Genomic DNA, 141,066 nt, shown 5'->3' on the forward strand with positions numbered 1-141,066 from the left:
TTTGTTTGCATCTTTGGAAACAGCTCTATTTCCATCTTTAATGTCTCTATTTTTCCCTTTCAGAGTTCTTTTGAAGACCTTGACCTGGAGTTACATGCTGACTATGGTTCTTTGTGAGAATGGGACCTGCTCTCTGGGTTTCACAACTGGCCATTATTCGGCACACCAAGGGCTCAGCATAAGAGCTTCGCTCACCTTCGGAGGACTGAGATTTTGTGGCTCTGTAAATGGGGAGATCAGAGGCCAGTGTCTGGGCAGGAGATCAGTGTGTCGTGGGTGATGGAAGATCTAAGGCTGTGTGTCCAGAGACCAGGGGTCTTTGGGAACAGAGCTCGGAAAAAGCGATGCCCCAGACTTTTAACATGATAAACCAGCAAGTTGTTTCTTATGTCTCCCCTCTCACTGTGAAACGGAGACACCTCTTTTTCCCTTGCTATGGAGAGAGAGAGCCTGGGGTATGTTAAACACCGGGTGAATAAGTAGTCTTTGGGGTAACTGCAAGTCTGTGTCTTTGCTGTTACTTTGCTGCACACTTGAGTGCTCAGTGGTGGGTGCCGATGCTTTTGTTTTGCCGGTGGGGGGAGGGTGGATTGCTGCTCACTGCCATTTACACACAGGAGGGAGGGGAACTGGGGGGGGGGGACTTTGGGGTTCTTACATTTAACTGTCATTCATTCTTTGGGGCACTCCTCTGTTTTTGTGGATGGCTGCAAAGGAAAAGCATTTCAGGATGTATATTGTATACATTTCTCTGACTTTAAATGTACCTTTGAAACCTTTGAGCAGGCCCCTTCGAAGCACACTACCCCACAACACCACAACCCCAATTAACCTCAACCTAATCACAAGGCAACTTACAATGACAAATTAACCTACCTACATAACCATCTAACAATTACAGCACAGAAACAGCCCATCTTCGCCCTTCTAGTTCCATGCCGAATGCTACTCTCACATATTACATCTTTGTACAGTGGGAGGAAATCAGAGCACCCAGAGAAAACACACACATTCCACAGGGAGGATGTACAGAAACTCCTTACAGAACAGTTCCAGAATTCAACTCAGACCTCTAGAATTCTCCAAGCTGTAATAGTGCTGTGCTAATATCAGAGTTTGAGGGTCAGGGCATGGAGGTGGTCTGTGACATCGGTACAGAGCAAATGATCAGGCAGGTGCTGCCACTGGTTCAGAATGCAGCTGGCAGGATGCCTGCTTTTTTTTACAAGCAGTTTAGAAATAGAAAACTGATATAGCTGTATATAGGACTGGGGGTGGGGGGGGGGCACCTGGAATACTGCAAAAAAAGTTTTGATCTCCGTGCTCAAGAAAGGATATAGCAGCATTGTCATGAATCCTTTGAACCAGTGAGGGGCTCCAGGTAGCAGCAGGTTTCGACACACCTGAATTTCATTTATTTGAGTTTATTAGAGGTGTTTAATGACAACTTTTATCATTAAGCTGTCACTATGTTTTTCATGACACTCATTATGTGAATGTGGTTCCTTTTGCTTATCATTCTTCAGTGATCAGTTTTTGATTTTGCTCCCCATAGGTTTCCTGTGTTTTATGTGCTATTTAAGTTTAGTCTGGACCAGTGCTCATCAGTTCTATGTACTCAAGTCCTGAGTGAGTGAGCTCTCAGTTTGATTATTTCCTAAATTATTCTCCAAATCAATCTTCATCATTAATTCCTATGATGGAGTCCTGAGTTTGCTCCACACCTGGGTCCACTCGTCTGAAGATCATTATAGACAAGGTAGAAGTTTGGATCAGTGTTTGTGTTTGCATCAACGGGAGAACTTCATACAAGGGGACACAAGTTAAGGGAGAAGTCATTTCAAACTGAGCTCTGCAGGAAGTTCTCACAGAGTGTGATGAATCTCTGGAATTCTCCACCCTACAGAATTGTGGAGGTTGAATCACCAGTGATATTTACAGAGGATATAAGTAGATTTTTGAAAGATCAGGGCATTAAGGGCTTTGGTGTCCTGGCACGGTGGAGGAGGTGAGGCCTGGTCAGACTGAAAGGAGGGGCAGGCTTGAGGGGCCAAGTAGCTGACTCTGCTCCTTTTTTCTTCTTTTATGTCCATCACTTTGGTTTCCACATAATTAAGGAATGGGTTAAAAATGTTCTGGAAATTAGTTTCAATATCCGAAGGCAGTGATAAACTGGGAGTAGACTCTTGTAGGTAGGTCTACCTCAATGAGTCATTTCAAAGTGAAATTGTGAGATTTAAGGGCCAAGGTGTTCCCATAATGAAATCCAAGGATCTTGTAAACATAGAGCATGTCCATGATGTTGTGCTGACTTTTTAACCCATTCCAAGATGAATCTAACTATCCCCTCTCACATAACCCTCTCTTTTTCTTTCATCCATCTGTTGATCTAAAAGTCCCAAATACCTCTGTCTCTACCACCACACCCTGTATAAAAAAAATCCCTACTTTCGATACCCTCATTTTAATTTTCTCCAATCACCTGAAAAGCATGCCCTCTTGTATTAGCAGTTGCCACTTCAGGGAAAAGGCACTGGCTACTCACCCTTTCCACGCCTCTTAACGTAGGTATTTTTATTTAGCAATACAGCATGGAGCAGGCTCTGCCGGTGCTTCAAGCTGCACCACCCCAGCAACCCTGACACCCCAATTTAACCCTAACCTAATCACAATTTACAGCGACCATTTAAACTACCCAGTACGTCTTGGACTATGGAAAGAAACTGGAGCATCTGGGGAAGACACATGCATTCCACAGGGAGGACGTCGAGACTCCTTTTGGAGGATGCCGGGATTAAACTCTGAACTCTGACAACTCAAAGTGTAATATTGTCATGCTAACCATTATGTTACCATGAGATCCACCTCTATCAAGCTACCTCTTATCCTCTGCACTAAAGAGAAAATCCCTAGCTTGTTCAACCTTCCCTCAAGACAGATCAAGCAGCAATGTGGTAAATTCCTCTGCAGCCTCACTAAAATTTCCATATACTGTACTTCCTATAATGTGGTGAGCAGAAATGAACACAATACTCCAAGTGTGCTATAGCCAGGGTTTTATAGAGCTGCAACATCAGTTTGCATCTCTTAAATCCAATCCCTGACTAATGAATGCCAACACACCACACACCTTATTAACCACATTAACAAACTGCACACCATTGATGGATTTGTGGGCAGGGACCCCAAGATCCTTCTCTTCCTCCACACTGTTAACAATCCTACCATTCATCTTATACTCTGCCTTTAAATTCAACCTTCCAAAGTGTACCACTTAACACTTTTCTAGATTGAACTCTGTCACTTCACAGCATTTTGTCAATATCTGTTGTAAGCTAGAACAACCTTACACACTATCCACAACTCCACCAACCTTCAAGTCATATACAAGCTTACTAACCCACTCTTCCATTTCCTCTTCCAAGTCATTAATAAAAACTCACAAACCACAAGGGTCCCAAAACAGATCCCTATGGAGCATCACTAATCACTGAACTCGAGGCAGAATAAGCTCCATCTACTTCCGCCCTCTTCCTTCTGTGGGCAAACCAATTCCAAAACTACACAACTGTGTTTCCCCGGATTCCGTGCCTCCTGACCTTCTGGAGGTGCCTATTAATGGGAACCTTTTCAAATACCTTACTAAAATCCATATACATGACATGCACCACTCCAACTTCATTAACTTGTTTTGTTGCTTCCTTGAAAATGTCAATCAAGCTCATGAGGCACGACCTGTCCTTCACTAATCAGATTATGGTTCTCCAAATGCTCATAAGTTCGTTCTCTCTCTCTCTCCCTCTCCCTCTCCCTCTCCCTCTCCCTCTCCCTCTCCCTCTCTAATTCCTCTCCAGTAGTTTGTCCACCATCAATATAAGACTCACTTCTCTATAATTCCTCGGGTTATCCCCATTATGTTTCTTGAACAGTCTCCAAACTTCCATTACTATTCCTGTGACCAGTGAGGATGCACGTTCCATTGCCAAAGGCACAGTAAACTCTTGCTTCACTTTCTGCATTAATCTGGGTTATATCCTGTCTGGTCCCAGGGACTTGTCTATCCTAAGAAAGAGATCCCACAGGGAACTGTTCTGGGACCTCTATTCTTCCTGAATTTCATAAATAACTTGGATGAGGAAGTCTCAGTAAGGACCTGGACCCTTTGCAATTTGTCTATCACTACAATAGGTCTACGGCAGACACAATCTCAACGGCTCTCCATGTGGCCTTGGATCATCTGGACAATACAAATACCTATGTCAGGATGATGTTTATTAACTATAGCTCAGTGTTTAACACCATCATTTCTACAGTCCTGATCGAAAAGCTGCAGCCTAGGCCTCTGTACCTCCCTCTGCAACTGGATCCTCAACTTGCTAGCAGAAAATCACAATCTGTGCAGATCAGAAATAATATCTTGCTGACGATCAACGCCGGCGCCCACAGGGATATGTGCTTAGCCCACTGTTCTACTCTCTCTACATCCTTGACTATGTGAGTAGGCTTAGCTCAAATGACATCATTAAATTTGCTGATGATACAACCATTGTTGGCAGAATCTCAGATGACCATGAGAGATCGTACAGCAAAGAGTCGAATGGTGTTGTAGCAACAATCTGGCACTCAACATTAGTAAGCCCGAAAGAACTGATTGTGGACTTCAGAAGGGTAGAACAAAGAAACACAAACCAATCCTCATAGAGGGATTAGACGTGGAAAGAATCAGCAATTTCAAGTTCCTGAGTGTTAATATCTCTGAGGACCTAACCTGGTCCCAACATATCGAGGCAGCAATAAAGAAGGCAAGACAGCAGCTAGATTTCATTAGGAGTTTGAGGAGATTTGGTTTGTCACCTGAAACACTGGAAAATTTCTACAGATGTACCGTGGAGAGCATTCTGACAGGTTCCATCTCCGTCTGGTATGGAGTGGTGGGGGGAGGAAGCTCTGCACAAGAGTGAAATAAGTTGTACCGTAGAGAGCATTCTGACTGGTTCCATCTCCGTCTGGTATGGAGTGGTGGGGGGTGGGGGGAGGAAGCTCTGCACAAGAGTGAAATAAGTTGGAGAAACTTATAAAGTTAGTCAGCTTTGTCATGGGTACTAGCCTCTGTAGTATCCAAGACATCTTCAAGAAGCAGTGCCTCAGAAAGGCTGCATCCATCAATAAGGATCCCCACCACCCAGGACATGCCCTCTTCTCATTGATACTGTCAGGAAGGAGGTATAAAGGCTTGAAGGCTCAAACTCAGTGATTCAGAAACAGCTTCTTCCCTTCTGCCATCCAATTTCTAAATGGACATTGAACCCATGAATATTACCTCACTACTTTTTTATTTATTTCTGTTTTTGCACTACTTATTTTACTTTAACTATTTGATATACATATATCTACGTCTGTAATTCAATTCTTTTCTATATTTATCATGTATTGCATTGTACTGCTGCTGCAAAGTTAATAAATTTCAAGACATAAATCTGATATTAAACCTGATTCTGGAAGGGTGGGTTAGTAAGCTTGTAGATTGATGAAGGTTGGTGAAGTTGTGGATAGTGTAGAAGGTTGTCACAGGTTACAATGAGACATTTACAGGATGCAGAGAAGTGGCAGATGCAGTTCAACTGAGAGAATTGTGAAATGGTTCATTTTGAAACAATGAATTTGAAGGCAGAATACAACATTAATGGCAGGATTCTTAGCAGTGTGGAGGAATGGAGGGATTTTCAGGTCCATGCCCCCTAAAGTTGCAACACAAGTTGATAGGGTGGTTAAGAAGATGTGTAGATAGATACTTGATTGATCCCGAAGGAAATTACATTGTCAGAGTAGCATTACAAGTGCACAGATATAGAAATATTGTAAGAGAAGTAAGAAAGGATAAAAAGTTACCTCGAACAGTCTAACAGTACGAGGTCATCACTGGCTATAGGTTGACTCATTATAGAGCCTAATGGCCGAGGGTAAGAATGACCTCATATAGCACTCTTTGGAGCAGCACAGTTGTCTTAGTCCATTACTAAAAGTGCTCCTTTGTTCAGTTAAGGTGTCATGCAGAGGGTGAGAAATATTGCCCAGAATTGCCAGGATTTTCCGTAGGGTCCTTTGTTCTACCACAGCCTCCAGTGTGTCCAATTTGACTTCCATAACAGAGCCAGCCTTTCTAATCAGGTTATTGAACCTGTTGGCATCACCTGTGTTGATGCCATTGCCCCAGCACACCACCACATTGTACTGGTGACAACGGACTGGTAGAACATGTGAAGGAAAGGCCCACATACTCCAGAGGACCTCAGTTTCCTCAGGAAGTAGACATGACTGGCCCTTCTTATACACAGCCTCTGTTTTGGTGCTCCACTCAAGTCTGTCATCTGGATGCACCCCATGTACTTGTAAGTCCTCACTACATCAATGTCCTCACCATTGACAGTAACAGGGAGCAGAGCAGGCCTAGTCTTCGTAAAATAGATCACCATCTCCCTTGTCTTACTGATGTTGAGCTGCAGATGATTCAACTTGCACCATTTGACAAAGCCCTCCACCAGGGTCCTGTATTCATCCTCCCGTCCTCCCTTTATACACCCAACTATTGCTGAGTCATCAGAGAATTTCTGAAGATAATATGACTCAGCGTTGTATCTAAAGTCTGAGGTATGACAGTATCTTGTCCTTCCTTAGTAGGGGGATTGAGTTCCAGAGCCGTGAGGTAACATTGCAGCTCCATAAAACTCTGGTTAGACCACACTTGGAATATTTGGTTTAGTTCTGGTTGCCTCATGATAAGAAGAGCGTAGAAGCTGTGGAGACAGCATAGAGGAGATTTACCAGGATGCTACCTGGATTAAAGAGTATATCTCATGAAGATAGGTTGAACAAGCTAGGGTTTTTTTTAATTTAGAGCAAAGAAAGATGAGAGGTGATTCTGAGCCCACTTCTTTGGTAAGAATTCCCCACCTCTCACCAATGGCCCCTTCTGGCTCCAACTCTCTTCCTTCTCTTGTACACCATACTCTTGTTGTCTGCCTGCTCTGGATCTCTTCATCTCAAATTGCCAACGAGACATTAACCAGCTCATCTTCAGCAATCCTCTCCCTCCTCTGATGCACACTAAGATTGTCAATTCCATCAACTTTGTTTCCAACTTCCACCCTGACCTTAAATTCACTTGGTCCGCTTATGACACCGCTCTTCCTTTTTCAATATTTCTGCTCCATCTCTGGAGACAAACTGTCTATCGACATCTTTTATAAACCTATCAATTCCCAGGACTATCTTGACTATACTTCTTCCCATCCTGTCCCCTGTAAAAATGCTATCTCCTTTTATCAGTTGCTTTGTCTCTGCCGAATCTGTTCCCCAGATCAGGCTTTCAGGATGTTCAGGATCTTTCTTCAAAACATGGAGTTTCCCTTCCTGCAGCATTGCTACTGCCCTCACCTGCATCTCCTCTATTTCCTGGACATCCACACTCTCCCCACCTTCCGATTCCTCTTGCCCTCACCTACCACTCCATGAGCCTCTGCAACCTCTGCCATCTTCAACGGGATCCTAACACCAAACACATCTTCACCCTACCCCCACACACAAACAAACTGTCTACTTCCTCCAGGGATTGCTCCCTCCATGACTTCCTTGTCCATTCATCTTCACTAATCTCCCACTTGGCGAACATCCCTTCAAGCGAAAGAAATGCTACACCTCCCATTCACCTCCTCCCTCACCTCCATTTAGGGCACCAAACAGTCCTTCCGGGTGAGGCAACACTTCACCTATGAATCTGGGGTCATCTATTGTATCCGGTATTCCTGATGCATCATCATCTAAATTGGTGAGACCCAATGTAAACTGAGGGACCATTCTGTTCAATACTTCTGCTCCATCCACCAGAAGTATAATTTCTTGGTGGCCATCCAGTTTAATTCTTATTCCCGTTCAAACAATTTGGTCCATGGCCTTCTCTTCTGCCACAATGAGGCCACTTTATATTCTGTCTAGATAGCCTCCAAACTAAAGGCATGAACATCGATTTCTCTTTTGGCTATTTTTTTTCTTTTCCCTCCCCTCTTCTACTCCCACTCTGACCTCTTATCTCTTCTCCTCACCTGCCTATCACCTCCCCCAATGCTCCTTCTTCCTTTTCTCTATGGTCCACTTTCCTCTCCTATCAGATTTCTTCTTCTCCAGCCCTTTACCTATCCACCTGGCTTCACCTGTCACCTAACTAATCCTCCTTCCCCTTCCTCCACACTTTTATCCTGGCATCTTTCATTCCTTTCCAGTCTTGATAAAAGATCTCAGCTTGAAACATTGACTGTTTATTCACTTCCACAGATGCTGAGTTCCTCCAGCTTTTTGTGTATCTGCATTCTGCAGAGTTTCTTGTTTATGAGAGATGACTTGATACAAATCTATCCATACTATTCCTTGGCCTTAACAGTCACATACTTACAGATACTGACTGCAAAGTTTCAATAGTAAACTTAACCATCTTCCTCAGGCACAAGTTATTCAAATGACATCCCCCTAGAGACATGTCTTTATATACCCTCTCGATTGGACAGGGCATGGGCAAAATATTAAGCCCCACCCATGCCAGAGCCTTTTTCCCAGGGCAGAAATGGCCAGGTGGGTATAGGGGAGATGTTAGAGATCATACTTTTTCACAGAGTGCTGAGTGTGTGCAATGCCCTGCTAGGGGTGGCGGTGAGACATACATTAGGGGCATTTAAGAAACTCTTATATGGCCTCAACATGACATAAAAATAGAGGGCTATCTAGGAGAGAAGGGTTAGATTGAACTTAAAGTCGTTTAAAAGATCAGCACAATGGTATGGGCCAAAGGGCCAGTACAGTACTGTGCCGTAATGTTCTATGTTCCAATCTTTTTCAAAAGTTATAGCACATCCTGTTTCTTAACGTTGACATGTTACAGTCCATTAACCTGTTCTCGGCTGACGTCACATTTATCAACGTACCTCTCGCTGGTGAATTCTGAAGCAAAGTATTTATAAGGACCTCCCCTACTTCATTCAATTACAGGCATATGTTTCTTCTTTTATCCCTGATCAGTCCTACCCTCACTGTAGATAAAGGGGGAAGAAAAAACATAAAACAGGTGTAGAAAACTCAATACCTTCAGAAGTATGGAAAGGGAGAGAAATATAAAAATGGGCAAAACGGACACAAGATCTAATTGAAAGACAATATTAGGGAAACTCCCAAAGCATATTACATATATATTAAAGGCAAGGACTTAACCAGGACCCATTAAGCACCAAAGGAAGAACCAGTGTGGGTTGCAAGGTCTGAAATAAATACTTCACTTTGGAGAAGGACATTGCAGTTGAAGAATTTAGGGAGGGGATGGGGAGATTCCACAACATATTATTATTATAAAGGAGACATTAGGCTATTAAATGCCTCAGTGTACCTAAAGGTGGATAAGGGTTTAATGAACTGTATCCTGGAAAGCAAGGAGAGAATGCTGAGGCCCTGTAGAGATGTTCACGCCACAGCTAAGCTGCCAGTGACTGGAAGACAGCAATCAGAGTGGCCTTATTCAAGAGGCAATGATTGACATGGATATGGTAGGCTGCAGAGCCTCTTTATGTTCTCTGTGTCTCAATCACAGGTTGTCAAGTTTACTCTGACTATAGAGCAGGCAGAAAGGGAAAAATAACATCAGGATTAATTGTGATAAGCTCATTACTCACTGTTTAACATTCTCCCACACAGTTCTCTTCATACCCAACATATTCACTATCAGGGCTGCCCGTCGAGACACAGCCTGAACAGAGAGCAAAGGGTTAAGTTAGACATAATCATTGTCATCAGAATCATTATAGGAAATGCTTTGGATAAACTTCTGAAACAACTTAAACTAATGATATAAATTAACAAAAATTGTCCAATAGAATTGCTGAAAAATCACAAATAACCATATAACAATCACAGCACGGAAACAGGCCATCTCAGCCCTCCTAGTCCGTGCCGAACTCTTAATCTCACCTAGTCCCACCTACCCGCACTCAGCTCATAACCCTCCACTCCTTTCCTGTCCATATACCTATCCAATTTTACCTTAAATGACACAACTAAACTGGCTTCTACTACTTCTACAGGAAGCTCATTCCACACAGCTATCACTCTCTGAGTAAAGAAATACCCCCTCGTGTTTCCCTTAAACTTCTGCCCCCTAACTCTCAAATCATCTCCTCTCGTTTGAATAATAAATATTATTATTATAAAATAAAGATGCAGAGATCATTTCTGACACAGCCATAATGTTAAAAGCAAACACTTTAAACAATTTGCATACAGGTTGACTAGTACTGTAGGAGAAGATTCAAACTAATACTTGCTAATGGATAATGAAGAGGTTCTAATTCATCACCAAACTTAGAAACCTTACATCCCATTCCTTCCAATAGGTCATTAATGTAACAATGAATAATCAAGGGCCAAGGACCAATCCATATGGTACATCGCTAGTCACATCCCTTCAATCTAGATGGACCTACTTATTGTAATTCTCTCTTTTCTAGTGACAGACAGCTTTCAATCCACACTAACACACTCTAATACCTCAGACTCTTAATTTATGTACCTGATTCTTATGTAGCACATTATCAAATGAATATTGGAAATCTATAGATTTCCCTCTACCAATACACAAAAAAGTGAGCAAAGGTGTGAAATATGATTTGCCTTTTATAAATTAAAACTAGGTTTGATTACGTTCTACTTTTCTAAATGACTTATTGTTTCCTCTTTGATTATTAACCTTTGTAAGTTGCCAACATTATCTTTTAAAATAACTAGCCTAAGTTTCCCCCACTTCTGTCTTCCTTCCTTTTTGAACAAGGGAACCAAGTTGGTTGTCTTCCAGTTTCCTGAGACCCTCCCAGAATGGAATGAGTTTTGGAAAATTTCATACAATAGACCCAGTTCCTTTAAGTTCCCAGAAAATAGTTTGTCTCTACTGTTGAATTCAATGGGCTGAAGAATTTTGCCTATATGTTATTTTATAGGGAAAAAATGAGGAATTGTTTAACTTCTACAGGAGATTTTTTTGATCACAAAACGAATAAGTGATATATCTGGGGAATGAGTGGCAAACACTGTTCAAAATTTTATTATCCTTAAAGCAAGTGTGAAAAAGGACAAGGCACAGAGTCATAAAGTCAGATGGCATGGAAACCGGTGCATCAATTGATTGGTGATTAATGATCAGATTTCATTTCAATTAGATTTTCATCAGCTCCCTCAAAGAATGACACAAAATGCAATTTAAAGTGGAGAATTAAATGACACATTCTTGGGATATGGCAGCAAACGGCCGCGTCCAAAGGAAACCCATGCAATCACAAAGAGTGCACACACAAAATGCTGGATGAGAAAAATGAACTGTCAATGTTTTGGGCTGAGACTTTTCATCAGAACCTCATCAATATTTCCAGCAACTGCAGAGTCTGTGGTCTTACAATCACAAAGAGAATGACAAACTCAACAAAGACAGCACCAGAGATCATAACAGCTTGAACATGATTAAACAAAGACAGCATCAGAGATCATAGCCGAACAGGAAGAATGCCATAATTGTTGATCTGAAACGAGGTCTGGCTCTGGTGGACTACAATTAAATTTTTTTAGACAATAAACTAATGGAACAATAGGAAGATTTCAAGGAGAAACTGTGTATGTCACTGAGGGGGAAAACTCAGATATCCAAAGACAGAGTTTCCTGATGCAGAACTTTGTGAAATGGGGAAAGGATGTTGGATGCTGCCTTCTTATTGCAGAGGTCCTAGTAGGTGTGTTCTTTAGAGGGGAGGGATTTTCCTATGATAGATGGGCTGTATCCACTTTTTGTGCAACCAGTCAGGACAAAGTGCTTCCAGTGCTGCAGTAAGAAGCATAGTGGTATTGGAAAAGATGAAAATAACTACAGAGTTGGGATTTGGAGAGCAGACAGTACCTGAGACAAGTTGCAGGACTGAGAACTGAGGGCTACTTTTGTCACTTAAGCTCCCCTATCACACATTCAGTTCTGCTCTTCCCCATCAGCCCCCTTTCCAGACTCCAAATTTTCTTAAAATTCAGACATTCATTGCTTCTCACCCCGTGGGCACTGTTTGATCAGCTGACTGCTTGCTGATTTGCTTCTTTCTGTTTCATATTTGACTGGACTGAATTATGATGCTACAATGGAGAAGAGTGATAATACAAAATTGCTCACAAAATGAGAGCCCAGGTATTGGAAAGTCTCTGTGATGGAGACCAGAGATTTGTGGTAAAAGAGTAACACAGACAAATGCTGGAGGAACTCTGCAGGTCGGGCAGCGTGGGAGGAGGTCAGGTAGAAAGCTGAGAAACAGAACTTCCAGCATCGTGCTCTCTGGATTGCTGCTTATGCCACACACCAGTGAGGGTAAGAATAGGATAATTTGGCAGATGAAAATATAGCTGAGGCATTGGTGCAGGGGGCAGGCTTTCAGATTTCTTGATCATTGGGATCTCTTCTGGTGAGGGTAAGACCTGTACAAAAAGGTTAGGTTATATCTGAACCAAAGGGGAACCAGCATCCTTGTGAGCAGGTTTACTGGAGCTGCGGGGAGGGTGTAAACTAATTTTGCATGGTGATAGGAACTGGAATAATAGGGCTGAGGATAAGGCAGTTGGTATCAGACAGACAGACAGACGTCCTTTATTGATCCCAAGGGAAATTGGGTTTCGTTACTGTCACACCAACCAAGAATAGAGTAGAAATATAGAAAATAAAACAAAAAATAATTAAATGATAATAAGTAAACTATGCTAAGTGGAAATAAGTCCAGGACCAGCCTATTGGCTCAGGGTGTCTGACACTCTGAGGGAGGAGTTGTAAAGTTTGATGGCCACAGGCAGGAATGACTTCCTATGACGCTCAGTGTTACATCTCGGTGGAATGAGTCTCTGGCTGAATGTACTCCTGTGCCTAACCAATACATTATGGAGTGGATGGGAAACATTGTCCAAGATGGCATGCAACTTGGACAGCATCCTCTTTTCAGACACCACCGTCAGAGAGTCCAGTTCCACTCCCACAACATCACTGGCCTCACAAATGAGTTTGTTGATTCTGTTGGTGTCTGCTACCCTCAGCCTGCTGCCCCAGCACACAACAGTAAACATGATAGCAATGGCCACCACAGACTCGTAGAACATCCTCAGCATCGTCCGGCAGATGTTAAAGGACCTCAGTCTCCTCGGGAAGTAGAGACGGCTCTGACCCTTCTTGTAGACAGCCTCAGTGTTCTTTGACCAGTCCAGTTTATTGTCAATTCGTATCCCCAGGTCTTTGTAATCCTCCACCATGTCCACACTGACCCCTTGGATGGAAACAGGGGTCACTGGTGCCTTAGCCCTCCTCAGGTCCATGACCAGCTCCTTAGTCTTTTTCACATTAAGCTGCAGATGATTCTGCTCACACCATGTGACAAAGTTTCCCACTGTATCCCTGTACTCAGCCTCATCTCCCTTGTTGATGCATCCAACTATGGCAGAATCATCAGAAAACTTCTGAAGATGGCAAGACTCTGTGCAGTAGTTGAAGTCCGAGGTGTAGATGGTGAAGAGAAAGGGAGACAGGACAGTCCCCTGTGGAGCCCCAGTGCTGCTGACCGCTCTGTCTGACACACAATGTTGCAAGCGCACGTACTGTGGTCTGCCAGTCAGGTAATCAATAATCCACGACACCAGGGAAGCATCCACCTGCATCACTGTCAGCTTCTCACCCAGCAGAGCAGGGTGGATAGTGTTGAACGGATGGTATCCAAGTCAATACAGTGCATAGTGAGACTGTGAAGAAGGACAGGCAGATGATAGAGCAAAATTGCAGTCAGTGGGATGAGTTGAAGCATAACATGGGGCAAAACGTGAGAAGGGTGTTAAATACAGGACTGAAGTTGTCATATTTGAATGCTTACAGAATACAGAACAACTTGTAGCGAAGTTAGAAATTGACAAGTATGACATCACAGTCATGGGAAAAAGAAGAACAGGCAGGTAGACTAAAAGATCAGAAAGAAATGAAATCAAATCCTTAGAGGAGACATAGGATCAGAAGATGTGGAATCCTTGTGGGTAGAGTTAAGCAACTGCAAGGGTAAAAAGACCCTGACGGGGGTTATATACAGACCTCCAAATAATAGACGATTCAGAAAATCAGGATGGTGCTGAACCCCAAGAGAGGGAACTTATAGAATGCGCATGAGCTGGCTTTTTAGAGGTTGTAGTTGAGCCCACTAGGTGAAATTTGATTCTGAATTGAGTGTTAAGTAACAAACCAGATTTGATTAGGGAGTTTATGGTAAAGGAACTGACAGAAGACAGTGATCATAATGTGATCAAATTGACTGTGAGAGGGAGAAAGTGAAGTCAGATGTATCAGTACTAAGTGGAGTACAGGGCATTAGAGAGGCATGAGAGAGGAGCTGGGCAAAGTTGATTGGAAGGGGACACTAGATATCATGATCAGTTGTTCTAACAACTAGAAGGATGATGGCAGAACAACAATGGTGTGAGTTTCTGAGGGCAATTTGGAAGGTGAAAGATGAAGTAGAATACTAAAGGAAGGATGAGGCAACCATAGTTGACAAGGGAAGTCAAAAGCAAAAGAAAGGACATATAATATTGCAAAACTTAGTGGAAAGCTGCAGGATTGAGATACTTTTAAAAACCAACAGAAGGCAGCTAAATAAATCATAAGAAGAGAAAAGATCAAAATATGAAGGTAAGCCAGCCAACAATATTAAAGAGGACACCTAAACTTTGAATAAATATATAAAGTAAAAAGGAGCAAGAGTGGATATTGGACCACTGGAAAATAATGCTGGAGAGGTAGTAAAGGGGGACAAGGAAATGGTGGATGAATTTATTAAGTATTTTGTGTCAGTCTTCACAGTGGGAGACACTCTGATCTTGGGAAAGCATGTTGCCGTTACATGAAGTGCTTACTGTAGATAAGTGGCTCCAAGGAGGGAGGGACAATACTCCTGAAAGAGAGCCCATTGGTTTCAAATGGATTTCCCTTTCCACCTACGACTACGTTCCTGTACATTGTTCTAACTCCATAATCAAGTTCGCAGATGACACCACAGTGGTTGGCCTGATGAGAGGGGATGACGAGACAGCCTACAGGGATGATGTCCAGCACCTGGCTGCGATGGTGTGCTGACAACAACCTGGCCCTTCACCTAGAAGACCAAGGAGATCATTGGCATGCTAGGAGCCACACTCACGTCCCCATCTACATCAACGGAGCCGTAGTGGAGCATGCATCAAGCTTCTAATAGCTTGGTGTCCACATTTCTGAGGATTTCACCTGCTCCCTGAACTCCACCATCCTGATCAAAAAGGTGCAACAGGACACTGACAGACTTTTACCGCTGTACCATTGAGAGCATACTCACCAACTGCATCTCAGTGTGGTGTGGCAATTGTCCCGTATCAGACCGCAAAGCACTCCAGCATATGGTGAAAACTGCCCAGCGGATTATCGACACCCAATTGCCCACCATTGAGAACATCTACCATAAACGTTGCCTGGGCAGGGTGGAAAGCATCGTCGGGGATGCATCTCCCCCTAACCATGGACTTTTTACTCTCCTCACACCCGGTAGGCACTACAGGAGCATCCGCTCCCTCACCAGCAGGCACAGGAAGAGCTTCTTCCCTGAGGCTGTGACCCTGCTGAACCTCATATCACAGCACTAAGCAGTATCGCACCCATATTGTACTGTCTCAGTACTTTTATATTTGTGTGCTGTAGCACTTACTTTTTATTTGCAGTTATTTTGACTCGGATAGGCTGGGTGAGCGGGCAGATACTTGGCAGATGATGTTTAATGTGAATAAGTGTGAGGTTATCCACTTTGGGAGTAAGAACAGGAAGGCATATTATTATCTGAACGGTGTAGAGTTAGGGAAGGGAGAAATACGAAGAGATCTAGGAGTCCTTGTTCATCAGTCACTGAAGGTGAATGAGCAAGTGCAGCAGGCAGTGAAGAAGGCTAATGGAACGTTGGCCTTTATTACAAAGGGAATTGAGTACAAGAGCAAGGAAATCCTCTTGCATTTGTACAGGGCCCTGGTGAGACCACACCTGGAGTATTGTGTACAGTTTTGATCTCCAGGGTTAAGGAAGGACATCCTGGCTGTAGAGGAAGTGCAGCGTAGATTCACAAGGTTAATTCCTGGGATGTCCGGACTGTCTTACGCAGAGAGGTTAGAGAGACTGGGCTTGTACATGCTGGAATTAAGGAGATTGAGAGGGGATCTGATTGCAACATATAAGATTATTAAGGGATTGGACAAGATAGAGGCAGGAAATATGTTCCAGATGCTGGGAGAGTCCAGTACCAGAGGGCATGGTTTGACAATAAAGAGTAGGTCATTTAGGACAGAGTTAAGGAAAAGCTTCTTCTCCCAGAGAGTTGTGGGGGTCTGGAATGCACTGCCTGAGAAGGCAGTGGAGGCCAATTCTCTGGATGCTTTCAAGAAGGAGCTAGATAGGTATCTTATGAATAGGGGAATCAAGGGATATGGGGACAAGGCAGGAACCGGGTATTGATAGTAGATGATCAGCCATGATCTCAGAATGGCAGTGCAGGCTTGAAGGGCTGAATAGTCTACTTCTGCACCTATTGTCTATTGTCTATAAATAGCACAATAGTATTTTTGGTTAGATTGCATTTCATTGGCTTTGTATCTGTACTTGGTAATTTAGTAGCAACTGACAACTGTGTATGGACAGTATTTATGCAGTATTCACTCAATTCGAGGTTTTTTTAAAATCAGAAGATTACAACATTCCTGTTTGGGTGAACCCCAAATCATACTGACCCTAGATGTATACTGTTTATGAAAGGTGGCCTCCTTCTTGCTGAGTTACGTGATTGGCTGTTAGCTGAGCCGGCAGATGGGCCATGTTTGTATATGGTGAGGGAGTTGCACAAACTATGTATTTAAATTAAGTACTGAACAAATTAGAACACTACCAATTCTATCATAATACTATAAAATTGTATTAGTTCCTAACACTTATCGACAAAAGAATTCATCTGTATCATGTTCTTTTGACTGTAAATGAACAAGATCAGTGCAAACACCTAGTGGAGATAATGGATGCCTTCATACAACACTGTCAACAAATGCATCCTCCAAACCTTCATTTTCATTGTAACATTCAAGATGATTGTAGATACTTCCATATTTTCTGTACAGTAGTTTCTAATTTGTTGAAGTAGTGAAATAATTTCACTTTCTGCCATTTCCAAGCCTGAGTACTTAGAACCACAGTGAACAAAACAGTTCTGAATAGCCTTACTGCTTACTTCTCCCCAATTATTAGTGACAAAAAGTGCTGCTTTTTGAAAGCAAACACACAGAATTATTTATAAACTGTTTGCTGGAAGCACGCTGTTGTGTCTAATGGCCACACAGTTAGAAACTGTTCTGTAGCAGTCTTCTGCCCCAATTAAGTGTCACAGTGTCTGAAATAAACAAAAGAAACCCCAGCTATTTTCTCAGTTTTTTTTTTGCTCTTTACCCAATTAACCGGAATTCACTGTATTTATTTTGTCACTTGTAGCAATTTTATGTCTTTGCATTGTACTTCTGCCATAAAACAAAAACTTCACAACATGTGTCAGTGATAATAAACTTGATTTTGATTCTATTTCAACTCCTCTTGCAATGAAGGCCAATGTGCATCACCTTTCTAACTGCTCCCTGCCCTTGAATGCTTGCTTTCAGGGCAGGTGTGGAGGAAAATTCCGAATATAGAGTTAAAAAAGTTGTCTGTTGCTGAAGCGTTGTGACCTTGTGGACATCCTGTGTTTTCCAATTAAGCTACAAATTTACATAACCAAGATCATTGTGCTAGGCATTAATACTACTCCTTACAGTGATAACACAGCTGCATAAACCAGGTAAGTGTGGACAAGGGCGTCACAAATCATGAGAAGAGACTCTATGGACAGTCATCTCTGACATCTAAGGGGGTACTGGTTTTCTCACGTCTTCTGCTGGATACCTACACAAGCTGATTCCCCTGTAACTCAGAGTTCCGCACATGTGGACTCTCCATGCTAAAATAAAAGGTTCACCACTTGAAGTCTGGTATCAAGCTTTATTTTAAATTCTCTGACAGCAGGTGTACAAGAATATTCAAGTCTTATTGTATCTCTCTTTTTCCCAGCTTCACACATTCAGCAGGTATTAATCTGTTTACATAGCCAGAGTGGATACATTCACATTAACCTGCCGTATGTTTACTCACTCACCCAGTTTATTTATGTCACCTCCCTGCAGTTTCCTCACAGCTTCACACCGATTCCTCCCTGCAGACTTGGAGATGCTTGCTTCAGCTCCCTCACCCACCTCAGGGATCAATGCTGTGAATATCTGGACCCACTCATCACTGCCTGGCACCCAGAAAAGCAATCTATTTCTACCCTGCTTCCTTAAATGTTTCACCATTAAAAAAAGCAGAAGGTTTCAGCATGTTATATAATAAAGAAAATCCTATTTTAAAATAGAAACCTTACTGTTTTGTGGTAAATCTGCTGATTTATCAATTTTAAAGCATGCATACTTTTGAAAATCTCAAATGATTTTTTAAAATCTGTTTGATTCATTCATCAAGAATGCGAGTTTGAATGCATAATTTAGAAAAGCTAGTTCTTTACATCAAAAGAGAAACCGGTATGAGGAGAAGAAATATGACCGAGGATTAAGAATCAGTCAGTTATTTACATACTCAATACAAAAGTCACTGTACAAGTTCCAAAACAAGTGAAATAGCTAGTTTTCCTGGATGGTTGGATTAAGGGTTAAATTCAGAATCAGGTTTAATATCACCGGCATATGTTGTGAAATGTGTTGCTGCGACAGCAGTACAGAGTAATACATAATAATTTTTAAAAACTACAAATTGCAAAATATATATATAGTGCCTAAAAAAAGTATTCACCTCCTCCCCCCCGAAAGTTTTCATGTTTTATTGTTTTACAACATGAAATCACAGTGGATTTAATTTGGCTTTTTTTGATCAATAGAAAAAGACTTGTGTCAAAGTGAAAACAGTTCTCTACAAGGTGATCTAAATGAATTACAAATATAAAACACAAAATAATTGATTGCATAAGTATTCAACCCCTTTAATGTGATGCATCAAATTATCACTGGTGCAGTCAATTGATTTTAGCAGTTATGTAATTAGTTAAATGCAGATCTGTTTCTGGAGACCTGTAAAATACATCTGTATCTGGGAAGTCCAACTGCTGGTGAGTCAGTATCCTGGCAAAAACTACACCATGAAGACGAAAGAACTCTCCAAGCTACTCTCCAAAAAGGTTATTAAAAAGCATAGGTTAGGAGATGGATACAGGAAAATTTCCAAGTCACCAAATGTCCCTTGGAGTACAGTTAAGTCAATCATCAATAAATGGAAAGAACAGGCTTAGAACAGGCCATCCTCAAAAACTGATTGACCATGTAAGAAGGGAACTAGTGAGGGAGGCCACCAAGAGACCTCTGACAACTCTGGAGGAGTTACAAGCTTTTTGGATGAGATGGGAGAGACTGTGCATATAACTGTTGCCCGGGTGTTTCACCAGTTGCAGGATAGTGGCAAAGAGAAAGCTGCTATTGAACAAAACCTCACATGAAATCTCAGCTAGAGTTTGCCAGAAGGCATGTGGGAGACTCTGAAGTCAGCTGGAAGAAGGTTCTATGGTCTGGTGAAACCAAAATTTAGCTTTGGTTTCATCAGCTGACTTCATGTCAGACTAAATGCTATGTTTGGTGTAAGCCAACCATTGCACGTCATCAAAAACACACCATCCCTACAGTGAAGCTTAGTGGTGGCTGCATCATGCTGTAGGGTTGTGAAGGTAGAAGGTAAAATGAATGCAACAAGATACAAGTAAATCCTGGAGGAAAACCTGATGCAGTCTGCAAGAGAATTGTGACTTGGATGAAGCTTTGTTTTCCTGCAAGACAATGACCCTATACATAAAGCCAAAGCTACACACGAATGGCTTAAAAACAACAAAATTAATGTCCTGGAATGGCCAAGTCAGAGTCCAGACCTCAATCCAATTGGGAATTCGAGGCTGGAATTGCAAAGGGCTGTTCACTCATGATCCCCATGCACTCTGATATAACTTGAGCAGTTTTGTAAAGAATGAGGAAAAATTGCAGTGTTCAGATGTGCAAAGCTGTTAAGAGACCCATCCACACAGACTCAAGCTGCAATTGCTGCCAAAGGTGTATCTACTAAATATTGATTTGAAGGGGGCGAGTATTTATGTAATCAATTATTTCATGTGTTTAATAATTGTAATAAATTTAGACCAATTTGTAGAAATTTGTTTTCACTTTGACACGAAAGGGTCTTCTGTTGATCAGTATTAAAATACCCAAATGTAATGCACTGTGATTCAATGTTGTAAAACAATAAACATGAAAACTTATGGGGGAGTGGGATGAATACCTTTCATAGGCACTTTATATACAAGTGAGTGGCGCAAAAAGAGACCAAACGAAAAGAAGAGAAATAGTAAGTTGTCCATTCGGAAATCAGATGGTGAAGGGAAGAGTGTGCCTTTGGGCTTTGTATCTCCTCTCTGATGGTAACAATAAGAAGAAGGTGATGGAGGTCTTTAACGATGGATGCAGCCTTTCTGAGGCATCACCTTTTCTTTTCTTTTTAAATCCTTTTATTATTTTTCAAATACATAGGCATAATAACAATAGTAATACAGAGATTGGGAATGCATAGTTAATAAACAGTGTTCACCAGTATAAGCTATAGATAACACAAATGTACTAAGCTTCCCAAACTCTTGTTTGTATTTAACATGATAGAAAATAAACATATCAAGAAAAACCCAAATTAGAAATCAAAAAAATTAAACTAAACTAAACAAAGCTGGGCTATTACATTACAATGGATACAATCAATAATGTCAATAACTCCGCTCCTCTATCCAGATATTTAAGGATAACAAAAAGGATTCAGAAAAGGTGAAGCATCACCTTTTAAAGATGTCTTCAATGCTGAGGAGACTAATGCCCTGATGGAGTTAGCTAAGTTTGAAACTTTCTATATCTTTTTGAGTTCCTTTGCAGTGACCCCTCCATACCTGACGGTGATACCACCAGTTAGATTGCTCTCTGTTACATCTGTAGAGATTTGTGAGCTTCCTCAAACTCTTAAGTGTAGCCATTGTTGTGCTTTCTTTGTAATTGCATCAATATGTTGGGCTCAGGATAGATTTTCAGAGACATTGACGCCCAGGAACTTGAAAATGCTCATATTTTCCACTGCTGACCCCTCAATGAGCAGCAGTGCATGTTTCCTTGAGTTTTCCTGAAGTCTATAGTCAATTCTTTGTCTTACTGAAGTTGAGTGCAAGGTTGTTATTGCCATATCACTCAACTAGCTGATCTATCTCACTCCTGTATGCCTCGTCATTCTTTACTTGGAAGTGAAAACAGAATTCCCAGAGCTTATGCTAGGAATATGTTGCACAGATATTCTGATACATACCATCTTCTGCTTTTGCTCATGTATAACCCCTGGCAGTGAAGGTCAAAGTTCAAAGTAAAATTTATTATCAGAGTACATGTCACCACATACAGCCCTGAGATTCTTTCTCTGCGGGCTTACTTAGCAAATCTATAGAACAGTCTCTGTAAACAGGATCAATGGACAACAAACTGAGTAATTCCAAATATAAATAAATAACAAACATGGAATAACAAGATAAAGAGTCCTTAAAGTGAAACCATCGGTTGTGGGAACACTAAAAATAGAATGAGTGTGGTCATCCTCTTTTGTTCCAGAGCCCGGTGGTTGAGGGGTAGTAACTGTTCTTGAACCTGGTGGCATGTGTCCTGAGACAGTTGTACTTTCTACGTGATGGCCGCAGCGAGAAAGAGATTGGCCTGGGTGGTGAGGATCTTTGATGATAGATGCTTCTTTTCCATGACAGCATCTCATGTAGATGTGCTCAATGGCGGGGAGCGCTTACTGAGCAATCCATTAACTATTGTCCGACTTTCCGCATTGGTGCTCCCATGCCAGGCTGTAATGCAGCTAGTCAATACGCTACACGTCTATAGAAATTTGCAAGGTTTTCAAGGTTTTTGAATCGGGAGCAAGTTACAGCTTGTGATTCAGCTGGGAGCTCAGCGAATTCGACCGTGTAGGTCGGATTTAAGCCAACCTGGTCAATACCTGTGGAGGAGGGGGAACTGCGCAGGCGCGAGTGACGTCAGCGTCGAGCGCGCACTTTAAAAGGCAGGACTTCTTTTCAGAGCGGGAAGCGGAGTCCTGGGCTTTGGCTAAGTGAGTCCGTGGGAGCAGAGTCCTGGGCTTTGGCTAAGTGAGTCCGTGGGAGCAGAGTCCTGGGCTTTGGCTAAGTGAGTCCGTGGGAGCAGAGTCCTAGGCTTTGGCTAAGTGAGTCCGTGGACGCAGAGTCCTGGGCTTTGGCTAAGTGAGTCCGTGGGAGCAGAGTCCTGGGCTTTGGCTAAGTGAGTCCGTGGGAGCAGAGTCCTGGGCTTTGGCTAAGTGAGTCCGTGGCAGCAGAGTCCTGGGCTTTGGCTAAGTGAGTCCGTGGGAGCAGAGTCCTGGGCTTTGGCTAAGTGAGTCCGTGGGAGCAGAGTCCTGGGCTTTGGCTAAGTGGGAGTCCGTGGGAGCAGAGTCCTGGGCTTTGGCTAAGTGGGAGTCCGTGGGAGCAGAGTCCTGGGCTTTGGCTAAGTGGGAGTCCGTGGGAGCAGAGTCCTGGGCTTTGGCTAAGTGAGTCCGTAGGAGCAGAGTCCTGGGCTTTGGCTAAGTGAGTCCGTGGACGCAGAGTCCTGGGCTTTGGCTAAGTGAGTCCGTGGGAGCAGAGTCCTGGGCTTTGGCTAAGTGAGTCCGTGGGAGCAGAGTCCTGGGCTTTGGCTAAGTGAGTCCGTGGGAGCAGAGTCCTGGGCTTTGGCTAAGTGAGTCCGTGGGAGCAGAGTCCTGGGCTTTGGCTAAGTGAGTCCGTGGGAGCAGAGTCCTGGGCTTTGGCTAAGTGAGTCCGTGGAAGCAGAGTCCTGGGCTTTGGCTAAGTGAGTCCGTGGAAGCAGAGTCCTGGGCTTTGGCTAAGGGGGAGTCCGTGGGAGCAGAGTCCTGGGCTTTGGCTAAGTGGGAGTCCGTGGGAGCAGAGTCCTGGGCTTTGGCTAAGTGAGTCCGTAGGAGCAGAGTCCTGGGCTTTGGCTAAGTGAGTCCGTGGAAGCAGAGTCCTGGGCTTTGGCTAAGTGAGTCCGTGGAAGCAGAGTCCTGGGCTTTGGCTAAGGGGGAGTCCGTGGGAGCAGAGTCCTGGGCTTTGGCTAAGTGGGAGTCCGTGGGAGCAGAGTCCTGGGCTTTGGCTAAGTGAGTCCGTAGGAGCAGAGACCTGGGCTTTGGCTAAGTGAGTCCGTGGAAGCAGAGTCCTGGGCTTTGGCTAAGTGAGTCCGTGGAAGCAGAGTCCTGGGCTTTGGCTAAGTGAGTCCGTGGAAGCAGAGTCCTGGGCTTTGGCTAAGGGGGAGTCCGTGGGAGCAGAGTCCTGGGCTTTGGCTAAGTGGGAGTCCGTGGGAGCAGAGTCCTGGGCTTTGGCTAAGGGGGAGTCCGTGGGAGCAGAGTCCTGGGCTTTGGCTAAGTGGGAGTCCGTGGGAGCAGAGTCCTGGGCTTTGGCTAAGTGAGTCCGTGGGAGCAGAGTCCTGGGCTTTGGCTAAGTGAGTCCGTGGGAGCAGAGTCCTGGGCTTTGGCTAAGTGAGTCCGTGGAAGCAGAGTCCTGGGCTTTGGCTAAGTGAGTCCGTGGGAGCAGAGTCCTGGGCTTTGGCTAAGTGAGTCCGTGGGAGCAGAGTCCTGGGCTTTGGCTAAGTGGGAGTCCGTGGGAGCAGAGACCTGGGCTTTGGCTAAGTTGGAGTCCGTGGACGCAGAGTCCTGGGCTTTGGCTAAGTGAGTCCGTGGGAGCAGAGTCCTGGGCTTTGGCTAAGTGAGTCCGTGGAAGCAGAGTCCTGGGCTTTGGCTAAGTGAGTCCGTGGAAGCAGAGTCCTGGGCTTTGGCTAAGTGAGTTCGTGGAAGCAGAGTCCTGGGCTTTGGCTAAGTGAGTCCGTGGACGCAGAGTCCTGGGCTTTGGCTAAGTGAGTCCGTGGGAGCAGAGTCCTGGGCTTTGGCTAAGTGAGTCCGTGGGAGCAGAGTCCTGGGCTTTGGCTAAGTGAGTCCGTGGAAGCAGAGTCCTGGGCTTTGGCTAAGTGAGTCCGTGGAAGCAGAGTCCTGGGCTTTGGCTAAGGGGGAGTCCGTGGGAGCAGAGTCCTGGGCTTTGGCTAAGTGGGAGTCCGTGGGAGCAGAGTCCTGGGCTTTGGCTAAGTGAGTCCGTAGGAGCAGAGTCCTGGGCTTTGGCTAAGTGAGTCCGTGGACGCAGAGTCCTGGGCTTTGGCTAAGTGAGTCCGTGGGAGCAGAGTCCTGGGCTTTGGCTAAGTGAGTCCGTGGGAGCAGAGTCCTGGGCTTTGGCTAAGTGAGTCCGTGGGAGCAGAGTCCTGGGCTTTGGCTAAGTGAGTCCGTGGGAGCAGAGTCCTGGGCTTTGGCTAAGTGAGTCCGTGGGAGCAGAGTCCTGGGCTTTGGCTAAGTGAGTCCGTGGAAGCAGAGTCCTGGGCTTTGGCTAAGTGAGTCCGTGGAAGCAGAGTCCTGGGCTTTGGCTAAGGGGGAGTCCGTGGGAGCAGAGTCCTGGGCTTTGGCTAAGTGGGAGTCCGTGGGAGCAGAGTCCTGGGCTTTGGCTAAGTGAGTCCGTAGGAGCAGAGTCCTGGGCTTTGGCTAAGTGAGTCCGTGGAAGCAGAGTCCTGGGCTTTGGCTAAGTGAGTCCGTGGAAGCAGAGTCCTGGGCTTTGGCTAAGGGGGAGTCCGTGGGAGCAGAGTCCTGGGCTTTGGCTAAGTGGGAGTCCGTGGGAGCAGAGTCCTGGGCTTTGGCTAAGTGAGTCCGTAGGAGCAGAGACCTGGGCTTTGGCTAAGTGAGTCCGTGGAAGCAGAGTCCTGGGCTTTGGCTAAGTGAGTCCGTGGAAGCAGAGTCCTGGGCTTTGGCTAAGTGAGTCCGTGGAAGCAGAGTCCTGGGCTTTGGCTAAGGGGGAGTCCGTGGGAGCAGAGTCCTGGGCTTTGGCTAAGTGGGAGTCCGTGGGAGCAGAGTCCTGGGCTTTGGCTAAGGGGGAGTCCGTGGGAGCAGAGTCCTGGGCTTTGGCTAAGTGGGAGTCCGTGGGAGCAGAGTCCTGGGCTTTGGCTAAGTGAGTCCGTGGGAGCAGAGTCCTGGGCTTTGGCTAAGTGAGTCCGTGGAAGCAGAGTCCTGGGCTTTGGCTAAGGGGGAGTCCGTGGGAGCAGAGTCCTGGGCTTTGGCTAAGTGGGAGTCCGTGGGAGCAGAGTCCTGGGCTTTGGCTAAGTGAGTCCGTAGGAGCAGAGTCCTGGGCTTTGGCTAAGTGAGTCCGTGGAAGCAGAGTCCTGGGCTTTGGCTAAGTGAGTCCGTGGAAGCAGAGTCCTGGGCTTTGGCTAAGGGGGAGTCCGTGGGAGCAGAGTCCTGGGCTTTGGCTAAGTGGGAGTCCGTGGGAGCAGAGTCCTGGGCTTTGGCTAAGTGAGTCCGTAGGAGCAGAGACCTGGGCTTTGGCTAAGTGAGTCCGTGGAAGCAGAGTCCTGGGCTTTGGCTAAGTGAGTCCGTGGAAGCAGAGTCCTGGGCTTTGGCTAAGTGAGTCCGTGGAAGCAGAGTCCTGGGCTTTGGCTAAGGGGGAGTCCGTGGGAGCAGAGTCCTGGGCTTTGGCTAAGTGGGAGTCCGTGGGAGCAGAGTCCTGGGCTTTGGCTAAGGGGGAGTCCGTGGGAGCAGAGTCCTGGGCTTTGGCTAAGTGGGAGTCCGTGGGAGCAGAGTCCTGGGCTTTGGCTAAGTGAGTCCGTGGGAGCAGAGTCCTGGGCTTTGGCTAAGTGAGTCCGTGGGAGCAGAGTCCTGGGCTTTGGCTAAGTGAGTCCGTGGAAGCAGAGTCCTGGGCTTTGGCTAAGTGAGTCCGTGGGAGCAGAGTCCTGGGCTTTGGCTAAGTGAGTCCGTGGGAGCAGAGTCCTGGGCTTTGGCTAAGTGGGAGTCCGTGGGAGCAGAGACCTGGGCTTTGGCTAAGTTGGAGTCCGTGGACGCAGAGTCCTGGGCTTTGGCTAAGTGAGTCCGTGGGAGCAGAGTCCTGGGCTTTGGCTAAGTGAGTCCGTGGAAGCAGAGTCCTGGGCTTTGGCTAAGTGAGTCCGTGGGAGCAGAGTCCTGGGCTTTGGCTAAGTGAGTCCGTGGGAGCAGAGTCCTGGGCTTTGGCTAAGTAAGTCCGTGGAAGCAGAGTCCTGGGCTTTGGCTAAGTGAGTCCGTGGGAGCAGAGTCCTGGGCTTTGGCTAAGTGAGTCCGTGGGAGAAGAGTCCTGGGCTTTGGCTAAGTGAGTCCGTGGACGCAGAGTCCTGGGCTTTGGCTAAGTGAGTCCGTGGGAGCAGAGTCCTGGGCTTTGGCTAAGTGAGTCCGTGGGAGCAGAGTCCTGGGCTTTGGCTAAGTGAGTCCGTGGAAGCAGAGTCCTGGGCTTTGGCTAAGTGAGTCCGTGGGAGCAGAGTCCTGGGCTTTGGCTAAGTGGGAGTCCGTGGACGCAGAGTCCCGGGCTTTGGCTAAGTGAGTCCGTGGGAGCAGAGTCCTGGGCTTTGGCTAAGTGAGTCCGTGGGAACAGAGTCCTGGGCTTTGGCTATGTGAGTCCGTGGGAGCAGAGACCTGGGCTTTGGCTAAGTGGGAGTCCGTGGGAGCAGAGTCCTGGGCTTTGGCTAAGTGAGTCCGTGGGAGCAGAGACCTGGGCTTTGGCTAAGTTGGAGTCCGTGGACGCAGAGTCCTGGGCTTTGGCTAAGTGAGTCCGTGGGAGCAGAGACCTGGGCTTTGGCTAAGTGAGTCCGTGGGAGCAGAGTCCTGGGCTTTGGCTAAGTGAGTCCGTGGGAGCAGAGTCCTGGGCTTTGGCTAAGTGAGTCCGTGGGAGCAGAGTCCTGGGCTTTGGCTAAGTGAGTCCGTGGGAGCAGAGTCCTGGGCTTTGGCTAAGTGAGTCCGTGGGAGCAGAGTCCTGGGCTTTGGCTAAGTGAGTCCGTGGGAGCAGAGACCTGGGCTTTGGCTAAGTGAGTCCGTGGGAGCAGAGTCCTAAGCTTTGGCTAAGTGAGTCCGTGGGAGCAGAGTCCTGGGCTTTGGCTAAGTGAGTCCGTGGAAGCAGAGTCCTGGGCTTTGGCTAAGTGGGAGTCCGTGGGAGCAGAGTCCTGGGCTTTGGCTAAGTGAGTCGGTGGAAGCAGAGTCCTGGGCTTTGGCTAAGTGGGAGTCCGTGGGAGCAGAGTCCTGGGCTTTGGCTAAGTGAGTCCGTGGGAGCAGAGTCCTGGGCTTTGGCTAAGTGAGTCCGTGGGAGCAGAGTCCTGGGCTTTGGCTAAGTGAGTCCGTGGGAGCAGAGTCCTGGGCTTTGGCTAAGTGAGTCCGTGGAAGCAGAGTCCTGGGCTTTGGCTAAGTGGGATTCCGTGGGAGCAGAGTCCTGGGCTTTGGCTAAGTGAGTCCGTGGGAGCAGAGTCCTGGGCTTTGGCTAAGTGAGTCCGTGGGAGCAGAGTCCTGGGCTTTGGCTAAGTGGGAGTCCGTGGAAGCAGAGTCCTGGGCTTTGGCTAACTGAGTCCGTGGGAGCAGAGTCCTGGGCTTTGGCTAAGTGGGAGTCCGTGGACGCAGAGTCCTGGGCTTTGGCTAAGTGGAGTCCGTGGAAGCAGAGTCCTGGGCTTTGGCTAAGTGAGTCCGTGGAAGCAGAGTCCTGGGTTTTGGCTAAGTGAGTCCGTGGGAGCAGAGTCCTGGGCTTTGGCTAAGTGGGAGTCCGTGGGAGCAGAGACCTGGGCTTTGGCTAAGTTGGAGTCCGTGGACGCAGAGTCCTGGGCTTTGGCTAAGTGAGTCCGTGGGAGCAGAGTCCTGGGCTTTGGCTAAGTGAGTCCGTGGAAGCAGAGTCCTGGGCTTTGGCTAAGTGAGTCCGTGGGAGCAGAGTCCTGGGCTTTGGCTAAGTGAGTCCGTGGGAGCAGAGTCCTGGGCTTTGGCTAAGTGAGTCCGTGGAAGCAGAGTCCTGGGCTTTGGCTAAGTGAGTCCGTGGGAGCAGAGTCCTGGGCTTTGGCTAAGTGAGTCCGTGGGAGCAGAGTCCTGGGCTTTGGCTAAGTGAGTCCATGGACGCAGAGTCCTGGGCTTTGGCTAAGTGAGTCCGTGGGAGCAGAGTCCTGGGCTTTGGCTAAGTGAGTCCGTGGGAGCAGAGTCCTGGGCTTTGGCTAAGTGAGTCCGTGGAAGCAGAGTCCTGGGCTTTGGCTAAGTGGGAGTCCGTGGACGCAGAGTCCTGGGCTTTGGCTAAGTGGAGTCCGTGGAAGCAGAGTCCTGGGCTTTGGCTAAGTGAGTCCGTGGAAGCAGAGTCCTGGGTTTTGGCTAAGTGAGTCCGTGGGAGCAGAGTCCTGGGCTTTGGCTAAGTGGGAGTCCGTGGGAGCAGAGACCTGGGCTTTGGCTAAGTTGGAGTCCGTGGACGCAGAGTCCTGGGCTTTGGCTAAGTGAGTCCGTGGGAGCAGAGTCCTGGGCTTTGGCTAAGTGAGTCCGTGGAAGCAGAGTCCTGGGCTTTGGCTAAGTGAGTCCGTGGGAGCAGAGTCCTGGGCTTTGGCTAAGTGAGTCCGTGGGAGCAGAGACCTGGGCTTTGGCTAAGTGGGAGTCCGTGGGAGCAGAGTCCTGGGCTTTGGCTAAGTGAGTCCGTGGGAGCAGAGACCTGGGCTTTGGCTAAGTTGGAGTCCGTGGACGCAGAGTCCTGGGCTTTGGCTAAGTGAGTCCGTGGGAGCAGAGACCTGGGCTTTGGCTAAGTGAGTCCGTGGGAGCAGAGTCCTGGGCTTTGGCTAAGTGAGTCCGTGGGAGCAGAGTCCTGGGCTTTGGCTAAGTGAGTCCGTGGGAGCAGAGTCCTGGGCTTTGGCTAAGTGAGTCCGTGGGAGCAGAGTCCTGGGCTTTGGCTAAGTGAGTCCGTGGGAGCAGAGTCCTGGGCTTTGGCTAAGTGAGTCCGTGGGAGCAGAGACCTGGGCTTTGGCTAAGTGAGTCCGTGGGAGCAGAGTCCTAAGCTTTGGCTAAGTGAGTCCGTGGGAGCAGAGTCCTGGGCTTTGGCTAAGTGAGTCCGTGGAAGCAGAGTCCTGGGCTTTGGCTAAGTGGGAGTCCGTGGGAGCAGAGTCCTGGGCTTTGGCTAAGTGAGTCGGTGGAAGCAGAGTCCTGGGCTTTGGCTAAGTGGGAGTCCGTGGGAGCAGAGTCCTGGGCTTTGGCTAAGTGAGTCCGTGGGAGCAGAGTCCTGGGCTTTGGCTAAGTGAGTCCGTGGGAGCAGAGTCCTGGGCTTTGGCTAAGTGAGTCCGTGGGAGCAGAGTCCTGGGCTTTGGCTAAGTGAGTCCGTGGAAGCAGAGTCCTGGGCTTTGGCTAAGTGGGATTCCGTGGGAGCGGAGTCCTGGGCTTTGGCTAAGTGAGTCCGTGGGAGCAGAGTCCTGGGCTTTGGCTAAGTGAGTCCGTGGGAGCAGAGTCCTGGGCTTTGGCTAAGTGGGAGTCCGTGGAAGCAGAGTCCTGGGCTTTGGCTAACTGAGTCCGTGGGAGCAGAGTCCTGGGCTTTGGCTAAGTGGGAGTCCGTGGACGCAGAGTCCTGGGCTTTGGCTAAGTGGAGTCCGTGGAAGCAGAGTCCTGGGCTTTGGCTAAGTGAGTCCGTGGAAGCAGAGTCCTGGGTTTTGGCTAAGTGAGTCCGTGGGAGCAGAGTCCTGGGCTTTGGCTAAGTGGGAGTCCGTGGGAGCAGAGACCTGGGCTTTGGCTAAGTTGGAGTCCGTGGACGCAGAGTCCTGGGCTTTGGCTAAGTGAGTCCGTGGGAGCAGAGTCCTGGGCTTTGGCTAAGTGAGTCCGTGGAAGCAGAGTCCTGGGCTTTGGCTAAGTGAGTCCGTGGGAGCAGAGTCCTGGGCTTTGGCTAAGTGAGTCCGTGGGAGCAGAGTCCTGGGCTTTGGCTAAGTGAGTCCGTGGAAGCAGAGTCCTGGGCTTTGGCTAAGTGAGTCCGTGGGAGCAGAGTCCTGGGCTTTGGCTAAGTGAGTCCGTGGGAGCAGAGTCCTGGGCTTTGGCTAAGTGAGTCCGTGGACGCAGAGTCCTGGGCTTTGGCTAAGTGAGTCCGTGGGAGCAGAGTCCTGGGCTTTGGCTAAGTGAGTCCGTGGGAGCAGAGTCCTGGGCTTTGGCTAAGTGAGTCCGTGGAAGCAGAGTCCTGGGCTTTGGCTAAGTGAGTCCGTGGGAGCAGAGTCCTGGGCTTTGGCTAAGTGGGAGACCGTGGACGCAGAGTCCCGGGCTTTGGCTAAGTGAGTCCGTGGGAGCAGAGTCCAGGGCTTTGGCTAAGTGAGTCCGTGGGAGCAGAGTCCTGGGCTTTGGCTATGTGAGTCCGTGGGAGCAGAGACCTGGGCTTTGGCTAAGTGGGAGTCCGTGGGAGCAGAGTCCTGGGCTTTGGCTAAGTGAGTCCGTGGGAGCAGAGACCTGGGCTTTGGCTAAGTTGGAGTCCGTGGACGCAGAGTCCTGGGCTTTGGCTAAGTGAGTCCATGGGAGCAAAGACCTGGGCTTTGGCTAAGTGAGTCCGTGGGAGCAGAGTCCTGGGCTTTGGCTAAGTGAGTCCGTGGGAGCAGAGTCCTGGGCTTTGGCTAAGTGAGTCCGTGGGAGCAGAGTCCTGGGCTTTGGCTAAGTGAGTCCGTGGGAGCAGAGTCCTGGGCTTTGGCTAAGTGAGTCCGTGGGAGCAGAGTCCTGGGCTTTGGCTAAGTGAGTCCGTGGGAGCAGAGACCTGGGCTTTGGCTAAGTGAGTCCGTGGGAGCAGAGTCCTGGGCTTTGGCTAAGTGAGTCCGTGGGAGTAGAGTCCTGGGCTTTGGCTAAGTGAGTCCGTGGAAGCAGAGTCCTGGGCTTTGGCTAAGTGGGAGTCCGTGGGAGCAGAGTCCTGGGCTTTGGCTAAGTGAGTCCGTGGAAGCAGAGTCCTGGGCTTTGGCTAAGTGGGAGTCCGTGGGAGCAGAGTCCTGGGCTTTGGCTAAGTGAGTCCGTGGGAGCAGAGTCCTGGGCTTTGGCTAAGTGAGTCCGTGGGAGCAGAGTCCTGGGCTTTGGCTAAGTGAGTCCGTGGGAGCAGAGTCCTGGGCTTTGGCTAAGTGAGTCCGTGGAAGCAGAGTCCTGGGCTTTGGCTAAGTGGGATTCCGTGGGAGCAGAGTCCTGGGCTTTGGCTAAGTGAGTCCGTGGGAGCAGAGTCCTGGGCTTTGGCTAAGTGAGTCCGTGGGAGCAGAGTCCTGGGCTTTGGCTAAGTGGGAGTCCGTGGAAGCAGAGTCCTGGGCTTTGGCTAACTGAGTCCGTGGGAGCAGAGTCCTGGGCTTTGGCTAAGTGGGAGTCCGTGGACGCAGAGTCCTGGGCTTTGGCTAAGTGGAGTCCGTGGAAGCAGAGTCCTGGGCTTTGGCAAAGTGAGTCCGTGGAAGCAGAGTCCTGGGTTTTGGCTAAGTGAGTCCGTGGGAGCAGAGTCCTGGGCTTTGGCTAAGTGGAGTCTGTGGAAGCAGAGTCCTGGGCTTTGGATAAGTGAGTCCGTGGGAGCAGAGTCCTGGGCTTTGGCTAAGTGAGTCCGTGGACGCAGAGTCCTGGGCTTTGGCTAAGTGAGTCCGTGGGAGCAGAGTCCTGGGCTTTGGCTAAGTGAGTCCGTGGACGCAGAGTCCTGGGCTTTGGCTAACTGAGTCCGTGGAAGCAGAGTCCTGGGCTTTGGCTAAGTGAGTCCGTGGGAGCAGAGTCCTGGGCTTTGGCTAAGTGAGTCCGTGGAAGCAGAGTCCTGGGCTTTGGCTAAGTGAGTCCGTGGGAGCAGAGTCCTGGGCTTTGGCTAAGTGAGTCCGTGGAAGCAGAGTCCTGGGCTTTGGCTAAGTGAGTCCGTGGGAGCAGAGTCCTGGGCTTTGGCTAAGTGAGTCCGTGGACGCAGAGTCCTGGGCTTTGGCTAAGTGAGTCCGTGGGAGCAGAGTTCTGGGCTTTGGCTAAGTGGGAGTCCGTGGAAGCAGAGTCCTGGGCTTTGGCTAAGTGAGTCCGTGGAAGCAGAGTCCTGGGCTTTGGCTAAGTTGGAGTCCGTGGAAGCAGAGTCCTGGGCTTTGGCTAAGTGAGTCCGTGGAAGCAGAGTCCTGGGCTTTGGCTAAGTGAGTCCGTGGGAGCAGAGTCCTGGGCTTTGGCTAAGGGGGAGTCCGTGGAAGCAGAGTCCTGGGCTTTCGCTAAGGGGGAGTCCGTGGAAGCAGAGTCCTGGGCTTTGGCTAAGGTGGAGTCCGTGGAAGCAGAGTCCTGGGCTTTGGCTAAGTGGGAGTCCGTGGAAGCAGAGTCCAGGGCTTTGGCTAAGGTGGAGTCCGTGGGAGCAGAGTCCTGGGCTTTGGCTAAGTGAGTCCGTGGAAGCAGAGTCCTGGGCTTTGGCTAACTGAGTCCGTGGAAGCAGAGTCCTGGGCTTTGGCTAAGTGAGTCCGTGGGAGCAGAGTCCTGGGCTTTGGCTAAGTGAGTCCGTGGAAGCAGAGTCCTGGGCTTTGGCTAAGTGAGTCCGTGGGAGCAGAGTCCTGGGCTTTGGCTAAGTGAGTCCGTGGAAGCAGAGTCCTGCGCTTTGGCTAAGTGAGTCCGTGGGAGCAGAGTCCTGGGCTTTGGCTAAGTGAGTCCGTGGACGCAGAGTCCTGGGCTTTGGCTAAGTGAGTCCGTGGGAGCAGAGTTCTGGGCTTTGGCTAAGTGGGAGTCCGTGGAAGCAGAGTCCTGGGCTTTGGCTAAGTGAGTCCGTGGAAGCAGAGTCCTGGGCTTTGGCTAAGTTGGAGTCCGTGGAAGCAGAGTCCTGGGCTTTGGCTAAGTGAGTCCGTGGAAGCAGAGTCCTGGGCTTTGGCTAAGTGAGTCCGTGGGAGCAGAGTCCTGGGCTTTGGCTAAGGGGGAGTCCGTGGAAGCAGAGTCCTGGGCTTTCGCTAAGGGGGAGTCCGTGGAAGCAGAGTCCTGGGCTTTGGCTAAGGTGGAGTCCGTGGAAGCAGAGTCCTGGGCTTTGGCTAAGTGGGAGTCCGTGGAAGCAGAGTCCAGGGCTTTGGCTAAGGTGGAGTCCGTGGGAGCAGAGTCCTGGGCTTTGGCTAAGGTGGAGTCCGTGGAAGCAGAGTCCTGGGCTTTGGCTAAGTGGGAGTCCGTGGAAGCAGAGTCCTGGGCTTTGGCTAAGTGAGTCCGTGGGAGCAGAGTCCTGGGCTTTGGCTAAGTGAGTCCGTGGACGCAGAGTCCTGGGCTTTGGCTAAGTGAGTCCGTGGGAGCAGAGTCCTGGGCTTTGGATAAGTGAGTCCGTGGGAGCAGAGTCCTGGGCTTTGGCTAAGTGAGTCCGTGGGAGCAGAGTCCTGGGCTTTGGCTAAGTGAGTCCGTGGGAGCAGAGTCCTGGGCTTTGGCTAAGTGGGAGTTCGTGGGAGCAGAGTCCTGGGCTTTGGCTAAGTGAGTCCGTGGGAGCAGAGTCCTGGGCTTTGGCTAAGTGAGTCCGTGGACGCAGAGTCCTGGGCTTTGGCTAAGTGAGTCCGTGGGAGCAGAGTCCTGGGCTTTGGCTAAGTGAGTCCGTGGGAGCAGAGTCCTGGGCTTTGGCTAAGTGAGTCCGTGGGAGCAGAGTCCTGGGCTTTGGCTAAGTGAGTCCGTGGACGCAGAGTCCTGGGCTTTGGCTAAGTGAGTCCGTGGGAGCAGAGTCCTGGGCTTTGGCTAAGTGAGTCCGTGGGAGCAGAGTCCTGGGCTTTGGCTAAGTGGGAGTCCGTGGAAGCAGAGTCCTGGGCTTTGGCTAACTGAGTCCGTGGGAGCAGAGTCCTGGGCTTTGGCTAAGTGGGAGTCCGTGGACGCAGAGTCCTGGACTTTGGCTAAGTGGAGTCCGTGGAAGCAGAGTCCTGGGCTTTGGCTAAGTGAGTCCGTGGGAGCAGAGTCCTGGGCTTTGGCTAAGTGAGTCCGTGGGAGCAGAGTCCTGGGCTTTGGCTAAGTGAGTCCGTGGACGCAGAGTCCTGGGCTTTGGCTAAGTGAGTCCGTGGGAGCAGAGTCCTGGGCTTTGGCTAAGGTGGAGTCCGTGGAAGCAGAGTCCTGGGCTTTGGCTAAGTGGGAGTCCGTGGGAGCAGAGTCCTGGGCTTTGGCTAAGTGAGTCCGTGGGAGCAGAGACCTGGGCTTTGGCTAAGTTGGAGTCCGTGGACGCAGAGTCCTGGGCTTTGGCTAAGTGAGTCCGTGGGAGCAGAGACCTGGGCTTTGGCTAAGTGAGTCCGTGGGAGCAGAGTCCTGGGCTTTGGCTAAGTGAGTCCGTGGGAGCAGAGTCCTGGGCTTTGGCTAAGTGAGTCCGTGGGAGCAGAGTCCTGGGCTTTGGCTAAGTGAGTCCGTGGGAGCAGAGTCCTGGGCTTTGGCTAAGTGAGTCCGTGGGAGCAGAGACCTGGGCTTTGGCTAAGTGAGTCCGTGGGAGCAGAGTCCTGGGCTTTGGCTAAGTGAGTCCGTGGGAGCAGAGTCCTGGGCTTTGGCTAAGTGAGTCCGTGGAAGCAGAGTCCTGGGCTTTGGCTAAGTGAGTCCGTGGACGCAGAGTCCTGGGCTTTGGCTAAGTGAGTCCGTGGAAGCAGAGTCCTGGGCTTTGGCTAAGTGGGAGTCCGTGGGAGCAGAGTCCTGGGCTTTGGCTAAGTGAGTCCGTGGGAGCAGAGTCCTGGGCTTTGGCTAAGTGAGTCCGTGGGAGCAGAGTCCTGGGCTTTGGCTAAGTGAGTCCGTGGGAGCAGAGTCCTGGGCTTTGGCTAAGTGGGAGTCCGTGGACGCAGAGTCCTGGGCTTTGGCTAAGTGTGTCCGTGGAAGCAGAGTCCTGGGTTTTGGCTAAGTGAGTCCGTGGGAGCAGAGTCCTGGGCTTTGGCTAAGTGGAGTCTGTGGAAGCAGAGTCCTGGGCTTTGGCTAAGTGAGTCCGTGGGAGCAGAGTCCTGGGCTTTGGCTAAGGTGGAGTCCGTGGGAGCAGAGTCCTGGGCTTTGCCTAAGTGAGTCCGTGGGAGCAGAGTCCTGGGCTTTGGCTAAGTGAGTCCGTGGGAGCAGAGTCCTGGGCTTTGGCTAAGTGAGTCCGTGGAAGCAGAGTCCTGGGCGTTGGCTAAGTGAGACCGTGGGAGCAGAGTCCTGGGCTTTGGCTAAGTGAGTCCGTGGAAGCAGAGTCCTGGGCTTTGGCTAAGTGAGTCCGTGGGAGCAGAGTCCTGGGCTTTGGCTAAGTGAGTCCGTGGAAGCAGAGTCCTGGGCTTTGGCTAAGTGAGTCCGTGGACGCAGAGTCCTGGGCTTTGGCTAAGTGGGAGTCCGTGGAAGCAGAGTCCTGGGCTTTGGCTAACTGGGAGTCCGTGGAAGCAGAGTCCTGGGCTTTGGCTAAGTGGGAGTCCGTGGAAGCAGAGTCCTGGGCTTTCGCTAAGGGGGAGTCCGTGGAAGCAGAGTCCTGGGCTTTCGCAAAGGGGGAGTCCGTGGAAGCAGAGTCCTGGGCTTTGGCTAAGGTGGAGTCCGTGGGAGCAGAGTCCTGGGCTTTGGCTAAGGGGGAGTCCGTGGAAGCAGAGTCCTGGGCCTTCGCTAAGGGGGAGTCCGTGGAAGCAGAGTCCTGGGCTTTGGCTAAGGGGGAGTCCGTGGACGCAGAGTCCTGGGCTTTGGCTAAGTGAGTCCATGGGAGCAAAGACCTGGGCTTTGGCTAAGTGAGTCCGTGGGAGCAGAGTCCTGGGCTTTGGCTAAGTGAGTCCGTGGGAGCAGAGTCCTGGGCTTTGGCTAAGTGAGTCCGTGGGAGCAGAGTCCTGGGCTTTGGCTAAGTGAGTCCGTGGGAGCAGAGTCCTGGGCTTTGGCTAAGTGAGTCCGTGGGAGCAGAGTCCTGGGCTTTGGCTAAGTGAGTCCGTGGGAGCAGAGACCTGGGCTTTGGCTAAGTGAGTCCGTGGGAGCAGAGTCCTGGGCTTTGGCTAAGTGAGTCCGTGGGAGTAGAGTCCTGGGCTTTGGCTAAGTGAGTCCGTGGAAGCAGAGTCCTGGGCTTTGGCTAAGTGGGAGTCCGTGGGAGCAGAGTCCTGGGCTTTGGCTAAGTGAGTCCGTGGAAGCAGAGTCCTGGGCTTTGGCTAAGTGGGAGTCCGTGGGAGCAGAGTCCTGGGCTTTGGCTAAGTGAGTCCGTGGGAGCAGAGTCCTGGGCTTTGGCTAAGTGAGTCCGTGGGAGCAGAGTCCTGGGCTTTGGCTAAGTGAGTCCGTGGGAGCAGAGTCCTGGGCTTTGGCTAAGTGAGTCCGTGGAAGCAGAGTCCTGGGCTTTGGCTAAGTGGGATTCCGTGGGAGCAGAGTCCTGGGCTTTGGCTAAGTGAGTCCGTGGGAGCAGAGTCCTGGGCTTTGGCTAAGTGAGTCCGTGGGAGCAGAGTCCTGGGCTTTGGCTAAGTGGGAGTCCGTGGAAGCAGAGTCCTGGGCTTTGGCTAACTGAGTCCGTGGGAGCAGAGTCCTGGGCTTTGGCTAAGTGGGAGTCCGTGGACGCAGAGTCCTGGGCTTTGGCTAAGTGGAGTCCGTGGAAGCAGAGTCCTGGGCTTTGGCAAAGTGAGTCCGTGGAAGCAGAGTCCTGGGTTTTGGCTAAGTGAGTCCGTGGGAGCAGAGTCCTGGGCTTTGGCTAAGTGGAGTCTGTGGAAGCAGAGTCCTGGGCTTTGGATAAGTGAGTCCGTGGGAGCAGAGTCCTGGGCTTTGGCTAAGTGAGTCCGTGGACGCAGAGTCCTGGGCTTTGGCTAAGTGAGTCCGTGGGAGCAGAGTCCTGGGCTTTGGCTAAGTGGGAGTCCGTGGAAGCAGAGTCCTGGGCTTTGGCTAACTGGGAGTCCGTGGAAGCAGAGTCCTGGGCTTTGGCTAAGTGGGAGTCCGTGGAAGCAGAGTCCTGGGCTTTCGCTAAGGGGGAGTCCGTGGAAGCAGAGTCCTGGGCTTTCGCAAAGGGGGAGTCCGTGGAAGCAGAGTCCTGGGCTTTGGCTAAGGTGGAGTCCGTGGGAGCAGAGTCCTGGGCTTTGGCTAAGGGGGAGTCCGTGGAAGCAGAGTCCTGGGCCTTCGCTAAGGGGGAGTCCGTGGAAGCAGAGTCCTGGGCTTTGGCTAAGGGGGAGTCCGTGGACGCAGAGTCCTGGGCTTTGGCTAAGTGAGTCCATGGGAGCAAAGACCTGGGCTTTGGCTAAGTGAGTCCGTGGGAGCAGAGTCCTGGGCTTTGGCTAAGTGAGTCCGTGGGAGCAGAGTCCTGGGCTTTGGCTAAGTGAGTCCGTGGGAGCAGAGTCCTGGGCTTTGGCTAAGTGAGTCCGTGGGAGCAGAGTCCTGGGCTTTGGCTAAGTGAGTCCGTGGGAGCAGAGTCCTGGGCTTTGGCTAAGTGAGTCCGTGGGAGCAGAGACCTGGGCTTTGGCTAAGTGAGTCCGTGGGAGCAGAGTCCTGGGCTTTGGCTAAGTGAGTCCGTGGGAGTAGAGTCCTGGGCTTTGGCTATGTGAGTCCGTGGAAGCAGAGTCCTGGGCTTTGGCTAAGTGGGAGTCCGTGGGAGCAGAGTCCTGGGCTTTGGCTAAGTGAGTCCGTGGAAGCAGAGTCCTGGGCTTTGGCTAAGTGGGAGTCCGTGGGAGCAGAGTCCTGGGCTTTGGCTAAGTGAGTCCGTGGGAGCAGAGTCCTGGGCTTTGGCTAAGTGAGTCCGTGGGAGCAGAGTCCTGGGCTTTGGCTAAGTGAGTCCGTGGGAGCAGAGTCCTGGGCTTTGGCTAAGTGAGCCCGTGGAAGCAGAGTCCTGGGCTTTGGCTAAGTGGGATTCCGTGGGAGCAGAGTCCTGGGCTTTGGCTAAGTGAGTCCGTGGGAGCAGAGTCCTGGGCTTTGGCTAAGTGAGTCCGTGGGAGCAGAGTCCTGGGCTTTGGCTAAGTGGGAGTCCGTGGAAGCAGAGTCCTGGGCTTTGGCTAACTGAGTCCGTGGGAGCAGAGTCCTGGGCTTTGGCTAAGTGGGAGTCCGTGGACGCAGAGTCCTGGGCTTTGGCTAAGTGGAGTCCGTGGAAGCAGAGTCCTGGGCTTTGGCAAAGTGAGTCCGTGGAAGCAGAGTCCTGGGTTTTGGCTAAGTGAGTCCGTGGGAGCAGAGTCCTGGGCTTTGGCTAAGTGGAGTCTGTGGAAGCAGAGTCCTGGGCTTTGGATAAGTGAGTCCGTGGGAGCAGAGTCCTGGGCTTTGGCTAAGTGAGTCCGTGGACGCAGAGTCCTGGGCTTTGGCTAAGTGAGTCCGTGGGAGCAGAGTCCTGGGCTTTGGCTAAGTGAGTCCGTGGACGCAGAGTCCTGGGCTTTGGCTAACTGAGTCCGTGGAAGCAGAGTCCTGGGCTTTGGCTAAGTGAGTCCGTGGGAGCAGAGTCCTGGGCTTTGGCTAAGTGAGTCCGTGGAAGCAGAGTCCTGGGCTTTGGCTAAGTGAGTCCGTGGGAGCAGAGTCCTGGGCTTTGGCTAAGTGAGTCCGTGGAAGCAGAGTCCTGGGCTTTGGCTAAGTGAGTCCGTGGGAGCAGAGTCCTGGGCTTTGGCTAAGTGAGTCCGTGGACGCAGAGTCCTGGGCTTTGGCTAAGTGAGTCCGTGGGAGCAGAGTCCTGGGCTTTGGCTAAGTGAGTCCGTGGGAGCAGAGTCCTGGGCTTTGGCTAAGTGGGAGTCCGTGGAAGCAGAGTCCTGGGCTTTGGCTAAGTGAGTCCGTGGGAGCAGAGTCCTGGGCTTTGGCTAAGGGGGAGTCCGTGGAAGCAGAGTCCTGGGCTTTCGCTAAGGGGGAGTCCGTGGAAGCAGAGTCCTGGGCTTTGGCTAAGGTGGAGTCCGTGGAAGCAGAGTCCTGGGCTTTGGCTAAGTGGGAGTCCGTGGAAGCAGAGTCCAGGGCTTTGGCTAAGGTGGAGTCCGTGGGAGCAGAGTCCTGGGCTTTGGCTAAGTGAGTCCGTGGAAGCAGAGTCCTGGGCTTTGGCTAACTGAGTCCGTGGAAGCAGAGTCCTGGGCTTTGGCTAAGTGAGTCCGTGGGAGCAGAGTCCTGGGCTTTGGCTAAGTGAGTCCGTGGAAGCAGAGTCCTGGGCTTTGGCTAAGTGAGTCCGTGGGAGCAGAGTCCTGGGCTTTGGCTAAGTGAGTCCGTGGAAGCAGAGTCCTGGGCTTTGGCTAAGTGAGTCCGTGGGAGCAGAGTCCTGGGCTTTGGCTAAGTGAGTCCGTGGAAGCAGAGTCCTGGGCTTTGGCTAAGTGAGTCCGTGGGAGCAGAGTCCTGGGCTTTGGCTAAGTGAGTCCGTGGACGCAGAGTCCTGGGCTTTGGCTAAGTGAGTCCGTGGGAGCAGAGTTCTGGGCTTTGGCTAAGTGGGAGTCCGTGGAAGCAGAGTCCTGGGCTTTGGCTAAGTGAGTCCGTGGAAGCAGAGTCCTGGGCTTTGGCTAAGTTGGAGTCCGTGGAAGCAGAGTCCTGGGCTTTGGCTAAGTGAGTCCGTGGAAGCAGAGTCCTGGGCTTTGGCTAAGTGAGTCCGTGGGAGCAGAGTCCTGGGCTTTGGCTAAGGGGGAGTCCGTGGAAGCAGAGTCCTGGGCTTTCGCTAAGGGGGAGTCCGTGGAAGCAGAGTCCTGGGCTTTGGCTAAGGTGGAGTCCGTGGAAGCAGAGTCCTGGGCTTTGGCTAAGTGGGAGTCCGTGGAAGCAGAGTCCAGGGCTTTGGCTAAGGTGGAGTCCGTGGGAGCAGAGTCCTGGGCTTTGGCTAAGGTGGAGTCCGTGGAAGCAGAGTCCTGGGCTTTGGCTAAGTGGGAGTCCGTGGAAGCAGAGTCCTGGGCTTTGGCTAAGTGAGTCCGTGGGAGCAGAGTCCTGGGCTTTGGCTAAGTGAGTCCGTGGACGCAGAGTCCTGGGCTTTGGCTAAGTGAGTCCGTGGGAGCAGAGTCCTGGGCTTTGGATAAGTGAGTCCGTGGGAGCAGAGTCCTGGGCTTTGGCTAAGTGAGTCCGTGGGAGCAGAGTCCTGGGCTTTGGCTAAGTGAGTCCGTGGGAGCAGAGTCCTGGGCTTTGGCTAAGTGGGAGTTCGTGGGAGCAGAGTCCTGGGCTTTGGCTACGTGAGTCCGTGGGAGCAGAGTCCTGGGCTTTGGCTAAGTGAGTCCGTGGACGCAGAGTCCTGGGCTTTGGCTAAGTGAGTCCGTGGGAGCAGAGTCCTGGGCTTTGGCTAAGTGAGTCCGTGGGAGCAGAGTCCTGGGCTTTGGCTAAGTGAGTCCGTGGGAGCAGAGTCCTGGGCTTTGGCTAAGTGAGTCCGTGGACGCAGAGTCCTGGGCTTTGGCTAAGTGAGTCCGTGGGAGCAGAGTCCTGGGCTTTGGCTAAGTGGGAGTCCGTGGAAGCAGAGTCCTGGGCTTTGGCTAACTGAGTCCGTGGGAGCAGAGTCCTGGGCTTTGGCTAAGTGGGAGTCCGTGGACGCAGAGTCCTGGACTTTGGCTAAGTGGAGTCCGTGGAAGCAGAGTCCTGGGCTTTGGCTAAGTGAGTCCGTGGGAGCAGAGTCCTGGGCTTTGGCTAAGTGAGTCCGTGGGAGCAGAGTCCTGGGCTTTGGCTAAGTGAGTCCGTGGACGCAGAGTCCTGGGCTTTGGCTAAGTGAGTCCGTGGGAGCAGAGTCCTGGGCTTTGGCTAAGGTGGAGTCCGTGGAAGCAGAGTCCTGGGCTTTGGCTAAGTGGGAGTCCGTGGGAGCAGAGTCCTGGGCTTTGGCTAAGTGAGTCCGTGGGAGCAGAGACCTGGGCTTTGGATAAGTTGGAGTCCGTGGACGCAGAGTCCTGGGCTTTGGCTAAGTGAGTCCGTGGGAGCAGAGACCTGGGCTTTGGCTAAGTGAGTCCGTGGGAGCAGAGTCCTGGGCTTTGGCTAAGTGAGTCCGTGGGAGCAGAGTCCTGGGCTTTCGCTAAGTGAGTCCGTGGGAGCAGAGTCCTGGGCTTTGGCTAAGTGAGTCCGTGGGAGCAGAGTCCTGGGCTTTGGCTAAGTGAGTCCGTGGGAGCAGAGACCTGGGCTTTGGCTAAGTGAGTCCGTGGGAGCAGAGTCCTGGGCTTTGGCTAAGTGAGTCCGTGGGAGCAGAGTCCTGGGCTTTGGCTAAGTGAGTCCGTGGAAGCAGAGTCCTGGGCTTTGGCTAAGTGAGTCCGTGGACGCAGAGTCCTGGGCTTTGGCTAAGTGAGTCCGTGGAAGCAGAGTCCTGGGCTTTGGCTAAGTGGGAGTCCGTGGGAGCAGAGTCCTGGGCTTTGGCTAAGTGAGTCCGTGGGAGCAGAGTCCTGGGCTTTGGCTAAGTGAGTCCGTGGGAGCAGAGTCCTGGGCTTTGGCTAAGTGAGTCCGTGGGAGCAGAGTCCTGGGCTTTGGCTAAGTGGGAGTCCGTGGACGCAGAGTCCTGGGCTTTGGCTAAGTGTGTCCGTGGAAGCAGAGTCCTGGGTTTTGGCTAAGTGAGTCCGTGGGAGCAGAGTCCTGGGCTTTGGCTAAGTGGAGTCTGTGGAAGCAGAGTCCTGGGCTTTGGCTAAGTGAGTCCGTGGGAGCAGAGTCCTGGGCTTTGGCTAAGGTGGAGTCCGTGGGAGCAGAGTCCTGGGCTTTGCCTAAGTGAGTCCGTGGGAGCAGAGTCCTGGGCTTTGGCTAAGTGAGTCCGTGGGAGCAGAGTCCTGGGCTTTGGCTAAGTGAGTCCGTGGAAGCAGAGTCCTGGGCGTTGGCTAAGTGAGACCGTGGGAGCAGAGTCCTGGGCTTTGGCTAAGTGAGTCCGTGGAAGCAGAGTCCTGGGCTTTGGCTAAGTGAGTCCGTGGGAGCAGAGTCCTGGGCTTTGGCTAAGTGAGTCCGTGGACGCAGAGTCCTGGGCTTTGGCTAAGTGGGAGTCCGTGGAAGCAGAGTCCTGGGCTTTGGCTAACTGGGAGTCCGTGGAAGCAGAGTCCTGGGCTTTGGCTAAGTGGGAGTCCGTGGAAGCAGAGTCCTGGGCTTTCGCTAAGGGGGAGTCCGTGGAAGCAGAGTCCTGGGCTTTCGCAAAGGGGGAGTCCGTGGAAGCAGAGTCCTGGGCTTTGGCTAAGGTGGAGTCCGTGGAAGCAGAGTCCTAGGCGTTGGCTAAGTGGGAGTCCGTGGAAGCAGAGTCCTGGGCTTTGGCTAAGGTGGAGTCCGTGGGAGCAGAGTCCTGGGCTTTGGCTAAGCGGAGTCCGTGGAAGCAGAGTCCTGGGCTTTGGCTAAGTGTGTCCGTGGAAGCAGAGTCCTGGGTTTTGGCTAAGTGAGTCCGTGGGAGCAGAGTCCTGGGCTTTGGCTAAGTGGAGTCTGTGGAAGCAGAGTCCTGGGCTTTGGCTAAGTGAGTCCGTGGGAGCAGAGTCCTGGGCTTTGGCTAAGGTGGAGTCCGTGGGAGCAGAGTCCTGGGCTTTGCCTAAGTGAGTCCGTGGGAGCAGAGTCCTGGGCTTTGGCTAAGTGAGTCCGTGGGAGCAGAGTCCTGGGCTTTGGCTAAGTGAGTCCGTGGAAGCAGAGTCCTGGGCGTTGGCTAAGTGAGACCGTGGGAGCAGAGTCCTGGGCTTTGGCTAAGTGAGTCCGTGAAAGCAGAGTCCTGGGCTTTGGCTAAGTGAGTCCGTGGGAGCAGAGTCCTGGGCTTTGGCTAAGTGAGTCCGTGGAAGCAGAGTCCTGGGCTTTGGCTAAGTGAGTCCGTGGACGCAGAGTCCTGGGCTTTGGCTAAGTGAGTCCGTGGGAGCAGAGTCCTGGGCTTTGGCTAAGTGGGAGTCCGTGGAAGCAGAGTCCTGGGCTTTGGCTAACTGGGAGTCCGTGGAAGCAGAGTCCTGGGCTTTGGCTAAGTGGGAGTCCGTGGAAGCAGAGTCCTGGGCTTTCGCTAAGGGGGAGTCCGTGGAAGCAGAGTCCTGGGCTTTCACAAAGGGGGAGTCCGTGGAAGCAGAGTCCTGGGCTTTGGCTAAGGTGGAGTCCGTGGAAGCAGAGTCCTAGGCGTTGGCTAAGTGGGAGTCCGTGGAAGCAGAGTCCTGGGCTTTGGCTAAGGTGGAGTCCGTGGGAGCAGAGTCCTGGGCTTTGGCTAAGCGGAGTCCGTGGAAGCAGAGTCCTGGGCTTTGGCTAAGGTGGAGTCCGTGGAAGCAGAGTCCTGGGCTTTGGCTAAGTGAGTCCGTGGACGCAGAGTCCTGGGCTTTGGCTAAGTGAGTCCGTGGGAGCAGAGTCCTGGGCTTTGGCTAAGTGAGTCCGTGGACGCAGAGTCCTGGGCTTTGGCTAAGTGAGTCCGTGGGAGCAGAGTTCTGGGCTTTGGCTAAGTGAGTCCGTGGACGCAGAGTCCTGGGCTTTGGCTAAGTGAGTCCGTGGAAGCAGAGTCCTGGGCTTTGGCTAAGTGAGTCCGTGGGAGCAGAGTCCTGGGCTTTGGCAAAGTGAGTCCGTGGGAGCAGAGTCCTGGGCTTTGGCTAAGTGAGTCCGTGGACGCAGAGTCCTGGGCTTTGGCTAAGTGAGTCCGTGGGAGCAGAGTCCTGGGCTTTGGCTAAGTGAGTCCGTGGACGCAGAGTCCTGGGCTTTGGCTAAGTGAGTCCGTGGAAGCAGAGTCCTGGGCTTTGGCTAAGTGAGTCCATGGGAGCAGAGTCCTGGGCTTTGGCAAAGTGAGTCTGTGGGAGCAGAGTCCTGGGCTTTGGCTAAGTGAGTCCATGGGAGCAGAGTCCTGGGCTTTGGCAAAGTGAGTCCGTGGGAGCAGAGTCCTGGGCTTTGGCTAAGCGGAGTCCGTGGAAGCAGAGTCCTGGGCTTTGGCTAAGTGGGAGTCCGTGGAAGCAGAGTCCTGGGCTTTGGCTAAGCGGAGTCCGTGGAAGCAGAGTCCTGGGCTTTGGCTTAGTGAGTCCGTGGGAGCAGAGTCCTGGGCTTTGGCTAAGGGGGAGTCCGTGGAAGCAGAGTCCTGGGCTTTCGCTAAGGGGGAGTCCGTGGAAGCAGAGTCCTGGGCTTTGGCTAAGGGGGAGTCCGTGGAAGCAGAGTCCTGGGCTTTGGCTAAGGTGGAGTCCGTGGGAGCAGAGTCCTGGGCTTTGGCTAAGTGAGTCCGTGGGAGCAGAGTCCTGGGCTTTGGCTAAGTGAGTCCGTGGGAGCAGAGTCCTGGGCTTTGGCTAAGTGAGTCCGTGGGAGCAGAGTCCTGGGCTTTGGCTAAGGGAGTCCGTGGGAGCAGAGTCCTGGGCTTTGGCTAAGTGAGTCCGTGGACGCAGAGTCCTGGGCTTTGGCTAAGTGAGTCCGTGGGAGCAGAGTCCTGGGCTTTGGCTAAGCGGAGTCCGTGGGAGCAGAGTCCTGGGCTTTGGCTAAGCGGAGTCTGTGGAAGCAGTGTCCTGGGCTTTGGCTAAGGTGGAGTCCGTGGAAGCAGAGTCCTGGGCTTTGGCTAAGCGGAGTCCGTGGAAGCAGAGTCCTGGGCTTTGGCTAAGTGAGTCCGTGGGAGCAGAGTCCTGGGCTTTGGCTAAGGGGGAGTCCGTGGAAGCAGAGTCCTGGGCCTTCGCTAAGGGGGAGTCCGTGGAAGCAGAGTCCTGGGCTTTGGCTAAGGGGGAGTCCGTGGAAGCAGAGTCCTGGGCTTTGGCTAAGGTGGAGTCCGTGGGAGCAGAGTCCTGGGCTTTGGCTAAGGTGGAGTCCGTGGGAGCAGAGTCCTGGGCTTTGGCTAAGTGAGTCCGTGGACGCAGAGTCCTGGGCTTTGGCTAAGTGAGTCCGTGGACACAGAGTCCTGGGCTTTGGCTAAGTGAGTCCGTAGGAGCAGAGTCCTGGGCTTTGGCTAAGTGAGTCCGTGGAAGCAGAGTCCTGGGCTTTGGCTAAGTGAGTCCGTGGAAGCAGAGTCCTGGGCTTTGGCTAAGTGAGTCCGTGGACGCAGAGTCCTGGGCTTTGGCTAAGTGAGTCCGTGGGAGCAGAGTCCTGGGCTTTGGCTAAGTGAGTCCGTGGGAGCAGAGTCCTGGGCTTTGGCTAAGTGAGTCCGTGGGAGCAGAGTCCTGGGCTTTGGCTAAGTGAGTCCGTGGGAGCAGAGGCCTGGGCTTTGGCTAAGGGGGAGTCCGTGGAAGCAGAGTCCTGGGCTTTGGCTAAGGTGGAGTCCGTGGAAGCAGAGTCCTGGGCTTTGGCTAAGGTGGAGTCCGTGGGAGCAGAGTCCTGGGCTTTGGCTAAGCGGAGTCCGTGGAAGCAGAGTCCTGGGCTTTGGCTAAGGGGGAGTCCGTGGAAGCAGAGTCCTGGGCTTTGGCTAAGTGAGTCCGTGGACGCAGAGTCCTGGGCTTTGGCTAAGTGAGTCCGTGGGAGCAGAGTCCTGGGCTTTGGCTAAGTGAGTCCGTGGGAGCAGAGTCCTGGGCTTTGGCTAAGTGAGTCCGTGGGAGCAGAGTCCTGGGCTTTGGCTAAGTGAGTCCGTGGGAGCAGAGACCTCGGCTTTGGCTAAGTGAGTCCGTGGGAGCAGAGTCCTGGGCTTTGGCTAAGTGAGTCCGTGGGAGCAGAGTCCTGGGCTTTGGCTAAGTGAGTCCATGGAAGCAGAGTCCTGGGCTTTGGCTAAGTGGGAGTCCGTGGGAGCAGAGTCCTGGGCTTTGGCTAAGTGAGTCCGTGGAAGCAGAGTCCTGGGCTTTGGCTAAGTGGGAGTCCGTGGGAGCAGAGTCCTGGGCTTTGGCTAAGTGAGTCCGTGGGAGCAGAGTCCTGGGCTTTGGCTAAGTGAGTCCGTGGGAGCAGAGTCCTGGGCTTTGGCTAAGTGGGAGTCCGTGGAAGCAGAGTCCTGGGCTTTGGCTAAGTGAGTCCGTGGAAGCAGAGTCCTGGGCTTTGGCTAAGTGAGTCCGTGGGAGCAGAGTCCTGGGCTTTGGCTAAGTGAGTCCGTGGATGCAGAGTCCTGGGCTTTGGCTAAGTGAGTCCGTGGGAGCAGAGTTCTGGGCTTTGGCTAAGTGAGTCCGTGGACGCCGAGTCCTGGGCTTTGGCTAAGTGAGTCCGTGGAAGCAGAGTCCTGGGCTTTGGCTAAGTGAGTCCATGGGAGCAGAGTCCTGGGCTTTGGCAAAGTGAGTCTGTGGGAGCAGAGTCCTGGGCTTTGGCTAAGTGAGTCCGTGGACGCAGAGTCCTGGGCTTTAGCTAAGTGAGTCCGTGGGAGCAGAGTCCTGGGCTTTGGCTAAGTGAGTCCGTGGGAGCAGAGTCCTGGGCTTTGGCTAAGTGAGTTCGTGGAAGCAGAGTCCTGGGCTTTGGCTAAGTGAGTCCGTGGGAGCAGAGTCCTGGGCTTTGGCTAAGTGAGTCCGTGGGAGCAGAGTCCTGGGCTTTGGCTAAGTGAGTCCGTGGGAGCAGAGTCCTGGGCTTTGGCTAAGTGAGTCCGTGGGAGCAGAGTCCTGGGCTTTGGCTAAGTGGGAGTTCGTGGGAGCAGAGTCCTGGGCTTTGGCTAAGTGAGTCCGTGGGAGCAGAGTCCTGGGCTTTGGCTAAGTGAGTCCGTGGACGCAGAGTCCTGGGCTTTGGCTAAGTGAGTCCGTGGGAGCAGAGTCCTGGGCTTTGGCTAAGTGAGTCCGTGGGAGCAGAGTAATGGGCTTTGGCTAAGTGAGTCCGTGGGAGCAGAGTCCTGGGCTTTGGCTAAGCGGAGTACGTGGGAGCAGAGTCCTGGGCTTTGGCTAAGGTGGAGTCCGTGGAAGCAGAGTCCTGGGCTTTGGCTAAGCGGAGTCCGTGGAAGCAGAGTCCTGGGCTTTGGCTAAGTGAGTCCGTGGGAGCAGAGTCCTGGGCTTTGGCTAAGGGGGAGTCCGTGGAAGCAGAGTCCTGGGCCTTCGCTAAGGGGGAGTCCGTGGAAGCAGAGTCCTGGGCTTTGGCTAAGGGGGAGTCCGTGGAAGCAGAGTCCTGGGCTTTGGCTAAGGTGGAGTCCGTGGGAGCAGAGTCCTGGGCTTTGGCTAAGTTGGAGTCCGTGGGAGCAGAGTCCTGGGCTTTGGCTAAGTGAGTCCGTGGACGCAGAGTCCTGGGCTTTGGCTAAGTGAGTCCGTGGACGCAGAGTCCTGGGCTTTGGCTAAGTGAGTCCGTAGGAGCAGAGTCCTGGGCTTTGGCTAAGTGAGTCCGTGGAAGCAGAGTCCTGGGCTTTGGCTAAGTGAGTCCGTGGAAGCAGAGTCCTGGGCTTTGGCTAAGTGAGTCCGTGGACGCAGAGTCCTGGGCTTTGGCTAAGTGAGTCCGTGGGAGCAGAGTCCTGGGCTTTGGCTAAGTGAGTCCGTGGGAGCAGAGTCCTGGGCTTTGGCTAAGTGAGTCCGTGGGAGCAGAGTCCTGGGCTTTGGCTAAGTGAGTCCGTGGGAGCAGAGTCCTGGGCTTTGGCTAAGTGAGTCCGTGGGAGCAGAGTCCTGGGCTTTGGCTAAGGGGGAGTCCGTGGAAGCAGAGTCCTTGGCTTTGGCTAAGGTGGAGTCCGTGGAAGCAGAGTCCTGGGCTTTGGCTAAGGTGGAGTCCGTGGGAGCAGAGTCCTGGGCTTTGGCTAAGCGGAGTCCGTGGAAGCAGAGTCCTGGGCTTTGGCTAAGGTGGAGTCCGTGGAAGCAGAGTCCTGGGCTTTGGCTAAGTGAGTCCGTGGACGCAGAGTCCTGGGCTTTGGCTAAGTGAGTCCGTGGGAGCAGAGTCCTGGGCTTTGGCTAAGTGAGTCCGTGGGAGCAGAGTCCTGGGCTTTGGCTAAGTGAGTCCGTGGGAGCAGAGTCCTGGGCTTTGGCTAAGTGAGTCCGTGGGAGCAGAGACCTCGGCTTTGGCTAAGTGAGTCCGTGGGAGCAGAGTCCTGGGCTTTGGCTAAGTGAGTCCGTGGGAGCAGAGTCCTGGGCTTTGGCTAAGTGAGTCCATGGAAGCAGAGTCCTGGGCTTTGGCTAAGTGGGAGTCCGTGGGAGCAGAGTCCTGGGCTTTGGCTAAGTGAGTCCGTGGAAGCAGAGTCCTGGGCTTTGGCTAAGTGGGAGTCCGTGGGAGCAGAGTCCTGGGCTTTGGCTAAGTGAGTCCGTGGGAGCAGAGTCCTGGGCTTTGGCTAAGTGAGTCCGTGGGAGCAGAGTCCTGGGCTTTGGCTAAGTGAGTCCGTGGGAGCAGAGTCCTGGGCTTTGGCTAAGTGAGTCCGTGGAAGCAGAGTCCTGGGCTTTGGCTAAGTGGGAGTCCGTGGGAGCAGAGTCCTGGGCTTTTGCTAAGTGAGTCCGTGGGAGCAGAGTCCTGGGCTTTGGCTAAGTGAGTCCGTGGGAGCAGAGTCCTGGGCTTTGGCTAAGTGGGAGTCCGTGGAAGCAGAGTCCTGGGCTTTGGCTAAGTGAATCCGTGGGAGCAGAGTCCTGGGCTTTGGCTAAGGGGGAGTCCGTGGAAGCAGAGTCCTGGGCTTTGGCTAAGCGGAGTCCGTGGGAGCAGAGTCCTGGGCTTTGGCTAAGCGGAGTCCGTGGAAGCAGAGTCCTGGGCTTTGGCTAAGTGGGAGTCCGTGGAAGCAGAGTCCTGGGCTTTGGCTAAGCGGAGTCCGTGGAAGCAGAGTCCTGGGCTTTGGCTTAGTGAGTCCGTGGGAGCAGAGTCCTGGGCTTTGGCTAAGGGGGAGTCCGTGGAAGCAGAGTCCTGGGCTTTCGCTAAGGGGGAGTCCGTGGAAGCAGAGTCCTGGGCTTTGGCTAAGGGGGAGTCCGTGGAAGCAGAGTCCTGGGCTTTGGCTAAGGTGGAGTCCGTGGGAGCAGAGTCCTGGGCTTTGGCTAAGTGAGTCCGTGGGAGCAGAGTCCTGGGCTTTGGCTAAGTGAGTCCGTGGGAGCAGAGTCCTGGGCTTTGGCTAAGTGAGTCCGTGGGAGCAGAGTCCTGGGCTTTGGCTAAGTGAGTCCGTGGGAGCAGAGTCCTGGGCTTTGGCTAAGTGAGTCCGTGGACGCAGAGTCCTGGGCTTTGGCTAAGTGAGTCCGTGGGAGCAGAGTCCTGGGCTTTGGCTAAGCGGAGTCAGTGGGAGCAGAGTCCTGGGCTTTGGCTAAGCGGAGTCCGTGGAAGCAGTGTCCTGGGCTTTGGCTAAGGTGGAGTCCGTGGAAGCAGAGTCCTGGGCTTTGGCTAAGCGGAGTCCGTGGAAGCAGAGTCCTGGGCTTTGGCTAAGTGAGTCCGTGGGAGCAGAGTCCTGGGCTTTGGCTAAGGGGGAGTCCGTGGAAGCAGAGTCCTGGGCCTTCGCTAAGGGGGAGTCCGTGGAAGCAGAGTCCTGGGCTTTGGCTAAGGGGGAGTCCGTGGAAGCAGAGTCCTGGGCTTTGGCTAAGGTGGAGTCCGTGGGAGCAGAGTCCTGGGCTTTGGCTAAGGTGGAGTCCGTGGGAGCAGAGTCCTGGGCTTTGGCTAAGTGAGTCCGTGGACGCAGAGTCCTGGGCTTTGGCTAAGTGAGTCCGTGGACACAGAGTCCTGGGCTTTGGCTAAGTGAGTCCGTAGGAGCAGAGTCCTGGGCTTTGGCTAAGTGAGTCCGTGGAAGCAGAGTCCTGGGCTTTGGCTAAGTGAGTCCGTGGAAGCAGAGTCCTGGGCTTTGGCTAAGTGAGTCCGTGGACGCAGAGTCCTGGGCTTTGGCTAAGTGAGTCCGTGGGAGCAGAGTCCTGGGCTTTGGCTAAGTGAGTCCGTGGGAGCAGAGTCCTGGGCTTTGGCTAAGTGAGTCCGTGGGAGCAGAGTCCTGGGCTTTGGCTAAGTGAGTCCGTGGGAGCAGAGGCCTGGGCTTTGGCTAAGGGGGAGTCCGTGGAAGCAGAGTCCTGGGCTTTGGCTAAGGTGGAGTCCGTGGAAGCAGAGTCCTGGGCTTTGGCTAAGGTGGAGTCCGTGGGAGCAGAGTCCTGGGCTTTGGCTAAGCGGAGTCCGTGGAAGCAGAGTCCTGGGCTTTGGCTAAGGGGGAGTCCGTGGAAGCTGAGTCCTGGGCTTTGGCTAAGTGAGTCCGTGGACGCAGAGTCCTGGGCTTTGGCTAAGTGAGTCCGTGGGAGCAGAGTCCTGGGCTTTGGCTAAGTGAGTCCGTGGGAGCAGAGTCCTGGGCTTTGGCTAAGTGAGTCCGTGGGAGCAGAGTCCTGGGCTTTGGCTAAGTGAGTCCGTGGGAGCAGAGACCTCGGCTTTGGCTAAGTGAGTCCGTGGGAGCAGAGTCCTGGGCTTTGGCTAAGTGAGTCTGTGGGAGCAGAGTCCTGGGCTTTGGCTAAGTGAGTCCATGGAAGCAGAGTCCTGGGCTTTGGCTAAGTGGGAGTCCGTGGGAGCAGAGTCCTGGGCTTTGGCTAAGTGAGTCCGTGGAAGCAGAGTCCTGGGCTTTGGCTAAGTGGGAGTCCGTGGGAGCAGAGTCCTGGGCTTTGGCTAAGTGAGTCCGTGGGAGCAGAGTCCTGGGCTTTGGCTAAGTGAGTCCGTGGGAGCAGAGTCCTGGGCTTTGGCTAAGTGAGTCCGTGGGAGCAGAGTCCTGGGCTTTGGCTAAGTGAGTCCGTGGAAGCAGAGTTCTGGGCTTTGGCTAAGTGGGAGTCCGTGGGAGCAGAGTCCTGGGCTTTTGCTAAGTGAGTCCGTGGGAGCAGAGTCCTGGGCTTTGGCTAAGTGAGTCCGTGGGAGCAGAGTCCTGGGCTTTGGCTAAGTGGGAGTCCGTGGAAGCAGAGTCCTGGGCTTTGGCTAAGTGAATCCGTGGGAGCAGAGTCCTGGGCTTTGGCTAAGGGGGAGTCCGTGGAAGCAGAGTCCTGGGCTTTGGCTAAGCGGAGTCCGTGGGAGCAGAGTCCTGGGCTTTGGCTAAGCGGAGTCCGTGGAAGCAGAGTCCTGGGTTTTGGCTAAGGTGGAGTCCGTGGAAGCAGAGTCCTGGGCTTTGGCTAAGCGGAGTCCGTGGAAGCAGAGTCCTGGGCTTTGGCTTAGTGAGTCCGTGGGAGCAGAGTCCTGGGCTTTGGCTAAGGGGGAGTCCGTGGAAGCAGAGTCCTGGGCTTTCGCTAAGGGGGAGTCCGTGGAAGCAGAGTCCTGGGCTTTGGCTAAGGGGGAGTCCGTGGAAGCAGAGTCCTGGGCTTTGGCTAAGGTGGAGTCCGTGGGAGCAGAGTCCTGGGCTTTGGCTAAGTGAGTCCGTGGGAGCAGAGTCCTGGGCTTTGGCTAAGTGAGTCCGTGGGAGCAGAGTCCTGGGCTTTGGCTAAGTGAGTCCGTGGGAGCAGAGTCCTGGGCTTTGGCGAAGTGAGTCCGTGGGAGCAGAGTCCTGGGCTTTGGCTAAGTGAGTCCGTGGACGCAGAGTCCTGGGCTTTGGCTAAGTGAGTCCGTGGGAGCAGAGTCCTGGGCTTTGGCTAAGTGAGTCCGTGGGAGCAGAGTCCTGGGCTTTGGCTAAGTGAGTCCGTGGGAGCAGAGTCCTGGGCTTTGGCTAAGTGAGTCCGTGGACGCAGAGTCCTGGGCTTTGGCTAAGTGAGTCCGTGGGAGCAGAGTCCTGGGCTTTGGCTAAGTGAGTCTGTGGAAGCAGAGTCCTGGGCTTTGGCTAAGTGAGTCCGTGGGAGCAGAGTCCTGGGCTTTGGCTAAGTGAGTCCGTGGACGCAGAGTCCTGGGCTTTGGCTAAGTGAGTCCGTGGGAGCAGAGTTCTGGGCTTTGGCTAAGTGGGAGTCCGTGGAAGCAGAGTCCTGGGCTTTGGCTAAGTGAGTCCGTGGAAGCAGAGTCCTGGGCTTTGGCTAAGTTGGAGTCCGTGGAAGCAGAGTCCTGGGCTTTGGCTAAGTGAGTCCGTGGGAGCAGAGTCCTGGGCTTTGGCTAAGTGAGTCCGTGGGAGCAGAGTCCTGGGCTTTGGCTAAGTGGGAGTCCGTGGGAGCAGAGTCCTGGGCTTTGGCTAAGTGAGTCCGTGGGAGCAGAGTCCTGGGCTTTGGCTAAGTGAGTCCGTGGGAGCAGAGTCCTGGGCTTTGGCTAAGTGAGTCCGTGGGAGCAGAGTCCTGGGCTTTGGCTAAGTGAGTCCGTGGGAGCAGAGTCCTGGGCTTTGACTAAGTGGGAGTCCGTGGAAGCAGAGTCCTGGGCTTTGGCTAAGTGAGTCCGTGGGAGCAGAGTCCTGGGCTTTGGCTAAGTGGGAGTCCGTGGAAGCAGAGTCCTGGGCTTTGGCTAAGTGAGTCCGTGGAAGCAGAGTCCTGGGCTTTGGCTAAGTGAGTCCGTGGGAGCAGAGTCCTAGGCTTTGGCAAAGTGAGTCCGTGGGAGCAGAGTCCTGGGCTTTGGCTAAGTGAGTCCGTGGACGCAGAGTCCTGGGCTTTGGTTAAGTGAGTCCGTGGGAGCAGAGTCCTGGGCTTTGGCTAAGTGGGAGTCCGTGGACGCAGAGTCCTGGGCTTTGGCTAAGTGAGTCCGTGGGAGCAGAGTCCTGGGCTTTGGCTAAGTGGGAGTCCGTGGACGCAGAGTCCTGGGCTTTGGCTAAGTGAGTCCGTGGGAGCAGAGTTCTGGGCTTTGGCTAAGTGAGTCCGTGGACCCAGAGTCCTGGGCTTTGGCTAAGTGAGTCCGTGGGAGCAGAGTCCTGGGCTTTGGCTAAGTGTGTCCGTGGACGCAGAGTCCTGGGCTTTGGCTAAGTGAGTCCGTGGACGCAGAGTCCTGGGCTTTGGCTAAGTGAGTCCGTGGAAGCAGAGTCCTGGGCTTTGGCTAAGGGGGAGTCCGTGGAAGCAGAGTCCTGGGCTTTGGCTAAGGGGGAGTCCGTGGAAGCAGAGTCCTGGGTTTTGGCTAAGTGAGTCCGTGGGAGCAGAGTCCTGGGCTTTGGCTAAGTGAGTCCGTGGGAGCAGAGTCCTGGGCTTTGGCTAAGTGAGTCCGTGGGAGCAGAGTCCTGGGCTTTGGCTAAGTGAGTCCGTGGGAGCAGAGTCCTGGGCTTTGGCTAAGTGGGAGTCCGTGGGAGCAGAGTCCTGGGCTTTGGCTAAGTGAGTCCGTGGGAGCAGAGTCCTGGGCTTTGGCTAAGTGGAGTCCGTGGAAGCAGAGTCCTGGGCTTTCGCTAAGTGGGAGTCCGTGGAAGCAGAGTCCTGGGCTTTGGCTAAGTGAGTCCGTGGGAGCAGAGTCCTGGGCTTTGGCTAAGTGGGAGTCCGTGGACGCAGAGTCCTGGGCTTTGGCTAAGTGAGTCCGTGGACGCAGAGTCCTGGGCTTTGGCTAAGTGAGTCCGTGGAAGCAGAGTCCTGGGCTTTGGCTAAGTGAGTCCGTGGGAGCAGAGTCCTGGGCTTTGGCTATGTGAGTCCGTGGACGCAGAGTCCTGGGCTTTGGCTAAGTGAGTCCGTGGACGCAGAGTCCTGGGCTTTGGCTAAGTGAGTCCGTGGGAGCAGAGTCCTGGGCTTTGGCTAAGTGAGTCCATGGGAGCAGAGTCCTGGGCTTTGGCTAAGTTGGAGTCCGTGGAAGCAGAGTCCTGGGCTTTGGCTAAGTGAGTCCGTGGAAGCAGAGTCCTGGGCTTTGGCTAAGTGAGTCCGTGGGAGCAGAGTCCTGGGCTTTGGCTAAGTGAGTCCGTGGGAGCAGAGTCCTGGGCTTTGGCTAAGTGGGAGTCCGTGGGAGCAGAGTCCTGGGCTTTGGCTAAGTGAGTCCGTGGGAGCAGAGTCCTGGGCTTTGGCTAAGTGAGTCCGTGGGAGCAGAGTCCTGGGCTTTGGCTAAGTGAGTCCGTGGGAGCAGAGTCCTGGGCTTTGGCTAAGTGAGTCCGTGGAAGCAGAGTCCTGGGCTTTGACTAAGTGGGAGTCCGTGGAAGCAGAGTCCTGGGCCTTGGCTAAGTGAGTCCGTGGGAGCAGAGTCCTGGGCTTTGGCTAAGTGGGAGTCCGTGGAAGCAGAGTCCTGGGCTTTGGCTAAGTGAGTCCGTGGAAGCAGAGTCCTGGGCTTTGGCTAAGTGAGTCCGTGGGAGCAGAGTCCTCGGCTTTGGCTAAGTGAGTCCGTGGGAGCAGAGTCCTGGGCTTTGGCTAAGTGAGTCCGTGGAAGCAGAGTCCTGGGCTTTGGCTAAGTGAGTCCGTGGACGCAGAGTCCTGGGCTTTGGCTAAGTGAGTCCGTGGGAGCAGAGTCCTAGGCTTTGGCTAAGTGAGTCCGTGGGAGCAGAGTCCTGGGCTTTGGCTAAGTGAGTCCGTGGACGCAGAGTCCTGGGCTTTGGCTAAGTGAGTCCGTGGGAGCAGAGTCCTGGGCTTTGGCTAAGTGGGAGTCCGTGGACGCAGAGTCCTGGGCTTTGGCTAAGTGAGTCCGTGGGAGCAGAGTCCTGGGCTTTGGCTAAGTGGGAGTCCGTGGACGCAGAGTCCTGGGCTTTGGCTAAGTGAGTCCGTGGGAGCAGAGTTCTGGGCTTTGGCTAAGTGAGTCCGTGGACGCAGAGTCCTGGGCTTTGGCTAAGTGAGTCCGTGGGAGCAGAGTCCTGGGCTTTGGCTAAGTGAGTCCGTGGACGCAGAGTCCTGGGCTTTGGCTAAGTGAGTCCGTGGACGCAGAGTCCTGGGCTTTGGCTAAGTGAGTCCGTGGAAGCAGAGTCCTGGGCTTTGGCTAAGGGGGAGTCCGTGGAAGCAGAGTCCTGGGCTTTGGCTAAGGGGGAGTCCGTGGAAGCAGAGTCCTGGGCTTTGGCTAAGTGAGTCCGTGGGAGCAGAGTCCTGGGCTTTGGCTAAGTGAGTCCGTGGACGCAGAGTCCTGGGCTTTGGCTAAGTGAGTCCGTGGGAGCAGAGTCCTGGGCTTTGGCTAAGCGGAGTCCGTGGGAGCAGAGTCCTGGGCTTTGGCTAAGCGGAGTCCGTGGAAGCAGTGTCCTGGGCTTTGGCTAAGGTGGAGTCCGTGGAAGCAGAGTCCTGGGCTTTGGCTAAGCGGAGTCCGTGGAAGCAGAGTCCTGGGCTTTGGCTAAGTGAGTCCGTGGGAGCAGAGTCCTGGGCTTTGGCTAAGGGGGAGTCCGTGGAAGCAGAGTCCTGGGCCTTCGCTAAGGGGGAGTCCGTGGAAGCAGAGTCCTGGGCTTTGGCTAAGGGGGAGTCCGTGGAAGCAGAGTCCTGGGCTTTGGCTAAGGTGGAGTCCGTGGGAGCAGAGTCCTGGGCTTTGGCTAAGGTGGAGTCCGTGGGAGCAGAGTCCTGGGCTTTGGCTAAGTGAGTCCGTGGACGCAGAGTCCTGGGCTTTGGCTAAGTGAGTCCGTGGACACAGAGTCCTGGGCTTTGGCTAAGTGAGTCCGTAGGAGCAGAGTCCTGGGCTTTGGCTAAGTGAGTCCGTGGAAGCAGAGTCCTGGGCTTTGGCTAAGTGAGTCCGTGGAAGCAGAGTCCTGGGCTTTGGCTAAGTGAGTCCGTGGACGCAGAGTCCTGGGCTTTGGCTAAGTGAGTCCGTGGGAGCAGAGTCCTGGGCTTTGGCTAAGTGAGTCCGTGGGAGCAGAGTCCTGGGCTTTGGCTAAGTGAGTCCGTGGGAGCAGAGTCCTGGGCTTTGGTTAAGTGAGTCCGTGGGAGCAGAGGCCTGGGCTTTGGCTAAGGGGGAGTCCGTGGAAGCAGAGTCCTGGGCTTTGGCTAAGGTGGAGTCCGTGGAAGCAGAGTCCTGGGCTTTGGCTAAGGTGGAGTCCGTGGGAGCAGAGTCCTCGGCTTTGGCTAAGCGGAGTCCGTGGAAGCAGAGTCCTGGGCTTTGGCTAAGGGGGAGTCCGTGGAAGCAGAGTCCTGGGCTTTGGCTAAGTGAGTCCGTGGACGCAGAGTCCTGGGCTTTGGCTAAGTGAGTCCGTGGGAGCAGAGTCCTGGGCTTTGGCTAAGTGAGTCCGTGGGAGCAGAGTCCTGGGCTTTGGCTAAGTGAGTCCGTGGGAGCAGAGACCTCGGCTTTGGCTAAGTGAGTCCGTGGGAGCAGAGTCCTGGGCTTTGGCTAAGTGAGTCCGTGGGAGCAGAGTCCTGGGCTTTGGCTAAGTGAGTCCATGGAAGCAGAGTCCTGGGCTTTGGCTAAGTGGGAGTCCGTGGGAGCAGAGTCCTGGGCTTTGGCTAAGTGAGTCCGTGGAAGCAGAGTCCTGGGCTTTGGCTAAGTGGGAGTCCGTGGGAGCAGAGTCCTGGGCTTTGGCTAAGTGAGTCCGTGGGAGCAGAGTCCTGGGCTTTGGCTAAGTGAGTCCGTGGGAGCAGAGTCCTGGGCTTTGGCTAAGTGAGTCCGTGGGAGCAGAGTCCTGGGCTTTGGCTAAGTGAGTCCGTGGAAGCAGAGTCCTGGGCTTTGGCTAAGTGGGAGTCCGTGGGAGCAGAGTCCTGGGCTTTTGCTAAGTGAGTCCGTGGGAGCAGAGTCCTGGGCTTTGGCTAAGTGAGTCCGTGGGAGCAGAGTCCTGGGCTTTGGCTAAGTGGGAGTCCGTGGAAGCAGAGTCCTGGGCTTTGGCTAAGTGAATCCGTGGGAGCAGAGTCCTGGGCTTTGGCTAAGGGGGAGTCCGTGGAAGCAGAGTCCTGGGCTTTGGCTAAGCGGAGTCCGTGGGAGCAGAGTCCTGGGCTTTGGCTAAGCGGAGTCCGTGGAAGCAGAGTCCTGGGCTTTGGCTAAGGTGGAGTCCGTGGAAGCAGAGTCCTGGGCTTTGGCTAAGCGGAGTCCGTGGAAGCAGAGTCCTGGGCTTTGGCTTAGTGAGTCCGTGGGAGCAGAGTCCTGGGCTTTGGCTAAGGGGGAGTCCGTGGAAGCAGAGTCCTGGGCTTTCGCTAAGGGGGAGTCCGTGGAAGCAGAGTCCTGGGCTTTGGCTAAGGGGGAGTCCGTGGAAGCAGAGTCCTGGGCTTTGGCTAAGGTGGAGTCCGTGGGAGCAGAGTCCTGGGCTTTGGCTAAGTGAGTCCGTGGGAGCAGAGTCCTGGGCTTTGGCTAAGTGAGTCCGTGGGAGCAGAGTCCTGGGCTTTGGCTAAGTGAGTCCGTGGGAGCAGAGTCCTGGGCTTTGGCTAAGTGAGTCCGTGGGAGCAGAGTCCTGGGCTTTGGCTAAGTGAGTCCGTGGACGCAGAGTCCTGGGCTTTGGCTAAGTGAGTCCGTGGGAGCAGAGTCCTGGGCTTTGGCTAAGTGAGTCCGTGGGAGCAGAGTCCTGGGCTTTGGCTAAGTGAGTCCGTGGGAGCAGAGTCCTGGGCTTTGGCTAAGTGAGTCCGTGGACGCAGAGTCCTGGGCTTTGGCTAAGTGAGTCCGTGGGAGCAGAGTCCTGGGCTTTGGCTAAGTGAGTCTGTGGAAGCAGAGTCCTGGGCTTTGGCTAAGTGAGTCCGTGGGAGCAGAGTCCTGGGCTTTGGCTAAGTGAGTCCGTGGACGCAGAGTCCTGGGTTTTGGCTAAGTGAGTCCGTGGGAGCAGAGTTCTGGGCTTTGGCTAAGTGGGAGTCCGTGGAAGCAGAGTCCTGGGCTTTGGCTAAGTGAGTCCGTGGAAGCAGAGTCCTGGGCTTTGGCTAAGTTGGAGTCCGTGGAAGCAGAGTCCTGGGCTTTGGCTAAGTGAGTCCGTGGAAGCAGAGTCCTGGGCTTTGGCTAAGTGAGTCCGTGGGAGCAGAGTCCTGGGCTTTGGCTAAGTGAGTCCGTGGGAGCAGAGTCCTGGGCTTTGGCTAAGTGGGAGTCCGTGGGAGCAGAGTCCTGGGCTTTGGCTAAGTGAGTCCGTGGGAGCAGAGTCCTGGGCTTTGGCTAAGTGAGTCCGTGGGAGCAGAGTCCTGGGCTTTGGCTAAGTGAGTCCGTGGGAGCAGAGTCCTGGGCTTTGGCTAAGTGAGTCCGTGGGAGCAGAGTCCTGGGCTTTGACTAAGTGGGAGTCCGTGGAAGCAGAGTCCTGGGCTTTGGCTAAGAGAGTCCGTGGGAGCAGAGTCCTGGGCTTTGGCTAAGTGGGAGTCCGTGGAAGCAGAGTCCTGGGCTTTGGCTAAGTGAGTCCGTGGAAGCAGAGTCCTGGGCTTTGGCTAAGTGAGTCCGTGGGAGCAGAGTCCTGGGCTTTGGCTAAGTGAGTCCGTGGGAGCAGAGTCCTGGGCTTTGGCTAAGTGAGTCCGTGGAAGCAGAGTCCTGGGCTTTGGCTAAGTGAGTCCGTGGACGCAGAGTCCTGGGCTTTGGCTAAGTGAGTCCGTGGGAGCAGAGTCCTAGGCTTTGGCAAAGTGAGTCCGTGGGAGCAGAGTCCTGGGCTTTGGCTAAGTGAGTCCGTGGACGCAGAGTCCTGGGCTTTGGCTAAGTGAGTCCGTGGGAGCAGAGTCCTGGGCTTTGGCTAAGTGGGAGTCCGTGGACGCAGAGTCCTGGGCTTTGGCTAAGTGAGTCCGTGGGAGCAGAGTCCTGGGCTTTGGCTAAGTGGGAGTCCGTGGACGCAGAGTCCTGGGCTTTGGCTAAGTGAGTCCGTGGGAGCAGAGTTCTGGGCTTTGGCTAAGTGAGTTCGTGGACGCAGATTCCTGGGCTTTGGCTAAGTGAGTCCGTGGGAGCAGAGTCCTGGGCTTTGGCTAAGTGAGTCCGTGGACGCAGAGTCCTGGGCTTTGGCTAAGTGAGTCCGTGGACGCAGAGTCCTGGGCTTTGGCTAAGTGAGTCCGTGGAAGCAGAGTCCTGGGCTTTGGCTAAGGGGGAGTCCGTGGAAGCAGAGTCCTGGGCTTTGGCTAAGGGGGAGTCCGTGGAAGCAGAGTCCTGGGTTTTGGCTAAGTGAGTCCGTGGGAGCAGAGTCCTGGGCTTTGGCTAAGTGAGTCCGTGGGAGCAGAGTCCTGGGCTTTGGCTAAGTGAGTCCGTGGGAGCAGAGTCCTGGGCTTTGGCTAAGTGAGTCCGTGGGAGCAGAGTCCTGGGCTTTGGCTAAGTGGGAGTCCGTGGGAGCAGAGTCCTGGGCTTTGGCTAAGTGAGTCCGTGGGAGCAGAGTCCTGGGCTTTGGCTAAGTGGAGTCCGTGGAAGCAGAGTCCTGGGCTTTCGCTAAGTGGGAGTCCGTGGAAGCAGAGTCCTGGGCTTTGGCTAAGTGAGTCCGTGGGAGCAGAGTCCTGGGCTTTGGCTAAGTGGGAGTCCGTGGACGCAGAGTCCTGGGCTTTGGCTAAGTGAGTCCGTGGACGCAGAGTCCTGGGCTTTGGCTAAGTGAGTCCGTGGAAGCAGAGTCCTGGGCTTTGGCTAAGTGAGTCCGTGGGAGCAGAGTCCTGGGCTTTGGCTAAGTGAGTCCGTGGGAGCAGAGTCCTGGGCTTTGGCTAAGTGAGTCCGTGGGAGCAGAGTCCTGGGCTTTGGCTAAGTGAGTCCGTGGGAGCAGAGTCCTGGGCTTTGACTAAGTGGGAGTCCGTGGAAGCAGAGTCCTGGGCTTTGGCTAAGTGAGTCCGTGGGAGCAGAGTCCTGGGCTTTGGCTAAGTGGGAGTCCGTGGAAGCAGAGTCCTGGGCTTTGGCTAAGTGAGTCCGTGGAAGCAGAGTCCTGGGCTTTGGCTAAGTGAGTCCGTGGGAGCAGAGTCCTGGGCTTTGGCTAAGTGAGTCCGTGGGAGCAGAGTCCTGGGCTTTGGCTAAGTGAGTCCGTGGAAGCAGAGTCCTGGGCTTTGGCTAAGTGAGTCCGTGGACGCAGAGTCCTGGGCTTTGGCTAAGTGAGTCCGTGGGAGCAGAGTCCTAGGCTTTGGCAAAGTGAGTCCGTGGGAGCAGAGTCCTGGGCTTTGGCAAAGTGAGTCCGTGGACGCAGAGTCCTGGGCTTTGGCTAAGTGAGTCCGTGGGAGCAGAGTCCTGGGCTTTGGCTAAGTGGGAGTCCGTGGACGCAGAGTCCTGGGCTTTGGCTAAGTGAGTCCGTGGGAGCAGAGTCCTGGGCTTTGGCTAAGTGGGAGTCCGTGGACGCAGAGTCCTGGGCTTTGGCTAAGTGAGTCCGTGGGAGCAGAGTTCTGGGCTTTGGCTAAGTGAGTTCGTGGACGCAGAGTCCTGGGCTTTGGCTAAGTGAGTCCGTGGACGCAGAGTCCTGGGCTTTGGCTAAGTGAGTCCGTGGAAGCAGAGTCCTGGGCTTTGGCTAAGGGGGAGTCCGTGGAAGCAGAGTCCTGGGCTTTGGCTAAGGGGGAGTCCGTGGAAGCAGAGTCCTGGGTTTTGGCTAAGTGAGTCCGTGGGAGCAGAGTCCTGGGCTTTGGCTAAGTGAGTCCGTGGGAGCAGAGTCCTGGGCTTTGGCTAAGTGAGTCCGTGGGAGCAGAGTCCTGGGCTTTGGCTAAGTGAGTCCGTGGGAGCAGAGTCCTGGGCTTTGGCTAAGTGGAGTCCGTGGAAGCAGAGTCCTGGGCTTTCGCTAAGTGGGAGTCCGTGGAAGCAGAGTCCTGGGCTTTGGCTAAGTGAGTCCGTGGGAGCAGAGTCCTGGGCTTTGGCTAAGTGGGAGTCCGTGGACGCAGAGTCCTGGGCTTTGGCCAAGTTGGTCCGTGGACGCAGAGTCCTGGGCTTTGGCTAAGTGAGTCCGTGGAAGCAGAGTCCTGGGCTTTGGCTAAGTGAGTCCGTGGGAGCAGAGACCTGGGCTTTGGCTAAGTGAGTCCGTGGGAGCAGAGTCCTGGGCTTTGGCTATGTGAGTCCGTGGACGCAGAGTCCTGGGCTTTGGCTAAGTGAGTCCGTGGACGCAGAGTCCTGGGCTTTGGCTAAGTGAGTCCGTGGGAGCAGAGTCCTGGGCTTTGGCTAAGTGAGTCCATGGGAGCAGAGTCCTGGGCTTTGGCTAAGTTGGAGTCCGTGGAAGCAGAGTCCTGGGCTTTGGCTAAGTGAGTCCGTGGAAGCAGAGTCCTGGGCTTTGGCTAAGTGAGTCCGTGGGAGCAGAGTCCTGGGCTTTGGCTAAGTGAGTCCGTGGGAGCAGAGTCCTGGGCTTTGGCTAAGTGGGAGTCCGTGGGAGCAGAGTCCTGGGCTTTGGCTAAGTGAGTCCGTGGGAGCAGAGTCCTGGGCTTTGGCTAAGTGAGTCCGTGGGAGCAGAGTCCTGGGCTTTGGCTAAGTGAGTCCGTGGGAGCAGAGTCCTGGGCTTTGGCTAAGTGAGTCCGTGGAAGCAGAGTCCTGGGCTTTGACTAAGTGGGAGTCCGTGGAAGCAGAGTCCTGGGCTTTGGCTAAGTGAGTCCGTGGGAGCAGAGTCCTGGGCTTTCGCTAAGTGGGAGTCCGTGGAAGCAGAGTCCTGGGCTTTGGCTAAGTGAGTCCGTGGGAGCAGAGTCCTGGGCTTTGGCTAAGTGGGAGTCCGTGGGAGCAGAGTCCTGGGCTTTGGCTAAGTGAGTCCGTGGGAGCAGAGTCCTGGGCTTTGGCTAAGTGAGTCCGTGGGAGCAGAGTCCTGGGCTTTGGCTAAGTGAGTCCGTGGGAGCAGAGTCCTGGGCTTTGGCTAAGTGAGTCCGTGGGAGCAGAGTCCTGGGCTTTGACTAAGTGGGAGTCCGTGGAAGCAGAGTCCTGGGCTTTGGCTAAGTGAGTCCGTGGGAGCAGAGTCCTGGGCTTTGGCTAAGTGGGAGTCCGTGGAAGCAGAGTCCTGGGCTTTGGCTAAGTGAGTCCGTGGAAGCAGAGTCCTGGGCTTTGGCTAAGTGAGTCCGTGGGAGCAGAGTCCTGGGCTTTGGCTAAGTGAGTCCGTGGGAGCAGAGTCCTGGGCTTTGGCTAAGTGAGTCCGTGGAAGCAGAGTCCTGGGCTTTGGCTAAGTGAGTCCGTGGACGCAGAGTCCTGGGCTTTGGCTAAGTGAGTCCGTGGGAGCAGAGTCCTAGGCTTTGGCAAAGTGAGTCCGTGGGAGCAGAGTCCTGGGCTTTGGCTAAGTGAGTCCGTGGACGCAGAGTCCTGGGCTTTGGCTAAGTGAGTCCGTGGGAGCAGAGTCCTGGGCTTTGGCTAAGTGGGAGTCCGTGGACGCAGAGTCCTGGGCTTTGGCTAAGTGAGTCCGTGGGAGCAGAGTCCTGGGCTTTGGCTAAGTGGGAGTCCGTGGACGCAGAGTCCTGGGCTTTGGCTAAGTGAGTCCGTGGGAGCAGAGTTCTGGGCTTTGGCTAAGTGAGTTCGTGGACGCAGATTCCTGGGCTTTGGCTAAGTGAGTCCGTGGGAGCAGAGTCCTGGGCTTTGGCTAAGTGAGTCCGTGGACGCAGAGTCCTGGGCTTTGGCTAAGTGAGTCCGTGGACGCAGAGTCCTGGGCTTTGGCTAAGTGAGTCCGTGGAAGCAGAGTCCTGGGCTTTGGCTAAGGGGGAGTCCGTGGAAGCAGAGTCCTGGGCTTTGGCTAAGGGGGAGTCCGTGGAAGCAGAGTCCTGGGTTTTGGCTAAGTGAGTCCGTGGGAGCAGAGTCCTGGGCTTTGGCTAAGTGAGTCCGTGGGAGCAGAGTCCTGGGCTTTGGCTAAGTGAGTCCGTGGGAGCAGAGTCCTGGGCTTTGGCTAAGTGAGTCCGTGGGAGCAGAGTCCTGGGCTTTGGCTAAGTGGAGTCCGTGGAAGCAGAGTCCTGGGCTTTCGCTAAGTGGGAGTCCGTGGAAGCAGAGTCCTGGGCTTTGGCTAAGTGAGTCCGTGGGAGCAGAGTCCTGGGCTTTGGCTAAGTGGGAGTCCGTGGACGCAGAGTCCTGGGCTTTGGCTAAGTGAGTCCGTGGACGCAGAGTCCTGGGCTTTGGCTAAGTGAGTCCGTGGAAGCAGAGTCCTGGGCTTTGGCTAAGTGAGTCCGTGGGAGCAGAGACCTGGGCTTTGGCTAAGTGAGTCCGTGGGAGCAGAGTCCTGGGCTTTGGCTATGTGAGTCCGTGGACGCAGAGTCCTGGGCTTTGGCTAAGTGAGTCCGTGGACGCAGAGTCCTGGGCTTTGGCTAAGTGAGTCCGTGGGAGCAGAGTCCTGGGCTTTGGCTAAGTGAGTCCATGGGAGCAGAGTCCTGGGCTTTGGCTAAGTTGGAGTCCGTGGAAGCAGAGTCCTGGGCTTTGGCTAAGTGAGTCCGTGGAAGCAGAGTCCTGGGCTTTGGCTAAGTGAGTCCGTGGGAGCAGAGTCCTGGGCTTTGGCTAAGTGAGTCCGTGGGAGCAGAGTCCTGGGCTTTGGCTAAGTGGGAGTCCGTGGACGCAGAGTCCTGGGCTTTGGCTAAGTGAGTCCGTGGGAGCAGAGTCCTGGGCTTTGGCTAAGTGGGAGTCCGTGGACGCAGAGTCCTGGGCTTTGGCTAAGTGAGTCCGTGGGAGCAGAGTTCTGGGCTTTGGCTAAGTGAGTTCGTGGACGCAGATTCCTGGGCTTTGGCTAAGTGAGTCCGTGGGAGCAGAGTCCTGGGCTTTGGCTAAGTGAGTCCGTGGACGCAGAGTCCTGGGCTTTGGCTAAGTGAGTCCGTGGACGCAGAGTCCTGGGCTTTGGCTAAGTGAGTCCGTGGAAGCAGAGTCCTGGGCTTTGGCTAAGGGGGAGTCCGTGGAAGCAGAGTCCTGGGCTTTGGCTAAGGGGGAGTCCGTGGAAGCAGAGTCCTGGGTTTTGGCTAAGTGAGTCCGTGGGAGCAGAGTCCTGGGCTTTGGCTAAGTGAGTCCGTGGGAGCAGTGTCCTGGGCTTTGGCTAAGTGAGTCAGTGGGAGCAGAGTCCTGGGCTTTGGCTAAGTGAGTCCGTGGGAGCAGAGTCCTGGGCTTTGGCTAAGTGGAGTCCGTGGAAGCAGAGTCCTGGGCTTTCGCTAAGTGGGAGTCCGTGGAAGCAGAGTCCTGGGCTTTGGCTAAGTGAGTCCGTGGGAGCAGAGTCCTGGGCTTTGGCTAAGTGGGAGTCCGTGGACGCAGAGTCCTGGGCTTTGGCTAAGTGAGTCCGTGGACGCAGAGTCCTGGGCTTTGGCTAAGTGAGTCCGTGGAAGCAGAGTCCTGGGCTTTGGCTAAGTGAGTCCGTGGGAGCAGAGACCTGGGCTTTGGCTAAGTGAGTCCGTGGGAGCAGAGTCCTGGGCTTTGGCTATGTGAGTCCGTGGACGCAGAGTCCTGGGCTTTGGCTAAGTGAGTCCGTGGACGCAGAGTCCTGGGCTTTGGCTAAGTGAGTCCGTGGGAGCAGAGTCCTGGGCTTTGGCTAAGTGAGTCCATGGGAGCAGAGTCCTGGGCTTTGGCTAAGTTGGAGTCCGTGGAAGCAGAGTCCTGGGCTTTGGCTAAGTGAGTCCGTGGAAGCAGAGTCCTGGGCTTTGGCTAAGTGAGTCCGTGGGAGCAGAGTCCTGGGCTTTGGCTAAGTGAGTCCGTGGGAGCAGAGTCCTGGGCTTTGGCTAAGTGGGAGTCCGTGGGAGCAGAGTCCTGGGCTTTGGCTAAGTGAGTCCGTGGGAGCAGAGTCCTGGGCTTTGGCTAAGTGAGTCCGTGGGAGCAGAGTCCTGGGCTTTGGCTAAGTGAGTCCGTGGGAGCAGAGTCCTGGGCTTTGGCTAAGTGAGTCCGTGGAAGCAGAGTCCTGGGCTTTGACTAAGTGGGAGTCCGTGGAAGCAGAGTCCTGGGCTTTGGCTAAGTGAGTCCGTGGGAGCAGAGTCCTGGGCTTTGGCTAAGTGGGAGTCCGTGGAAGCAGAGTCCTGGGCTTTGGCTAAGTGAGTCCGTGGAAGCAGAGTCCTGGGCTTTGGCTAAGTGAGTCCGTGGGAGCAGAGTCCTGGGCTTTGGCTAAGTGAGTCCGTGGGAGCAGAGTCCTGGGCTTTGGCTAAGTGAGTCCGTGGAAGCAGAGTCTTGGGCTTTGGCTAAGTGAGTCCGTGGACGCAGAGTCCTGGGCTTTGGCTAAGTGAGTCCGTGGGAGCAGAGTCCTAGGCTTTGGCTAAGTGAGTCCGTGGGAGCAGAGTCCTGGGCTTTGGCTAAGTGAGTCCGTGGACGCAGAGTCCTGGGCTTTGGCTAAGTGAGTCCGTGGGAGCAGAGTCCTGGGCTTTGGCTAAGTGGGAGTCCGTGGACGCAGAGTCCTGGGCTTTGGCTAAGTGAGTCCGTGGGAGCAGAGTCCTGGGCTTTGGCTAAGTGGGAGTCCGTGGACGCAGAGTCCTGGGCTTTGGCTAAGTGAGTCCGTGGGAGCAGAGTTCTGGGCTTTGGCTAAGTGAGTCCGTGGACGCAGAGTCCTGGGCTTTGGCTAAGTGAGTCCGTGGGAGCAGAGTCCTGGGCTTTGGCTAAGTGAGTCCGTGGACGCAGAGTCCTGGGCTTTGGCTAAGTGAGTCCGTGGACGCAGAGTCCTGGGCTTTGGCTAAGGGGGAGTCCGTGGAAGCAGAGTCCTGGGCTTTGGCTAAGGGGGAGTCCGTGGAAGCAGAGTCCTGGGTTTTGGCTAAGTGAGTCCGTGGGAGCAGAGTCCTGGGCTTTGGCTAAGTGAGTCCGTGGGAGCAGAGTCCTGGGCTTTGGCTAAGTGAGTCCGTGGGAGCAGAGTCCTGGGCTTTGGCTAAGTGGGAGTCCGTGGGAGCAGAGTCCTGGGCTTTGGCTAAGTGAGTCCGTGGGAGCAGAGTCCTGGGCTTTGGCTAAGTGGAGTCCGTGGAAGCAGAGTCCTGGGCTTTGACTAAGTGGGAGTCCGTGGAAGCAGAGTCCTGGGCTTTGGCTAAGTGAGTCCGTGGGAGCAGAGTCCTGGGCTTTGGCTAAGTGGGAGTCCGTGGACGCAGAGTCCTGGGCTTTGGCTAAGTGAGTCCGTGGACGCAGAGTCCTGGGCTTTGGCTAAGTGAGTCCGTGGAAGCAGAGTTCTGGGCTTTGGCTAAGTGAGTTCGTGGACGCAGATTCCTGGGCTTTGGCTAAGTGAGTCCGTGGGAGCAGAGTCCTGGGCTTTGGCTAAGTGAGTCCGTGGACGCAGAGTCCTGGGCTTTGGCTAAGTGAGTCCGTGGACGCAGAGTCCTGGGCTTTGGCTAAGTGAGTCCGTGGAAGCAGAGTCCTGGGCTTTGGCTAAGGGGGAGTCCGTGGAAGCAGAGTCCTGGGCTTTGGCTAAGGGGGAGTCCGTGGAAGCAGAGTCCTGGGTTTTGGCTAAGTGAGTCCGTGGGAGCAGAGTCCTGGGCTTTGGCTAAGTGAGTCCGTGGGAGCAGAGTCCTGGGCTTTGGCTAAGTGAGTCCGTGGGAGCAGAGTCCTGGGCTTTGGCTAAGTGAGTCCGTGGGAGCAGAGTCCTGGGCTTTGGCTAAGTGGAGTCCGTGGAAGCAGAGTCCTGGGCTTTCGCTAAGTGGGAGTCCGTGGAAGCAGAGTCCTGGGCTTTGGCTAAGTGAGTCCGTGGGAGCAGAGTCCTGGGCTTTGGCTAAGTGGGAGTCCGTGGACGCAGAGTCCTGGGCTTTGGCTAAGTGAGTCCGTGGACGCAGAGTCCTGGGCTTTGGCTAAGTGAGTCCGTGGAAGCAGAGTCCTGGGCTTTGGCTAAGTGAGTCCGTGGGAGCAGAGACCTGGGCTTTGGCTAAGTGAGTCCGTGGGAGCAGAGTCCTGGGCTTTGGCTATGTGAGTCCGTGGACGCAGAGTCCTGGGCTTTGGCTAAGTGAGTCCGTGGACGCAGAGTCCTGGGCTTTGGCTAAGTGAGTCCGTGGGAGCAGAGTCCTGGGCTTTGGCTAAGTGAGTCCATGGGAGCAGAGTCCTGGGCTTTGGCTAAGTTGGAGTCCGTGGAAGCAGAGTCCTGGGCTTTGGCTAAGTGAGTCCGTGGAAGCAGAGTCCTGGGCTTTGGCTAAGTGAGTCCGTGGGAGCAGAGTCCTGGGCTTTGGCTAAGTGAGTCCGTGGGAGCAGAGTCCTGGGCTTTGGCTAAGTGGGAGTCCGTGGACGCAGAGTCCTGGGCTTTGGCTAAGTGAGTCCGTGGGAGCAGAGTCCTGGGCTTTGGCTAAGTGGGAGTCCGTGGACGCAGAGTCCTGGGCTTTGGCTAAGTGAGTCCGTGGGAGCAGAGTTCTGGGCTTTGGCTAAGTGAGTTCGTGGACGCAGATTCCTGGGCTTTGGCTAAGTGAGTCCGTGGGAGCAGAGTCCTGGGCTTTGGCTAAGTGAGTCCGTGGACGCAGAGTCCTGGGCTTTGGCTAAGTGAGTCCGTGGACGCAGAGTCCTGGGCTTTGGCTAAGTGAGTCCGTGGAAGCAGAGTCCTGGGCTTTGGCTAAGGGGGAGTCCGTGGAAGCAGAGTCCTGGGCTTTGGCTAAGGGGGAGTCCGTGGAAGCAGAGTCCTGGGTTTTGGCTAAGTGAGTCCGTGGGAGCAGAGTCCTGGGCTTTGGCTAAGTGAGTCCGTGGGAGCAGTGTCCTGGGCTTTGGCTAAGTGAGTCAGTGGGAGCAGAGTCCTGGGCTTTGGCTAAGTGAGTCCGTGGGAGCAGAGTCCTGGGCTTTGGCTAAGTGGAGTCCGTGGAAGCAGAGTCCTGGGCTTTCGCTAAGTGGGAGTCCGTGGAAGCAGAGTCCTGGGCTTTGGCTAAGTGAGTCCGTGGGAGCAGAGTCCTGGGCTTTGGCTAAGTGGGAGTCCGTGGACGCAGAGTCCTGGGCTTTGGCTAAGTGAGTCCGTGGACGCAGAGTCCTGGGCTTTGGCTAAGTGAGTCCGTGGAAGCAGAGTCCTGGGCTTTGGCTAAGTGAGTCCGTGGGAGCAGAGACCTGGGCTTTGGCTAAGTGAGTCCGTGGGAGCAGAGTCCTGGGCTTTGGCTATGTGAGTCCGTGGACGCAGAGTCCTGGGCTTTGGCTAAGTGAGTCCGTGGACGCAGAGTCCTGGGCTTTGGCTAAGTGAGTCCGTGGGAGCAGAGTCCTGGGCTTTGGCTAAGTGAGTCCATGGGAGCAGAGTCCTGGGCTTTGGCTAAGTTGGAGTCCGTGGAAGCAGAGTCCTGGGCTTTGGCTAAGTGAGTCCGTGGAAGCAGAGTCCTGGGCTTTGGCTAAGTGAGTCCGTGGGAGCAGAGTCCTGGGCTTTGGCTAAGTGAGTCCGTGGGAGCAGAGTCCTGGGCTTTGGCTAAGTGGGAGTCCGTGGGAGCAGAGTCCTGGGCTTTGGCTAAGTGAGTCCGTGGGAGCAGAGTCCTGGGCTTTGGCTAAGTGAGTCCGTGGGAGCAGAGTCCTGGGCTTTGGCTAAGTGAGTCCGTGGGAGCAGAGTCCTGGGCTTTGGCTAAGTGAGTCCGTGGAAGCAGAGTCCTGGGCTTTGACTAAGTGGGAGTCCGTGGAAGCAGAGTCCTGGGCTTTGGCTAAGTGAGTCCGTGGGAGCAGAGTCCTGGGCTTTGGCTAAGTGGGAGTCCGTGGAAGCAGAGTCCTGGGCTTTGGCTAAGTGAGTCCGTGGAAGCAGAGTCCTGGGCTTTGGCTAAGTGAGTCCGTGGGAGCAGAGTCCTGGGCTTTGGCTAAGTGAGTCCGTGGGAGCAGAGTCCTGGGCTTTGGCTAAGTGAGTCCGTGGAAGCAGAGTCTTGGGCTTTGGCTAAGTGAGTCCGTGGACGCAGAGTCCTGGGCTTTGGCTAAGTGAGTCCGTGGGAGCAGAGTCCTAGGCTTTGGCTAAGTGAGTCCGTGGGAGCAGAGTCCTGGGCTTTGGCTAAGTGAGTCCGTGGACGCAGAGTCCTGGGCTTTGGCTAAGTGAGTCCGTGGGAGCAGAGTCCTGGGCTTTGGCTAAGTGGGAGTCCGTGGACGCAGAGTCCTGGGCTTTGGCTAAGTGAGTCCGTGGGAGCAGAGTCCTGGGCTTTGGCTAAGTGGGAGTCCGTGGACGCAGAGTCCTGGGCTTTGTTAAGTGAGTCCGTGGGAGCAGAGTTCTGGGCTTTGGCTAAGTGAGTCCGTGGACGCAGAGTCCTGGGCTTTGGCTAAGTGAGTCCGTGGGAGCAGAGTCCTGGGCTTTGGCTAAGTGAGTCCGTGGACGCAGAGTCCTGGGCTTTGGCTAAGTGAGTCCGTGGACGCAGAGTCCTGGGCTTTGGCTAAGGGGGAGTCCGTGGAAGCAGAGTCCTGGGCTTTGGCTAAGGGGGAGTCCGTGGAAGCAGAGTCCTGGGTTTTGGCTAAGTGAGTCCGTGGGAGCAGAGTCCTGGGCTTTGGCTAAGTGAGTCCGTGGGAGCAGAGTCCTGGGCTTTGGCTAAGTGAGTCCGTGGGAGCAGAGTCCTGGGCTTTGGCTAAGTGGGAGTCCGTGGGAGCAGAGTCCTGGGCTTTGGCTAAGTGAGTCCGTGGGAGCAGAGTCCTGGGCTTTGGCTAAGTGGAGTCCGTGGAAGCAGAGTCCTGGGCTTTGACTAAGTGGGAGTCCGTGGAAGCAGAGTCCTGGGCTTTGGCTAAGTGAGTCCGTGGGAGCAGAGTCCTGGGCTTTGGCTAAGTGGGAGTCCGTGGACGCAGAGTCCTGGGCTTTGGCTAAGTGAGTCCGTGGACGCAGAGTCCTGGGCTTTGGCTAAGTGAGTCCGTGGAAGCAGAGTCCTGGGCTTTGGCTAAGTGAGTCCGTGGGAGCAGAGACCTGGGCTTTGGCTAAGTGAGTCCGTGGGAGCAGAGTCCTGGGCTTTGGCTATGTGAGTCCGTGGACGCAGAGTCCTGGGCTTTGGCTAAGTGAGTCCGTGGACGCAGAGTCCTGGGCTTTGGCTAAGTGAGTCCGTGGGAGCAGAGTCCTGGGCTTTGGCTAAGTGAGTCCATGGGAGCAGAGTCCTGGGCTTTGGCTAAGTTGGAGTCCGTGGAAGCAGAGTCCTGGGCTTTGGCTAAGTGAGTCCGTGGAAGCAGAGTCCTGGGCTTTGGCTAAGTGAGTCCGTGGGAGCAGAGTCCTGGGCTTTGGCTAAGTGAGTCCGTGGGAGCAGAGTCCTGGGCTTTGGCTAAGTGGGAGTCCGTGGGAGCAGAGTCCTGGGCTTTGGCTAAGTGAGTCCGTGGGAGCAGAGTCCTGGGCTTTGGCTAAGTGAGTCCGTGGGAGCAGAGTCCTGGGCTTTGGGTAAGTGAGTCCGTGGGAGCAGAGTCCTGGGCTTTGGCTAAGTGAGTCCGTGGAAGCAGAGTCCTGGGCTTTGACTAAGTGGGAGTCCGTGGAAGCAGAGTCTTGGGCTTTGGCTAAGTGAGTCCGTGGGAGCAGAGTCCTGGGCTTTGGCTAAGTGGGAGTCCGTGGAAGCAGAGTCCTGGGCTTTGGCTAAGTGAGTCCGTGGAAGCAGAGTCCTGGGCTTTGGCTAAGTGAGTCCGTGGGAGCAGAGTCCTGGGCTTTGGCTAAGTGAGTCCGTGGGAGCAGAGTCTTGGGCTTTGGCTAAGTGAGTCCGTGGAAGCAGAGTCCTGGGCTTTGGCTAAGTGAGTCCGTGGACGCAGAGTCCTGGGCTTTGGCTAAGTGAGTCCGTGGGAGCAGAGTCCTAGGCTTTGGCTAAGTGAGTCCGTGGGAGCAGAGTCCTGGGCTTTGGCTAAGTGAGTCCGTGGACGCAGAGTCCTGGGCTTTGGCTAAGTGAGTCCGTGGGAGCAGAGTCCTGGGCTTTGGCTAAGTGGGAGTCCGTGGACGCAGAGTCCTGGGCTTTGGCTAAGTGAGTCCTTGGGAGCAGAGTCCTGGGCTTTGGCTAAGTGGGAGTCCGTGGACGCAGAGTCCTGGGCTTTGGCTAAGTGAGTCCGTGGGAGCAGAGTTCTGGGCTTTGGCTAAGTGAGTCCGTGGACGCAGAGTCCTGGGCTTTGGCTAAGTGAGTCCGTGGGAGCAGAGTCCTGGGCTTTGGCTAAGTGAGTCCGTGGACGCAGAGTCCTGGGCTTTGGCTAAGTGAGTCCGTGGACGCAGAGTCCTGGGCTTTGGCTAAGTGAGTCCGTGGAAGCAGAGTCCTGGGCTTTGGCTAAGGGGGAGTCCGTGGAAGCAGAGTCCTGGGCTTTGGCTAAGTGAGTCCGTGGGAGCAGAGTCCTGGGCTTTGGCTAAGTGGGAGTCCGTGGACGCAGAGTCCTGGGCTTTGGCTAAGTGAGTCCGTGGACGCAGAGTCCTGGGCTTTGGCTAAGTGAGTCCGTGGAAGCAGAGTCCTGGGCTTTGGCTAAGTGAGTCCGTGGGAGCAGAGACCTGGGCTTTGGCTAAGTGAGTCCGTGGGAGCAGAGTCCTGGGCTTTGGCTATGTGAGTCCGTGGATGCAGAGTCCTGGGCTTTGGCTAAGTGAGTCCGTGGACGCAGAGTCCTGGGCTTTGGCTAAGTGAGTCCGTGGGAGCAGAGTCCTGGGCTTTGGCTAAGTGAGTCCATGGGAGCAGAGTCCTGGGCTTTGGCTAAGGTGGAGTCCGTGGAAGCAGAGTTCTGGGCTTTGGCTAAGTGAGTCCGTGGACGCAGAGTCCTGGGCTTTGGCTAAGTGAGTCCGTGGGAGCAGAGTCCTGGGCTTTGTCTAAGGTGGAGTCCGTGGAAGCAGAGTCCTGGGCTTTGGCTAAGGTGGAGTCCGTGGGAGCAGAGTCCTGGGCTTTGGCTAAGGGGGAGTCCGTGGAAGCAGAGTCCTGGGCTTTGGCTAAGGTGGAGTCCGTGGGAGCAGAGTCCTGGGCTTTGGCTAAGTGAGTCCGTGGGAGCAGAGTCCTGGGCTTTGGCTAAGTGAGTCCGTGGGAGCAGAGTCCTGGGCTTTGGCTAAGTGAGTCCGTGGGAGCAGAGTCCTGGGCTTTGGCTAAGTGAGTCCGTGGGAGCAGAGTCCTGGGCTTTGGCTAAGTGAGTCCGTGGACGCAGAGTCCTGGGCTTTGGCTAAGTGAGTCCGTGGGAGCAGAGTCCTGGGCTTTGGCTAAGTGGAGTCCGTGGAAGCAGAGTCCTGGGCTTTGGCTAAGTGGGAGTCCGTGGAAGCAGAGTCCTGGGCTTTGGCTAAGTGAGTCCGTGGGAGCAGAGTCCTGGGCTTTGGCTAAGTGGGAGTCCGTGGACGCAGAGTCCTGGGCTTTGGCTAAGTGAGTCCGTGGACGCAGAGTCCTGGGCTTTGGCTAAGTGAGTCCGTGGAAGCAGAGTCCTGGGCTTTGGCTAAGTGAGTCCGTGGGAGCAGAGACCTGGGCTTTGGCTAAGTGAGTCCGTGGGAGCAGAGTCCTGGGCTTTGGCTATGTGAGTCCGTGGACGCAGAGTCCTGGGCTTTGGCTAAGTGAGTCCGTGGACGCAGAGTCCTGGGCTTTGGCTAAGTGAGTCCGTGGGAGCAGAGTCCTGGGCTTTGGCTAAGTGAGTCCATGGGAGCAGAGTCCTGGGCTTTGGCTAAGTTGGAGTCCGTGGAAGCAGAGTCCTGGGCTTTGGCTAAGTGAGTCCGTGGAAGCAGAGTCCTGGGCTTTGGCTAAGTGAGTCCGTGGGAGCAGAGTCCTGGGCTTTGGCTAAGTGAGTCCGTGGGAGCAGAGTCCTGGGCTTTGGCTAAGTGGGAGTCCGTGGGAGCAGAGTCCTGGGCTTTGGCTAAGTGAGTCCGTGGGAGCAGAGTCCTGGGCTTTGGCTAAGTGAGTCCGTGGGAGCAGAGTCCTGGGCTTTGGGTAAGTGAGTCCGTGGGAGCAGAGTCCTGGGCTTTGGCTAAGTGAGTCCGTGGAAGCAGAGTCCTGGGCTTTGACTAAGTGGGAGTCCGTGGAAGCAGAGTCTTGGGCTTTGGCTAAGTGAGTCCGTGGGAGCAGAGTCCTGGGCTTTGGCTAAGTGGGAGTCCGTGGAAGCAGAGTCCTGGGCTTTGGCTAAGTGAGTCCGTGGAAGCAGAGTCCTGGGCTTTGGCTAAGTGAGTCCGTGGGAGCAGAGTCCTGGGCTTTGGCTAAGTGAGTCCGTGGGAGCAGAGTCTTGGGCTTTGGCTAAGTGAGTCCGTGGAAGCAGAGTCCTGGGCTTTGGCTAAGTGAGTCCGTGGACGCAGAGTCCTGGGCTTTGGCTAAGTGAGTCCGTGGGAGCAGAGTCCTAGGCTTTGGCTAAGTGAGTCCGTGGGAGCAGAGTCCTGGGCTTTGGCTAAGTGAGTCCGTGGACGCAGAGTCCTGGGCTTTGGCTAAGTGAGTCCGTGGGAGCAGAGTCCTGGGCTTTGGCTAAGTGGGAGTCCGTGGACGCAGAGTCCTGGGCTTTGGCTAAGTGAGTCCTTGGGAGCAGAGTCCTGGGCTTTGGCTAAGTGGGAGTCCGTGGACGCAGAGTCCTGGGCTTTGGCTAAGTGAGTCCGTGGGAGCAGAGTTCTGGGCTTTGGCTAAGTGAGTCCGTGGACGCAGAGTCCTGGGCTTTGGCTAAGTGAGTCCGTGGGAGCAGAGTCCTGGGCTTTGGCTAAGTGAGTCCGTGGACGCAGAGTCCTGGGCTTTGGCTAAGTGAGTCCGTGGACGCAGAGTCCTGGGCTTTGGCTAAGTGAGTCCGTGGAAGCAGAGTCCTGGGCTTTGGCTAAGGGGGAGTCCGTGGAAGCAGAGTCCTGGGCTTTGGCTAAGTGAGTCCGTGGGAGCAGAGTCCTGGGCTTTGGCTAAGTGGGAGTCCGTGGACGCAGAGTCCTGGGCTTTGGCTAAGTGAGTCCGTGGACGCAGAGTCCTGGGCTTTGGCTAAGTGAGTCCGTGGAAGCAGAGTCCTGGGCTTTGGCTAAGTGAGTCCGTGGGAGCAGAGACCTGGGCTTTGGCTAAGTGAGTCCGTGGGAGCAGAGTCCTGGGCTTTGGCTATGTGAGTCCGTGGATGCAGAGTCCTGGGCTTTGGCTAAGTGAGTCCGTGGACGCAGAGTCCTGGGCTTTGGCTAAGTGAGTCCGTGGGAGCAGAGTCCTGGGCTTTGGCTAAGTGAGTCCATGGGAGCAGAGTCCTGGGCTTTGGCTAAGGTGGAGTCCGTGGAAGCAGAGTTCTGGGCTTTGGCTAAGTGAGTCCGTGGACGCAGAGTCCTGGGCTTTGGCTAAGTGAGTCCATGGGAGCAGAGTCCTGGGCTTTGGCTAAGGTGGAGTCCGTGGAAGCAGAGTCCTGGGCTTTGGCTAAGGTGGAGTCCGTGGGAGCAGAGTCCTGGGCTTTGGCTAAGGGGGAGTCCGTGGAAGCAGAGTCCTGGGCTTTGGCTAAGGTGGAGTCCGTGGGAGCAGAGTCCTGGGCTTTGGCTAAGTGAGTCCGTGGGAGCAGAGTCCTGGGCTTTGGCTATGTGAGTCCGTGGGAGCAGAGTCCTGGGCTTTGGCTAAGTGAGTCCGTGGGAGCAGAGTCCTGGGCTTTGGCTAAGTGAGTCCGTGGGAGCAGAGTCCTGGGCTTTGGCTAAGTGAGTCCGTGGACGCAGAGTCCTGGGCTTTGGCTAAGTGAGTCCGTGGGAGCAGAGTCCTGGGCTTTGGCTAAGTGAGTCCGTGGACGCAGAGTCCTGGGCTTTGGCTAAGTGAGTCCGTGGGAGTAGAGTCCCGGTCTTTGGCTAAGTGAGTCCGTGGGAGCAGAGTCCTGGGCTTTGGCTAAGTGAGTCCGTGGGAGCAGAGTCCTGGGCTTTGGCTAAGTGAGTCCGTGGGAGCAGAGTCCTGGGCTTTGGCTAAGTGGGCTTCGGCGTAAGGGGACTTCGGTAAGCCTGTGTGATTGCTCGCTGAGGGGAAGAAGGTAAGGTCGCTCGGTGCTTTTTAAACTTATTCTATTAATCCAGTTCAGGTATGGGGGTGACAGTCAGAGCAGTGGTGTGCTCCGTATGCAGTATGTGGGAGGTCAGGGTCAACACAGTTGTCCCTGATGACCACACCTGCAAAAGGTGCGTCCAGCTGCAGCTCCTATCAGACCGAGTTAGGGAGTTGGAGCGGGAGCTGGATGAACTATGGATCATTCGGGAGGTGGAGGCAGAGATAGATAGGAGTTATCAGGAGGTAGTCACACCAAAAAACCAAGAAGTAGGCAGATGGGTGACGGTCCAGAGAGGCAGGGGGAGCAGGCAGAGAGAGCAGAGCACCCCTGCGACCATTCCCATTAACAATAAGTATACCGTACTGGATACTGTTGATGGGGATGACCTACCAGGAATGAGTTGTAGTGGTCCGGCCTCTGGCACAGAGGTTGAACCCTCAACTAGAAAGGGGAGGAGGGAGGAGAAGAGAGCGATAGTTTTAGGGGACTCTATAGTTAGGGGGGCAGATAGGAGATTTTGTGGGGCAGATCGGGAGTCTCGGATGGTATGTTGCCTCCCTGGTGCCAGGGTCCGGGACATCTCAGATCGGGTGCAGGCTATTCTTGAGAGTGAGGGCATGAACCCAGATGTAGTGGTCCATGTAGGGACCAACGATGTAGGTAAGGTGAGTGAGGGGGTCCTGCTTAGAGAGTTCAGGGAGTTAGGAGTGAAGCTGAAAGGCAGGACCTCCAGGGTGACAATCTCGGGATTGCTATCTGTGCCACGTGCGAGTGAGGCTAAGAATAGAATGATTATGCACATTAATACGAGGCTGAGAGCATGGTGCAGGAAGGAAGGGTTCAGGTTTTTGGATAATTGGTCTTTGTTCCAGGGACATTGGGATCTGTTTCGAAGGGATGGTCTACATCTGAACCGGAGGGGTACTAACATTCTTGCAGGAGTATTTGCCAGCGCTGCTCGGGGGGGTTTAAACTAGATGTGCAGGGGGCAGGGATCCAGATCCAGAGGGTTGGTCAGAAGGTGCAAGGGGTTAAATGTGTACAAGGTTTGGGTGATCTTGAGAAGGTCATCAAAATTCAGGGTGCAATTTGCCCGATGGAAGTTCAAGGAGCTGGGTTAGGTACAGTAGACAGTGTTTTAAGCAAAGAGAGGAGGAATGGGCTAAGAATTCTATACTTGAATGCGCGTAGTGTCAGAAATAAGACAGATGAGCTTGAAGCTCAGATGAAAATGGGGAACTACGATATTTGTTGGGATAACGGAGACATGGCTGCAAGGGGATCAGGCCTGGGAATTGAGTGTACCAGGGTATAAGTGCTATCGTAGAGACAGAAATATGGGAAGAGGGGGTGGGGTGGCCCTGTTGGTGAGGAATGAGATTCAGTCCTTAGCAAGAGGTGACTTGGGAACAGGGGAAGTAGAGTCTGTGTGGATTGAGCTGAGGAACAGTAAGGGTAAAAAGACCCTAATGGGTGTTGTGTACAGGCCCCCAAACAGTAGCGTGGATATTGGGTACAAGTTGATTAGGGAGTTAACATTGGCATGTGCTAAAGGTAATGCAGTCGTTATGGGAGATTTCAACATGCAGGTGGACTGGGAGAATCAGGTAGGTGCTGGACCCCAGGATAGGGAGTTTGTGTCTAAGGGATGTATTTTTGGAACAGCTTGTGCTTGAGCCAACCAGGAACGAGGCTATTTTGGACTTGGTGATGTGTAATGCACAGGAATTGTTAAGTGATCTTGAAGTAAAGGAGCCATTAGGAAGTAGTGATCATAACATGATAAGTTTTTATCTACAATTTGAGAGGGATAAGGGCAGATCAGAGGTGTCAGTGTTGCAATTAAATAAAGGAGACTACGGAGCCATGAGGGAAGAGCTGGCCAAAGTTAAATGGGCGGATGCCCTGGCAGGAAAGACAGTGGATCAGCAGTGGCAGATATTCTTGGGGATAATACAAAAGATGCAAATGCAGTTCATTCCAATGAGAAGGAAGGATTCAAAGAGGGGGAAGGGGCCACAGTGGTTGACAAAGGAAGTCAGAGATTGTATAGCATTAAAGAAAAAGAAGTATGACAGGGCTAAGATGAGTGGGAATACAGATGATTGGGAAAGTTTTAAGGAACAGCAGATCTTAACTAAAAAAGCAATACGGAGAGAAAAAAATCAGGTATGAGCTCAGTCTAGCCAGGAATATAAAAGGGGATAGCAAAAGCTTTTTTAGCTATGTGAAGAGAAAGAAGATAGTTAAGAACAATGTTGGCCCCTTGAAGAATGAATTGGGAGAAATTGTTATGGGAAACAGGGAAATGGCAACAGAATTTAATGCATACTTTAGATCTGTCTTCACCAGGGAGGACACAAGCATATGGATGGATGGGCCAGGGTCATAAGATATCAGAGGAATTGAGACAGATTGACATTAGGAAAGAAACTGTGATGAGTAGACTGGTAGGACTGAAGGCTAATAAATCCCCGGGTCCAGATGGTCTGCATCCGAGGGTTCTAAAAGAGGTGGCTCAGGAAATTGCGGATGCATTGGTAATCATTTTCCAATGTTCCTTAGATTCAGGATCAGTTCCTGAAGATTGGAGAGTGGCTAATGTTGTCCCACTTTTCAAGAAGGGAGGGAAGGAGAAAACGGAGAACTATCGCCCTGTTAGCCTAACGTCAGTCATGGGGAAGATGCTTGAGTCCATTATTAAGGACGAAATAGTGGCACATCTAGATGGCAGAAATAGGATTAGGCCGAGCCAGCATGGACTTACCAAGGGCAAATCATGCTTGACTAATCTGTTGGAGTTTTTTGAGGGTGTAACAAGGATGTTAGACGAGGGTAAGCCAGTAGATGTTGTGTACCTAGATTTTCAGAAGGCATTCGATAAGGTGCCATATAGGAGATTGGTGAGTAAAATCAGAGCTCATGGCATTGGGGGCAGGGTTTCAACATGGATAGAAAACTGGTTGGCAGATAGAAAGCAAAGGGTAGCAGTGAATGGGTGTTTCTCAGACTGGCTGGAGGTGACTAGTGGGGTACCACAGGGCTCTGTATTGGGACCACAGCTCTTTACGATTTAAGTCAATGATTTAGATGAGGGCATTGAAAACTATATCAGCAAGTTTGCTGACGATACTAAACTGGGTGGCAGTGTGACATGCGAAGAGGACGTTAGGAGAATACAGGGAGACTTGGATAGGCTGAGTGAGTGGGCAGATACTTGGCAGATGTCATTCAATGTGAATAAATGTGAAGTTATCCACTTTGGAAGCTGGAACAAGAGGGCAGAGTATTGTCTGAACGGTGTCGAGTTAGGTAAGGGAGAAATGCAAAGAGACCTAGGAGTCCTAGTTCACCAGTCAATGCAGGTGAATGAGCAAGTGCAACAGGCAGTGAAGAGGGCAAATGGAATGTTGGCCTTTGTTACAAGGGGAATTGAATACAAGAGCAAGGATGTTCTTTTGCATTTGTACAGGGCCCTGGTGAGACCACACCTGGAATATTGTGTACAGTTTTGGTCTCCAGGTTTAAGGAAGGACATTCTGGCAATTGAGGAAGTGCAGCGTAGATTCACTAGGTTGATTCCTGGGATGGCAGGGCTGTCTTACGCAAAGAGATTGGAGAGATTGGGCTTGTACACGCTGGAATTGAGGAGATTGAGAGGGGATCTGATTGAAACGTTTAAGATAATTAAAGGATTTGATAGGATTGAGGCAGGAAATATGTTCCAGATGTTGGGAGAGTCCAGTACCAGAGGGCATGGATTGAGAATAAGAGGTCAGTTATTTAAAACAGAGTTGAGGAAGAGCTTCTTCTCCCAGAGAGTTGTGGGGGTCTGGAATGCACTGCCTCAGAAGATGGTGGAGGCCAATTCTCTGGATGCTTTCAAGAAGGAGCTGGATAGATATCTGATGGATAGGGGAATCAAGGGATATGGGGACAAGGCAGGGACTGAGTATTGATAGTGAATGATCAGCCATGATCTCAGAATGGCGGTGCAGACTCGAGGGGCCGAATGGTCTACTTCTGCACCTATTGTCTATTGTCTATTGTGACGGCATGCTGAATCTCTGCAGACTCCTAAGAAAGTGGAGGTGCTGTTGTGCTTTATTTGCAATTACACTTAAATGAGGGGTCCAGGACAGGTCTTCAGAGATAGTGACACCCAGGAATTTAAATTTACAGACCCTCTTCACCCCTGATCCTCCAATGTCTACTGGCTCAAAGACCTCTGGTTTTCCTCTTCTGATGTCTACAATTGGTTCCTTAGTCTTAATGACATTCATTGAGAGGTTGTTGTTATTACACCACCCAGCTAAATTTTCAGTCTCCCCCATTGATACAGCCCACAACAGAGATGTTGTCAGCAAACTTACACATGTGTAATGTCAGAGGAACATTACATATGACTTGGCTACAGAACTGGAGCCCAGCCACAGCTGGTTGATATCCACAACGTTAGCTGAAATTAAATTGATAACGCCTGACAAACTCTGGGACTAATACCACTTGATCTGACAGGGGACCTACATGTCAGATTTCTTACCAGCACTGGGTCGTCCCACAACTTTTTCTTGAGCACCTCAAGCACAGCCTCGTACATCTCAGCCATTCTGATATGTGGTGTTCCAATGGAAATCAGTAGATCCAGTGCCTTTAACCGGTGCTGCAGCCGAGACATAGAAACTATTTAGTTAAAAGCAGCAGAATATGAAGCGTGAATATCTGTAACATGTTCACAACATGACAATGCCATCCACTTTCTTTCAGATTGTAGATGTTTAATTCACAAACCTTTTGATCCCCATACACTATAATAACTTACTGATACCTGTCCTAAAAACAATTAGTGCCAGTTTCAGCAAAGTTTCATCGGGGAAAATTTTCAGGATTTCCACAATCTTTTGTCTAAACGAAAGGTTGGGTGTTAAAGGGGCCTGGCTGAACCCCACTCAAGAGATGTTTTGTGTTATTGGGAGCTTTATGCACTCACCTGCACCCCATTGTGATCAGCATGCCCAAACACAGCATCTCTGCAAGCCTTTCCCAATCTTCCCTGGTGTCAATCCCACTCCCCACAGCCAACCACACTATTCATATACTGCAGCTCCAACTACCAAATGTTACTCCGCATAATTATCACCCAGCTCCCCCAGGCGCCAACCAACATCCAAGCATCAGTTGTCTCCACCGTTCACTGCTGAAGTATGCTAGAAGTGTGATCACTTGGGCTGAGTATGACAACCCTAAGGAGTTGTCTATTGGTGGGCCCCCAGGTGGTGGTCGAGGCCGGTCTGGGATCCACATACTCTGGTGCAGTAAGTAGTTAGTGGTTGGGTCACTCTGTCCTTTCACAGCTAGATCTCTGCAGCACAAAAGAGGCCATTCTCATTTAGTACAGCTCCCTCATGAACAGATTTCCTCTGGATGTATCTATTGAGTGCAATGTCTATCCAGTCTTTAGATTTAATGTTGAATTTCTTCAGGCTTATTTTGAAGTGCTTAACAGGGCTCACTGATCTTCCTTCAACTGGGGGTAAAGGGTGTGTTTGGGGAGACACGAGATGGGCATCCAGGTCCATTGTTGGTGTTGCTGTATCGCAGTGGAGATGCTGTTTACGTTGGCCTCCTCCAGTACACTGATGTCAGTGTGTTATTCTTTTCAATGTACCCTAACCCTAACCCTCCTCCAGTACTCTGATGTCAGTGTGTTATTCTTTTCACGTGACTCTCAAAGTCTTTCATACATATTTTTGATGGTTTTGTTCCAGGGTTTTCAGGTTGGTCTATTACTCAGCTCTATATGGTAAAGTAGGAAGGATGGTTACACTATAGCCACTATAGAAGTTTGGTTTGGACCTGCAGGTCATGGTCTCCAAATATACTTTTCCTTAATCTTACATCAGCTCTACTAGCACTACTCAAATAGTGGTTGATCTCTGAGTCAATGTCTATTTTTGAGGAGAGAATGCTGCCAAGGTGGGGAAAGTGGTCTCCATACAAGAACAAAATTGTCAGTTTTTATGGAGGGTTGGATAAATGTCTGTTTGGGTGGTGACTGAATTAGGACTTGTATCTTTTTTATATAAAGACAAAACTTAGGGCCCGATATAACTTAATAAAAGCATTCAGGTGTTACGTCCGTAGCCCCCTCCTTTGTGAGAATCGCCAGATCACTGTTGGGTTGAGTCAAACGGGGGGCCCAAGACATGAGGGGGAGACATGCAGGATGTCACGTTTCTCCCCCCGCCCCCCCCCCATATCGATGTAAAGCTACGGGACATGGCCATTGTCTCTTGGAGTCAGATTTGTGGATTGAGATGCTCTGCTACGTGAATGCCCTCGGGCAAAGTGGGCTGGTTGAGGGAGAGATTGCATCACCCCCAACCTGATTGACATCTGCGACCCTGCGAGTCAGAATAAAAGAGGGGCTGTAGGAACAACCCCTCAGACGCACCAGAAGAAACGTTAAGCGACCACGTAACAGCAGACAGTCATCGGAAACCAAGCCACGTGCGTTCAATTCCGTGGCTGGAATTGGTGGCTGAAACCACGGAAAATGGCTTTTTAGCTAACAACGGGGAAACCCGCTCCCCTGACTCAACAGATTGGCATCGTAAAAGACTTGGGCAAGTTTAAACGCCTCCCTCTCTTAAACCCAAAACGCAGCAACCTGAACGAGCTAATGACTTTTATATTTCCATTGGACAATACGTTATCCCCTAGACAATGATAGAGTTATGTTTTATTGGTTATGATCATACCTGCGCTTTAGATTTAGTATTGACGACGTATGTTATCTGTATGTTTGCATTAATCTTATTTTTGTGCCCCTTTATCAATAAATACTTTTAAAAATAGTACCAACAGACTTCGACGGACCTCTCTATCTTTGTTGGTAAGTGACCCAGTTACGGGATTTCGTAACACAGGATACATCTGATGTCTTCTTCAGAGAATGCTGTGACGGTGTTATCACCCACATACTGACCTCCATGATAGTGCTGGTGTTCACCTTGTTCTTGGCATTCAACCATCTGAAGCTGAAAAACCTGCTGTCCATTCTATACATCACTGTGGAATGCCCTGGCCAAGGAGGTAAAGGATAGCTGCAATAAAGATGGTAAATAGGGTGGGCACAATGTTGCAACCCAGTCTGACTTCTATTTTAATAGTGAAGGGTTCTGATTCAGCTGCTGTTACTGAGTACTGTGGCTGACATGTCATCATGCAGTAGCCTCAGTATTCATAAGTACTGTCAGGGCAATCATGTCTTGATAATATACGCCAGAGAGATCGGCAGTCTACCGTATCAAATGCCTTTGTCACATTTACGAAAGACAAGGGTGCTTTTTCACAAAACATTTTTCCTGTAATTGGCATGTAGTGAAGATCCATTTAGTTCCCCTAAACGGATGAAAACCATATTGGGATTGAGGGAGTACTTCTTCCAATAGCAGAAGGAGTCAGTCGACAAGAACATGTGCAAGCACTTTGCCTGTTGTTGATAGGAGCAAGATGCCTCTGTAATTGCCATAGCCCACAATTCATTGGTCCTCTTTCATTCTACTGAGGCAGTCCCTCTGTGTCAATGATGACTTGCTTCTGTTCCTGTGGAGATTAGTGAGGCCACTTTGAGACCAACAGATGGTCAAGACGTACAAACAAGCTGGATGAACTCGGCAGGTCAGGCAGCATCTGTTGAAAGAAGTGGTCAACATTTCGGGTCGAGCCCCTTCGTCAGGTACGTCTTGATTTAATCACAGCATCTGCAGTGTACTTTGTGTTGTGGCTAAGAAGTGTTTAATAGGTGGGGTGTGTGTAATTTGGGAGGTTGCCATTTACTCTGGCCCCTGACCAAGGAACACACAGTTCTTTTCTCTATGCCAAATATCCCCTTCTCCAATTTAAGGAAGGATTCCCACATTTTTGCAAGAACATTACCCTTTCTTTGGTAGCCTGTTTAAATCCTTTCCACTTGTGGAAGTGGAAGTGATTTTCCAGGCCAGGAATCTACTTGCAACAGGCAGTCCATGTTGGAACTGGAATTGAATTTGGAATCGTTTATTGTTCATACAGATCAGATCATTGCACAATGCACAAGGTAAAACAATAACAATGAGGCGTAACAGCTACAGAGGAGGTGCAGTGTAGGTAAACAAGATCAAAATGAGGTAGATTGTGAGGCCAAAAGTATCCTATCATGCAAGAATCCTGTTCTCGAGTCTAATAGCAGCTGTCTTTGAGCCTGGTGGTATACACTCTCAGGCTTTTGCATTTTCTGTTCAAAGGCAGAGGGAAGAAGAGAGAATGCCTGAAGGGTCTGCCCAGAAGATGACAAGCTTTGTGTTGGTTGACCTGCAAATATATTTTTCCCCTCTCAGAAGGCCAAGGCTGTACTTGAAGGTGCTGATCAGTTTTCTCATCTTTGTCTGTAGTTTGGGAGAGATGGGCTGCCGAGATATGGGACACAATGGTAGATTGCTGTGGGCCTTTGTTGTTGGGGGGCAGTGATGTATGCTATGTTAGTGTCAGGTTGGAGGATAATTTTTGCTGCTGTGAAATGTAAGACCTGTTCTCCTCAAAGCTTCAGTGAATATGGTAATGATGTAAACATGGGCATATGGAGATGTCACTTGCAGCTTAGCGACTGAAGTCTGGGAGCAATGCTTCCAGTGTGGACGTGGCCTAAGTTGCCCAGTTTCCTATTTGCTCTGGAGATTAGCTGCATTTCAGTGATGAGCCAGAAGCCAGAAAGTGGCCCTTCTTCCCTTCATGTCCATGATGACCATCAAATATCCATTTGTATACCAATTCTTGCCCTTTAGGCCACACACACAAGCTGCTGGAGGAAATCAGTAAATTGGGCATGGAGGTGACAAGATGAGATTTGAGGTGTTGCTCCTCCAAACAGAGTTTGGCCTTGCTATGTCAGTAGAGGAGGCCATGGACAGTCATGTGAGAATTTTATTCTCCCCACACTCCTCTCAACTTCATTGCCCAAGATCCAACCACTCATCCTACACAAGTACAGTAGATAATTAACCCACATGAGGGGAGAACAGGGCTCCCAGAGGAAGCTCATGCTGTCACATAGAAAGCACTGGAGGTCAGACCTGCACAGGGCGATGATGGAGAATTGCTTCACACTAATCTGCATCAAGGCTTGATCTGTTGTTGTGACCTTCAATAAAGCAGATATGGGACACGGCTCACCCAGGAGAAATCCACACTCACAAGGAGAACATGCAAACTCCACAAACAGACAACTGGGATTCCGGGATACTGGAGATGTGACACAGCAGCTCTGCTAGCTGTGCCACCGTGCTGCATCTGCTTGATAGAGTAAAACCTCTTTCATCTTTGTCACTCAACTAATGCCTTTTTAGAGGTGCCACTTAATCTCCATTAATGATCCTCTGTACGTAGACAGTGTTATGTTACTATTTAACAGGGTAATGGTCTCTGTGACCTGCTGCTCATATGCAGATTCCCACCCCCCGGGTGGACGGATCCAACATGGTTTATTCCTGACGTAGGTTTCAATCCTAAATGGTGACAATTCCTTTCCTCTCACAGATGTTGCTCGATCTGCTGTGTTTCTCCAACAGACTATTTGTTGTTCCAGATTCCAGCATCTGCACCATTTTGTGACTCCACACATTAGGAATGTCCATGAATTTTCAGCCACTTTAATAATCTGCCCCATAACCACTCTGACATCTTGGTCCTTGACCTCTGGTTGGTTCCTGGAGCAGCATTCCACCTATCTGTTAAGCATTGTAAGCACATTATGACCTCATGGAGTGCAACAATTTCAGATCATAACAACTGCATTGACATTTTCTTCCAAACAGCATCTACTGGTGCTGTTTCTGATTGCCCTAACAACATTTCTATATGCCCTGCCCTTTGTTGCTTTTGTATGTCCCAGTGTCCCTTCCACCTATTTTTGCCCACCCTTTTATCCCCGTCACTACCAACTCTCCCATCCAAGACTGTTTATTTTATGCATTCCTCCTTTCCTTCTCTGTATGTGTTTGAAGCTTATTATATACCTGTCCAAAAACAGAAAAACCAAGTTAATGATTCAGGCTTCTCCCTCCAGAGCTGTTGCCTGACTTAGGAAACACTCCCCGCATTCCTGGTTTCCTCAGGTTTTCAGAATCTGTATGCTTTTACTTTGGATTTATACACACTGTATGTTTGCTTCACTGTGGAATACTGTTGGTCACTCTTGTTGAGTGATAGCAATGAAATTTGCCAACAAACCTTGTAAATCGGAGAGATTTGGATCTGTTCCAGAAGAACTTGGATTGGGAAAGCTTCATGCATTCCAAGGTACTTTAGCACCACTTCCAGAGCCTGTGAAAGGGAGATGTGGTGAAACCCTTTTCTCCTCCCGTAACAAAAGCAATATATGGAAGACGTCTCAGCCCAGGTTTAACAGTGGGTTGAAATCCCACCTTACTTTGAGACTTTGCAATATATCTGCCGTCTGTGTCTCACTATTGAATTGATCTGTTGGAATGCCATGAAGCAATCAGCCTGTTTCTGACAGTGATCAAACCTCACCATATGCCAAAGCTTCAAGGGCACTGGATGTTGAAAGTGCAGTCCCAGATGGGTAGCATCTTTCCCCTTCTGCTTTAGTTGACTCTTTAGCACAGTGAACCTCTTGCTCTACTACCCCCATTATCCCAATGGCACTGGAGGTAGTTCCCCTTCAATTAATTATTCATCCTAGTCCTGTTAGGTTTGTGCCAGTGGTCAATTGTGAAGCCTGCAGAATTAATGTATTAACTCACAAACACAAGGGATTCTACAGATGCTGGAAATCTTGAGCAACACATAGAAAATGCTGGAGGAACTCAGCAGGTCAGCTGAGACCTTCATCAGGACTGGAAAGGAATGGAGCAAAAGCCAGAGTAGGAAGGTGAGGGGAGGGGAAAGAGTACAAGTTGGCGGGTGATGGTGGGTGGGAGATGAGTGATGAGGTGATAGGTAGAAGAAGAAGGAATCTAATAGGAGATGACAGCAGAGATGTTACAAAGGGAAGGAGGGTATCAGTGCCATGTCGTGGGTAGGAGAGGAGAAGAGAAGAGGCAAGAAGGTAACAAAAATGGGAAATGGAAAAGAAAGAAGGGGTGGAGTGATTATATAAGTTTGAGAAATTCATGTGCATGCCATCAGGCTACCTAGATGAAATATGTCACTGGTCTGTGCTCTCCACTCCCTGATCACATTTCAGTGAAAATAGTCCGCAAGAACTGATGGAGCACTACAGCACAGTGAAAGGAGATGGGGTGACAGTGGAATGCTGCCGTTGGATGTATTCAAGTTATTAGTCAGAATGCCTCATAACCAAAGCTTTCAATAACCACCAAGGGCTTGCTCAGTTAGTAGTGAGAAAGGCCCACATTACAGATTTTCCACTGAGCACACCCCACGCTGCTCTAGTGTGGCTTCAAAGGGATATGGACAAGTTGAGGAGGTGCATGACAAAAGGAATATAATGCAGAAAAACAAAGTTTATCATTCAGATGCAAAGAAAGTGGTGCTGATGTCCTGGGTGCACCGGGCACGCAGGTGACTGAAGGCCAACTCACAGGCCTGGCGAGTGATTAAGAGAGCAAATGGTACATTGGCTTTCACTGCAGGAGGATTTGAATCCAGGATTGGTCTTTATTTATTATTGTCACATGTTAAGAGATACAGCAAAAAACTTGCCTTGTATACAGCTATTACGGATCAAATCGGTGCACAGTGCATTGAGCCAGAACAAGATGAAACAAAAACAATGTAAAATGTAAAAGATACAGAGAAGTGCAGGTAAACAATGAGATGCAAGAACATAATGAGGCCAAGAATCCTATTTATCTTACAGGAGTTGTACAAGTGTATAGCCAGCCACTTCTTCCTCAGTCCGGAAATCAACTGCTGTGCAACAGCTTAAACAGTTCTTAAACCAGTGAAGCTTAAACAGTTCTTAAAGCAATGTTGCAAAAACAGTTCTTCAAAGTAGTATTGCAAAAGTTTAAAATGCTTACAGTCCATTAAAGGAGAGACTTTTTAGACAATTTAAATTCTCTTTCACGTCGTGTCGTTGCGGTTCCCAGTCGAACTACTTTTCCCACGGAGAATTTACAAAGATGGAAATGAAACGGCTTAAACATTTCCTTGACAAAACTGTTCCCAATCCTTTCTGCTACCATTTGCTGGGATTAACACAGGGACAGCTAATGAATTCCTTCCGAATGAGGATCAAACAAGGTCAAACTTGTTTCACCGTCGAAATCGACTTTCCTCGATCTTTTAACTCCCGAACTCCGATCTTCACTTTCCACTAATTTTTAACTGGCAGTATTATAAAGAAACTGCCAGCAATGACCTTTTAAACTTTAGGCATTAAATAAAACTCCATCTTTCAACTAAACTGCATCATAACATTAAATCACACAGTGGCATGAAGTCAAAATGGCAAATCCAGCCACGAACTGCCCCTCCTCACAGGGAGGGGTCCTCCTTTTATACCCTGTGTAAAAAAACCTGTCACATGACCTCTACTGGCGGGAAAATGACGTCACTCCACCATCACAAGACCATTACCTCAAATCCAGTATAGCTTCAACCCCACTGTCACGTGACAAGTACACCACTGTCATGTGTCATGGGTATGTAACACTATCACCTCCTCACTCCCCCTGAGCAGGTGAAGGTCATCGAGCTGCAGCTCCAGTTCCCTAACTCGGTCCCTCAGGAGCTGCAGCTCAGCACACCTGGTGCAGATGTGGACGTCCGGGAGGCTCGGAGACTCCAGGACCTCCCACATCTGACACCGAGAACAACAAGCTGCCCTCACACTCATAATTCCCTCTTTCCTCAAATAACAGGAAAAATTGAAAACCTACCTTGCCTCGCCCGTTTCTGCCGAAGCCCGTTGAGCCCAGGCCCTTAAGCCTTCACTCTGCTCCCAGCTCACTCTGCTGCCTGCAAAACGACGCTGCCCGCTGTGTAAGACTGTGTTCCTTTTAATCCTCCATCGCTCCAGGGAGAAAAGCCAAGTTCACTCAACCTATTCTCATAAGGCATGCTCCCCAATCCAGGCAACGTCCTTGTAAATCTCCTCTGCACCCTTTCTATGGCTTCCCCATCCCTCCTGTAGCGAGGTGACCAAAACTGAGCACAGTTCTTACTCCAAGTGGGGTCTAACTGAGGTCTTATATAGCTGTGCATACGACCCAGTCCATCACAGGTAAAGCCCTCCCAATCATTGAGCCCATCTACACGGAGTGTTGTTGCAGGAAAGCAGCGTCCATCATCAGGGATCTATTACCTAGGCTATGCACTCGTCTCACTGCTGACATCAGGAAGGTGCTACTGGAACCTCACGTCACACCACCAGGTTTAGAAACAGCTCCTACCCCTCAACCATCAGGCTGTTGAACCAGTGGGAATAACTTCACTCAAATTCACTTCCCCATCATTGGAATGTTCCCACAATTTATGGACTCACTTTCAAGGCCCCTTCATCTCATGTTCTCAATATTTATTGTTTGTTTATTATTTCTTTCTTTTTATATTTGCACACTTTGTTCTCTTTTACACAAGAGTTGAATGCCCAAGTTGGTGCAGTCTTTCATTGATTCTATTATGGCTAATAATCTTTTATGGATTTATTGAGAATGCCCACAAGAAAAAGAATCTCAGGGTTGTATATGGTAACGTTGAACTTTTGTACTGTGCGGTATGTTCTCTACCTGTTTCTTTTGGTAGGTGTCACCATGGTGAAGGTAGCTCATTGTGTATTCGATGGCTTTTTCATCTTTGCTGTTGAGGTAACAAAGACAGGCTGCAGCCTGCACTGGGACGGTGTCCTGGGAACGAGGAGCTGTCATCAACCACGTTAACGCTGAAACCAACTTTTCCTTAGTTTTGAACTCCAGCTCCTGAAAAGACAGCAAGACAAGGTACAGTTGTGCATTATTCAGGTAGAAGATGAAACACAATACCCTGAACCATGAACTTACAATGCACTGTGACTGCCCAGCCAGCTTCCCTTCCACCGATAGTTCAAACATTAACCTGACCTCACTCAGCCTGGAGCTCAGAGCCACGAAACAGCAATGAGGAAAAAGAGTGATTGGTGCACTTGACTGGATTATGCATATGAGTAGAAGATGGAGTTTGCTAAAGGTTGTTTTTATTGAACATGTTCAAAAGTAACTTGGAATTAATTTCAGTTAAAACACAGGAAATACGAAAGCTGATTAGTTACTGGGAGATTCAATAGACGGCAGAGCAATATTGACCAGTTCAGCTACCTTGTGTTGTTTATCAGAGGTAACCATTGAATAAGTGAACAACCCTGATCTCCTTCCTGCCATGCAGGGTATACTTTATACCCTAAAAACCTCATCCAAAAGATGTCATCACCAGCACAGGTAGGAGGTTACACTGCAACCTCACACAAAGTTAGTCTGCAGCCGGAAAACTGTGTGCAATTCTGGTCACCATATTGTAGGAAGGTCATGCCTGTACTGGAGACAGTGCAGTGGAGATTCAGTAGGATGTTGTCTGATTGCATTAAGAAGGGGTTAGAGAGGCTGCACTTGTTTTCCCTGGAGTGAAGGAGGTTGAAGGGTGACCTGATAGGAGGCATTGAGAGGATAGAAAGCCTAAAACTTTTTCTCATGGTAGGGGTGTCAAACACAAGAGGGCAGAGATTAAGGTGAGAAGGAAGAGATGTAAGGGCCATCTTGGTGAGTGTTTGCTATCTAGAATGCACTGCCGGAGTTGAAGGAATTAGAAGCAATCGCTATGCTTGAATGACAATTAGACAGGCACTTCAGTAGGAAAATAATGGAAGAAGATGGACCCAATGCAGAGAAATGGTGGGCATGGAGGTGCTGGACTGAAGTGCTGACCCACTCTGGCAGCCTGCAGCCCTCCCTCATGTAAAGGGTCAGCCTGGCCCTTGTGATCAAACTTCTGGATCTGGACTGGGAGGCCTGGGGTCAAACCACAAGTCGTCCATGAGGTGTCCCATACCTGGTGGTTGGGTTTCTGGACCGAGTGCTGAAGCGACTTTCTCAGAGTGACAATGGCGTCCTCCAGAGGCCGGCCGGTTGACTCAGTAAGAATTTCTATCAACTTAAGGACCACCTCCTCTTCCCAGCAACCTGCAGAGGAGAAGTCACTGTCTGTTTACTGGTTCCAGCCTTCGGCCTTTCTGCTCTGTTCTCCTCCTGCCTTAGGCACAACCAGCTAGACACTAGTCCTGCGCTCCACAAGTGACGTGGGATAGAGCGGAATGGTTAATATTGGAATTCACCCTGACAGCAGATGGCCCTAGATGTCCCTCCCAAAGCCTCACAGCCTCTTAATAGTGCTGTTGTAAGCGGCTCTGAAAATCTTGTCTTTAACTTCTCTGCCGTGCACGTTTATTTGTGTGACTACAGTTCCAGCTTCAGGAGTTCCCAAGTCCCTCCCCCAACACGTCCCTGCACATCCAAGAGAAGTGTCTGCGTGCAGTTGCTGGGCCTGCCGGAGAGAGTGCAGAGAAATACAGGGGTCTCAGGCCTGACAGGACCTGGTTTCACTCTCAGGGCTATAATGATGCACACTGTAGGCATGAGTTAGGAGGCCAGCAGAGCGTGCAGTGTCCCAGGCCTCGGCCATGTGTTACTCAGCTTTCCACCCTGAACTCTTGTGCCAGGTTTAACATTGCCTTCTCTGACAGCTTCACGTGTCAGCAAGTAGTTACAGACAGGCCCTCCAGTGCTACAATGCATGACTCCACTTTCCATTCCTCACCCCTGAGCCTCAGTTGCTCTGCTATTGGACCGTGACCCTGGTCGGCTTCCACACGTGACCAATTCCCCATTCAGGACTCACAGACAGTGTGGGGATCGCAGTACGGCCCACACGTGACCGACTCCCCGCTCGGGACTCACAGACAGAGTGGGGATCGCAGTACGGCCCACACGTGACCAACTCCCCACTCGGGACTCACAGACAGAGTGGGGATCGCAGTACGGCCCACACGTGACCAACTCCCCACTCGGGACTCACAGGCAGAGTGGGGATCGCAGTACGGCCCACACGTGACCAACTCCCCACTCGGGACTCACGGACAGTGTGGGGATCGCAGTACGGCCCACACGTGACCGACTCCCCACTCGGGACTCACAGACAGAGAGGGGATCGCAGTACGACCCACACGTGACCGACTCCCCGCTCGGGACTCACGGACAGTGTGGGGATCGCAGTACGGCCCACACGTGACCGACTCCCCGCTCGGGACTCACAGGCAGCGTGGGGATCGCAGTACGGCCCACACGTGACCGACTCGCCGCTCGGGACTCACAGACAGAGTGGGGATCGCAGTACGGCCCACACGTGACCGACTCCCCACTCGGGACTCACAGGCAGAGTGGGGATCGCAGTACGGCCCACACGTGACAAACACCCCATTCAGGACTCACAGGCAGAGTGGGGATCGCAGTACGGCCCACAAGTGACCAACTCCCCATTCAGGACTCACAGGCAGAGTGGGGATCGCAGTACGGCCCACACGTGACCGACTCCCCGCTCGGGACTCACAGACAGTGTGGGGATCGCAGTACGGCCCACACGTGACCGACTCCCCACTCGGGACTCACGGACAGTGTGGGGATCGCAGTACGGCCCACACTTGACCGACTCCCCACTCGGGACTCACAGACAGAGTGGGGATCGCAGTACGGCCCACACGTGACCAACTCCCCACTCGGGACTCACAGACAGAGTGGGGATCGCAGTACGGCCCACACGTGACCGACTCCCCGCTCGGGACTCACAGACAGAGTGGGGATCGCAGTACGGCCCACACGTGACCGACTCCCCACTCGGGACTCACAGGCAGAGTGGGGATCGCAGTACGGCCCACACGTGACCGACTCCCCACTCGGGACTCACAGACAGTGTGGGGATCGCAGTACGGCCCATACGTGACCGACTCCCCGCTCGGGACTCACAGGCAGCGTGGGATCGCAGTACGGCCCACACGTGACCGACTCACCGCTCGGGACTCACAGGCAGCGTGGGATCGCAGTACGGCCCACACGTGACCAACACCCCACTCGGGACTCACAGACAGAGTGGGGATCGCAGTACGGCCCACACGTGACCGACTCCCCACTCGGGACTCACAGACAATGTGGGGATCGCAGTACGGCCCACACGTGACCGACTCCCCGCTCGGGACTCACAGACAGAGTGGGGATCACAGTACGGCCCACACGTGACCGACTCCCCGCTTGGGACTCACAGACAGAGTGGGGATCGCAGTACGGCCCATACGTGACCGACTCCCCACTCGGGACTCACAGACAGTGTGGGGATCGCAGTACGGCCCACACGTGACCAACTCCCCATTCAGGACTCACAGGCAGAGTGGGGATCGCAGTACGGCCCACACGTGACCGACTCCCCGCTCGGGACTCACAGACAGAGTGGGGATCGCAGTACGGCCCACACGTGACCGACTCCCCGCTCGGGACTCACAGACAGCGTGGGGATCGCAGTACGGCCCACACGTGACCGACTCGCCGCTCGGGACTCACAGGCAGCGTGGGATCGCAGTACGGCCCACACGTGACCGACTCCCCACTCGGGACTCACAGGCAGAGTGGGGATCGCAGTACGGCCCACACGTGACCGACTCCCCGCTCGGGACTCACAGACAGAGTGGGGATCGCAGTACGGCCCACACGTGACCGACTCCCCACTCGGGACTCACAGGCAGCGTGGGATCGCAGTACGGCCCACACGTGACCAACACCCCACTCGGGACTCACAGGCAGCGTGGGATCGCAGTACGGCCCACACGTGACCAACACCCCACTCGGGACTCACAGGCAGAGTGGGATCGCAGTACGGCCCACACGTGACCGACTCCCTGCTCGGGACTCACAGACAGAGTGGGGATCGCAGTACGGCCCACACGTGTCCGACTCCCTGCTCGGGACTCACAGGCAGAGTGGGGATCGCAGTACGGCCCACACATGACCGACTCCCCACTCGGGACTCACAGACAGAGTGGGGATCGCAGTACGGCCCACACGTGACCGACTCCCCATTCAGGACTCACAGGCAGCGTGGGGATCGCAGTACGGCCCACACGTGACCGACTCCCCGCTCGGGACTCACAGACAGAGTGGGGATTGCAGTACGGCCCACACGTGACCGACTCCCCACTCGGGACTCACAGACAGAGTGGGGATCGCAGTACGGCCGACACGAGACCAACTCCCCGCTCGGGACTCACAGACAGAGTGGGGATCGCAGTACGGCCCACACGTGACCGACTCCCCACTCGGGACTCACAGACAGAGTGGGGATCGCAGTACGGCCCATACGTGACCAACTCCCCATTCAGGACTCACAGGCAGAGTGGGGATCGCAGTACGGCCCACACGTGACCGACTCCCCGCTCGGGACTCACAGACAGCGTGGGATCGCAGTACGGCCCACACGTGACCGACTCCCCACTCGGGACTCACAGACAGAGTGGGGATCGCAGTACGGCCCACACGTGACCTACTCCCCACTCGGGACTCACAGACAGAGTGGGGATCGCAGTACGGCCGACACGTGACCGACTCCCCACTCGGGACTCACAGACAGAGTGGGGATCGCAGTACGGCCCACACGTGACCGACTCCCGACTCGGGACTCACAGACAGAGTGGGGATCGCAGTACGGCCCACACGTGACCGACTCCCCACTCGGGACTCACAGGCAGCGTGGGATCGCAGTACGGCCCACACGTGACCGACTCCCCGCTCGGGACTCACAGGCAGAGTGGGGATCGCAGTACGGCCCACACGTGACCGACTCCCCGCTCGGGACTCACAGGCAGCGTGGGGATCGCAGTACGGCCCACACGTGACCGACTCCCCGCTCGGGACTCACAGGCAGCGTGGGATCGCAGTACGGCCCACACGTGACCGACTCCCCGCTCGGGACTCACAGGCAGAGTGGGGATCGCAGTTCGGCCCACACGTGACCAACACCCCACTCGGGACTCACAGGCAGCGTGGGATCGCAGTACGGCCCACACGTGACCAACACCCCACTCGGGACTCACAGACAGAGTGGGGATCGCAGTACGGCCCATACGTGACCAACTCCCCACTCGGGTCTCACAGACAGCGTGGGGATCGCAGTACGGCCCACACGTGACCAACTCCCCGCTCGGGACTCACAGGCAGCGTGGGGATCGCAGTACGGCCCACACGTGACCAACACCCCACTCGGGACTCACAGGCAGCGTGGGATCGCAGTACGGCCCACACGTGACCAACACCCCACTCGGGACTCACAGACAGCGTGGGATCGCAGTACGGCCCACACGTGACCGACTCCCCACTCGGGACTCACAGACAGAGTGGGGATCGCAGTACGGCCCACACGTGACCGACTCCCCACTCGGGACTCACAGACAGAGTGGGGATCGCAGTACGGCCCACACGTGACCGACTCCCCACTCGGGACTCACGGACAGCGTGGGATCGCAGTACGGCCCACACGTGACCGACTCCCCGCTCGGGACTCAAAGGCAGCGTGGGATCGCAGTACGGCCCACACGTGACCGACTCCCCGCTCGGGACTCACAGACAGAGTGGGGATCGCAGTACGGCCCACACGTGACCGACTCCCCACTCGGGACTCACAGACAGAGTGGGATCGCAGTACGGCCCACACGTGACCGACTCCCCACTCGGGACTCACAGACAGAGTGGGGATCGCAGTACGGCCCACACGTGACCTACTCCCCACTCGGGACTCACAGACAGAGTGGGGATCGCAGTACGGCCCACACGTGACCGACTCCCCACTCGGGACTCACAGACAGAGTGGGGATCGCAGTACGGCCCACACGTGACCAACTCCCCACTCGGGACTCACAGACAGAGTGGGGATCGCAGTACGGCCCACACGTGACCGACTCCCCGCTCGGGACTCACAGACAGAGTGGGGATCGCAGTACGGCCCACACGTGACCGACTCCCCGCTCGGGACTCACAGGCAGAGTGGGGATCGCAGTACGGCCCATATGTGACCAACACCCCACTCGGGACTCACAGACAGAGTGGGGATCGCAGTACGGCCCACACGTGACCGACTCCCCACTCGGGACTCACAGACAGAGTGGGGATCGCAGTACGGCCCATACGTGACCAACACCCCACTCGGGACTCACAGACAGAGTGGGGATCGCAGTACGGCCCACACGTGACCGACTCCCCGCTCGGGACTCACAGGCAGCGTGGGATCGCAGTACGGCCCACACGTTACCGACTCCCCGCTCGGGACTCACAGACAGAGTGGGATCGCAGTACGGCTGTACTAAGTGTAGGCACTCACTCACCCAGTGTGACCAAACCCTTGACAGCTTCGCCTTGCACCACGCAGTCTTTCTCAGTCTGTAACTGAAGTGAACAAATCAGATCATTCCCAGCAGCCACTGCCCGCCCAAGGAGCTTATCCCACCCACTTCCACCTCCCCTTGATTTCTCCCATGCTGATCTTCTCCATCCCTCGTACGTCCTTGCTCAGCTCTTCTTGATTCCCCATTTCCACTCTCTTTCCTTCCCTCTCAACCCTCACTTTCTACAATCTATTCATCTTCTTCCCTGTCACTGTCCTCCCATTAGTCTTGTCCTCCTAACCCTGTCCAACCATCTCCCTCCCCCTCTGCTGCCTGCCTGTCCTTCCTAAATGTTCTACCCAACTCTGCCGTGCAGCCTTTCATCTAGTCAGTCATCTGGGTGAGGTCCTCAATCCCATGCATTACCTCCAGACTGTGGACAAAGGGGTAGTGCCGATACAAGGCCAAGGCCATTCGACCATCAGACATAGGAGCAGAATTAGGTTATTCAGACATCACCTGCTCTGTGATTCTATCATTGCTGATTTATTACCCTTCTTAACTTTATTCTCCTGCCTTCTCCCCATAATCCTCAATAGCCTAACTAAACAAGAAACTATCAACATGCTCTAAATATACCTAATGGCTTGGTCTTCACAGCCATTTGTGGCAACGAATTCCAAAGATTCCCCACTCCTTGGCCAAAGTCAATTGAAACGAACAATAGCATTCTGAACCAAAAATGAATTCTCAGAACCGAACCTCTGAACAGCCCGGAGTATGCCCAAAGCCTGGCTTATCAGTTCATTGTATTAGCGGGCATGGAAAACAGCAGCTGGGGCAGAGTTCTGTGAGTGCCATTACTATCAGAAAGGAAGAAGTGCTAGGCAAACTCAAAGGTCTTAAGGTGGATAAATCACCTGGACTAGGTGAACTACATTCCAGAGTCCTGAGAGAGGTTGTTGAAGAGATAACGGTTGCATTGGTCATGATCCTTCAAGAATCACTTGATTCTGGCAAGTCCTGGAGGACTGGAAGACTGCAAATGTCACTCCATCCTTTAAGAAGGGAGGAATCAAAAAAAGGAAATGATAGGCCAGTTAGCCTAACCTCAGTGTTTGGGAAAGTGTTGGAATCTATTATTAAGGATGAGGTTTTGGGGTACTTGGAGACTAATAGTAAGTCAAAGTCAGCAGGGTTTCTGTAAAAGGAATTCTTGCCTGACAACAATCTGTTAGAGTTCATTGAGGAAGTAACCAGCAGGGTGGACAAAGGAGAGTCGGTGGATGTCATTTATTTGGATTTTCTAAAGACATTTTATAAGGTGCTACACGAGGCTGCTGACAAGATAAAATCCTATGGAGTTACAGGAAAGATAACGGAATGGATGGAGGAATGGCTGACAGGCAGGAGGCAGCAAGTGGGAATAAAGATGGTCATTTCTGGGTGGCTGCCAGTGACTAGCTACTTTTCACATTGCTTGGCAATGATTTGGATAATGGACTTGATGGCTTTGTGGCAAAGTTTGTGGATGATACGAAGATAGGTGGAGGGTAGGTCATGCTGAGGAAGCAATGTGATTACAGCAGGACTTGGACAAATTGGAAGAATGGGCAAAAAAGTGGCAGATGGAATAGAGTGTTGGGAAGTGTATTTTGGTAAAAGGAACAATAGTGCAGACTATTATCTAAAACGGGGAGGAAATTCGTACATCAGAGGTGCAGAGGGACTTAGGAGTCCTTGTGCAAGACTCCCAGAAAGTTAATTTACAGGTTGAGTCTGTGGTAGAGAAGGCAAATGCAATGCTGGCATTTATTTTAAGGGGAATAGAATATAAAAACAAGGAGATATTGCTGAGGCTTTATAAGACAATAGTCAGGCTGCACTTTGAATTTTGGGCCCAATATCCCAAATCCGTTTGTCAACAGTTTTGGGCTCCATATCTCGGAAAGGATGTATTATCATTGCTGAGTCCAGGGGAGGTTCACGAGAATGATTCCAGGAATGAAGGGGTTAACATATGAAGAGTGTTTGGCAGCTTTGGGCCTGTACTCACTGAAATATAGAAGAATGCATGGGAATCTCATTGAAACATGACGAATATCGAAAAGACTAGATAGGGTGGATGTGGAGAGGATGTTTCCTTTGGTGGGGATATCCAGAATTAGAGGGCACAGCCTCAAAATTGAGGGATGGCCTTTTAGAACAGAGGTAATGAGTAATTTTTTTTAATGAGTAGTGAATTTGTGGTGAAGTCCGTGGGTATATTTAAAGTAGAAGTTGATAGTTTCTTGATTGGTCAGGCTATCAAAGGATATGGTGAGAAGGCAGATGTATGGAGTTGATTGGGAGCCAGGATCAGCCATAATGGAATGGTGGAGCAGACTCGATGGGCAGAATGGCTTATTTCTGCTCCTATGTCTTATGGCCTTCATAGCCCCAGTGATATGGAGATGACCATCGCAGAGAGGGAGCAAAATTGACTCTTGTCCCAACTGACACCCTGTCTTTACAGTTTACCTGGGCGGGCAGTTAAATTACCTCAGGACGGAATAGCGTAAAGCTCAGTGCCCTAGAGAGATGAGTGGACATTGTAGAGAATGAGTGAAATCAGCTTTCTCCTCTGATCTGGGCTAGCATTTAAATCATCTAAACAGTACATTGTACCTCGTACTAGGATCTAGGTACTGCTGCTGCAAAAGGCCCCAGGCCTTGAACACACTGCTCAACAACTCTCTCTGGGCCCAGCGACCCAAAGCCTCTCTCGAGCTCTTCAATCAGCTCTGCGCCCAGAACAACCTGACCTCACTCCCGGGCCAGCTATATGGGCATTGGAAATATCTGCATTGATTCATCCCCCAAACCCACCTCGCTTGCCCCTTCACTTTGCAGCAATAACTTAACATGATTTACCTCAGAATAAACTAAATTTAGTGATTTTTTTAGTTGGATTGCTTAGTTCTTTGACTACCAGGGAGCTACTGCACACGTTTGGTAGTACTAGCTTAACCAGGATTTAAGTACATACCATGTTGTACAGAGCCGATACTACCTCCTTATTGGTGCAGTTAAGACACTTTAGAGCCTGTTGGACAAAGCAATAAAATACAACTCATTATATAAAGTGAGGAGTAAGTTAGAGATCTGAAAGTAAAAGAAATGCAGATGCATAGTTCTTTTAAAAAGTGACAGATTAGCTAATGGTGATGTTGAAATGGTCCTGGGTGTACACAAGTCACTGCAAGCAAACTTACAGGGCTAGCCAGTGATTATAAAGACCAATGAAATGGTGATCTTAATCATGAGAGGATTTGAAAATGTCTTCCTGAAATGGTCTGAGGAGGACTGGGTGCAGTTTGGGCTGTTTACCGACCGAGGAGGTGCGTGCCACCAAAGGAATGTGGTGAAGCTCACTGGGCTGATTACTCAGACTGAGTAGGGTGTTGAGAGAGGAGACCTGATAAGGAGTCTACAAAGTAGTTTCAGAGCTCTACACATCGGATGTGTTTTCTCTGACCGAGGAATCTAGGAGCAGGGATGTGGATGAAGGGAAGGATCTGCAGAATGCAGACGGAAATTTTCTGCACTCAGAGGGCAGTGAATTGAGTCACTGAGTTTGTCAAGACAAAATCATTTTAGATATCAGGGGACATGAGGGGTTTGGGATAATGCAGGGCAACAGTGTTAAGGTGAATCTCTGGCAGAGCAGATGGGCCTAATGGTTTACTCTGTGACATATGGCAACAAATTCCACAAATTCACCACCCTCTGGCTAGAGAAATTACTCCGCATCTGTTTTGAAAGGATGCCTGTCTATCCTGAGGCTCTCCCACCATGGGAAACATTCTTTCCACATCTACTCTGCCTAGGTCTTTCAACATTGGAAAGGTTTCAATGAGATCCCCCCCTTCCCCCCATCCTTCTGAATTCCAGTGAGTACAGACCCAGAGCTATCACACGTTTCTCGTCTGATAACCCTTTCATTCCTGGAATTATCCTTGTGAACCTCCTCTGGACCCTCTCCAATGGCAGCACATCTTTTCTAAGATGTGGAGCCCAAAACTGTTCACAAGACTCAAGGTGAGACCTCACCCGTGCCTCATAAGGCTTCAGCATCACATCCTTGCTCTTGTATTTTGCTACGTTCATTTTACTCTTTACCTTCACAAGCCTTCCAGGCCTGCTGTAGTGAAGCATCCCCACAGCATGATACAGCCACCACCATGGTAGGGATAATGCGTTTCTGATGATATGTGATGTTTGGCTTACACATACCATTTAGTCTGATGGCCAAAAAGCTTGATTTTGGTTTCATCAGACCAAAGAACCTTTTTCTAGCTGACTTCAGCTGGGAAACTCTAGCTGAGATTTCATGGGAGTTTTTCTCAACAATGGGTTTCTCTTTGCCACTCTCCCATAAAGCTGTGACTGGTGAAGCTCCCGGGTAACAGTTGTGTGTGCAGTCTCTCCCATCTCAGCCACTGAAGCTTGTAACTCCTCCTGGTGGCTTTCCTCACTAGTCCCCTTCTTGCACGGTCACTCAGTTTTTGAGGACGGCCTGCTCTGGGCAGGTTTGCAGCTGTTCCGTATTCTTTCCATTTCTTGCTGATGAACATAACTTACACCAAGGGATATTCAGTGACCTGGAAATCTTCTTGTATCCATCTCTTGACTTATGCTTTTCAATAAAGTTCTCAGAGAGATGCTTGGAGTGTGCTTTTGTCTTCATGGTGTCGTTTTTGCCAGGATACCGACTCACCAGCAGTTGAACCTTCCAGATACAGGGGTGTTTTCACTACAATCAATTGAAACACCCTGACTGAACACACGTGATCTCCATTTAATTAATTATGTGACTTCTAAAACCAATTGGCCGCACCAGTGATGATTTGGTGTATCATATGATAGGGGTGAATACCATGCAATCAATTATTTTGTGTTTTATATTTGTAATTAATATAAATCACTTTTCAGAGATCTGTTTTCACTTTGGAAAGGTGGTAACAGGGGTCAACAAAATGGTGGATGTACTGAATATGCATTTTGCATCAGTCTTCACTGTAGAAGACACTAGCAATATGGTGGAAGATCCAGGTGTCAGGGGCCATGAAGTGAGTGAAGTTACCACAACTAGAGAGAAGGTTCTTGGGACGCTGAAAGCTCTGAAGGTAGATTAAGTCACCTGGACCAGATGGAGTACACCCCAGGGTTCTGAAAGAGGTGGCTGAAGAGATCGTGGCAGCATTAGTAATGATCTTACAAAAATCACTAGATTCGGGAATGGTTCTAGAAGACTGAAAAATTGCAAATGTCGCTCTACATTTCAAGACAGACAGACAGACATACTTTATTGATCCTGAGGGAAGTTGGGTTTTGTTCCAGCCATGCCAACCAAGAATAGTGTAGAAATATAGCAATATAAAACCATAAATAATTAAATAAAAATAAGTTAATCATGCCAAGTGGAAACAAGTCCAGGACCAGCCTATTGGCTCAGGGTGTCTGACACTCCGAGGGAGGAGTTGTAAAGTTTGATGGCAATAGGCAGGAATGACTTCCTATGATGCTCAGTGTTGCATCTCAGTGGAATGAGTCTCTGGCTGAATGTACTCCTGTGCCTAACCAATACATTATGGAGTGAATGGGAGTCATTGTCCAAGATGGCATGCAACCTGGACAGCATCCTCTTTTCAGACACCACCGTCAGAGAGTCCAGTTCCACCCCCACAACATCACTGGCCTTATGAATGAGTTTGTTGATTCTGTTGGTGTCTGCTACCCTCAGCCTGCTGCCCCAGCACACAACAGTAAACATGATAGCACTGGCCACCACAGCCTCGTAGAACATCCTCAGCATCGTCCGGCAGATGTTAAAGGACCTCAGTCTCCTCGGGAAGTAGAGACGGCTCTGACCCTTCTTGTAGACAGTCTCAGTGTTCTTTGACCAGTCCAGTTTATTGTCAATTCGTATCCCCAGGTCTTTGTAATCCTTCACCATGTCCACACTGACCCCTTGGATGGAAACAGGGGTCACCGGTGCCTTAGACCTCCTCAGGTCCACCACCAGCTCCTTAGTCCTTTTCACATTAAGTTGCAGATGATTCTGCTCACACCATGTGACAAAGTTTCCCACTGTAGCCCTGTACTCAGCCTCATCTCCCTTGTTGATGCATCCAACTATGGCAGAATCATCAGAAAACTTCTGAAGATGGCAAGACTCTGTGCAGTAGTTGAAGTCAACATGGGAGAGAGGAAGAAGAAAGGAAACTATAGGCCAGTTAGTCTGATCTCAGTGGTTGGGAAGATGTTGGGGTCAATTATTAAGAATGAGGTCTCAGGGTACTCGGAAGAAGGTGACAAAATAGGCCGTAGTCAGCAAGGATTCCTCAAGAGAAAATCTTGCCTGGTAAATCTGTTGGAATTATTTAAAGAAGTAACAAGCAGGTTTGACAAATGAGAATTGGTTGATGTTGTGTACTTGCATTTTCAGAAGGCCTTTGACAAGAGGCTGCTTAACAAGCTGTGAGCCCATGGCATACAGGAAAGATTCTGCGTGGATAAAGCAGTGGCTGATTGGCAGGAGGCAAAGAGTGGAAATAAAGGGAGCCTTTACTGACTGGCTGCCAGTGACTAGTGGTGTTCCATAGGGGTCTGTATTGGAATCAATTCTTTTTACGTTATACGCCAATAATTTGGATGATGGAATTGATGGCTTTGTTACTAAGTTTACAGATGATATGAGGATAGGTGGAGGGGCAGGTAGTTTTGAGGAAGTAGAGAGGCTACAGAAGTACTTCAACACATCAGGAGAATGGACAAAGAAATGGCAGATGTAATACAGTGTTGGAAAGTGTATGGTCATGCACTTTGGTAGAAGAAATGTAAGGGTTGACTATTTCATAAATGGAAAGAAAACACAAAAAACTGAGGTGCAGAGGGACTTGGGAGTCCTTGTGCAGGATTCCCTGAAGTTTAATTTGCAGGTTGAGTCTGTGGGGAGGAAGGCAAATGCAATGTTAGCATTCATTTTGAGAGGACTAGAACATAAAGCAAGGATGTAATATTGAAACTTCATAAAGCACTGGTGAGGCCTCACTTGGAGTGTTGTGAACAGTTTTTGGGCCTCTTATCTGAGAAAGGATTTACTGAAGCTGGAGACAGTTCAAATGATGTTCACAAAAAGAATTCTATGTTTGAACAGTTTGTCATATGAAGAATGTTTGATGGCTCTGGGCCTGTATTCTCTGGAATTCAGAAGAAAGAGGGGTGACCTCATTGAAACTTACTGAATGGTGAAAGGCCTCAATAGAGTGGATGTGGAGAAGATGTTTCCTGTTACAGGAGAGTTAAGGACAAGAGGACACAGCCTTAGAGTAGAGGGATATCGTTTTAGAATGGAGATGAGGAGGAATTTCTTTAGTCAGAATGGTGAATCTGTGGGATTCTTCGCCACAGGTAGCTGTGAAAGCCATCTTTATGGATATTTAAGTCAGAACTTGACAGATTTTTGATTGGTCAGGGGATGACAGGATACGGGGAGAAGAAGATTCTGGCTGAGAGGAAAATTGGATCAGTCATGATGAAATGGTGAAGAGAACTCGATGCGCTAAATGGCCTAATTCTGTTCCTATATGTTATGGTCTCACCATTGGAGGTGAAGACTGAACCTGACACGAGGATGCAGCCCTCTTTACAACGCCACTCAGTCACTTCATTTTCTGCTGTACATCAAAGCCCAGTATGGCCTATATACTATTTTTTTTAAAAAATAGACATCAACAGTACATATTATAACTCATTTATATGTTACTGTATGTGCAAATCCCTAGCATGAGTTATGTGAACATACTGACCATAAGAACATCCGACATCGGAGCAGAATTAGGTCATTTGGCTTGTCAAGTCTACTCTGCCATTCAATCATGGCTGATCCTTTTTTCCCTTCTCAACCCCACTCCCTGGCCTTCTCCCCGTAACCTTTGATGCCGTCCAATCAAGAACCTATCAATCTCTGCCTTAAATACACACAACAACCTGGCCTCCAAGCTGCACCTGGCAACAAATTCCACAATTTCACCACCCTTTGGATAAAGAAATTTCTCCACATCTCTGTTTTGAAAAGGTGCCCCTCTATCCTGAGGCTGAGCCCTCTTGTCTTAAACTCTCCCACTATGGAAAACATCCTTTGCACATCTACCCTATCTAGGCCTTTCAACATTCGAAAGGTTTCAATGAGATCCCCCCTCATCCTTCTGAATTCCAGTGAGTACAGATCCAGAGCCATCAAGTGTTCCTCGTATGATAACCCCTTCATTCCTGGAATCATCCTTGTGAACCTCCTCTGGACCCTCTCCAATGGCAGCACATCTTTACTAAACTGAGGGGCCCAAAACTGTTCACAATACTCAAGGCGAGGCCTCACCCGTGCCTTATAAAGCCTCAGCATCACATCCTTGCTCTTGTATTCTAGACCTCACGAAATGAATGCTAACATTGCATTTGCATTCCTCACCACTGACTCAACCTGCAAGCCAACCTTTAGGGTATTGTGGTGAACTACGTGTGCCTGTCTGGACATGTCCCCCTGCTGACTGCTCCTGTGGCTCCTCCCACAGACACTGGTATAAAGGCGATTGAGGTGAACTACATATACCTGACTGGACAGGGCCCCTGCTGACTGCTCCTGTGGCTCCTCCGACAGACCCCTGTATAAAGGCGATTGAGGTGAACTACATATACCTGACTGGACAGGGCCCCTGCTGACTGCTCCTGTGGCTCCTCCGACAGACCCCTGTATAAAGGCGATTGAGGTGAACTACATATACCTGACTGGACAGGGCCCCTGCTGACTGCTCCTGTGGCTCCTCCCACAGACCCCGGTATAAAGGCGATTGTGGTGAACTACATATACCTGACTGGACACGCCCCTCTGCTGACTGCTCCTGTGGCTCCTCCCACAGACCCCGGTATAAAGGCGATTGAGGTGAACTACATATACCTGTCTGGTCACGCCCCCCCCCCCCCCCACTGACTGCTCCTGTGGCCCCTCCCACAGACCCCGGTATAAAGGCGATTGAGGTGAACTACATATACCTGACTGGACACGCCCCTCTGCTGACTGCTCCTGTGGCTCCTCCCACAGACCCCGGTATAAAGGCGATTGAGGTGAACTACATATACCTGTCTGGACACGTCCCCCTGCTGACTGCTCCTGTGGCTCCTCCCACAGACCCCGGTATAAAGGCGATTGAGGTGAACTACATATACCTGTCTGGACACGTCCCCCTGCTGACTGCTCCTGTGGCTCCTCCCACAGACCCCTGTATAAAGGCGATTGTGGTGAACTACATATACCTGTCTGGTCACGCCCCCCCTGCTGACTGCTCCTGTGGCCCCTCCCACAGGCCCCGGTATAAAGGCGATCAAGGCCTGAGCCCGGCCTCTCAGTCTCCAGGATGTAGTACGGTGGTCACTCACTGCTTGTTCCTTCTTCAGTCAATAAAAGCCGATATCTCGTCTTTACGTCTCAGAGTGAGTTATTGATGGTACATCAGGTGTTAACTGGTCCGTAAAATTATAGTGAGCACAGTATTACTTACGGCTTTCTCTTCGCAACGAAGGAGGATAAGGCCACTTGATTGAGGTATATAAGATTATAAGAGGCATTGATAGTCTGAATAATCAGTGCCTTTTTCCTGGATGGCAATGGCAAATTTTAAGGTGAGTGGAGAAAAGTTTCGGAGAGATGTCAGAGGTAGTTTTTGTTTACACAGAGTGATGGGCGTCTGGAACACATTGCCTGGGGTGGTGGCAGAGGCTGATACATTAAAGGTATTTCAGAGACTCTTAGATAGGCTTATGGCTGAAAGAAAAATGGAGTGGAATGGACTGTGGAGGGAGGTGATGGATTGATCATGACATACAGTAGATTAAAAGGTTGGCACAGCATAGAGGACCAAAGAGCTCAGACTATGTTCTATTTACAACTACATTATAGCAAATTTTATATTAGAAATGTATAATATTATTTGTATATATATATTTATATATTTCAATTAGTATAGTAAAATAAAACTATAAATCCATAATATTGTAATATTCATCAAGGACGTTAATCCACACTATAGTATAGAAACAGGAAACAATACAAACCACGAAATTGTATCTATTTAGTTTCAGGAGATAAGCCCATACACTATACAAGCTGTGTATAATAGTTTTGGACAGCCAGTCAAATAGGAAAAGTGGGAACACAATGTTCCAGTGAAGAAAGTGGCAAGCATTGTGCAGCGACACCAGACATCTGGTAACACTTCCAACAAATTCTATCCAGTATTATACAAGGCTCATGAATCACATGAAGTGTTTTTCGTACATTATTTCTAGATGGTCACAGCAGTACTCAGACAGAACAGAATGGAGATCTTGTCTACTGAGTCTATATGGGTGGAACTGAAGAATGAGAAAGGGATGGCAGTGTTAGTTGGATTATATTATAGACCACCCACTCATCAATAGGATTTAGAGGAGAGATCACAGACAGTTACAAGAAACATAAGGTTGTGATAGTGGGTGATTTTAACTTTCCACATATTGACTGGGGCATTGATACTGCAAAAGGTTTGGATGGGATAGAGTTCTAAATCAACATACAGAAGTCCCAAATGGAATGAAAATGCTGGATCGCATGTTAGACAATGAAAGAGGGCAGGTAACAGAACTGTGTGTTGAGGGGGTGGGGGAAGAACTTTGGATCTAGTGATCATTAGTTTCAAGATAACTATGAAGGATAGGTTTGGCCCCTGGTTTGAGATTCTAAATTGGTGAAAGGTCAATTTTGATGGTATCAGAAAGGATCTGGAAAACACGGATTGTGATAGATTGTTTTCTGGCAAAGGTGTGCTTGCTAAGTGGAAGGACTTCAAATGTAAAATTTTGAGAGTACAGAGTTTGTATGTTCCTTTCAAAATAAAAAGCAAGGCTAACAGGTTTAGGGAACCTTGGTTTTCGAGAGATATTAAGGCCCTGGTTAAGAAGAAAAAGGGAGGTGTGTAGGAAGGAACTAATGAGGTACTTGAGGTGTATAAGAAATGAAAGAGAACACAAGAGAGAAATCAGGAGAGCTAAAGGAAGGCATGAGATTGCCCTAGCAGACAAGGTGAAGGAGAACCCCAAGGGTTTATTTAGATAGGTTAAGGACAAAAGGATAACAAGGACAAAATTGAAAACAGAAGAGATACTGCAGATGTTGAAAATCCAGAGCAACACAGACAGAAACCTGGAAAAACCCAGCAGGTCAGGCAGAACCTGATGATGGGGCTCAGCCTGAAATCTCAACTGTTTATTCATTTTCAATGATGCTGCCTGACCTGCTGAGTTCCTCCAGGTTTTTGTCTGTGTTGTAAGGTATGTTGTGAGGTACCTCTTGAAGGTATGTGTGGTCATCTATGCATAGAGCCAAAAGAGATGGGGAAGATCTTAAATGAATTTTTTTGCATCTGTATTTACTCTGGATTTGGATGCAGAGTTTATAGAACTCAGACAGAACAGCAGTGAATTTGAGGACCATATATTGCATACAGAGGAGATGGTGCTTGCTGTCTTGAGACAAATTACAATAGATAAATCCCCAAGACCTGACAAGATATTTCTTCAGATCTTATGGGAGGCTAGTGCAGAAATTGCAGGGGCCCTAGCAAGATATTTAAAGAGTCCCTCAGTGAGGTGCCAGATAACTGGAGGGTGGTTAATGTTTCATTGTTTAAGAATAAGCTGGGAAATTATAGTCAGGTGAGCCTGACATCAGTAATGAGTAGTTTATTGGAAGGTACTTAAAGGGTCAGGATATATAAATATTTGGATAGATATTCAGGATATTCAACATGGCTGATGGGCTGTGTCTAACCAATCTCATAGGGTTTTTTGAGGAAGTTACTAAAAAAGTTGATGAAGAAAAATCAGTGGAGCTTTCCCCTCAAATCATCTGTACACTGTGCTATCATGGACTTTAGCAAGGTCTTTAACAAAATCCCGCATGGAAGTTTGGTTAGAGAGTTCAGTTGCTTGACATTCAGGATGAACTATTAAACTGGATTTGACATTGGCTTCATGGAAGAAGCCAGGGAGAGGTAGTAGAAAGATTCCTCTCTGATTGGAAGCCAATGAAAGTGGTGTGCTTCATGGATCAGTATTGGGGCCATCGTTGGTTTGTCAACGATCTGAATGATAATGTGGTAAATGACAGGCACATTTGTGGATGACACCAAGACTGGGGGAGTAGTGAACAGCAGCAAAGGCTATTAAAACTTTCAGTGACACCTGGACCGGCTGGAAAAACGCAGATGGAATTTACTGTTGAATAGTGTAAGGTGCTGCACTTTGGGAGGACAAACCAGGGTAGGACTTACACAATGATCTGTAGGACTCTGAGAAGTGTGGTAGAAGAAGGGTTCTGGAAACATGGATCCATGATTTCTTGAAAATGGCATCACAAGTAGATAGGGTTGTAAAGAGAGCTTTTGGCATATTGACCACTGCGCTCAAACAGTGTGGTCCAAGGCTGAGCAACCTTCTGTCTCAGAATCAGTAGCTTCTGCCCTCATCTGCAAGGCCTATATCTCACTCCTAACTCTAGCTGATTTACTCCCACCATAGTACCAGAGATTGGGGAGCCTTCCACACATCAGCCTGGTCAGCTTCAGAACCCAAGCCTCAGAGGTGGAAGGTCAGTGAACAACCCATTATACCAGACAGCTCTGTATAAGTTCACCTTCAATAATCTATTCACATTTTGAATGTATTCATTGTTACAGTAAATTACATTTTGGAACTTGCCTTAACAGCATCTTTTCTCTCAAGGATGACGGAAGAATTTAAGCTACATATAAGGTCCTAAATTTAAAACAAAAATGTAAATCATAATGAGATATGCTGCTGAGCTGGAATTTATTTTAAGTTTGGCAAGACGCCTCCACTTGATTCTCTTGTACGATTGCGTTTGTTGAATGAAGATCCATTATATCTACGGCTCTGTACTCTGAACGGCACTGTTAAAGTCACAACACAATTGAGCAGGAAATCAATGTATGTTTAAAGACACTCACTTAGCCTTTCCCTCAAATCATCTGTAAACTCTGCTATCATATATTCACCCACCGGCCTCTGTTCCTTCCACAGCCCATGTGCATCCTGTCTGTTTATAGAATCTCCTTTCACAGCCCATGTGTATCCTGTCTGTTTATAGAATCTCCTTCCACAGCCCATGTGTATCCTGTCTGTTTATAGAATCTCCTTCCACAGCCCATGTGTATCCTGTCTGTTTATAGAATCTCCTTCCACAGCCCATGTGTATCCTGTCTGTTTATAGAATCTCCTTCCACAGCCCATGTGTATCCTGTCTGTTTATAGAATCTCCTTCCACAGCCCATGTGCATCCTGTCTGTTTATAGCATCTCCTTCCACAGCCCATGTGTATCCTGTCTGTTTATAGAAACTCCTTCCACATCCCATGTGTATCCTGTCTGTTTATAGAAACTCCTTCCACAGCCCATGTGTATCCTGTCTGTTTATAGAAACTCCTTCCACAGCCCATGTGCATCCTGTCTGTTTATAGAAACTCCTTCCACAGCCCATGTGCATCCTGTCTGTTTATAGCATCTCCTTCCACAGCCCATGTGTATCCTGTCTATTTATAGAAACTCCTTCCACAGCCCATGTGCATCCTGGCTGTTTATAGAAACTCCTTCCACATCCCATGTGTATCCTGTCTGTTTATAGAATCTCCTTCCACAGCCCATGTGCATCCTGTCTGTTTATAGCATCTCCTTCCACAGCCCATGTGTATCCTGTCTATTTATAGAAACTCCTTCCACAGCCCATGTGCATCCTGGCTGTTTATAGAAACTCCTTCCACATCCCATGTGTATCCTGTCTGTTTATAGAATCTCCTTCCACAGCCCATGTGCATCCTGTCTATTTATAGAATCTCCTTCCACAGCCCATGTGTATCCTGTCTGTTTATAGAATCTCCTTCCACAGCCCATGTGTATCCTGTCTGTTTATAGAATCTCCTTCCACAGCCCATGTGTATCCTGTCTGTTTATAGAATCTCCTTCCACAGCCCATGTGTATCCTGTCTGTTTATAGAATCTCCTTCCACAGCCCATGTGCATCCTGTCTGTTTATAGAATCTCCTTCCACAGCCCATGTGTATCCTGTCTGTTTATAGAATCTCCTTCCACAGCCCATGTGCATCCTGTCTGTTTATAGAATCTCCTTCCACAGCCCATGTGTATCCTGTCTGTTTATAGAATCTCCTTCCACAGCCCATGTGTATCCTGTCTGTTTATAGAATCTCCTTCCACAGCCCATGTGTATCCTGTCTGTTTATAGAAACTCCTTCCACAGCCCATGTGTATCCTGTCTGTTTATAGAATCTCCTTCCACAGCCCATGTGTATCCTGTCTGTTTATAGAATCTCCTTCCACAGCCCATGTGTATCCTGTCTGTTTATAGAATCTCCTTCCACAGCCCATGTGTATCCTGTCTGTTTATAGCATCTCCTTCCACAGCCCATGTGTATCCTGTCTGTTTATAGAAACTCCTTCCACATCCCATGTGTATCCTGTCTGTTTATAGAAACTCCTTCCACAGCCCATGTGTATCGTGCTCCATCATGGGCTCTTCCCTTGGCAGTGGTGAACAACTCTGTTTTTGCAGGAAATGCCAGAGAAGTGAACTGAATCACGTATGCATTATCTATGTTTTCTCACCTAAATAAGGACTGCATTTTCTAGCAAATGAAAAGCAAAGAGGAACTTCCTTATTTAACACCCTTTGACCCAAAACCTTAATTCTTTCGTTTATTCTCAGATGCCACCAAACCTTCTGTGTATTTCCAGCATTTGTTTCAATTTTAAATTTGCAGCATGAGCAACATTTTAATTTTCATGGTTCATAGCGTTATCAAGTCATGCATAATTGAAATAGGCCCTTAAATTTTAATTTTTTATTTAAGTTTCACACACAGCCTGATGCAACCTCCCACAAAGGTGATCATGTGAAGACGACCTTGGGTACATTCCTTCCCCCCCCCCCCCCCACTTTGTCTAGGGACTTGTGCATGGTGATCCATCTGACCCGTTTAATCTTGGATCCCCAGATGAATCTGAAGACAGCTCGGTTGATTTCCAAGCTGGAGGACCAGGGAACGGGCCATACTTGCATCAAGTGGAGCAGAGCTGAAAGCACCTCACACCTGATGATCAGATTTTTCTCAATTACTGAGCGGAAGCATCCAGCCACAGTTTCAGTTTTCTGTTCTACCTTCCCAATATGCTCCAGCAAGTTCTTATACCTAAGTCCCTCTGGATCAGATCAGACACTGGATCGGTCAGGGTTAGGGTTAGGGGTCCGCACCCTCAGGGAATCAGATCAGACACTGGATAGGTCAGGGTTAGGGTTAGGGGTCCGCACCCTCAGGGAATCAGATCAGACACTGGATAGGTCAGGGTTAGGGTTAGGGGTCCGCACCCTCAGGGAATCAGATCAGACACTGGATCGGTCAGGGTTAGGGTTAGGGGTCCGCACCCTCAGGGAATCAGATCAGACACTGGATCGGTCAGGGTTAGGGTTAGGGGTCCGCACCCTCAGGGAATCAGATCAGACACTGGATCGGTCAGGGTTAGGGTTAGGGGTCCGCACCCTCAGGGAATCAGATCAGACACTGGATCGGTCAGGGTTAGGGTTAGGGGTCCGCACCCTCAGGGAATCAGATCAGACACTGGAGCGGTCAGGGTTAGGGTTAGGTGTCCGCACCCTCAGGGAATCAGATCAGACACTGGATCGGTCAGGGTTAGGGTTAGGTGTCCGCACCCTCAGGGAATCAGATCAGACACTGGAGCGGTCAGGGTTAGGGTTAGGGGTCCGCACCCTCAGGGAATCAGATCAGACACTGGATCAGTCAGGGTTAGGGTTAGTGGTCCGCACCCTCAGGGAATCAGATCAGACACTGGATAGGTCAGGGTTAGGGTTAGGGGTCCGCACCCTCAGGGAATCAGATCAGACACTGGATCAGTCAGGGTTAGGGTTAGTGGTCCGCACCCTCAGGGAATCAGATCAGACACTGGATAGGTCAGGGTTAGGGTTAGGGGTCCGCACCCTCAGGGAATCAGATCAGACACTGGATAGGTCAGGGTTAGGGTTAGGGGTCCGCACCCTCAGGGAATCAGATCAGACACTGGATAGGTCAGGGTTAGGGTTAGGGGTCCGCACCCTCAGGGAATCAGATCAGACACTGGATAGGTCAGGGTTAGGGTTAGGGGTCCGCACCCTCAGGGAATCAGATCAGACACTGGATAGGTCAGGGTTAGGGTTAGGGGTCCGCACCCTCAGGGAATCAGATCAGACACTGGATAGGTCAGGGTTAGGGTTAGGGGTCCGCACCCTCAGGGAATCAGATCAGACACTGGATAGGTCAGGGTTAGGGTTAGGGGTCCGCACCCTCAGGGAATCAGATCAGACACTCGATCGGTCAGGGTTAGGGTTAGGGGTCCGCACCCTCAGGGAATCAGATCAGACACTGGATCGGTCAGGGTTAGGGTTAGGGGTCCGCACCCTCAGGGAATCAGATCAGACACTGGATAGGTCAGGGTTAGGGTTAGGGGTCCGCACCCTCAGGGTATCAGATCAGACACTGGATAGGTCAGGGTTAGGGTTAGGGGTCCGCACCCTCAGGGAATCAGATCAGACACTGGAGCGGTCAGGGTTAGGGTTAGGGGTCCGCACCCTCAGGGAATCAGATCAGACACTGGATAGGTCAGGGTTAGGGTTAGGGGTCCGCACCCTCAGGGAATCAGATCAGACACTGGATAGGTCAGGGTTAGGGTTAGGGGTCCGCACCCTCAGGGAATCAGATCAGACACTGGATCGGTCAGGGTTAGGGTTAGGGGTCCGCACCCTCAGGGAATCAGATCAGACACTGGATAGGTCAGGGTTAGGGTTAGGGGTCCGCACCCTCAGGGAATCAGATCAGACACTGGATCGGTCAGGGTTAGGGTTAGGGGTCCGCACCCTCAGGGAATCAGATCAGACACTGGATCGGTCAGGGTTAGGGTTAGGGGTCCGCACCCTCAGGGAATCAGATCAGACACTGGATAGGTCAGGGTTAGGGTTAGGGGTCCGCACCCTCAGGGAATCAGATCAGACACTGGATAGGTCAGGGTTAGGGTTAGGGGTCCGCACCCTCAGGGAATCAGATCAGACACTGGATAGGTCAGGGTTAGGGTTAGGGGTCCGCACCCTCAGGGAATCAGATCAGACACTGGATAGGTCAGGGTTAGGGTTAGGGATCCGCACCCTCAGGGAATCAGATCAGACACTGGATAGGTCAGGGTTAGGGTTAGGGGTCCGCACCCTCAGGGAATCAGATCAGACACTGGATAGGTCAGGGTTAGGGTTAGGGGTCCGCACCCTCAGGGAATCAGATCAGACACTGGATAGGTCAGGGTTAGGGTTAGGGGTCCGCACCCTCAGGGAATCAGATCAGACACTGGAGCGGTCAGGGTTAGGGTTAGGGGTCCGCACCCTCAGGGAATCAGATCAGACACTGGATAGGTCAGGGTTAGGGTTAGGGGTCCGCACCCTCAGGGAATCAGATCAGACACTGGATAGGTCAGGGTTAGGGTTAGGGGTCCGCACCCTCAGGGAATCAGATCAGACACTGGATAGGTCAGGGTTAGGGTTAGGGGTCCGCACCCTCAGGGAATCAGATCAGACACTGGATCGGTCAGGGTTAGGGTTAGGGGTCCGCACCCTCAGGGAATCAGATCAGACACTGGATCGGTCAGGGTTAGGGTTAGGGGTCCGCACCCTCAGGGAATCAGATCAGACACTGGATCGGTCAGGGTTAGGGTTAGTGGTCCGCACCCTCAGGGAATCAGATCAGACACTGGAGCGGTCAGGGTTAGGGTTAGGGGTCCGCACCCTCAGGGAATCAGATCAGACACTGGATCGGTCAGGGTTAGGGTTAGGGGTCCGCACCCTCAGGGAATCAGATCAGACACTGGAGCGGTCAGGGTTAGGGTTAGGGGTCCGCACCCTCAGGGAATCAGATCAGACACTGGATAGGTCAGGGTTAGGGTTAGGGGTCCGCACCCTCAGGGAATCAGATCAGACACTGGATAGGTCAGGGTTAGGGTTAGGGGTCCGCACCCTCAGGGAATCAGATCAGACACTGGATCGGTCAGGGTTAGGGTTAGGGGTCCGCACCCTCAGGGAATCAGATCAGACACTGGATCGGTCAGGGTTAGGGTTAGGGGTCCGCACCCTCAGGGAATCAGATCAGACACTGGATCGGTCAGGGTTAGGGTTAGGTGTCCGCACCCTCAGGGAATCAGATCAGACACTGGATCGGTCAGGGTTAGGGTTAGGGGTCCGCACCCTCAGGGAATCAGATCAGACACTGGATCGGTCAGGGTTAGGGTTAGGGGTCCGCACCCTCAGGGAATCAGATCAGACACTGGATAGGTCAGGGTTAGGGTTAGGGGTCCGCACCCTCAGGGAATCAGATCAGACACTGGATCAGTCAGGGTTAGGGTTAGTGGTCCGCACCCTCAGGGAATCAGATCAGACACTGGATAGGTCAGGGTTAGGGTTAGGGGTCCGCACCCTCAGGGAATCAGATCAGACACTGGATCGGTCAGGGTTAGGGTTAGGGGTCTGCACCCTCAAGGAATCAGATCAGACACTGGATAGGTCAGGTCAGTTGCTGAACAGAGCCTTGCACTTCATGTGATGCCAACTCAAACTATTCAGATTCTAATCAATTTGCAAACTGACCTCAGGTAAGAGCAGACAGTGATATGTCCATGTACAGGGAGGTTTCAATTTGGGTCCTTCCACTGCCTGGCAATGTCACCCCTCTTGTGCTTTCGTCCTTCAGCAAAGGGATCTATATAGTACACCAACAAGACCCTGTCTGACTCCACACTTGATGGGGCATCTATTTATTTCCCTATTGATTTTATGTCTGCATTACAGATGTCTGCATAGAGAGTTGGATCTAATTCCTGATTTCCTCCCCAAGATCCATTTTTGGAGACTAATTCCATCATGTAAGTGTGTAGCATCCTGGCAAAGGCTTTCTCCTGGTCCAAGATGGACCAAGCAGGCATCACTGCCATCCTGCATCACTGAGCAGCGTGAGGTTATCAGATACCTTTCTGCCTGGTACAGCATGGGTTTGGTCTGGATGGATCAACGGTCCCAAAGCAGACTTGACCCTATTGGCGATGGCCTTGGAAAGGATTCAACAGCAAACTGGGTCTCTCTCCCCTTCTGCTTGTATGTGAGGGTAATGATGTCTTCCTCATGGAGTTTACATGCAAAGCTTTGTACACTTCCAGCTGGTCTGGACTTATTGGATCTGAGCACAACTCAGCCCAACTGGTCCACGTTGTAGAGAGCTCCATTTACCCACGCTTGGCCCATATCTCTCTAAATGTTTCCTCTTCATGTGCCTGACTAAATGTCTTTTAAATATTGTTAATGTCTCCACCTCAACCACTTCCTCTGGCAGCTCATTCCATATACTGACCATTGTCTAGGTGAAATGTTAGCACTATTAAATAGGCTCATAGTAATAGTTTCCTATTAAGCCCTCCCCTTTCACCGTAGACCCATTCCTCTTGGTTCTTGATTTTATTCATTGCTTTTGTTCCATTACCATATCATTTTAAAAATGAATATAAATTACATTTCAATGATTAGAATAATACAATTTACCAAAGTGTGCTGTAAAATAAACAAACTTTGCCACTGGAAGGGCTGTTTACATTTTTTTGAATTAAATGAATCTTGAACATTAATCCCATATTTTTTCACAAAAACTAATTTCATTCACACACAACATGAGAACAGTGTAAAGCTACTTCCTAGATTTCTAACAAAATCCAGCTAGAAAGCAGCATCCAACATCAAGGATCGTCACCATCCAGGAGATCTCCTCATCTCTTTACGACCATCATTAAGGATGTAAAGAGCCTGAAGACTCACTCACGAAATTTTAGGAACATGTTCTTCCCCTCTGTCATCAGATTTCCTTTATTTTGTAATTTATTTTTTTATTGAAGTTCATCATCAAACAAACATTTCCATAAGATGTATTTCAGACATTGTATATATATATATATATATATATATATACATCACAAATCTCCACAAAGTATTTATCTGAGGTATACACTTATAGAAAAGAGTGGAAAGAAAAAACAAGCAAAAGGAAAGAACTATTTACAAGTAGGGAGTGATCTTTTTTTAACAACAGATTCATTGATTTGTGAGAATAAAATCAGGCCAATGAGGCATTATGTAGTTAAACCATTTTTCCCAGTATGAATCAAATTGTTCCGGCTGATGATTAACAGATGCTGTTATCTTCTCCATTTTGTAAATGTCCATTGTAATTTCCATCCATGTATTTAAAGTTGGGCTCTCCTGTGTTAACCATTTCCTAGTAAGAGTCTTTTTACCAGCCACCAACAGTATATTCATTAAATATTTATCTCTATTCAACCATTCTTGAGGTATATATCCAAAATATATGGTTTCACTCTCTGAGGGTATTTCACATTTAAAGTTGTCTTGTAGGGCACTGTGTATCCCCGCCAATAGTTTTTGATAACAGGGCAGTCCCAGAAAATATGATAATTGTTTGCATTTTGATTTCCACAATTTCTCCAGCAAACAGGGAGGTTACTATCATAATGGGATTTCTGAGAGGGTGTAATAAAATATCTTATCAAGTTTTACCATCCAAACTCCCTCCATTTCTGTGAACTGGTACACTTCCATTGATACCTCCATATTATTGTCCATTCTTCCTCAGATAGAATTATCCCTTCTTCCTTCTCCCATTTTGTTTTAATGTATGAAGTCAAATGTGTTTTAGGATTTGACAACCCCTTATACATGCTTGAAATGATTCTACTACCATTATCTGAATTATATGCTTTTCTAAAGAGCTCTATCAAGCATGTATTTGCCTTGGTTACATTTTTAAGCATCCTATGAACATATTGTCGCATCTGTAAATACCGATAAAAATCTTGTTTTTCTAATAAGTGTTTCTCTTTAAGCATTTCAAAACTGAACAGTATTCCTTCTTTCATTATGTTGCAAAGAACTGTTATTCCTTTAGCTGTCCAGTCCTTAAATCTAGCATCCAATTTATTTTGTGTAAAATCTGAGTCATATGCACACCATTTAAGAATTGTAATATCTCCCTCTAGATTATATTCTTTTATAGCAGTTTTCCATATTTAAGAGTCAAATTCACCCATGGGTTATCAATAGTATTTATGTACCTTTGCAGGTTGTTATTAGCCAAAATTGTTTGTATGGGGATGGGAAGTACCCACTCCTCAATGTTTTTCCATTGAGCATCATATGATGGGTTGCACCAACATATCACAGCTCTCAACTGTGCTGCAAAATAATAATCTCTAAGAGAAGTTAGGCCCCATTCCCCCTTTTCCTTTGTTAATTGCAAAGTTTTGAGACGAACTCTAGGCCTTTTACCTTGCTAACTATACCTTGATAACATGTTGTTTCATTCATTGAATTGATTTTGATTAATCTCTATTGGTAGGGTCTGAAAGAGATATAACAGTCTGGGCAGTATATTCATTTTAATAGACTCAATCCTTGAACTGAGACTGAAAAAAGGAATCAGGTTCTATCTTGCCATATTTTCCTTAATTTTTTTTGTATAAAGGCTGATAATTACATTCTGATAATTTTGCCAAATCTTTTGGCATAATGATGCCCAAATATTTGAAAGATCCTGTGTGCCATGCCCAGGGGTATCGACTTTCAATTTCTCTTGGTGGGCTATAGTAATATGAAAGTAATTGGGTTTTATCTATGTTGATCTTGCATCCTGATAATTGACCATATTGTTCAAAGGATTGCTTCAATTTAGGTAAAGAGTATGTTGGTTGCCCTAGATAGATCAAAATGTCATCTGCATAACAAGCCAATTTATGCTCTGTCCCTTTAATAGTAATTCCCCTGGTATCTTCATTTTGTCTGATGTATTGAGCTAATGGTTCCAGATATAACGCGAAGAGTAGCGGTGACCATGAACAACCCTGTCTCGTACCCCTTTCTGGGGTAAGACTATTTGATAAATATCCATTGCTTTTAATCCTAGCAGTAGGATTGTCATATAGTGTCTGTATAGTTTTAATAATTGTGTCTTGGAAACCAAATCTATGTAAAACTCTGTTAAGAAAATTCCAATTAACCGAATCAAATGCTTTTTCAGCATCCACGCTTATCACTATTGCTTCGATTTTATTTTTTATTTTTTTGTATATGATCCCCACAGTGTGAAGTGTCCTTCGTATATTGTCTTGTGTTTGGCGTTGTCGTATAAAACCTGTCTGATCGTTATGTATCAGTATGGGTAGAAACTCCTCTAATCGTTTGGCCATGATGGAGGTAAATAACCTATAATCTACATTAAGAATGGATATTGGTCTAAATGACCCGCATTCCATTTTTTCCTTGCCTTCTTTCGGTATAGCTGAGATTATTGCTTCCTTCCAACTGGGTGGCATTTGTGCCTTTTTTAGAGCCCAGTTCAGTGTGGGGAGTAAAACAGGAATTAACTCATTTTTAAATTCTTTGTACCACTCTGCCGTATACCCATCTGAACCTGGTGACTTGCTTAACTTAAGCCTACTAATTGAAGCTTTTAATTCAACTTCAGTTATGTCAGCAGTCATCGTTCTATTTTGTTCTTCACTTAAAGTGGGTAACTCTAGAGAATTCAGGAAGGTGTCAGTTTGGGTTATGCTTCCCCCAGAACTCTGGAATATAGAGTTTTGTAAAACACTTCAAAAGCTTCCTGAATTTCACTTAGCTTATTTTTTATGATTTTCATTCTTGGGTCCCTAATTCTATGATTGTATTTTCTGCTATCTTTATTTTCCCGTTTCCATGCCAGTACTTTCATAGATTTTGATCCACTTTCATAATGTCTCTGTTTCAGAAACATTAAGGTTTTCCTGATTTCTTGTGTAGCCAAAATATTTATTTCATTCCTAATTCAAGTCAAGTCACTTTTATTGTCATTTCGACCATAACTGCTGGGACAGTGCATAGTAAAAATGAGACAACGTTTTTCAGGATCACGGTGTTACATGACACAGTACAAAAAACTAGACTGAGCAATGTAATTAAAAAAACACAGAGAAAGCTCAACTAGACTACAAACCTACACTGGACTGCATAAAGTGCACAAAAACCAGGAATCCAGGAGGTAGGGCTGGGGGAGATGCAGGTCTTGCTCTTGTCCAACAGATTCGAGGCTTTAACTCCCTGTGAGGGCAGGAGCGGGGACTGTGGGGAGGATGAGCAACCTGCCCATAGCACCATGGAGTGGGGGGCCATTCCAGAGGGGGGTGTCAATAGAAATGTTGTAGTAATAGGGGACAGTATCGTCAGGGGGATAGATAGGGTTCTCTGCAACCGAGACCGAGAGTCCCGAAGGCTATGTTGCCTGCCTGGTGCCAGGGTTAAGGACATCTCTTCTGGGCTGGAGAGAAACTTGCAGTGGGAGGGCGAGGATCCAGTTGTCTTAGTACACATCCGTACTAATGACATAGATAGGACCAGGAAGAAGGTTCTGTTACAGGAATATGAGCAGCTAGGGGTCAAATTAAAAAACAGAACCTCAAGGGTAATAATCTCTGGATTATTACCTGAGCCACGAGCAAATTTGGCTAGGTTAAATAAAATTAGCGAGTTAAACGCGTGGCTCAAAGACTGGTGTGGGAGAGTGGGTTTTGCTTCTTGGGACACTGGCACCAGTACTGGGACAGGAGAGAACTGTTCCAGAGGGACGGGCTTCACCTGAACCGGGCTGGGGTTAGTGTCCTGGCAAATCATATAACTAGGGCTGCAGAGAGGTCTTTAAACTAACTAGTGGGGGGGAGGATTCTAGAGAGCAAATAATTAAAAAGACAATGGAGAAGGTAATGGATGTAGGTAAAAGTGGAGGAATAAAAAGACAGAGTGTGTCAGGAGGGGAAAGAATGTACGGAGATAAGTGTAAAGTTGTACAAAAGGAAAAGGTAGGAAATAAGTGTCAAACATATTTGAAAGTCCTTTATTTGAATGCACGTAGTATTAGGAATAAAATTGATGAGTTGACGGTACAAATAATTACGTATGGTTATGATATTGTGGCAATTACGGAAACATGGCTGCAGGGTGACCAGGACTGGGAATTAAACATACAAGGGTATTCGACAATTAGGAGAGACAGGCAAGAAGGAAAAGGAGGTGGGGTGGCTATGTTAATAAAGCAAGAAATCACTGCAATAAAGCAAAATGATATTGGCTCAAAGGATCAGGATAACGAAACAATTTGGGTAGAAATAAGAAATAGTAAAGGGAAAAAAGCAGTGGTGGGAGTAGTCTATAGGCCTCCAAACAGCTGTAACTCAGTTGGTCGGAGCATAAATCAGGAAATAGTTGGGGCTTGTAATAAGGGAACAGCTATAATTATGGGGGATTTTAACTTTCATATTGACTGGACTAATCAAGTCGGACACGGCAGCCTTGAAGAAGAGTTTATTGAGTGTATCCGGGATGGGTTCCTTGAACAATACGTTACTGAGCCGACAAGGGGGCAAGCAGTCTTAGATCTGGTCCTGTGTAATGAGACAGGACTAATAAAAAATGTCCTAGTAAAGAATCCCCTTGGAATGAGTGACCATAACTTGGTCGAATTCCATATTCAATTAGAGGATGAGAGGGTTGGATCTCAAACAAGCATACTGAGCTTAAATAAAGGAGACTATGATGGTATGAGAGCGGAATTGCTTAAGATGGATTGGGAAAATAGATTAAAGGGTAGATCGGTACTTGATCAGTGGTGTATATTTAAGGAGTTATTTTACAACTATCAAGAAAAATATATTCCACTAAAGAAAAAAGGGTGTAAAAGAAAAAATAGTTATCCGTGGCTAAGTAAAGAAATAAAGCAAAGTATACGACTAAAAAGCAAGTTATATAAGGTAGCTAAATCTAGTGGGAAGTTTGAAGATCGAGAAGCTTTTAAAGATCAGCAGCAAATAACAAAAAGATTGATTAAGAAGGGGAAGATAGATTATGAAAGTAAATTGGTGAAAAACATAAAAGCAGATAGTCAGAGTTTTTATAGTTACATAAAAAGAAAAAGGGTGGCTAAAGTAAATGTTGGCCCCTAGAAGATGAGACCCGGAAATTAATGGTAGGGGACATGGAGATGGCGGAAACGCTGAACAAATATTTTGTATCAGTTTTTACAGTAGAGGACACTCAAAATATCCCAACACTGGATAAACAGGGGGCTCTAGGGGGAGAGAAGTTAACTATGATTCAAATCACCAAGGAAATGGTACTTGATAAATTAATGGGACTGAAGGTGGATAAATCCCCTGGACCGGATGGCTTGCATCCTAGGGTCTTAAGGGAAGTGGCGGTTGGGATTGTGGATGCATTAGTGATAATTTTTCAAAACTCGCTGGACTCAGCAATGGTCCCAGCAGATTGGAAAAATGCTAATGTAACTCCTTTATTTAAAAAGGGCAATAGACAGAAGGCTGGGAATTATAGGCCAGTTAGACTAACATCTGTGGTTGGCAAAATGTTGGAATCAATAATTAAGGAAACAGTAACTGGGCATTTGGATAAACATAGCTTAATAGGACAAAGTCAGCATGGCTTTATAAAAGGGAAGTCATGTTTGACAAATTTGTTGGAGTTCTTTGAGGACATAACATGTAGGGTAGATAAAGCGGAACCAGTGGATGTGGTGTATTTGGACTTCCAAAAGGCATTTGACAAGGTGCCACACCAAAGATTATTACTTAAAGTAAAAAATCATGGGATTGTGGATAATATTCTGGCATGGGTGGAGGATTGGCTTTCTAGCAGAAAACATAGAGTTGGGATAAATGGCTTATTCTCAGACTGGCTGTTGGTGACTAGTGGTGTTCCGCAGGGGTCGGTGTTGGGACCCCAACTCTTTACAATCTATATTAATGATTTGGAGAAAGGGACTAAGTACAACGTATCAAAGTTTGCTGATGACACAAAGATGGAAGGGAGTGTAATGAGTGCGGAGGACATTGAAACCCTGCAGGGGGGCATAGATAGGCTGAGTGATTGGGTAGACATTTGGCAGATGAAATATAATACTGACAAGTGTGAGGTCTTGCACTTTGGCAGGAAAAATAATAGAGCAAGTTATTATCTAAATGGAGAGAAACTGGAAAGTGCTTCTGTGCAAAGGGATCTGGGGGTCCTGGTGCAGGAAACACAAAAAGTTAATATGCAAGTGCAGCAGGTGGTCAAGAAGGCCAATGGAATGCTGGCTTTTATTGCTAGGGGGATGGAGTATAAGAACAGGGAGGTCTTACTGCAGTTGTACCGGGTATTGGTGAGACCACACCTGGAGTACTGTGTGCAGTTCTGGTGTCCATATTTAAGAAAGGGCATACTGGCTTTAAAGGCAGTGCAGAGAAGGTTCACTAGGTTAATTCCGGGGATGGGTGGGTTGATGTATGATGAGAGGTTGAGTAGATTGGGACTCTACTCATTGGAGTTCCGAAGAATGAGAGGCGATCTTATTGAATCATATAAGATTGTGAAGGGGCTTGATCGGGTGGATGCGGGGAGAATGTTCCTAATGATGGGTGAAACTAGGACTAGGGGGCATAATCTTAAAATAAGGGAATGCCGTTCCAGGACTGAGATGAGGAGAAATTTCTTCACTCAGAGGGTAGTGGGGCTGTGGAATTTACTGCCCCAGAGAGCTGTGGAAGTTACTACACTCAATAAATTCAAAACGGAGATAGACATTTTCCTGGATAAAAATGGCATTAGGGGATACGGTGAGTGAGCAGGTAAGTGGACATGAGGCTAGGTTTAGATCAGCCATGTGATCTCCTGGACCAGTTTTCGATAGCCTGGATGTGTCGGAGAGGAATTTTCCAGATCTTTTCTCCTCAATTGGCAAATCGTTTTTTTTCCCCCTCGGGTGATCACATGGGTTTGGGCGGGATGAATAATAAAATAAAATGGGCGGCATGGTGCCCTGTTGGTTGGCACTGTTGCCTTGTGGGATTCGGTGATAACTAGAGTTAAGATTGGATCAGCCATGATCTTGTTGAATGGCGGAGCAGGCTTGAGGGGCCAATTGGCCTACTCCTGCTCCTATCTCTTATGTTCTTATGTTAAAACAGTGCAGGCATCACAATAAATAATAAACAGGACAATAGGGCAAGGTGTCAGTCCAGGCTTCGGGTATTGAGGAGTCTGATAGCTTGGGGGAAGAAACTGTTGCATAGTCTGGCCGTGAGAGCCCAAATGCTTCGGAGTCTTTTCCCAGATGGCAGGAGGGAGAAGAGATTGAATGAGGGGTGCATGGGGTCCTTCATAATGCTGTTTCCTCTGCGGATGCAGCGTGTAGTGTAAATGTCCGTGATGGCAGGAAGAGAGACCCCGGTGATCTCCTCAGCTGGCCTCGCTATCCATTGCAGGGTCTTGCGATCCAAGATGGTGCAATTTCTGAACCAGGCAGTGATGCATTTGCTCAGGATGCTCTCAATACAACCCCTGTAGAATGTGATGAGGATGGGTGGTAGGAGATGGACTTTCCTCAGCCTTCACAGAAAGTAGAGACGTTGCTGGGATTTCTTTGCTATGGAGCTGGTGTTGAGGGACCAGGTGAGATTCTCCGTCAGGTGAACACCAAGAAATTTAGTGCTGATTATGATCTCTACCGAGGAGCTGTCAATATTCAGCGGGGAGTGGTCGCTCTGTGCCCTCCTGAGGTCAACAACCATCTCTTTTGTTTTGTTCACATTAAGAGACAGGTTGTTGGCTCTGCACCAGTCCGTTAGCCGCTGCACCTCCCCTCTGTACGCTGACTCGTCGTTCTTGCTGATGAGACCCACCACGGTCGTGTCATTGGCGAACTTGATGATGTGGTTCCAGCTGTGTGTTGCAGCACAGTCGTGGGTCAGCAGAATGAACAGCAGTGGACTGAGCACACAGCCCTGGGGAGTCCCCGTGCTCAGTGGGATGGAGTTGGAGATGCTGCTCCTGATCTGGACTGACTGAGGTCTCCCAGTCAGGAAGTCTAGGATCCAGTTGCAGAGGGAGGTGTTCAGGCCCAGTAGGCTCAGCTTTCCAATCAGTTTCTGAGGGATTATTGTGTTGAATCCTGAACTGAAGTCTATGAATAGCATTAATTCTTTTAATTTCCCCTAATGTATCCTGTGCCAAATTCAATTTGCGTTTTTTCTCTAGTTCCTTCAGTCTATTTTGTAATTCCTCTAATGTTTTATTCCTTATTTTTTTCTTATATGAAGATATCACTATAATTTTCCCTCTTAAGACAGCCTTCAGAGTATCCCATAGAATGGGAGGTGAAACCTCTCCATTATCATTAAATTCTAAGTAGAGACCAATTTCTGTTTTAATTTGTTCCTTAAAGTACAGATTATTGAGTAGACTTGAATTTAGTTTCCAAATAGTATTCTTTGGTTGTAGGTCAAAATCAACAGATAAATATATAGGTGCATGGTCACTTACATCTGTTGTCCCAATTCCACTGGTGTTTATTTTGTCTTTGTCTTTTCCAAATGTTATGAAATAGTCTATTCTTGTATATACAGAATGGGGAGCAGAATAATGAGTGTAATCCCTTCTGTCAGGGAAAAGGTCCCCCCATATATCAATTAAACCAGCATCCTCAAAAACTTTCTTATGTAAAGATTTTGCTTCATAGGTTTTTCTATTGGAAAAGTCTAAGTTTGGTTGTAATTGTAAATTTAAGTCTCCCCCGCATATCAGGAGACCTTCTGTTTCCGTTACTGTGGTGACCCACTTTCTGCGCAGGCGAACCGGCTCACAAACAGTCAGCGCGCGGGAAGAGACTTTGGTAATGCACCTCTGATATCATTTCCGCCCGGAGAGGGCGGGTGCTAGGGATTTAATGCCAGTGCCACGAAGTTTGAATAAACTAGTCTCAAAACGACTTACCGACTGCGTGTCGTCGTCTCTAGCTCTGTATGTAGTACATCGCTACATTGGTGACCCCGACGGTCCAAACAGGATTTGGACCAAAGATGATCGACTCTTCATTTGTTCGCGCAGTTTCGCTAAAACTGCCAACTTTCTGGACGCTATGACCACACGTGTGGTTTAGCCAAGCAGAAGCTCAGTTCCAGATTCGGCAGATATCCTCTGATTCCACGCGTTACCACCACGTGGTGAGCGCCCTTGACCAGGAGCTGGCCGCCCAGGTTGCGGATTTCATACAGTCGCCCCCGGAAGAAGGCAAATATGAAGCATTCAAAGCGCTTCTCATTGGGAACTTTGGTCTCTTGCGGCGTGAGCGGGGTGCCCGCCTGCTTCACCCAGACGCTTTGGGAGACAGGCTGCCGTCAGCATTGATGAATGAGATGCTGGCCCTGGCTGACGGACACAAGCCCTGCCTCGTGTTTGAGCAGGCGTTCCTAGAGCGACTGGCCGACGCAGATTTCAGCGACCCCCGGAAGGTGGCGGCCCGGGCAGACATGCTGTGGAAAGCCAAGAGGGAGAGCGTGGCATCCGTCGGTCAGATTACCAGGCCACGCGCCCAACAGCAGACCAGACCAGGCCCGGCAGGGGGGCACACACAACACAGAGGCAGGAGTGAGGAGGACAGTGAAAGTGGTGTTTCTACCGCCTGCGGTGGGGCACAGAAGCCCGCCTGCCCTGCTACAGCCAGCTGCTGCTAATGACTATGGCGGCTGGCCACCAGGACAGCCTCGTGTACGTCTGGGACAAACAGTCGGGACGCCGCTTCTTGGTCGACACCGGAGCGGAAATCGGCGTCTTGCCCCCAACGGGGTACGACACCCGCAACAGGAAGCCAGGACCCACCCTGAGGGCCGCAAAAAGCATCATGATATGGACCTACGGCACCCGCACAGTGCAGCTGCAGTTCAGCACCAGCCGGTTCACGTGGGACTTCACACTGGCCGCCGTGGCCCAACCACTCCTGGGGGCAGACTTCTTGCGAGCTCACAGCCCGCTGGTCGACTTGCAAGGGAAAAGACTGGTACATGCCGAGACTTTCCAGAGGTTCTCCCTGGGTGAAGCCAAGTTGCCGGCCCCACACCTGGACTCCATCACGCTGTCGGACAACAAATTCAACAGAATCCTGGCAGACTTTCCATCGATTCTGGCACTGCAGTTCATGGCAGCCATGCCCAGACATGGGGTACAGCACCACATTCTGACCCAGGGATCACCCCCCCACACCCGTGCACGAAGTCTCCCCCCCCCCCCTGAAAAGTTCCGCCTGGCAACAGAGGAGTTCAAGAGGATGGAGGAATTGGGGATTGTACGGAGGTCCGACAGTCCATGGGCCACCCCCTGCACATGATGCCCAAAGCAGCCGGGGGTTGGAGACAATGCAGCGACTACTGCAGACTGAACGAGGCTACAACTCCAGACCGCTACCCCGTGCCGCACACACAGGACTTTGCAGCAAACCTGCACGGGGCAAGAATCTTTTCCAAAGTAGACTTCATCCGGGGATACCATCAAATCCCGGTGCACCCTGAAGACATCCCCAAAACAGCACTCATCACCCCGTTCGGCCTGTTTGAGTTCCCCTGAATGCCGTTCGGACTGAAGAATGCTGCACAGACGTTCCAGCGGCTAATGGACGTGGTGGGACGCGACCTGGACTTTGCGTTAATCTATTTGGATGACATCCTTATAGCCAGCAGTAGTCGCCAGGAGCATCTGTCCCACCTCCGCCAGCTCTACTCCCGCCTGAGTGATTTCGGCCTCACAATCAACCCGGCCAAATGCCAGTTCGGTCTCGATACCATTGACTGCCTGGGCCACAGGATTACCAAAGACGGGGCAACACCTCTGCCCGCCAAGGTAGACGCGATCCACCACTTTGCCCGGCCGAACACGGTCAAAGGCCTGCAGGAGTTCGTTGCTATGGTGAACTTCTACCACCATTTCCTCCCCTCAGCAGCCAGTATCATGTGCCCTTTGTACACCCTGATGTCGGGTAAAGGCAAGGACATTACTTGGGACGAGGAGGCCGCGGCCGCTTTCGTTAAAGTCAAGGAAGGCAGATGCTGCGATGCTGATGCACCCCAGAACGAAAGTTCGGACTGCCCTCATGGTGGACGCATCCGACACAGCAGTTGGTGGGTGCTGGAGCAACTCATCGAGGGATGCTGGCAACCCCGGCGTTCTTCAGCAAGCACCTACGATCACCCGAACTCAAGTACAGTGCTTTCGACCGGGAGCTGTGGGCACTGTATCTGGCAATCCGGCATTTCAGGTACTTCTTAGAAGGCAGGCTGTTCACCGTGTTCACGGACCACAAACCGTTGACCTTCGCATTCATGAAGGTGTCCGATCCCTGGTTGGCTCGCCAGCAGTGACATCTGTCCTACATCTCCGAGTACACGACGGACATCCAGCATGTCTCGGGAAAGGGCAACGTCGTAGCGGACGCACTCTCCAGACCAGCTGTCCAGGCCCTGTCCCTGGGGGTGGACTATGCAGCACTGGCGGAGGCGCAGCAGGCAGACGACGAGATGCCCAGCTACAGGACTGCAGACTTTCTTGTAGGCCCAGGTGAGGGGACCCTCCTGTGCGACATGGCTACCGGCCAACCTCGCCCCATCGTCCCGGCAGCCTGGAGGTGGCGAGTTTTCGACTCCATACATGGTTTGGCGCACCCATCTATCAGGACAACCATCCAGCTGGTCTCCAGCAAGTTCGCGTGGCATGGAGTTTGCAAGCAGGTCAGTGAATGGGCCAGAACGTGCGCGCAGTGCCAAACAGCCAAGGTGCAGCGGCACACTAAAGCCCCGCTGCAGCAGTTCGAACCCACCCACCAGAGGTTCGACCACATTCATGTGGATATCGTGGGCCCCCTACCAGTGTCCCGAGGAGCACGGTACCTCCTAACTATGGTAGACCGGTTCACGAGGTGGCCAGAGGCGGTCCCGCTCACCAACACATCTGCCGATTCCTGCGCCCGAGCACTGATCACAACCTGGGTAGCATGTTTCGGGGTACCGGCCCACATTAACTCCAACAGAGGCGCCCATTTCACCTCCAGCCTGTGGTCAGCTGTTACCAGCCTGTTGGGACTGCAGCTACACCACACTACTGCCTACCACCCACAGTCGAACGGACTAGTGGAATGCTTCCACCGTCACTCGAAGTCGGCTCTCATGGCCCACCTGAGAGGACCTAACTGGGTGGACGAGCTTCCCTAGCTCCTGCTTGGAATTCGTACAGCGTCCAAAGAGGATCTGCACACCTCGTCGGCCAAATTGGTGTACGGCGCACCCCTGGACATCCCGGGAGAGTTCATACCAGCCCCAAGGGGGCAAGAGGAAGAACCCGCAGCAGTCCTGGACAGACTACGTGAAAGGCTCGGCAACCTGGCCCCTGTGCCGACTTCACAGCACGGACGGACCCCGACCCATGTACCCAAAGATCTGCAGAGCTGTAAGTTTGTGTTTGTACGAAGGGGTGGACACCGGGCACTGCTACAGCGGCCATACGAGGGGCCATTCAGGGTGATCAACAACAATGGGTCCACGTACGTTCTGGACATTGGGGGGAGAGAGGAAGTTTTCACAGTGGACCGACTCAAACCAGCCCATGTGGACTTGGCGCAGCCGGTTGAGGTTCAGGCACCGTGGCGCAGAGGCAGACCTCCCAAACAGAGGCTGATCCAGACTGTGGACATTGGGGGGTGTATCGCCGGATCTGGGGAGGGGGGAGTTATGTGGCAACCCACTTTCTGCGCAGGTGAACCGGCTCACAAATAGCCAGCGTGCGGGGGGAGACTTTGGTAATGCACCTCTGATGTCATTTCCGCCCGGAGAGGGTGGGCGCTAGAGATTAAATGCCAGTGCCGCGAAGTTTGAAATGACTTACTGACTGTGTGTCGTCTCTAACTCTGTATGTAGTACATCGATACATTACCATAATATCAGTAATTTTCTGAAAGAAACCAATATCACTTCCCGGGGGTGCATATATATTCAATAGAGTAACTGAATTACCGTCTATATTCCCCCTTACCAGAATATATCTGCCCTTTTTATCTCCCATTTCGAATACTTTTTCAAAATTTAGCTTACTTGAGATAAGAATAGCAACTCCTCTCCTGTGTCCTGATTTATATGAGGAGAAAATCAGATTAGTGTAGCCCATTCTCTTTAGTTTTTTATGCTCATTATCACTTAAATGAGTTTCCTGTAAATATACTACATGGGCATGTTCTTTTTTCATTTTGGATAAAATTCTCTTACGTTTGATTTGATTTAGTAGCCCATTGACATTAAAAGAAATGAATTTTACCTTCTCCTTAGCCATCTGTATTTATCTGTCATGTATCATTGAAATTAGAATAAAACTTAATCGATCTACTCCCTGAACAAATAAGAACCAAGAAACGCAAATAATATCAAAAATGGCAACGAACGTGTGATTCCAAGGCTGAGGTCTCTAGTAGATGACCCTGCGTTGAGCTAGAGGAAATGTCTCGCTGTGGGGGATAACCCCTCCTACTTGTGAGTTGAGGGCCCACATTGCAGTATTCATAAAAGTCAGTGAACAAATCCATTACACAGAAAAGATTTCCCTGTGTGCTTCTCTTACATATACATATATATATACATATATATATATACACACACACACACACACACACATTACATACATACACATACATACACACACATATATATATTCTCATTTTGGTGGGGAAAAAGGAGTAAGAGAGTGAATAAAGAATAACAACTAAGTAATATAAAATCCACATTATAATAAGTATTTCTCGAGATAGGTATATCACCGTGTACTTTTGCTTCCGTTTAGCTTCTCAACATTTTTAAGGTTAGCCAAACCTTATGGCTCTTCTGAAGGGGGTGAGGACTGTCTTTGGGAAACTGCCGGTCTCTTCCTGATATATTTCTCTCGGCCTCCTCCCGCCTCCTGCCTTCTCAATTCTCGTACTATTTCCCAAGCGGAGTGGGATAATTCTTCTGCCAGGCTTTCCCTCGGTTTGATCCTGCTGACGGGCAACCCTCTGGCCTTCATGTCTGTCGTCGCCTCGTCCACTGTCTGGTACAACCGTGTCCCGTCTTCATAAAACTCTTAAAGTTTAGCAGGGTACGGAGTTTGAAATCTAATCTTATTTTGCTTTAGTACTCGCTTTACTTCGGAGTGTTCTTTACATTTCTGCAGGATCGCGGGAGGGTAATCTTGGTCGAAATATATTAATTTATCGTCTAAAAACACACACTTCTTACCCCAGGCACTTCATAGAATCTCCGCCTTGGTGGTGTACCGAAGGAATTTAATTATTTTTGAGCGTGGCTTTCTATCCCGAGTAGGTTTCAGAACGTGGTGGGCTCTTTCGACTTACAGCTCCATAGCTAATGGAAGATCCAGCGCGTCCCGTAGTAACTTTCTGACAAACTCCGTCATAGATGATCCCTCCGCTCCTTCAGGAACGTTGTAGATGCTGATATTTTTCCGCCATGATCTTCCCTCCAGATCAAGCAGTTTACCTTCTTGGTGATGTAATATTTTTATTGTCTTACTCTGTATCTGTTCCACGTTTTGAACGTGATCTTCCACCTTCTCAATTTGAGTCTCTGCCACCGCTATTTTTTGATTAACGCTGGCGAGCTCTGCCTTAATATCACGGAGCTGCTGCTTTATTTCTTTCTGGACCTCCATTATTTCTTTCAGGATTTCGAAGATATTCGCCGCTTTGCCTGAATGAGGCCCAGTGACCGCCTCGTTAGCACGCGGTCGGGTAGGAGAGCCGCTCGCTGCATTCCTCTCGGACGCAGGCTCCGCAGTGTCACTTTTTATAGTTCCATTCCTTCTCCCCATTCTTGTCCCTCTTTTCAGTTCAAATATTTTTCAAAAAATACTATATTTGATGGGTTAACGGAGCTTAATATGCGTTTTTCTGGAGGAGCTAGTGACTTAAGTTGCCATTCTCAATGATGACATCACCGGAACCAGGACATCCAGATTTCTGAATGATCGATGTACACATCACCACCTTACTGTTCCCCTTTTGCACTGTTTATTTTTTATTGTAACAAAGGATTTTTTTAATGTCTTGAAAACTTCTGCTGTCACAGAACAACAAATTTCACAACATACATCAGTGATGATACACTGATTTGGGTATTTTGGTGAAAGACTTGATAGATTACAAAGTTCTTTCTTATTAGTTCATGTCTGAGAGTTCACTGTACTTACCTTTAACCTTTGCCATTTTAGGGGGTGTAAATTTGAATCAACCTCCTTTGGTTTCTTGTGAACACTCAGAAGGACTGCGTAACTGGTCACTCTGAACTGATGCATGTAGTGCTTCCGTCTAAAGGAGGAGAGGAAATATCAGAGCTTGTGACCAGTTCTCCCTCAAACCCCAATGATCTACCCACAGTTCCTCCTATTCTCATCTCAACTCTGCTTTGCTTGAGCTCATAGTGTCACCGTATACAGGAAAAGGCCCTTCAGCTTACATATACATCAGGGGTACCCACCCTTTCTTATGTCAGAGAGCCTTACCATTACCCAAGGGTTCTCTGGAGCCCAGGATGGGAAGCCCTGATGGACATACATGATGACCATCAGGCACTTGTCTCTTAATCCCATTTATTAGCCCTGGGACTAGAGCTTTCTGTATCTTCACAATTCAATTATTTGACTAGATGACTCTTCAATGTCTCGAAGGTACCCGCCTCTACAACCCTTTCAAGCAGTGTTCCACATTCCAACCAACCTTTGGATAAAAAATATTTCCCTTCGATCCCCTCTGTACTTCGTACCCCTTTTCCTCAAACCCATCCCCTATAGGTTCAGTCACTTCTGCTATGTGGAACAGCCTCCCACCATCTACCCTACCTACGCCTCCTCACACCTACAAAGATAGCACTCAGCTCTGCTATGCTCTGGAACCTGATCCTAAATCATCAGATGCTTATCTGGCTTTTGGTAATGATCATCAAGATCCAAGATGGCGGCGCAACACAGCTTGCAGCAGCCACTCTGGAACTGATTATCTGTTATTTGTAAAGTGGCGTGCCGTGCGTAATCATAATCGATTGAAAATGGACGTGGAAGCATGGAGAGACATCGGGAAATTCCAGGAAGACCTTCTTCGTTGCTGCTACTGCTGTGAGGTCCGGGACTCTGCTGGGAAGAACAGGCCCCCAGTTCTCGGGGTCACGTTGCCGATGGCCGTTGGCGGGCCATCTTAATACGCTCGGTATTAAAACTGTGGTGATTTCTTTTGAACTTTACAATCCTTTAACATCTTGGACTATTTTTACTGTGCCCATAGACTGTTTTTTTTATCAATTATGCTACTATTTGCACTGTTGTAACCATATGTTATAATTATGTGGTTTTGTGCAGGTCTTGTAGCTTTAGTTTTTGGTCTTGTTTGTCTGGTGGATTTGGAGCTCCTTTCCGGGGAACGCACTAAGACGTTAGCACAATATTAATATGCAGCAGCCTCTCCGGACTCTGGATTGGGGATTGCCAATCACTATGTGGATTTTCTGGTGTCGTCTGTTTTGTCGTGTGCTTTTGTGATATCATTCTGGGGGAACATTGTCTCATTTTTTAACTGCATTACATTTGTGGTTTCTAAATGACAATAAACTGAATCTGAATGAATATTTGGAAGACCAAAGTCTTTATTTCACAAACTCTATCTCTCGTTCTATCCTTGTCCAGTAAGAAGTTGAATCAGACTATTCCCTGACTGAGTCAAACAAAATGTGGAATTGATTCCCTCAAAACAACTGGATTGTCACTGAGAACACATCTGGTGCCCTGAGGTCCCTTGGAGGAAGGAAATTCATCAACTGCAGCTGGTTTGCTCTTGCAGTATGTGAATCTATACTCACTTGATTGGTTTTAAGACCATAAGATATAGGAGCAGAATTAGGCCATTCAGCCCATTGAGTCTGCTCTGCCATTTCATCACAGCTGGTCCAGTTCCCTCATTCTTCTCCTTCCCCCCATACCCTTTCACAACTTGACTAATCAAAAACCTAGCAGCTTCTGCCTTAAATGCACCCAGTGACTTGGCCTCCACAGCTGCCTGTGGCAATGAATTCCACAATCTCAACACCCTCTGGCTGAAGAAATTGCTCCTCATCTCCATTCTAAATGGATGTTCCTCTCTTTTGAGGCTTTGCCCTTTGGGCCTAGACTCCCCACTAAAGGAAGCAGTCATAGAAAAGTACAAGGCAGAAATGGGCCCTTTGGCCCATCTAGTCCATAACAAACTATTTAAACTGCCTACTCCCCTCAACCTGTACAGGGCCCATAGCCTTCCATACTCCTAGCATCCATGTACCCATCCAAACTTCTCTAAAAAGTTGAAATCAAGATCGTTCCATACTCTCACAATCCTCTAAGTGAAGAAGATTCCCCTCATGTTCCCCTTGAACTTTCATCTTTCACCGAATACTATTAAGCATATACATAATAAGGACTTTGATTTCACAGTGTGCAATGTGGGCAGTTTGCACGGAACTGAAAGGAAGTTGCTGAACTGGGGAGAGTGGGCTGAAGTGTAGAACGAGAAGCCATGACTCTCCTGTTAATAAATGTGCTCGTGTATAAGCCCACAAAAAGTTTGTCTTTCTTAAAGAACAAACATAACATGGTGTCAGAGCATGCTGCTGCGAAGTTCACCAAGAAATTGAGTTGGGAGTCTAAAAAAATCCCCTCAAATATAAGCGAAGTCCTCCTGCACCCATGCAGTTTACTGGCATTTAATTCAAACGGAATATATATTTAATCACTGACACTTCAAACGGAAGTTTAATATATATTTAATTAGTAACACTTCAAATGGTGGTTCAATATATATTTAGCAGCAAGCAGAGCCGGAGGTGTGGAGGGAAATTGAAAACCATCAATCTTTCTACACATAAAATAGAACACCTGCAGATTCTGGGAATCAAAGCACTACACTCAAAATGCTGGAGGAACTTGGCAGGCCGGGCAGCATCTGTGGAAAAGAGTACAGTCGACATTTTGGGCTGAAACCCTTCATAAAGACCCACTTTTCCATAGATGCTGCCTGGCCTACTGAATTCTTCCAGCATTTTGTCTTTATTTGGCTGCCGGTGATGCGGTGTTCCACGGGGTCTGATTCTTTTTACATTATATGGCAATGATTTGAATAATGGAATTGATGGCTTTGTTGCAAAGCGAAACCTCCAGTTTTCTTGACCACTACAAATGCAACAAGTGCACTACAGACAGGCGACCCTGTGGACGTGAACAGGCCACCCGAATGGCAAGCTGCCACCCAGGTGCCAGGGTCAGGGACATCTTGGGTCACATCCACAACATTTTGGAGAGGGAGGGAGAGCAGCCACATGTCTTGGTACTTATTGGTACCAGTGACACAGGAAGGAAAAGCAAAGAGTAACTGAAAAGAGAATTTAGAGAGCGAGGCAGAAAGCAGGACCTCCTGAGTAGTAATTCCTGGTTTGTTATGCATGCCACGTGCCAGTGAGGGGAGAAACAGGATGATGAATGTGTGGCTGAGGAGCTGGTGCAGGGGGCAGGGCTTCAGGTTCTCGATCACTGGGACCTCTTCTGGGGGAGTTGCCCCGAACCCGAGGGGGACCAATATTCTCGTGGGCAGGTTTCTTAGAGCTGTTGGGGAGGGTTTACACTAATAATGGCAGGGAGGTGGGAACCGGAGTGAAGGGACTCAGGATAGGATGGATGGTAAAAAAAGCAAAGATAGCGTGCAGTCAGACTGTCAGGAAGACATCATTGCAACCAGCAGGGTGAGTGTCAGTGCGTTGGGGATGCAGAATCAAAAAGGGTAGCAAATAAAGTCCTCAAAATACAAAGTATAAAAAATAAGGTGGATGATCTTGTTGTAATGCTACAGATTGCCAGGTATGATGTTGTGGTCATCACTGTACCTTGGCTGAAGGGTGGTTGCAGTTGGGAGCTGAACGTCCAAGGTTACACGATTTATCGGAGGATAGGAAGGTAGGCAGAGGGGGTGGCATGGCTCCGCTGGTAAGGGGTGGCAACAAATCAGTAGAAAGTTGAGACATAGGATTGGAAGACGTTGAATCCTTGTGGAAACTGAAGGGTAAAAGGACTCTGGTGGCAGTTATAGACAGGCCTCCAAACAGTAGCTGGGATGTGGACCACAGGTTACAACAGGAAATAGAAAATGCATGTCAAAAGGGAATGTTATGATAGTCACGGGAGATTTCAACATGCAGGTCGATTGGGAAAATCAGGCTGGTAATGGATCCCAGGAGAGTGAGCTTGTTGAATGCCTAAGAGATGGCTTTTTAGAGCAATTTGTCATTGAGCCCACTAGGGGATCAGCTACACTGGATCAGGTGTTATGTGATGAACTGGAGGTGATTAGGGAGCTTAAAGTAGAAGAACCCTTAGGAACCAGTGATCACAATATGATTGACTTCAACTTGAAATTTGATAGGGGGAAAGTAAAGTCTGACATAGCAGTATTTCAGTGGAGTGAGGGAAATTACAGTGGTATGAGAGAGGAGATGGCCAAAGTAAATTGGAAGGAGATGCTGACAGAAATGACAGTAGAGCAGCAATGGTGTGAGTTTCTGGGAAAAATGAGGAAGGTGCAAGATAGATGTATTCCAAAAACAAAGAAAGACTCAAATGGTAAAATAGTACAACCGTGGCTGACAAGGAAAGACAAAACTAATGTAAAAACAAAAGAGAGGGCATACAACAAAGCAAAAATTTGCAGGAAGACAGAGGATTGGGAAACTTTTAAAATCTTACAGGGAGCAACTAAAAGAATCGTTAGGAGGGAAAAGATAAAATATGAAAGTAAGTCAGCAAACAATATCAATATCAAAGTGGATAGTAAAAGCTTTTTCTAGTAAAAAAGAGAGCTGAGAGTGGACATAAGAACACCAGAAAATGAGCACAGAAAAATAATCACAGAGATGGAGATGAACTAAATGAGTATTTTGCATCAGTTGTCACTGTGGAAGACACGAGCAGTGTGCCGGATGTTTAAGTGTGTGAGGGAAGAGAAGTGGGTGCAGTTACTGTTACAAGGGAGAAGGAGCTCAAAAAGCTGAAAGACCTAAAGGTACAGAAGTCATCCAAACCAGAGGAATGCCACCCCAGGGTCCCTGATGGTCTCGCCTGCGCCAAGTGCATTGAGCTGCAGTTCCTTAGAGACCGAGTTAGAGAAATGGAGTGCAGCTCGATGACCTTCGGCTCATTAGAAAGAGTGAGGAGGTGATAGACAAGAGCTACCCGCAGGTAGTCTCCCTGGGGGCCACAGGAGACACATGTGGGTGACCATCAGGAGAGGGAAGGGAGGGTGTCAGGTGGTGGAGAGCACCTCTGTGGCTGTCCCCTTTAACAATAAGTACCCCATTTTGAGTGCTGTTGGAGGGACGGCCCACCTGGGGGAAGCAACAGCGGCTGCACCTCTGGCACTGAGTCTGGTCCTGTGGCTGAGAAGGGTAGGGAACGGAAGAGGATGGCAGCAATGATAAGGGACTCTGTAGTTAGAGAGACAAATAGACGCTTCTGTGGGTGTAAAAAAGAATCAAGGATGGTAGTTTGCATCCCAGGTGTGAGAGTTTGTGATGGTTCTGAGCGATTCTACAATATCCTGAAATGGGAAGGTGAGCAGCCAGATGTCGTGGTACAGATTGGTGCTAACAATATTGGTAGAAAAATGTAGAGTTCCTGAAAGAAGAATACAGGGAGTTAGGAAGGAAGTTGAGAAGCAGGACCGCAAAGGTAGTAATCTCGGGATTACTGCCTGTGCCGCGCGACAGTGAGTACAGGAATAGAATGTGGTGGAGGGTAAGTGTGTGGCTGAGGGATTGGAGCAGGGGGCAGGGGTTCAGGTTTTTGGATCATTGGGACCTCTTCTGGGGCAGGTGTGACCTGTACAAAAAGGACGGGTTGCATTTGAATCACGGGGGACAAATATCCAGGGAGGGAGGTTTGCTAATGCTACTGGGGAAAGTTTAAACTAGATTTGCAGGGGGTGGGAACTGAAGTGAAGAAGCAGAGGATGGGGTGGTTGGTGCACAAGTACAGACAGCTTGTCGGGAGTTTGTGGGGAAGGATAGGCAGATGTTAGAGCAAAGATACACTCAGCCTGATGGTTTGAGATGCACCTATCTCAATGCAAGGAGCATTGTAAGGCGGATGAGCTTAGAGTGTCGATCAATACGTGGAACTGTGATGTTACAGCCATTACAGAAACTTGGATGTCTCAGGAGCAGGAATGGCTGCTGAGTGTGCCGGGCTTTAGATTTTTCAAAAAGTACAGAGAGGGAGGCAAAAGAGCTGAGATGTGGCATTGCTAATCAGGGACAGTGTCACAGCTGCAGAAAAGGAGGAAGTCATGGAGGGACAATAACTCTACTGGGTGTTTTTTATAGACCCCCTAATTGTAACAGGGATATTGAGGAGCAGATAGGGAGGCAGATTCTGGATTGGTGCAATAAAAATAGGGTTGTCCAGATGGGAGATTTTAACTTTGCTAATATTGATTGGCATCTCCCTAATGCAAGGAGTTTAGATGGGGTGGAGTTTGTTAGGTGTGTTCAGGAAGGTTTCCTGACACAATATGTAGATAAGCCTTCAAGAGGAGAGGCTGTACTCGATCTGGTATTGGGAAATGAACCTGGTCAGGTGTCAGATCTCTCGGTGGGAGAACATTTTAGAGATAGTGATCACAACTCTATCTCCTTTACCATAGTGCTGGAGAGGGATAGGAGCAGACAATTTGGAAAAGTATTTAATTTGGATAGGGAGAAATATAATGCTCTTAGGCAGGAACTTGGGAGCAGAAATTGGGAGCAGATGTTCTCTGAGAATGCACAACAGAAATGTGGCAAATGTTCAGAGAACATTTGCATGGAATTCTGCATAGGTATGTTCCCTTGAAGCAAGGAAAGGATGGTAGGGTTAAAGGACCATGGTGTACAAGGGTGTAGAAGCTCTAGTTAAGAAAAGAAAAGCTTACAAAAGGTTCAAGAAACTCGATACTGTCAGAGCTCTAGAAAATTGCAAGGCTGCTAGGAAGGAGCTTAAGAATGAAATTAGGAGAGCCAGAAGGGGCCATGAGAAGGCCTTAGTGAGCAGGATTAAGGCAAACCCCAAGGAGTTCTGCAAGTGTGTGAAGAACAAGGGGATGAGCCATGTGAGAATAGGACCAATCAGCTGTGATAGTGGAAACATGTGTGAAGAACAAGGGGCTGAGCCATGTGAGAATAGGACCAATCAGCTGTGATAGTGGAAACATGTGTGAAGAACAAGGGGCTGAGCCATGTGAGAATAGGACCAATCAGCTGTGATAGTGGAAACATGTGTGAAGAACAAGGGGCTGAGCCATGTGAGAATAGGACCAATCAGCTGTGATAGTGGAAACATGTGTGAAGAACAAGGGGCTGAGCCATGTGAGAATAGGACCAATCAGCTGTGATAGTGGAAACATGTGTGAAGAACAAGGGGCTGAGCCATGTGAGAATAGGACCAATCAGCTGTGATAGTGGAAACATGTGTGCATGGAGTTGGAGAAGGGAGCGCAAGAAATGAATGAACCCTTTGCTTCAGTGTTCACCAGGGAAATAGACCATGGCAATTGAGGGGATGACTTACAGCAGACTGAAAAGCTTGAGCATATAGACATTAAGAAAGAGGATGTGCTGGAGCTTATTAAGTTAAATAAGTCACTGGGACCAGATGAGATTTACCCCCAGGCTACTGTGGGAAGCAAGGGTGGAGATTACTGAGCATCTTTGCTGCATTAATAGGGACGGGAGAAGTACCGGAGGATTGGAGGGTTGCAAATGTTGTTCCCTTGTTCAAGAAAGGGAGTAGAGGTAATCTAGGAAATTATAGACCAGTGAGTCTGACTTCAGTGGTGGGCAAGTTGTTGGAGAAGATCCTGAGAGCCAGGATTTATGAGCATTTGGAGAGACATAATCTGATTAAGGATAGTCAGCATGGCTTTGTCAAAGGCAGGTCGTGCTTTACGAGCCTGACTGAATTCTTTGAAAATGTAACAAAACACTTTGATGAAGGTATAGCAGTGGATATAGTGTACATGGATTTCAGTAGGGTATTTGATAAGGTTCCCCGTGCAAGGCTCCTTCAGAAAGTAAGGAGGCATGGGATCTAAGGAGACCTTGCTTTGTGGATCGAGAATTGGCTTGCTCACAGAAGGCAAAGAGTGATTGTAGATGGTTCATATTCTGCATGGAGGTCGGTGACCAGTGGTGTGCCTCAGGGATCTCTTCTGGGACCCTTACTCTTTGTGATTTTCATAAATGACCTGGATGAGGAAGTGGAGAGATGGGTTAGTAAGTTTGCTGATGACACAAAGGTTGGGATGTTGTGGATAGTCTGGCGGGTTGTGAGAGGTTACAGCGGGACATTGATAGAAGGCAGATTGAGAAGTGGCAGATGGACTTAACCCAGATAAGTGTGAAGTGGTTCATTTTGGTAGGTCAAATTTGAAGACAGAATATAAAATTAATGCTAAGACTCTTCACAGTGTGGAGGATCTGAGAGATCTTGGGGTCCATGCCCACAGGACACTCAAAGATGCTGTGCAGGTTGACAGTGTTGTTAAGAAGGCATATGGTGTGTTGGCCTTCATCAACTGTGGGATTGAGTTCAAGAGCCATGAGGTAATGTTTCAGCTATACACAGTAGGACCCTGGTCAGACCCCACTTGGAGTACTGTGCTCAGTTCCGGTCACCTCACTACAGGAAGAATGTGGATACTACAGAGAGAGTGCAGAGGATATTCACAAGGATGTTGCCGATTGAAGGGTGTATGTTATGAGAATAGGTTGAGTGAACTTGGCCCTTTCTCCTTGGAGCGACGGAGGATGAGAGGTGACCTGATTGAGGTGTATAAGATGATGAGGGCCATTGATCATGTGGATAGTCAGATCTTTTTCCCAGGGCTGAAATGGCTAACATGAGAGGGCATAATTTTAAGGTGCTTGGAAATAGTTACCGAGGGGATGTCAGAGGTAAGTTTTTCACACAGAAAGTGGGGGTGCGTGGAATGCACTGCCAGCAGCTTAAAAAAAAGAGTGCTATGCACTAGGGAAATTCTAGGCAGTTTCTAGAGCAGGTTATATGGTTGGCATAACATTATGGGCCGAAGGGCCTGTAATGTGCTGTAGATTTCTATGTACTATGTTTTAAAGGAAATTATAGACCAGTTAGCCTGACCTTACAGTTTGGGAAGATGTTGGAGTCAATTGTTAAGGATGAGATTATGGAGTCCTTGGAGACATAGGACAAGATAGGACAAATCAGCATGGGTTCCTTAAGGGAAATTCTTGCTTGATGAACCTGTCGGAATTCTTTGAGGAGATGACAAGTAGAATTGATAAAAGGGGTGCAGTGGATGCTGTATATTTGGACTGTCAGAAAGTCTTTGACAAGATGCCACACATGATGCTGTTTACCAAGTTAAGAGCCCATGGTATTACAGGAAAGTTACTAACAAGGTTAGAGCATTGGCTGACTGGTAGAAGGCAGCATTTGGGAATAAAAGGATCCTTTTCTGGTAGGCTGCCAGTGACTAGTGGTGTTCTGCAGGGGTCTATGCTGGGACTGCTTCTTTTTAAGCTGTATGTCAATTACTTAGATGATGAAATAGATGGTTTTGATGCCAGGTTTGCAGATGCTATAAAGATTAGTAGAGGGGCAGGTAGCATTGAGGAAACAGGAAGGCTGCAGAAGGACTTAGACAGATTAGGAGAATGGGCAAGAGAGTGGCAAATGAAATACAATGTTGGAAAATGCATGGTCATGCTCTTTGGTAGTAAAAATAAATGTGCAGACTATTTTCTAAACAGAAAAAAAAATCCAAAAATCTAAAGGTACTAGGGAGTCCTTGTGAGAACGACCTAAAGGTTAACTTGTAGGTAGTGTCAGTGGTGAGGAAGACAAATGCAATGTTATCATTCATTTCAAGAAGTCTAGAATACAAGAGCAGGATGTCATACTGAGGCTTTATGAGGCACTGGTGAGGCCTCACCGTGAGTACTGAGAACAGTTTTGGGCTCCTCATCTAAGAAAAGATGTGCTGGCATTGGACAAGATGCGAGGTTCACAAGGATGATTCCAAGAATGAAAGGGTTATCATATGATGAACTTTTGATAGCCCTGGGTCTGTACTCACTGGAATTCAGAAGGACGAGGGGGATTCTCATTGAAACCTTTCAAATGTTGAAAGTCCTAGACATAAAGGCTGTTTCCCATGGTGTGGGAGTCTAGAACATGAGGGCACAGCCTCAGGGTAGAAGGGTACCTGTTTAAAAGAGGTGCAGAGAAATTTCTTTAGCCAAATGATGGTGAATTTGTGGAATTTGTTGCCACATGCAGCTGTGGAGGCCAGGTCGTTGGGTGTATTTAAGGCAGAGCTTGATAGGTTCTTGATTGGACACGGTACCAACGGTTATGGGGAGTGGGGTTGAGAAGGGATGAAAGGATCTGCTGTGATTGAATGGCAGAGTAGACTTGACAGGCCAAATGACTTTATTCTGCTCTGATGTCTTATGGTCTAAGTGCGACTTCTAGCAAACCACGTTAAGACAGATTCGGAGAACAGACAAAGAAATGGCAGATGGAATACAATCAGGAACTATTTTCTAAATGGAGAGAAAATACAAAAAGCTGAGGAGCAAAGGGACGTGGGATCCTTGTGCAGGATTCCCTAAAGGTTGATTTGCAGGTTGAATCTGTGGTGAAAAATGCAATGGAAGCATTCACTTTGCTTCACTTCTTACATCCTTCACATACATCAGAAGTAAAATCTTTTATGTTACGTCTCCATGTGGTGGCCAGTGCTATCATGTTTACTGTTGTGTGCTGGGGCAGCAGGCTGAGGGTAGCAGACACCAACAGAATCAACAAACTCATTCGTAAGGCCAGTGATGTTGTGGGGGTGGAACTGGACTCTCTAACAGCGGTGTCTGAAAAGCGGATGCTGTCCAAGTTGCATGCCATCTTGGACAATGACTCCCATCCACTCCATAATGTACTGGTTAGGCACAGGAGTACATTCAGCCAGAGACTCATTCCACCGAGATGTAACACTGAGCGTCATAGGAAGTCATTCCTGCCTGTGGCCATCAAACTTTACAACTCCTCCCTCGGAGTGTCAGACACCCCGAGCCAATAGGCTGGTCCTGGACTTATTTCCACTTGCCATGATTAACTTATTATTATTTAATTATTTATGGTTTTATATTGCTATATTTCTACTCTATTCTTGGTTGGCATGGCTGTAACGAAACCCAATTTCCCTCAGAATCAATAAAGTATGTCTGTCTGTCTGTCTAAATGTGCAATCATAGTAATTTATAATAAATAGAACAGTCAATGTAATATAGGGTACACTCAGATCAGTGTGAAATCATCAGTCTGATGGCCTGGTGGAAGAAGCTGTCCCGGAGCCTGTTGGTCCTGCGGTATCGTCTCCCGGATGGTAACAGCTGGAATAGATTGTGGTTGGGTGACTCGGGTCCCCAATGATCCTATGGGCCCTTTTTACACACCTGTCCTTGTAAATGTCCTGAATCATGGGAAGTTCACGTCTACAGATGCGCTGGGCTGTTCACAACACTCTCTGCAGAATCTTGTGTTTAAGGGAAGTACAGTTCCCATACCAGGCAGTGATGCAGCCAGTCAGGATGCTCTCAATTGTGCCCCTGTAGAAAGTTCTTAGGATTTGGGGGCC

This window comes from Hypanus sabinus, chromosome 23, assembly GCF_030144855.1.
Source record: "Hypanus sabinus isolate sHypSab1 chromosome 23, sHypSab1.hap1, whole genome shotgun sequence".
Lineage (NCBI taxonomy): Eukaryota > Metazoa > Chordata > Chondrichthyes > Myliobatiformes > Dasyatidae > Hypanus > Hypanus sabinus.